Source organism: Nicotiana tomentosiformis, chromosome 11 (genome assembly GCF_000390325.3).
Source record: "Nicotiana tomentosiformis chromosome 11, ASM39032v3, whole genome shotgun sequence".
Taxonomy (NCBI): Eukaryota; Viridiplantae; Streptophyta; class Magnoliopsida; order Solanales; family Solanaceae; genus Nicotiana; species Nicotiana tomentosiformis.
Window position 1 is genome coordinate 82,559,012 of NC_090822.1, and position 121,896 is coordinate 82,680,907.

Sequence of the window (121,896 nt, forward strand, 5' to 3'; positions counted from 1 at the left end):
TCCAGAACAAAGAATTCAAAGAAGGTAACCTTGTTCTTTTATTCAATTCTCGGTTACGGATGTTTTCGGGAAAGCTTAAATCAAAGTGGAGTGGTCCTTTTGAAGTGGTACATGTGACTACTTTTGGTGCTCATGATTTGAAAAATAAGAATGATGATATCTTTAGAGTCAATGGGAACTGGGTGAAGCACTACCTTGGTAAGGTTGATGATGTCCACGTTGTGGCATTGCTCCATTTCAAATGAATGATGGTAACATGCGTCGTGCCGCGATGTTAAATCAAGCGCTTCTTGGGAGGCAACCCATGTGTTTTTCTTTCTTTTGATTTTCTTGTTAGATTAGGCATTGTTTTGGACTAACTGGTTGAGAAGTGTATGCAGGAATTGGGTGTGAAAAAGTATGCGATCCGCGTTGAGGTAACTTCAGAGAACCAGTAGTCTGAACCTGGGATTTTCACGGCCGCACTCATTTTTGTGCGGTCCGCGCTGCCCTGTTCTGAGAAGCAATGTCTTTCTTTCCAACTATAATTCAATAACACATGTGTAACCCCAATTCTAACTGACTTTCACTACTTGTTTGTTGCAGACAATGGTGCGTTCACGTAGTCGAGGTGATACTTCCAAAGGGAGGGCATAATCCTCCCGAGGTCGGGGTAGAGGAAAACCTAACATGTCACTATCTGTCCAGAAAGTTTTGGGCAAAAAGACTACTATAAATAGACCACCTCCGGAATCCTCAGACACCAGTGAATACCTCCCATCCCGGGAAACGTCTGAGGGGGATTCTGTAAAACCACAACCGAGGGAACAATCACAACAATTCCCCGATAGACTCTGTTTAGTCGATGAACCTACCTCCTCCTCTAGTTCTTCAGATGGCTCAGAGAAAGGTAGTCAAGCATTTGAACCATCTTCCCCACCTGCTACAACACCTTCCATGATAGTTACCCCAATCAATTTAGATGATGATGATGAGGTCCTGGTGACGGGAGAAGGAGTGACACAATCATGGGAGGCTTGACTAAATCAAAGAAGTCGGAGGTGTGGGCTGATAGGTTTGTAAGTGAGAAGGCATATGGACAATTTTGGTAATGGTGGCCCCAAAGGTCGTTCACTCTTGAGCGACAATTCATAACCAAAGACCTAAGCCCGCACAATTTGAATATCCTACGGCAATTTACGGAGAGAAAAAGATGGAAATGGTTCACCTGCCGGATGCATGATACAAATGAATACCTTGTCAAGGAATTTTATGACAATGTTGCCCACATCAAAAAGGGTACAAAGGTGACGAAGGTCCGGAACTTGAAAATCTGATTTGATGGCCATGCACTGAACACATATGTAGTGTTTGAGGATGTCGAGGTAGTGCAATACCTGGAAAAGCTAGCCTTGGGTGATGCAGTTCACCCATGGCTAGCTGAGATACTTGCTATTCTGGGGACAACACATGCATGGCTCACAGCAGGAGTTCAAATTGTCAGAGCCACCCTTAACTTTGAAGAAAAAGGGTGGGAAACATTCGTGTATAACCGTCTTGACCCGTGCCAGCATGAGAATGTCCTTCCAATCCCCCGGGCAGTATTGTTAGCTTCCATCATGGCCGGCTATCCTATTAATGTGGGAAACTTGATGTCTTAAAACATCTTCAATGCAGTCCAGAAAGATGAAAGATCATATCTCTACCCCCCAACTTCCTCACAGAGTATTTCCAAGACCACGGGGTAGAGCCAAGAAATTTTGATGTGGAGGTGAAGGCTAAAAAGCCTTTATCATGGTACCACCTCCAGGGAGCGGACAAGCCTAAATTCAAGGGTAAAGTCACTACCTCCACTGGCCAGTCTAAAGAGCCAAGTTTTGTGGCCACCGGGTCAGTTGTCGAGCCCTCTACAGCAGCCGGTACTTCTGCCGGAGCAGCTGCCATGCCTCCTCCTTCTCTAGACCTTCCCTCTCAGTGCCACTGTCGGTGCCCACATCTTCTACCTACCCTCATACTGCACTGTGGGTTTCATAGACACTATCCAGTCTCAACAACTGGATGCAGGCAGCTACCATAAAGCTAACTGCCATATTCAGTGCAGTGGCAGCACAGTCTTCAGCCCCATCAGAGCTTCAGGTACCTCCATCAGTGGGGGACTCTTTGAAGAAGATTCTGGACAACCAGAAGAAGATCCGGGAGACTCTTGGTACACATGGGAGGATTATAAATGATTTGGGGAAGCAGGTGAAGAAGATGCGTAAGACTCAAGCATCTAAGGAGTCGATGAAGAAGTTGAGAAAAGAGGTTGAGAAGATTGCTTCTGCTGGTGATATTCCACTAGACATGCTCATGAAGGAGACAGTCCCAGCAGCACATATAGCAGTGCCCGAGGCATCAGATGCAGTCGTCGGCCAGTCTGAGGAGCCGGCTACCACTGCACACTATACTGCGGAGCTGATTCAGATGCTCAGCAACCCCGTAGTCCCCCAGTCAGAGGATGTGGAGATCCAGTTAGAGGATATGGATGGTGTTGATGACCCGATGTAGACAGAGACCACATAGGGAGTTTTCTCTACTCTTTATCCCTTTTTTTCTGCTCTTAACTATTATAAGCATTGAGGACAATGCTATTTTTCATTTGGGGGGTGGTCCATTTTGATTTGATGACATTTGGTATGTAATAACCATTATACTATTTTTTCTTTTTCTTTATTTTTGTCGTTATTGATCTTTATTTTTCACTTTTGGTATGTATATATTCTCACCATTCGATGTATATATTCATTCCCATTATGTATATATTCGTTTTACTTCATTTTATACATATTCAGTCTACTTTCCGCAGTTTACTTAATAACTACTTTCATTGTTTTTCCTTAGTAGCATAGCTTATTATTTACTTTAGTAGCTTCTTTTTAAGTTGTTAGCTTCTTTTTAATTTTTGTGTGAACAATAAGCCTTTGATTTTCTTAATGCCATGGTTCTTTCCAAAGGTGGATGTTGTGTGAACCCGGTGGCTCTTCTCATGACAACCTTCTTAAGGGATTGAGTTCGTTTTCTTTATGTTTTTGTATACATAGTAGTAATGATTAAAAGTGTCTCGAGCAGGCTTCACTTGGTACTAACACATTTACCTTCGACCTTATGGTTAGAAACAAGTTGATTGGCAAAGAATAGCTCTAGATGTGACCTTTAGACTCTTGTGTTGACTAAAACAATCATCGAGTGATTTCCTTTAGCCATTTGTGATTTTAAATCATAGATAGGGTTGTTGTGGGCCATCGACTCTGTTCTCTTTAACAATCCAGCAGCTTTAGAGGTGAGGTATTGAATTGCAAGTCCAAGCTCCATGCCAATAAGTCTAGAACTTGCCCTGAATATTTGTCTAGACGAAATTCTAAATGTAGCTCGACTTGAGAAATGATTGTAGGCTCTCCTTGATCCAATTTGAAACTTGAAAGCTTCTGTAGTCTACCAATGTGATATCCTTATTTAACCCCTTTGAGACAAAGCCCTTTTTCATTCAATAGCCACGTTACAAGCCTTTATCCGTTTTATAATGACCTCTCTTGGCACCCGATCTTTCCTTAGCATTCTTGATACAATTGGCAAAACCATAAGTTTGGGGGAGAGATGAGGAATGTGAAAGTGATAAAAAGTACAAAGAAAAAAAAAGTGACATGAAAAAGGAAGAAAAGCCAAAAATAAATATGCCAAATAGAAAGTGAATAAAGTATAAAGTTGAAGGGATTCAAAGAAAGCAAGGATGAAAAGCATGGAGTGCTTAGAAAAGGAGAAAAATGATTGTCATGAGCAAGGAAGAGTGACATTACGTCTCTCTAGTTACCCTAAGGAAGAAGAAAATGACTCCAAGAGTCAAGAAAGTATGAGCCAAAAAAGAGAAAATGGAGTGCTTAAGGAAAGATGAAACCATCATATGTCGATAAGTCCTACCTTGATCCAAAAGCCTTCATTACGTTCCCGCAAAAGCCCTATATGATTTCAAGTTGAGTGAGCTTATATTAGTGGTGATTTACATAAGGGGAAAGCTTATGGTACTTAGAGCAGGACTTGTGACATTCTTTTGAGAGAGATGAGCGCACTTCTTCACAATCCTTGTTTTGAGTATTACATTCTAAAGTGAGATTTGCTCATGGAGAGTAGAGGAGGAGGAGTTTGGATTCCACAATGACCTACGTGATAGAGCGAGATTCATTGTTGAATTAAGTCAACTATTGATGCTCTAGTGTCACAGTAGAACTATGGTAAACATGGTGTTGTTGATAATTTATTTGAGTTGAGGGTAATTGTTAGTCCCAATTGATGCATGATTGATTCACCTTAGGCCAGCTGAAATATCAGTTTTTCTAGTGGAGGTGGGAATTACCTTTTTTACTTGAGGACAAGCAAAAGCTTAAGTTTGGGGGACTTGATAAGTGGGGATTTTAACCTATTATTTTCTCTCTTTTACTTGTGTTTTAGGCCAAATATGCTTGAAGGTATTCCCAGAAACAAATGCAATATGCTTGCTTGCAGGAATTGTTCAGAATGATTAAAGGAATCAAAATCAACTCACAAAGGAGTCAAAAGTTGAACAAAAACCAAGGCTGGGCAAAGAGGTCTGAAGCGCGGACCGCACAAATATTGTGCGGCCGCGAAAGCCATGATGCGACCGCGATAAAAATTATGCGGTCTGCGAGAGGGAGATCCAGAGAGTGATTTTTGGTCTAAATGATGAGCACGGACCGCACCAAAAATGTGCGGCTGCGATTAAAATTATGCGGACCGCGATGACTGAGATACAGAGAGTTGAAAACTTGAGAAAAAGAGAGAAGTGTGGACCGTACTAGAATTGTGCGGCTGCGGAATTCCTTGTGCAGCCGCGATCGAAATTATGCGGTCCACGAAATGAAGAACCAGAGATAGATCCAAAAGAGAAGAACGTGGATCGCATCAGAACTATGCGGTCGTGAAAGCAAGAGTGCGACCGCACTCAGAATTATGCGGCCGCACAACCTCCGCATGGGTATTTTTGTCCGATATTTCCAGCTCAGTATAAATAGAACTTTTTGTCATTTTTAGGGCATGTGAGGTTATGTTATGTTTTGTATACGGCTAACTTTTTGGTTTTCGGTGTTTTTGTACTAGATTCAATTTTTAACATTAGATTTTCATTCCATAAATTAATATTATGGATTTTATCTTCATTTCGTCTTTAATTTATGTTATTTCCATGACTATTTAAAATATTATCCTTAGTTTCAATTATTGCAATCTTTAGAGTAAAGTTAGAAATAGAAAAACCAATCAAGTTTGTGGAAGTGCAATTTAAGCCAAAATTTGAAATTAACTTAGATATACACCTAATCTCATATTCTAACTCCCTGTGGATTCGATCTCGGCCTTTGTTGGATTTATTATTGCATCGACCGCCTCGCTACTTAATTGTGGTGTAGGTTTAGCACAGATCAATGATTAATGTCGAATTTTTGGAAAGTTTGACCGGGGGGTTGACTTTTTAATATCGGGATCGAAATTTGATTCTAAAAATTTTAATAGGTCTGTTATGTCATTTATGACTTGTGTGCAAAATGTGAGGTCAATCGGACTTGATTTGGTAGGTTCCGGCGTCGTTTGTGGAAACTTAAAATTTCAAAGTTCATTATGCTTGAATTGGGATATGATTCGTGGTTTTAGCGTTGTTTGAGGTAATTTGAGGGTTCAACTAAGTTCGTCTGTTGTTTTAAGACTTGTTGTTATATTTGGTTAAGGTCCCGAGGGCCTCGGGTGAATTTCGGGGGTTTAACGGATCGAATTCGGACTTAGAAAAAAATCTAAATGTTTCTGCCATCTGATGTAATAGCACATGCGGAATTTCCATCGCAGGTGGGAGCTTGCAGAAGCGAGCCTTCCATCGCAGTTGCGTCCAGGCATGGCTTGGGCTTCGATCGTAGAAGCGGAAGGTAGCCGCAAAAGTGGCCCCGCACCTGCGGGCGTTTGATCGCAGAAGCGCAAGAGCGCTTGGTAAGGTATCTTCACAGAAGCGGACAGCTCCTCACAAAAGCGTGTCTGCAGATGCACACAAAATCCCGCATAAGCGAAAACCTCTGGGCAGTACAAAAATAGAGGGGTTCCGAGATTTTGCCATTTTTGGCCATTTCAAGCTCGGGCTGGGCGATTTTGAGCGAGGTTGTTTACGGGAAATCATGAGGTAAGTCACTTTTGATCATTTCGACTTCATAATTTTGAATTATCATCGAATAATCCAACTAGATTACATATTTTTCAGGTGTAAATCGGGGATTTGAACTTAGGGATTTGAAAATAAGATTTGAAGATTTGGAGGTCGAGTTGAGGTCGGATTTTGGTAAAATTGGTATGGTTAGACTCGTGGTTGAATGGGCTTCCGAATTTTGTAACTTTTGTCGGGTTCTGAGATGTGGGCCCCATGGGCAAATTTTGAACTAAATTTTGGATTTTTATAGGAAATTAGTATCTTCTTATGGAATTAATTCCAATAAATTTTATTGACTGAATAGAATTATTTATGGCTAGATTTGAGGTGTTTGGAGGCCAATTCACGAGGCAAAGACATTGCAGAATAAAGAATTACACGATTTGAGGTAAGTAACAGATCTAAATTTGGTCCTGAGGGTATGAAATCCCGGAATATGTATTATGTGATTGGTTTTGAGGTGATGTACAAGCTAGGTTATGGGCGTGTGGGCGTGCACCGAAGGAATTATGACTTGGTCAATTCGATGGAACTGTGTAGTTGAAAATTCTGTTGATATCCTTACATTTTTCCCTGTATTAGAGAAATTGATCTATAAATCATGTTTAAATCATATGTTTACACTATTGGGACCCACAGAGGTCGTGTACTTGTGATATTATTTGCTAAATTATTATTTTGCACTTAGTCACAGTTCTATTTGCACATTTTGACCTCAGTCTCTCTTATTTATTATTGATGCATCATATCATTGTTGTTGGGGTGCTTATCATGATTTCTGAGAGCCCGAGAGACTGGAGAGGTTGATGACTGAGTGAGGTCGAGGGCCTAATTGTGAGGATATTTATGGATCCGGTTGCATATCGCAGCATGTTTCATTGATTTATTCCATGATTGTGTTGATATAGTTCTTGGGTTGAAGGAGTCCCTCCAGAGTCTGTACACACCCCCAGTGAGCGCAGGTACCTACTGAGTGCGAGTGCTGAATGCGAGTGTCGAGTGATGAGTGACTGCGAGGAAGAGTGACTGTGAGGAAAGAGTGACTGTGAGGTTGGAGTGAATGGGAGGACTGAGTGACTGTTACTCTGAGAGGATACATTGATTTCATTATTTGCTGCATTTCAGCTGTCATATATCACTATTTTGGAAATTTCGGTAAAACATTATTTTCTGTTTCGTTCAAACTTGATATGAAATTTTAGTGAAATCTTAAATGTTGAACTTGAGAGCATGCCTGCCCATTTATATTAGAAAGTACTGTATTTGGACTTAGCTGAGAAGCTCGCCACTACTTTCAGTTCTTTATTTATTATTGTTACTTATTGAGTTGGTTGTACTCATACTACACCCTGCACTTTGTGTGCAGATCCATGTGATCTCGGATACAGTGGGTGTTGATTATTTCACACAGCCGATTTTTCGGAGATTCAGAGGTAGCTTCTATATTTCGCAGACCTTGTCTCTCCTTCCCTACCCTTTTGTTTATTGTATTTGGTCTCAGATTATTATAGATCGCGTTTTTCAGACTTGTAATGTATAGATGCTCATTTACTCAGTGACATCAGGTTTTGGGAATGTATTTTATGTCAGTAATTTCTGTGGTTTTCTAAGAAATTCAAATATTATGTTTTCAAACTTAAGAGAGAATGTGGCTTATTGAGGTTGTCAGCTTGCCTAGTATTGAAATAGGTGCCATCACGACATGTGAGATTTTTGGGTCATGACAGGTCTATTTGCTACTTGAAATATGTGCGGAGACGGCGTATATGCTAGGTAAAGAGTGTATATGTGTTGTCATGGGCTAAAAGCATGTGGGTTGGACTATTTACCTTTATGTAATTATTTATTCCAAATTATATCTCGTTACATACTTTGATTGCTACATTTCCTTACTTGTTATTCACATTGTATTTGTTATCTGTCATTTAATTGTTATTTGTTTATGTTTATTCATTCCTTGATCAATATTTGCTTACATGTTATATGCTCTCACATGTATTAATTGAGCATCTTCATTGTTCCATGTCTTTACTTGACTTTGTTGCCTTTACCCAACTTGTTGTAGTTTATTAAGTTATATCCAATTGTGTGAGCCCTTGGCTATTCTTGCATTAATGATTTATCGAAGTCTATGAATACGAGGTGTTGGTTGTTCTCTGTTGTACTCGTAGATCCTTGGTGTTTTATAAGTTTTAGTACCTTTTGTGTTGAGATTTCAGAATTGGTTGTGTGTAGTTGTTAATAATGAATTGATATTGGGAACGGATTGCACGCCGCACCAAAAATGAAAGGAATTGATATTGGGATCGGGTTGCATGTCGCAACAGATATTCTATATTGGGATCAGGTTGCGTGCCGCAATGGAGTATGATGTAATGTAATGTTTGTAACTATGGTGTTCTATTTCTGTACTAGTATATGAGAATTTTGAGATAATGTTATTCTGGGGCCCTCTGTTAGTTGACCATCGGGTCCTGTTCTTATAAGCTTATCTGTTTTCTCAACATTTATGTTGTCTTTTATTTATTATATGTACATGTTTGTTTTGATTGTGTTGTCTTAGCCTCATCACTACTTTGTCGAAATTAGGCTCGACACTATGAAGTACATAGGGTCGGTTGTACTCATCCTACACTTTTGTACTTCTTGTGCAGATCCCAATATTGGTCTTAGCAGTGCGTAGAGGAGATTGCTCGGATTTGACTTACTTGGGAGACTTGAGGTAGATATGTACGGCGTTTGTAGTCCCTAAATTTCCTACTATCTTGTTTTACTGCTTATCTTGTTTTATACAGTTGTATTTCATTTCAGACCATATTTATAGTATTCTAGTCGTGTATGCACTTGTGACTCCGAATTTCTTAGATTAGCATAGATTGTGTTACTTATGTACTTCAGAGTATTTCAGTTATTAATTTTTATTATTCTTCTTTAAATTGTTAAAATTAGTCAATTATTTAGCTCACGTTGGCTTGCCTAGCAAGTGAATGTTAGGCGCCAACACGGTCCTGTTGTTGGGATTTCGAGTCGTGGCACCTGAGGATTGCTTCAAATACGTTATATTTATTTTTACTATCCTTATATGCCCATGATTTGTGGTTTAGTGGGTGTATGATCACGCCCAATTCTAGTCCTAAAAATAAGTGTTCGCTGCAATTATATCTGATTCAGGAGTTTAGAGTCGAATTTTACAGAGAACTAAGGCTTAGCTATAACAATTTAATATCACTAAGATGATAAGTTCAAACTATTTTCAAGTTAAAAAGATTTTGATTTTTGTTTTTAAACTAATTAACTAACAACTATTAAAAAATAGTAAAATCTATTAACTAAGTAGAGTAAAGTAGTTTTCAAGAGTAAATTACCTAGAATCATGATTTCTCTAATTATCAGAATGAATGAATTCCTAACGTGTTCATTATAGTCTCACCGAGTTATTCTCCACTAATCGTGAGTTCTTTCATTACCGCAATTATCTCTTGACCAAAAGCAGTAATATTTTAGAATTATTCTGTTGAAGTGACTCGAGCTAGCAATTTAAATGACTCACAAAGATCATGTCAAAGTTTCGTTATCTCTAAACTTACTTTTAAATTCAAGCAACTAAGCCCTTAACTATGTAGTGACGTTTTTCAACAACATGTTAATCCTGTAATCTCTCTCAAGCAATACAAGTTATAATGGTACAATTAATCGAAAGCCTCTAATTAACAACATGCAAAACATAGTTGAATAAGTAGATAGTAAAAGCGGCTCAATTATATATAAATACAGTTAAAAATCATCCAATAATTGGTTCCATCAAAATCCTTAAGCTCAATCCTCTAAGGCTGAAATGAATAGATCAGGAATTCAACATGGGATCCGCCCGTTCTGATCCTTGCCTACTAAACAGTTGCATCCTCATATATGTATGTTCGGAGAACCTCATGATCCTTCCGCTTGGAAGAGAAAAAATAAAGAAGGCAAACACAAATACTAAAATGTGGTTCATGGGGATCCCAAAAAAGATACTTTAGTAAGAGTATGAAAGATATAGTAGCCGTAATTATCTGTCCACTCAAGGCATTACAATTCGAGTCGCTCTTGAAATAATTCATTGAATTTTCTCCTAGGCTTCCTAGTAATGTCCATCTTATTATTAAACAATGAGCAAAAATTTAGCTACTCGTAATTTTATTCAAAAACATGATACTAGAATTCATAAACCAACAAGAACTAACACAAGAAAAGGAAAACATAGCGCAGAATTTCATTGGCCTTCACTCCCCGTGTATTTCTTGCCTCCTGAATATTCTCTCTCTCTCTCTTCAAAACGATCTTTTTGGTGTTTATATAATACCTTGGTGTATAGGGTAAAATATGTTATAACACGTGGCCACCCAAAAGAGGGACACATGGAACCCAAGACAGGGGTATAACTAAGACTGAAGGCAACTATTTCGTTTGTCACCGAAAAGAATAACTCTCATAAAGATATGATAAATACTCTTTGCCCGGTAGCATTTAATAGATAATATTCCATGGTATTAAGAATGATTACTCGTTACAGGGAATTTTGCATTTATATTCACCATTACATCTTCATCAATGACCCTCAGCATTGACATTAAAAAAGGGGCACGATCCTAGGACCTCCTTCCCTAGACATAGCTATAAATAGTGAGTTCACTTATCATTGTAAGGAATACAAATTTTCTGACAAACTTATGCTACATTCTATTCAAAGCTTAATATAATCTTATCTTCTTTGCTTTTCGATTCCATTGATGTTGTGCCCGGAAATCCTGTTCTCGGAACTGTTGTTTATGTTATTTAGTCTCCATCTAAAGGGTAAGTATTGCATAATTCTTCAATTATTTTATTATTTCATGATCAAATTAATTCACTTATCTAGAAATCACATATAAATTCAACTGTATCATTTTACGGGTAAAACGTTTGGCGCTTACCGTGGGTCCTAGACAGTCGTGCGATTAAATTGATCCTTGCCTTTTTTTACTAACATGTTTTGGTTACTTTGTCATAGAAAATATCATAAGAAATGGCAGATAACGTTGTTGACAACACATACAATCCGAGATTCGAGGGGATCAGCCTCATTTTGAGGACTCAATTAGTGACACCCACAATGAGGGGAATGGCACCACACCGGTGCATGACAGGCAATATCCTCAACATGTCCGGGGGATAACTCCCGATAATGTTGAGGAGGAACATGTTGTTGACGCGGTAAGGGTCTTGCAAGAGCAATTTCTAGACCACCTTATGCGACAAGATAAGGTTATGATGGAGTTGAAGCAGGCGTTGTCGGGGGCTTTGAATAATGCTAATAGACGAGATTTGATTCCTCCCGGTTCTCCCGCAAATCAAACAACGTAAAGGGTAAACAACAATACTCCTAGGGGAGAAGTTGGCTCCGATGGGGCTGGGGGGAGCGGATCCGGCCTAAATAATGAGAATGATCCTTTCAAGAATGAACTTTTATGGTTTATGAGGAAAGTGAATGCCCGCATGGACCAAATCTCGGGCACGCCACTAGTGCTGAAAGGCCCGTACTCAAAGAAGTATACTCAATTGCCATACAAGCCAAGTGCGACACCAGAATTAATCCTGAAGCGGTTCAAAATGCCCGATGTGCCAAAGTAGTACGAAACTTCAGACTCTCAAGAGCACATTACCACCTACACAACGGTGGTGAAAGGAAATGATTTAGCTCCTCACAAAATTGAATTTGTTTTGCTGAAGAAATTTGGAGAAACTCTTACGAGGGGAGCCTTGACATGGTATTCACTGTTACCCGAGCACTCCATAGACTACTTTGAGATGCTCGTGGACTCTTTCATCAAGGCTTATGATGGGGCTAGAAAAGTACATGCCCGAAAGGTCGATATATTCAGGATTGCGCAAGGAGAGTCCGAGTTACTACGAGAATTTGTTACCCGATTCTAGAAGGAAAGGATGTTGCTCCCAGATGTCCCGGATAAATGGGCGGTTGAAGCATTCACCAAGGGATTGAATCCGAGAAGTTCAGACGCTTCCCGAAAATTGAAGGAATGCCTGCTTGAGTTTCAAGCAATGACTTGGGTGGATGTCGAAAACCGGTACGAGTCAAAGATAAGGATCGAAGATGATCATATTGGTTTTCCATCATCGACCAAAGGACGGGAGAAGAATAGAGAAAAATCAAAAGAAGATTACGACATGGATAGACGGACTTCGAGAGGCCAGTTTTTGCCCTACGAACGGATCGAGGGCCGCGGAAGAAGCTTCCGAAAAATGAACAGGTCCATTGTTGATAGAAGGACGGATCATGGTTGGAACAATAGATCACTGTAGGATAAAGAAGTGCCAGGGTCACGGGATCCTTCTTACCTCAAGTTGTCTGAATACAACTTCAACGATGGTATAGTGGAGTTGGTGTCAGCCATGAGAAACATCAAAGAAGCACGATTCCCGAAACCAATGAGATTAGATCCCAATGAGAGGGATCCCAACTTATGGTGCGAATACCACGAGATGAATGGCTAGCGGACGGGGGACTGCCAACACCTCACGGAACAAGTGGCAACATTATTGAAGAATGGTCACCTCATAGAATTCTTGAGTGACCGAGCTAAGAACAATTATGGTCGTAATCGGGACAATGTGAAACCCTGGAAAGAAGGAGAAGATCCCCCACTCCAAACAATCAACATGATCTTCAGAGGGAACCAGATCAACAGGGCCACCTTTTTGGCAGCAAAAAAGAAGAAAGTATCAGTAACACATAGCAAAAGTCTCTGGGAAATATCACTTTCATAGAGGAAGACGCAGACAAATTGTTGTTACCACACAACGACACATTGGTAATTTCGTTAAATGTGCTAGATTTTAAGATTAAACGTATTATAATGGATCCAGGAAGTTCGGCTAATATCGTACAATGGAGAGTATTGGAGCAAGCTAAACTCACAGGAAGCATTATTCCGGCCACAAAGCTCCTCGTCAGATTCAACCTCGCGAGCGTGAAAACCTTAGGAGAAATTTTATTACTCACAAACGCCGAAAGAGTAATGCAAATAACTCTCTTTGAAGTGGTAGATGGTGATATGGGATATAAAATAAATCTGGGAAGGTCATGGTTGCATGAGATGAAAGTTGTACCATCAGCATATCATCAATTGCTGAAGTTTCTAACACTTGAAGGAATTAAGCAGATAAGGGGTGACCAACCGGTGGCAAGGGAGATGAATGCACTTTCAGTCTCCAGCAGCAAAAGAAAGGAACGCGCGGCATAGCAATTATAGGAACTGGCACCTGCTACCGAACAAAATGAAGTTAGCCCGGGAATAGAAGCATCGAAATATTATCAAGTGCCAAGATATTTCCAGGTTCCAGAAGAGACGGATGCAATGAAATACACAGTGATACACAGGATCAGGAAAAGACTTTGTTTATAAAACATTTTGGTACATATTGCTTCAATGTGATGCCCTTCGGGTTGAAAAACACCAGAGCCACTTATCAACGGCTCGTGAACAGGATGTTTGAAAATCAAATAGGAAAAACTATGAAATTTTATATCGACGACATGCTAGTTAATTCTTTGAATGCAGGGATCACCTTAAACATCTGCAAGAAACTTTTGACATCCTAAGGAAGCATAATACGAAACTTAACCCCGAGAAATGCGCGTTCGGTGTCAGCTCTAGTAAGTTTTTGGGATTTCTGGTATCACAAATGGGAATTGAAGTAAACCCTGATAATACCAAGGCCATAGAAGACATCCCGGACCAACTGTCAAACGTGAAGGGAGTCCAAAGTCTCATGGGGAGATTGGCAGCTTTGAGTAGGTTCATTTCTCGGTCATCAGAAAAATGGCATCGTTTCATTGCACTGCTTAAAAAGAAAAATAATTTCGAATGGACCCCGGAGTGCCAACAAGATTTGAGGGATTTGAAAAAATACTTGTCAATCCCTCCATTGATTTCAAGACCAAAAGAAGGTTAAACGTTGTTAGTTTACCTCGCGGTCTCAGAAGTTGCGGTGAGTGCGGTATTAGTCCATGAGGACGAAGGTACGCAATCTCCCATTTATTATGTTAGTGAAATTTTAACGGGAGCAGAAACTCGCTACCCACATTTGGAGAAATTGTCCTTAGCTCTCGTAGTCACCGCTCGGAAGCTGAGGCCCTACTTCCAATGCCACTCGATAGCCGTGGTGACCACTTTCCCTTTGCGAAATATCCTCCATAAACCCGAGATCTTGGGTAGATTGGCCAAATGGGCCGTCAAAATGAGTGAGTTCGACATAGAATATAAACCAAGGACTGTAATTAAGTCGCAAGTATTGGCTGACTTTGTGACTGCTTTCAGTCTAGGATTACCGCCTCTGTAAACCAAGGAGGCAGTAATGGTATCAAAATTAGCATTAGGGATTTGGACCTTATTTATGGACGGAGCTTCCAATATAAAAGGGTCCGGGCTTGGTATAGTCTTAATCACACCTTCAGGGGAAACCCTAAGGCAAGCTATTAGAACGGTCCATTTAACTAACAATGAAGCAGAGTATGAAGCTTTGATTGCAGGGATCGAATTAGCCCGGGTACTTGACTCTGAGGTCATCGAAATCAAGTGCGACTCACAACTGGTGGTAAATGAGGTCTACGAAACCTTCGAAACCAAAGAGGAACACATGCAACAATACGTGGTAAAGGTACAGGCTTTGTTGGTGCGATTTCGGGAGTGGTCGATCACTCATATCCCGAGGGGAGATAACGCAAAAGCAGACGCATTGGCTAACCTTGAATCATCGACGGGAATAAAGGGAACAAAATCCGGGACGGTAGTACAACTTATGAACTCAGTCATGGATACAGATGGTTACTATGAGGTAAATGCGACTAATTTGGTCTGGGACTAGAGAAATGAAATTATTGATTATCTCGAACACGGAAAGCTACCCAAAGATCCCAAAGCATCTCGTGCACTGCAAGCCAAAGTAGCATGATATAGCCTCAAGAGAGGTCAATTGTATAGAAAATCTTTCCAAGGCCCGTTGGCCCGATGCTTAGGGGCATCCGAAGCTAACTATGTCATGAGAGGTTCACGAAGGGATATGCGGCAACTATTCTGGCGTAGATTCCTTAGTGTTGAAGCTGGAAAGGGAAGGATATTATTGGACCATCATGGAACAAGATGCCAAAGACTTCGTACAAAAATGTGATCAAGTGCCAACGCTACGCACCACTGGTGCATCAACCGGCAGAACCCTTACATTTGGTTCTGTCCCCGTGGGCGTTCATGAAATGGGGGATGGACATCGTCGGGCCACTACCGCCTGCTCCTGGAAAGGTAAGGTTTCTTTTAATTTTGACTGACTATTTTTCTAAGTGGGTGGAAGCAGGTCCTTATCTAAAGATCGGCATACGCAGAGTGGTGGATTTCTTGTGGAAAAATACAATTTGTAGGTTCGGAATACCAAAAGAGATAGCATGCGATAATGGGTCGCAATTTATGGTGCAAAAATTACAAGGATCCTTGAAGATTTAAAAATAAAGAGGATCAATTCTTCACCCTATCATCCGAGCGCAAATGGTCAAGCGTAGTCAAAGAACAAATTGATTATTAAAAACCTCAAGAAAAGGTTGGAAACGACAAAAGGTAATTGGCCCGAGGAATTACCCGGAGTTCTAAGGGGATACCGAACGACGGCCAAATCGAGCACAGGAGAAACTCCCTTTTCCCTTGTGTATGGTACAGAAACTTTAATCCTGGTAGAAGTAGGGGAACCTACCTTGAGATATTTCCAAGCAGATGAAGAATCAAACAACGAAACAGTTTTAGTCAACTTGGAGATACTGGATGAGCGCAGGGACTTGGCGCATATAAGAATGGCATCCCAAAAGTAGAGAGTGGAGCGGTATTATAATCAAAGAGACAACCTCCGTTATTTCAAAGTTGGAGACTTGGTTCTAAGGAAAGTAACTCAAAACACCTGGGAGCTCAACGCAGGGAAATTAGGCCCAATGTGGGAAGGCCCCTACCGGGTTTCATCTGTCACCGGAAAGGTTCATATGAATTGGAGAACCAAAATGGAGACACGTTGCCCAGCAACTGGAACGTGGCGCACCTCAAAAGATATTATTGCTGATGAACATTATTCGAGCGAAAAGTATGTGATGTACTCTTTTTCCCTTCGTTCAGTTTTTTTCCCAATTGGATTTTTCTGGCAAGGTTTTTTACGAGGCAGCAACAGAAAGCATACTACAAAGATGGCAACAATAAGACCTTTTATAGAAAGGCACACAAGCAAAGATTCACTCGGGAATGGTTAGGTAATCTTTTGCTCTATAGCAAATTCCTATCGGGAAGTTAAGTTTGCTATTGAGCGAAGGTAACCCGATCGTTCATGAGCGCAAACCACTAGAGGGTTGTTGGATAGTCCTTCGCTCGATAGCATAAATTCCCGAGGGGAAGTAAAGTATGTTACCAAGTTAAGGATTACCTGGCAATTCATTGGTGGAATCTTCGAAGATACAAGACTTCCAGTGTTCTAATTCACATTCTTCGCATTCAAACACTGGGGGGAACGATATGAAGAAAAAATGACTTCCACGTCAACCGGGAATTAAAAATTGGAAACAAAATTGTGTCATCGGGATAGGGGACTGTTCGGACAGCCCCGTAGAAACAAATTGTATAAATTAGTCATAAGTAATGACAATTTCTATTCAGTATAGCAAATGCTTATGTACTTTTTGAAAATAGAAGGAATAAAGTGAAACAAAATCCTTTAGTTTTTATCAACTTTGTCATTTGAAAGTTAAACAAGTACTTCAAATGCTAATGATGTAATGAATAGGAGACGTCCTCTTCAAGAGCACCGTAAACATAAGAGGGCTCTCTCTTATACAAACCCTCATGTTAAAGGGTTGGTTTAGGATGAATTCATGCCCGGAATCAAAATTTCTTTGGGGAAAAATACACACGAAGCCGTATACAAAAGGACGCAAAAAGTAAACTTGCGTAAATACTTACAAAAGCCCTAACGAAAAAGGGTCAATTTCCAAAGCCAAAATGCTTTCAGGGAAAATACACTCCATGTTTTACATAATAAGATGCAAACAGAAAAACTTGCGCAAAACTTTTAAGCAAAAGGAGGAAAATGCAAAGGTTAAAGACTTGAATGAAAATTCAAACGAAAGAAAGACTCAAACAAATACTTGAGAAAAAATATGTTTCTATTTACAATAACGTGCCAAAACGGCATAGATACAAGAATTGGAAAAAGAAAAGAAAAGCTAAAATGCAGTATCTCCGGAATTCGGAGGAAGAGAAGTGTATGCGTGCCCGGGAGCAGTAGGTGGATCCACCAATGGCGTAACATTTTGGTCTTTGCTAGTTTGGCATTCAGCATTATCATCCTGCGATTCTTCTTCAGTTCCCAAAAACTCGGAATCGGAACCAGAAGGACCAGGAGCATCAGACCTCACTGGGAGACCACTTTTAGCAGCTAACTCAAGCTCATGGGCCTTAGTAATTTCGGCATCAAAATCAATGATACCAGCTTTGGCCTCTTCCAGGGTCTTCCTCCTCATGTTGTACATAGCGTAAGTTTTCTCAACAATGTGGGAAGCCGCTCGATGCTTGAGTTCTTCTTTGAGTTGAGTGACCTCGGTAGAAAGGTCTTTCTGGGCATATCTAATAGACTTGAGGCTAACATCGAGCTCACGGACAGTAGAACTGAAAATCTTATTATGCTCAACGGTCTTTTTGTGCTTCTCTTCCAGTTGGGCATATTTCACCCCTGCAGTATAAAGCTCTTGAGCCTTGGAATTGAAGGTTGCCTCTAAGTTGTTCAATCTTATAGCAGAGGCAACCTAACGATCGGATGCAGCAAGAATGGCATTATGAACTTCATCCCATTTGGCCCTAGCCTCTTTAAATTGGACCCTCAACGGGGCAATCTCTTGGCTAAGGGTCTCCACTTCCTGCTCACTTTGCTGAAAACGAGTTTCCAACACAATAGCCTCGGCAGCCTTAGTTTCTAAATCCAAGAGGCGAATAACGGATTGGTCCCATTCAACCAAAAGTTGATCCCACTCGGAGGTAAGTTCCTCATTTTCCCTAATCAACCTTTGAAGGCACTCGGAAGCAAGAAAGTTGGCCTACAAAGTGAAAAAAAACTCAAGATGTATTTATGCAAAAATAGTAGATAAAACAAAAGAAGTAAAGAATATATCTTTGCAGCATTGTGCATGGCGTTGTTTAACAAACACTCTCCCGAGAGAGCCTCAACCTTTTCCCAATCCATATATTAAGCCAAAGGCTTCAGGTAATTAGCAAGCTCCACCGGCCGTGATAGCAAATTGCATACAGTGGAGATCGAAAGAACAATATTCCTCCTCCCTTGCGGATCTCCGGAGGGGGCAGCGTAATTTTGCCCCAAATTCCCATAAACTGGGGACTGGGGAAGAGGAACACTTCCTTAATAATCAAGTATGGTTGGTCGAGGTGATGAGGCAGCTACTGGTGGAAGAATAGATACGGATGAAAATGATGTAGCAGTTGCTGGTGTTGGCAAAGGTGGAGATGAAGGAGATGGAGTTGAAGAGTGAGAAGTAGTTGAATCAAATGCAGTGCTGGTTATTGGATGCTCGCCAACCAAAGACGTCAGGGACCCGGTACTCATCCCCGCAGCACCAGGCACAGCAACTGGGGCCCGAAGATGGGAGTTGGTATTATCTACCAAATCAAACTCTCCCTAAAGTGCCAAAACATCATCCTCGGTTAGTGTAACTTTCTCAACAGGTCGAGCATCCTGTTGAGATGATGAGGATCGTCGTCTACTATTAAAGAAGCTTCCTCATCACTAGCTTCTTCATCATCGTCGATCATCATGGTGTATACGACCGGCCTGGAAGGAGGTCCATTCATTATCACTATCGGAGATGACTTTGAGGCAGCAGCCTTCACCCTCTTTTTCTTTTCCCCAGCCGCGGAGGAGCGTCTTCTTTTTGGTTGTTTGTCCTCAGGCCGGGGACTCCGTAATGATACACTTGTACCCTAAGCAGACCCGAAGATACATGTTCGAGTGAGCGCTTCCTGAAGCAGCCTCGCCGTATCAGCAGGATCAGCCAAAATGTCCTCCTCGGGGACATTAACAGAACCCGCGGGTAGACCTGATTTCATAGACAAGGTATAAGGGATCAATCAAGTTCTTCACATGAAAAATTGAAACACGGTGAGTTTAAATTACCATGATTTTTGGCCTTCCACCCGTATTTACAAGCCAGTTCTTTCCACAAGTGAGTTTCAGGCGTCGTAACATCCAAGATCTTCTGGACCCACCGGTCCAAACCTTCAACCATCGGTGGGATCTATCGGGTTGCTGAAGTAGACGAAGGATGAAGGATCAATACTGGTATAGAAGAGTGTTTAATAAAATAAATATTAAACAAAAATTGTACAAGTGCGGTTTCAAGCGTCCCGGAAGGATGAAGTCGTTGCCGGAATGATATCGTTGGTGGCAATTATAATGAACTGTTCCATCCATCTACGGTCGTTGTCGTCATCCATGCTAGATAACAAAGCATGGTGGCCACGCTTGCAGAGGTTTATCATTCCCCCGCGAAAGATCTTGGGAGAATAGAGATTCATCATATGAGCTAAGGTTAGCTCTTCTCCCGTCTCCTGGCACAAACACCGAAGGCAAGCAACCGTCCTCCACACAGAAGGACTTATTTGTGCAAAACACATTTGGTAGCGGAGGCAAAACTCCGCAATAACAGAGTCAAGCTCTCCATTGAAAGAGAACGCACCCAAAGTAAATGGATACGTATAAAAATATGTAAAACCCTCCTTGGGTAGGGTCACTCACTTTGATAGATCAGGAGCAACAATGTCCAAATCGTGACAGCGACAGTCTTCCTTCACAACAGGAATACTAGAAGGATGGATGGAAAAAGGATACCTACTAACGGACCATGTGCGAGAGTTAGTAGTAGAAAATTTCTCTTCGAAGTCCTTTGTGGTAACAAGACTTCTATGAATAATGGAGCCCACTGTTGGAGGAGCAGAATCCTCAGCGTTCTTGATCTTTGATAAACCGGTACGCTTTAATGAAGAAGCCACTATATGGAAGAAGGAAAAGGTTTTTACTTGAAGAGAATAAGATGAAGAGCAGGATGCAAGTCGAATAAGGGAAGCTTGTAAAATTATGGAAGTATAGGAGAGAAGATTGATGCGTATAAGTAAAAACAATTGTGGTTAAATTCATGGCCATGATTACCTCGATAAATGGCAAAAATTGTGCTGAATTGTGGGATGACGCGTGTTAGGGGCATTAAATGCGGAGAGACATGCGTCTAATCAACCGTCAGAAGCCTTTAGAGGATGTTATAATAATTCCCGCCAAAAGAGTGTTTCTATGAATATTTCGGTAACAGAAAGTTATGTCACCGAAAAGCAGGGGGACTATCTATATAGGGTAAAATATGTTATGACACGTGGCCACCCAAAAGAGAGACACGTGGAACCCAAGACGGGGGTATGACTAAGACCGAAGGCAACTGTTCCGTTTGTCACCGGAAAAAATAACGCTCATAAAGATGTGATAAATACTCTTCGCCCGGTAGAATTTAATAGAGAATATTTCGTGGCATTAAGAACGATTACCCGTTACTGAGAATTTGGCATTTATGTTCACCGTTACATCTTCATCAATGACTCTTATAATTGACATTAAAATAGGGGCACGATCCTAGGACCTCCTTCCCTATACATAGCTATAAATAGTGAGCTCAGTTGTCATTGTAAGGGATACGAATTTTCTGATAAACTTATGCTACATTCTATTCAAAGTTTAATATACTCTTATCTTCTTGCTTTTTGATTCCATTGTTGTTGTACCCGAAAATCCTGTTCCCGGAACTGTTGTTTCTGTTATTTCGTCTCTATCTAAAGGCTAAGTATTGCATAATTCTTTAATTATTTTATTATTTCATGATCAAATTAATTCACTTGTCTAGTAACCACGTATAAATTTAATTATACCGTTTTACGGGTAAACACTTGGATATGTTATAAGTCTCTCTAACGAATCTCAAGCGGCTAGAACCTGAAGTGTTCGTCTTGGAGGCTCGTGAGGCGAGCCTTAAAAATCTCCACTTCTAGCTCTTTTAGACCAGGTCTCGCGATAGATATAACAATGGCTTTGTTTTGCTATTTTTCACGGATAAATACGCCTTTTGGATTCCACATACATTCGCGATGTGAGCGACCTAGACTTCCACTCGTCAGCTTTAACTTCTTTCGTGCTTTTAACTCCAAATTGCGCCAAATCATCCTTTTGATTTCGCTTTCATCCAAAGTTACTCCTACATACATAAATTACATAATGAGTGTAAAGCACTTTAAAATTATTCAAACCACAACAAATATGTACAAAATATAAAGCAAAAATATACTAAATACATGAACTTTAGCTGAATATCACCAACCCACACTTAAACTTTTGCTCGCCCTCGAGCAACTTTAAAGTTCAACACAATGGCAAGTAACTACTTTCTAAACCATGATCAAGCATCACAACTAATGACAATGGCTTATATCGACGCTTAGAGCTCATCATATGAATTATTGACGTCTTTCCTCAAGTTTTAATAATGCCAAGACTATTAAAAATATTCAAATAATATCTTCTAACATCATAGCCTTGAAAACTAACTTTAAAATACTCATTTCTATAATTACTTTCTTTCTTAAGCCAAATTAAGAACCAAGTACTTCACAAACCTTTTTTCAAACTATGTGCCTTCACTAACAAGGAGAGGAGTCAATTCATACACTCAAATAGAAACTTAAATATAATTTAAGGACTCAAGCATTGAAATAATTCACTCTCTCTTACAAAGAAATTCATGCGCCTCCCAAGGTCGTACCATGGGTTTTTCCGCAATGTAGAACTCGACTAATTTAATCTGTCAGATCTAGGATCAAATAGGACTTAAGTGTTATAATGTAGGCTGAGGGACGGATATGAAATATTTGAAATAGTCACTAAACCTTCTAAGCACTTTAATGCAACGTAATATTTGACTTTCAGTTGCAAACTTATCATAGCCCCAACTCAATTTTTCCTATACAAATTCACACCAAAAAATCCACTTTCTAACATTAAGCACTTCACACATGTACAATGCACTCGCCAAGAACAAAAAATATATTCTTTCTTCTTTTTTTATTTTTTTATTTTTATATTTTTTTCTATACATTTTTTTTCTCTTCTCTCAATTAGTGAAAATACTCTTCTGAAACAAGTGCACCTAACTCATAGCTTTGGTTTCATCCAAAAGTTAGTCATGTTCCCTCCTTACTTTTTTCTAGCACTTATTCTTGCAATTTAAGTGATTTTAGAGATAAAAGATTCAAAAGAATCAATTAAAAATAAATGGGGTATAGTCTTGTTGCGTGGATGGCAAGAAAAAGAATTATAGGCTCAAAAGAACTTACTACATATATTAATCACATTAGTAAGCAAAAAATCTCAATGGGCCGAACAAATAAATGTCTATATCATTTCCTATACTTAACAAAACTCTATATTTCGCTTCGATCCATACACAAGGCAAGTTCTAGACTACATGGGATGGCACATAATAACAATCTACATCTTATATCACACAATACATATGATTTTATTTGGACGATTCAGACTCGACTCCCAAATTAAAGCAATGAGGCACAGTCAACAAATATGAATCACGCACATATGAAGCATCCAACAGAGTCAAGAGACGAGCCAAACCAAAAGATAATCAAAACATTCTCAAGGCATATGATCGCAAAATTCATGAAGCAAGCATTCAATGCACATGCTCGACCAAAGCCCCAATATAAAATATGTCAAACAGTTTTAGATGCTCAAGTTCTTCTATGTCATATTTGGTAGTTCGAAAAGAAAAAAAGCATTTTTTTGGGTTTTTCTTCGTAGCCTAATCCCTCAAGAAAGTTGTCTAAGTTGCCCATCATCACGAAAAATCCAAAAAACAAATTCTAGAAATTCTACCTAAAAATATATGGTTAAAAAAAAGTCATTCCTTGAAAAAGAACCATGGGCATAAGAAAAAACAAAGGGGATTATTTCTACCTAATTTTTTTTCTACTTTTTCAATTTTTTTTAATTTTTAAATTTTTTCACAAACAGAATAGCACAAATAAAATAGCACAGAACATCACTCAAATAATCTCCTTATTTCGCACTTAAAATTGTGCATTACCCTCAATACATACTATAAATAACAAGAGGCTAAAACAAATTTTCTGAAAGGCCAAAGGCCGAAACATTAGCGGCTTACGAGGTACTTAGACTTATCTCATGCATGGTCCTTTGCGTGGGTACCCTTCACTTAGTGCCAACTATTTAGATTATTTTTGCACACTTTCAATGACTTTGCTTCCCATGCCCGTACTCCTTTAAATCCAACAATAACACTATAAAAATAACATAATAATTAAATAGTAAACAAATAAAAATAACATAAAGCAGTAAAGTTAGGTTGCTTCCATTGCATACCTTAGTTAATGTCATGCCACAACGTAGGTCATCATCAATACTTTTTTCTCTACCTCGACCTTATGAACTAACTCTTTAATTTTGATTTCTATTTAAGATTATGCTCTTGGGGCGGTAAGACAAATCTATGCGAGCCGAATACTAAATATTTCACTTTGTGCTTTTTGGATTGAGGAGTATCATTTTGCATAAACGGTGTTGCAAATTTTTACAATATAAGGTTGATCTACCTCTTTCATTGTATTAGATCCCTTTTATACTTGTAAGGATCCATTCTCATTTTACCATCCGAATACAATGTAGAGAAGTGTTTGGAGTGAAGTTCAATGCAGTTAAACTCAAAACATTGCAGGATTATCAACATCATCTTCATGACACAAACTAGAGTCAAGCAAAATTTTATCTTCAATATCCTTGGTGACTCTAACATTACTTCTTCAACATCGGCATCATCAAATTCTAGCTAGTTAGGTTGTTGGTATTCAACTCTGAACTCCTCCATTAGAGCATCAATATGTGCCTTTAATTCACATTCTTCTTGGCTACTACGTATAATATTAGTTTGTTAAGCACTAAAAACTACAACCAATTGACTCAATTGAGCCTCCAAGTTGTGAATTACTGCCTTTTGCCTTTGTATTTGTAGCTATTTCTCATCATTTTTTTCTACAAAGTACTTTAACATATTCCTTATCTCCTTTATGTCATCATCATTCTGTTCATTGTTCCTATTAACTTCACAAAAAAAAAATAGAATCATCATAACAAGGGATTGGGGGAGAACAAAAAATATAAACACAATCATATAAATGACCATCTTGAATGCCACACATATCACACACATTTTACCTATAAGATTGAGTTGGTGTCCACAACTCACTCCCAAAAATATTTAGATAAAATTATCATATGTGATTTCCTCCATAATATGCACAACAAAGATCGAAATTAGAACTATCAACAACTAAACTCCCATAATTTCAAGATGTCATATTTTTCAAATCAACAAGTGAAAAAATAAAATAAATTAAGATAAAGATTCAAACTTAGAACTTAGAAATATTTACAGCTTCAACTAAATCGTTAGTTTCCGGCAACGGCCAAAATTTGATCACGCCCAACTCTAGTCGTAAAAAGGATAAGTGGTCACTGTAAATATACCCGGTTCAAGAGTTCGGAGTCGAATTTTACGAAGAACTAAGACTTAACTACAATTGTTCAATATCACTAAGAAACAAATTTGAAAAAATTTCGAGTTATAAAAACTGTGTTCTTTGTTCTAAAATTAACTAACAACTATTAAAAAGGAGTAAAAAATATCAACTACGGAGAGTAAAGTAATATTCAAGAGTAAAGAGCATAGGATCATAATTTTTCTAATTATCAGGATGAACGCCTAACATGTTCACTACAATCTCGCTGAGTTATTCTCCATTGATTGTGAGTTCTCTCGTTACCACAATTATCTCTCGATAAAAAGTAGTAATTTTCTAGAATTATTCTCTTGAACTAACTCTATATAGCAATTCAAACGACTCACAAGATCGTGCTAAAGCTTCGTGATTTCTAAAACGCACTTTTAAATCCAAGCAATTAATCTCTTAACTAAAGTGATGTTGTTCAATAATAACCTAATCTTGTTACCTTTCTCAAGCAATACAAGATATAACGACACAGTAAATCGAGAGCACTCCAATTAACGACAAACAAAAATATAATTGAGCAAGCATATAATAATAATGGCTCAATTATATATAAATACAGTCAAAAATTATTCAACAGTTGGTTCCATCAAAATTCTAGATGAGAAGTTTAGTTACTAGTGATTTCACTCAAAACCATGATACTAGAATTCATAAACCAACAAGAAATAACGAAAGAAAAGGAAACTCGTCGCTGTATTCCGTTGGTCTTTGCTCCTTGTATGTTTCTTGCCTCTCAAGTAGTGTCCAAGTCGGCTAGACCTTAAGGGCTCGTCTTATACGCCCGCGAGGCGAGCCTTAAAAACGTTAACTTTTTAAGACGATTAAAGACTCCTCTCGGAAGCCACGCACGCTCGCGATGTGAGCGGCCTAGACATCCACTGGTCAGCTTCAGCTTCTTTCGTGCTTTCAACTACAAATTGCATCGAATCATCCATTTTGATTCCTCTTTCATCAAATCACTCCTACATATATAAAACACTTAATAAACCCAAAACACACCAATAATAGTTTAAACCACAATAAATATGCACAACATCTGAGGTGAAAATACACTAAATACATGATAGCTTAGCCGGATATCAGTCTAGTTTTTAGATATTATAATGTTCAATTTTTGAACATTTCTTTCAGATAGTAAAAATTTAAGACTTGATTAGCCTTTATTAGTGCACTAAGTCCATAGTAATAAAGATTGAGTATTAATCATATTCCACCTTTTGGGGGCGTGACAGTTGACCTCTTAATATATATATATATGTCATACGAGAAATCGGTTCATCTCCTCGAGAAAAAACCTGCGCATTTTGCAAAAATAATTTAATTTGGTCATTCTATACTTTCTTAGTGAATGCTAATTCTAATCTTTTGAGTAGAACGATCAGCTCAGCATGAAGTACCGCATTTGATCAAACTTAATTTGATGTTCAATTGAATTCAACACACACTTATCCGTAAGAATAAAAAATGTAATGCAAATACGACATTGTTCCCATATGAAGTACAACTTCAGTCGCAATCACAGTTGCAAAAGATTGAGTCATCAAAAGAAAGTGGACCTCCCAATTAAAGCACTCATACTTTCTTGACCATGAAAATTTACTTTGTTATAATTTCCACAATCATGAAATTCTAAAAATTAAAATTTGTCAACATAATCGTTATCTTTAGGTTTTGGCCAATTTTAAATTTAAAAAAACTCTTAACTCTCATGCCTATTCAAAGTGAGACAACTAAAATGGATGGAAGTATTGTTTTTAGGGCTAATACATAATCTCCCTTGAGATTTAGCTAGCGTTTGGCCATAGAGTCCCAAATTTGTTTTGAAAAATCTGATTTGGGTGAAATTTAGTTTGAAGATGAAAATGTGTTTGGACATGATTTTTCAAAACATATTTCACTTTTTATTTGAAAAAATATGAAACATGACTTATACCCCACAAGTTCTAAAAACTATCACAAATAGTCAATAGTACCATTATCACAAACCATAGTCCTGAACATAAATAAGTTTGGTACAAAATTATCATTTTTATAATGAACTATATAAATCATTAATTACAATAAAATCTCATTAGAGAATTACGGCTCCTAATTAAAAAGAAAAAGTTAACTAATATGAGTATTCAGAAAGCCATTTAGCCTACAAATCAGAAGCAAAAGTAAGATGCACAAAGGGTTGAGCTGATAAGGGAGCATATTCATCAAATATTTAGTTGGTCGTAATAAATGTGGGCTCTTTTACAAATTATAAAAGTTTAGGGTAATATTTAAAAATTTAAAAAATATAACGGTCATGTTTTGGCCCAAAATCAGCAATTGAGGTGATTTTGGGATTTGGAATTTGGAATTTGAGATTTTATCAAAATGTGGGCAAAATCTATGGCCAAACATGTATTTGCCAAATAAATCCCAAATTTATTTTGCCAAACTCATGGCCAAACGGGTCCTTAGTTTTTTGCTAGCAAATCTTTATAAAATAGCAGCTGGTGCGAAAATGGTGGACACAATGAGAAATTTTCCTTTCATTTTAAGTTTGTTCATATTTCACGTAAGATCCAATGTTTCAAATGAAGGCCCTATAGTTTTTAGATTTTTTGCTTTGATCTAGAAAATTTTAAGAAGAAAATATATATATATATATATATATTGACAAGATGATGTGGCACCTTCCAATGCCCAACAATTCCATTTATCTTTTTTGTCAGTTTTTTGAGTTTTTATTTCTGGTCAATAATGTAATATAATACTCACATATTAATGGGAACGAACAAGTCGCATCTCCCATGAATGGTTGTTACTACAAATACGGACGTGTAACGATGCAAAACTTCAAAGAACTTGTCTTAGTAGCGGTTAAAACTGATAACCAGCACATCCCGTCGGAAAACAAAGGCTCTAGGGTATTGATTTTTTCTGCCAGGTTTCTTCCCTTATTCTCTAGCATTTCAAATTGCTTCTCCACTTCTCCTTTTCAATGCTTTCATTAAGAAGATATTGAGTTTAAGCTTTTGGTTGGTGTTTGGTTACAACGGAACCTTTGCTCCTTTTTTTGTGGGAATTACTTAATATTTACCACTCACATATCTATCTTTTCCTAAACCAAAAGTATCCCTCTTTGTTCGACCTATCTTGATTATTTCTCTCCACTCACCCGCTTTCTGCCTTCACTTGACATTATTTTAACTTAAAAAATTAGCTCTTAATTTTTCCTCCTTATTTTTTTTAATTAATACCAGAGTTAATTTATTTCACAGTTTTATTGCTAATGACTTTGGCAAAGAGGAAAACAATTTTTCTGCTTAGGCATTTAGTTTTTGCCATTGTCATAATGACTAGACATGGATTTCACATATATGTATCAGTGTCTGTAGGGGTGTGTATTCTGACTTTTTATATATCATGTTTTCTTGTAGAGAATGGTACTGAAAGCTCCGTCATTTTTTTCTTGTGGTCATAATTCTGTTATCGAACACTTTGGAATTTTTAAGTGTATTTTATTTTTAACTGCTGTTGTTTTTAGTTCAATAAATCCTTAAATGGATGGTGTCTTAATCTAGGCATTCTCTAACATGGTAGGATTCAAATAAAAAATTCAAATATAATAGTAGGATTTGTCAATTTTTTATTAAATAATAAAAAATAAATTGATCAAAAAAATTATAAATTGTAATCGATGTCCATTGGAGATCGATAAATGTGCAGGTCACTAAATAACATTGAATGTCTTATCAAGTAAAATATTTTTCAAGATTCTCCATGTCACACCCTTTTTTACAACCCCCCAAAAGATATGTGTGTTGTGTGGATGGTTGGTTAAAGAGTTTTTTCAATTAAAGTGACAATTTTGAAATAGGGATTATTTTGTTATTTAGAGTCGCCACTTGAAATTGATTTTTGGTGTTCCAAGTCATCTTTTATTTGAATCCCTAATCAAAGGAAGGTTTGACTCTTTTATTATTAGTCTGCAAAAATAAAGTCCGGATAAAAAATTTTGTTGACCGGGGAGAAGATGTAAGGCATTTCCTGAGTCCCGTGGTTCTAGCACGATCTCTTTATTGACTTAAACTTGACTTGAATTAATTTTTTGGATAAAATGTGCTTTATTTGACTTTCATGTTTGCCTATGTCCGCTTTTATTTCTTGATTATTAAAAAAATTAAAGAATATTTTTTGAATAAAAAGATGTCATAAACACACTACACAAGCGAATGCGTGATCGAAAATAAAATTAATTAATTTATCATGAACGCGCCTCACAAGCGAATCTGAAATCATGACAATTAATTAATTGTAATACTTTTGAGATATTAATACATTTGTGTTTGAAGAAATTAGTTTAGAAAATTATTAAATGTCACTATCACGCTACGCAAGCGAGTCCGTGAATAAAAAGTTAAGCGCGCTTACTAGTTGCCTAGCACTTAAAATTAATTACTAAGGTGATTAAGTTGTAAAGTTATTTTAATAATAAAAAAATCTGATTTATTGAGATTAATTGACTAAGAAAAAAAAATTGGGTCAACTTGTTATTTTAAAGAGTGGGCAGCCATTGAGTTAAATACAAATGGGCCAGCAACTTTTGGGAAGAAATGGGCAAATGAACTTTAAAAGAATTGGGCCTGCTAGGTGTTATATTCTTTTTGGGCTTAGCTGAAATTATTATGTGAATGAAAGCATTAGGAAATCTGGTCCAAAGTCCAATTAAAATAAAATTCAGCCCAAGATCAATTCTTTAATTTTTTTTAAATATACAAAAAACAAAAAGATTAACTTGGACACAATCCAATTTAGACTCAATCCTCCTATAATGAACCTGTTCCTTGGAGTAGAGAAAAACATTTCTAGGGAAGAAAACATATTTCCTAAGTATTGAATTCTTTAGGAAATCCCTTAAGCTTCTAAGCAAGGAAAAGATTATTTTAAAACTTGTGGTCAATGATTTGCACCAAAACTAACCTGCTGCAAAATATTCCTAAAAACTTACTTTGTCTAGCTTATGCTTATTCACAATAAAATTAGGTCTTCTTTGCAAAAATAACCAACCTTGTTTCTGATTATTTTATTTTTTTCGACATCTTAAAGAAGATAAGAGATCCACAAAAGGAGAGGTAGGTTAAACCTTTCATCTGACTACTACACACTTTGAACACATGTTACTTGGAGAATATAATAGCCTATAGAAGGAATTTGATACTACTAAGTTTAACACTTCAAAATGTCTTACTATTGCCATCTTCAGATATTTGGCCTTATTTAAAAATATTACATAACACAAACACATCACTTGAAGAACATGAAAACCCTCCTTGGATTAATAAAGCAATTTCTTACTAATACAAAATTATAGTGAATTTATTATGCATGCTTACATACAAAATTATACAAGAAACAAAATGTTCTTAAGCTTATATTAAATTGAAAAGAAGTCAAATAGCTTCATTTTCATTCATTGTTGACCCCAAAAAAATTACAGTAGCATATGAGGGAATACCTAGATAACATAAAAGCAAAGATCAGTGATTGATGAATGAACAGAAATTCCAGCAACAGTAAAAACAGGCAATCAGTGTTAGAAACAGCCCAAAAAATCCAGCGAATACACTTGAAACTAGTAACTAACAAACTCAGAACTTAGCCAAACGATTGCTCTATTTTCTTAATGATTTTGAACTCTAGGAGTCACTTACAAAGCTCACAAATTTCAGCTTACTAAAGTATTCAGCTGCTGATTTTTGTTCAAAGATATGTGTGTTCAAGCAACTCTAAAAATGTGTGTGAGTGTAAGATAGAGTCTATAAAGTGAGAAAAAGGGCAGCCCTTAAATAGGCCAATAAAGTCAAATTTTTTGGAAAGATTTTGGTTAACCAAAATTCTATCCAAAAGACTGACTTTGTGTACCAAAACATTGTTCAAAAGTTGTCCACAAGGTGACAGAACAGCCTGAAAATCTGTTATGTAAGAAGCAAGGAGAAAAAAATATCATTTCAGTCACCCTACTAGTAAAAAGCAGGCTACTAGTACCCTATTTTATGATAAAATAACCTAAACTTCAACTCTTACCATATTAGTACCAACCTATGTGATCCAAACCAAATCAAACTCAAACAACAAAGAATAGACAAAATAAAAACAAGACTTAAAATGTAATCAAACTAGGTATTCACACAAACTAAACTAAAACCAAACGATTTATGAGAATTAATAGTAGACGACTGAAATTAGGAAACACTTCCCAAAACAAAACTTAAATGAACATTGGTAAACTATCGAACAACGAGTAAAATCAACTAACTAAACGACTAACTAAGTGAACGATTCAACTAACAGCAACAACTAAGATAAACAGAGATAAATAATGAACAACGTACTAATTTGAAATTCTAATTAACAGTAATTAGACCAAAAGAGAAATCAAAAGCTATTACTATTAAAAATCAGAAATTAGTGAGGGAACGAAGGTCTTGGATTGATACCTAACTCCGTGAACTCAAATCTGCTCGTCTTAACACCACCGGGGGGGATGAACTACGGCCACCAAACTCGAGGTTTCTTTCCAACTCAGTCACCATATGCCGAAAGACGGGTCAGTGGCTTAAGGAAGCAAGAAACCTGGGGCATGGGTGGCTTATAGAAGTGGATAGAGGTGGTTTGGCAGCGGGTGGTGGCAGTGACAGCGGTGGATCAGCAGTGGGGTGGCCGGACGGAAGTGGGGTGATCGGAGATCGGGTCAAAAACAATGCCAAATGATAACCCTTGTCGAGCTATATACATCTATGTAGGCGTTGGATGAAGGGGATGGCTCAATATTTACGGATTTGACAAAAAACGAAATGGCGACTAGGGCTTTCTTAGATTTAAAATTCATTAGAGTTTGAGGTTTTTTGGAGGTTTTGGTTTGGATATTTGGAGAGAGGAGAGTAAGAGGATGAGATGGTGAATTTTGGGGTTGATTGACCACCATCAGATGGTGGCAGGTGTCGGCACCGCCGTGGTCAAGGGCGGCGGCTAGTGGAGGGAGTGAGGAGAGAAAGAAGGGGAAAGGAAAAAATAGGGCAAAATTTCTTATTTTCTAGGATGAATAAGTCATATGAGATCGATTTTGCACCGTTGGATCTGAGGAAGTAGGTGGCAAGGATTTGATCTTGAATATTTAACTAAAACGACGTAGTTTCGATATAAAACTACGTCGTTTGGACCCTCCTCTGGCAGCCCCATTTGGACCGGAACTGTGACTCTTTGCGCTTCTGATTTCGGGACAATTTGGGTGTAAAAATTGCACGGGGCGCCCTATTTGGTCGCCCCCATCTAATCTATATCCACTTTTTAAAAAGATTTTAACTTGTACCCGCTTTTAAAATAACTTCAGGCATCTTTCTTCTCCTCCTCCTTCTTCTTCTTCTTCTTCTTCTTCGGGTGACAATGATTTTATATGATAACTGTGAACATATTTTAATATAGTTTATGATGTTTTACAATGGTGAGCTGTTATGATGCTTTATTTTTTGCTATTGCTTAGGGTTTCTTCTTCTTCTTTTTCTTAATTGCAAAATAAGTTCATTAGATTTATTGTTGTTTTGATAAATTGATGATTGAGGTTTGTTCCTGATGATATTTAGAGGTTATGTTTCAAATTTGAGCTCATTTGGAGTAGATTTAGGTATTAAATCGTAAATTGAATTGTTAAAATTCGAAGAACAAATTTCTGTTGGTGGGCAATTTGCACTTCAGGCCTATTTGGCCTTAAGTGCATAAAAATGTTGGTTGCACTTCAGATCTTTTGGACTTAAGTGCATCTGAAATACAATTTTTCACTTCAGACTTATTAGTCATTGGTTGCACTTCAGAGCTGAAGTTTGTGTCTTAGAACTTCAGCTCTAAAAATGCTGAAGTTCAGCAAATTTAAACAAAAACTTCAGCTCCTAGAATACTGAAGTTCAGCAAATACAAAACAAACTTCAGCCCTAGAATGCTGAAGTTCAGCAATTACAAAATAAATTTCAGCTCCTAGAATGCTGAAGTTCAGCAATTACAAAATAAATTTCAGCTCCTAGAATGCTGAAGTTCAGCATTTACAAAACAAAAACTTCAGCCAAAACATACTGTAGTTTTATTAAGTTGAAGTTTGCCATTGCACTATGAACTGAAGTTTGCGTGATTGCTTTTGCAAGTCAAGCCAAACTTCAGGCAAAAATATTTGAAGTTTTGCTATACTTTAAGCAAAACATTCTGAAATTCAAATTTCAAACATAAAATTTTGTTACTTCAGGCCCGTATGTCTAAAGTTACCCGAAAAGTGGGTATGCTTGCAATTATTTTTTGCAAAGCGAATATAAGTTAAAAATTGACCCAAAAACTGGGTATAGATGCAAATGCCCCAATTTTGGCTCAATTTCAATTAGAATACACTAAGCACAATCCCTTAACCCTTAATTATCTTATTTAGACCTAAAGAAAATATACAAGTAGAAAGAAAATTCTTTTGGTATAAATAATTTAAAGATGCAAACTAAAATATATAAATAAAAGGTAAAAAATATTTTTGGTATTTTTAATGAAGGAATGCAAATAAAAATGCACAAATAACTAAAAATCATCCAAAAATTAGTATTTGTAGGAGAATTCGAAGTGAGCAAAAATTAGGTATTCACACTCCATTCATCTCGAACTTTCTTAATCCAAGCCTCGGCTGGTTGTGGTTGTACGGAGTATATATATATCTTTGACTTGTATGTTTCAACGGCTTTCTTTGTTTTCTATCTTTTCTTTTTAAAATTCAAATATGTAAACTTAAATTTATACTTTCGTATTTAAACTGTAATGGTTTCATATTTAAACTATAATGGTTTTAACAGACCCCTCAAATAATGCTATATAGCAGTTACTTCTGTTTTCCAACCAAATGGGACTAAAATTTGTGTTAACTATCTTTACATTTGATATTTTTGGAAAGGAAATTAATTAGTTGAGTTTAGGGCTCTGTATATTGACCCAGAAGTAATCACTTTAGAAACAAATCAATGTTTCTACTACCTGCGTTGCTAGATGTATGAAGTTGGATAAAATGACTTCAAATTCAATGACTTGCTCAAGATTAACAAGCAATCTTGCGTGGATGCACCTGTCTTATGAAGTTTTTGTACTTGATATTACACACTAAAATCCAAAAATGAGGTTTAAATATTTGAGAAAAGGTAACCAACATGTAAAAACCTTTATTCCCAAGGCATAATGTTTCATCAATTAGAGATATGCGATGATAAAATCTTTTGTATAGCTCAAGCAAATTAAATACTTCTAACTATGAGCGATTAAAAATTCATAGTGTTATATATATTTGTACTTTATTGAGGTTTATTTTTACCAATTTAGATTATCTTAGCAATTCACATGCAATAAAGTATGAATTTAAACCGTGGGAAGAGCGGAAAATTTTACTAGTTTTAAATAAATATGTTGAATAATTGGTGTAAATAAAGCCATGGCATCTAAAGTTTTGATTTAATTGTATATGAACATAAGCCAGGCGTAAATAGTTTAGCGCACAAAGAATTAAATATTTATCTCATATTTCAAGATCTAAAGTTAAGATATTAACATAGTGATGGATTGGGCATTTCTGTCATACTTTAACAAAATTTCTTCAGAAGTAAACGTTATAACGATGAGTTTGTAATAAACCAAAAAAAGATGATAATAACGACTTAAAAGACAAAAGGGCAAATAGATTATAAACCACTTTCTTTTATATAAAGACAAGCTTTTACGGATCTAAATCACATGTGTGGGTTTATCACCCAAAGATTCTCATAGGTGTGCAATTTCTCTTTCCACAATGTCTAAACAGTGTTTAGATGCGTTAAAAGAAATGGTTAGACGAAAGATAAATACTCCACGGTTAAAACTGCAAGAAGTGAAAATTTTAAAATGAAATCCTATTCAATTAAATAGCAAGTGTTGAAAAAATATTAAATAGAAATTTGATGATAAAATTAATAAAAAATATTGAATTACTAAAACTTAGTGGGCGTTTAGACATATGAATTAATAAATTTCAGAAAAAAGTGAAAACAATATTTCAAGGGAAAATGGTATTTAAAAATTAGAGTTGTGTTTGGACATGAATACAATTTTTGGCTGTTTTTTATTTTTTGTGAGTTATCTTAAGTGAAAATTTTGAAAAATAACTTTTTGGAGCTTTTTAAATTTTCGAAAAATTCCGTAATTAATTTTCAAGTGACAATTAAAAATTTTATGGCTAAACACTAATTTTGAAAGTGAAAAGTTTTCGGAAAAAAATGATATTTTTTATAGCCAAACAGGCCTTTAATACTATCTGATTTTTCAACGCTTTCAGATAATTATTTCATGCATGGCCAAAAAGCACCAGAGAGGGCATTATGTTGGAGTCTTTAATTAATGTTTGGTCCTTCTTTTTTTTTTTGGCCAAAAGTAATTTTTTGGGTTAAATATACTATTTTCTAAAGTTAAGATGTTTGAGTTAGATTCTAGAAAAAAAGGTACACTTAGAAAAATGGGGGAAAATATACAAATAGTCATTCTTTGGACTTCTATTTAGAGATTTGTCAATACTTATTTTGTCCTGAAAATTTGAACTAAAAATATTAATTTCAACACTTTGTATCCTGAAAAATTAAACTAAAAAATTTAAATTCAGGACACATGCTACCTGTTACATAAAAAAGTAGAAGCAAAAGCAGTTTTTGAGAAGTAAGAAAAAGTAATTTTTTTCTCCAAAGTACTTTTGAGAAAAATAAAATTAGAAATAATTTTTAAAAGCTTAGCCAAACAATAATTACTGGTACAAAGTATTTTTCAAATTGATTAGCTAAACACAAACAGTTTTTCATCGAAAGTATTTTTCTAAAAATTACTTTAAAAAAAACACATTTATTCAGAATAAGTTATTTTAGAAACACGACCAAATAGACTATTATGATATCTTAACAACTCTATTTCACTATTAGTACTTTATCCCGTTCAACTTTATATGACATATTTTTATATAAATTTTATTAATAAAATTATTAAACTACTCACGTACTTTTAACTTTGATGTGATGTTTCCTATTATTTCAACTACTACTTTAATATTGTTTTCTTTTATTATTACTAATATATTACTATACAAGTTAAAATAATATCTTAAATTTTGTGTCCACTCACACAGGGATGGAGTTACAACCGGCCAAAGATTGTTAGTTGAATATTCTTTGTCACAAATTATTTGTCACAAATTATACTTTGTAAGAATGTAAAATATTTAGTATTTTTTATACATCTATATCAGCTTTTGAATATTTACATTCCTGATTTCGCGACTAAAGTTATTTATTTTTACATAAAATGAAGGGAAACATTATTTATTAAATATAACTCTTTTTCTTCCACCCAGTTCCAGTAGTAATTTTGGAGTCCGAATAATTCAAGCTCGCACCTAATGCTCATTACAGGGGAATATTTTTTACTATGATCTTTTTCATCTAATTTTCAGGACTCAAATTCAATACATCTAATTAAGGATAAAGAATTATATTCATCCCGACTCTAACCTTTAGAGCCTGTTTGGAAAGCCACCTAAGATTGGATTTGAGTGTAATTGAATGTAATTACACAGTTTGGCATATTTTTCTGGCCAAGTAATTACTTGGTCAATATGGAATTGGGTGTAATTGGAGAGATGTAATTACACTCTCTAATTCTCAAGAGGAGATGAGAATTGATGGTAATTACATTGTGTAATTACAAGGTTACTTTTTAATTTTTTTCTTTTTTATTTGTATTTTAATTTATTTTCTTTATAAATTTTTATTATTTCCGTTATTTTAATTTCTTTTTATTTTTTTATTTTTACTTTTTAATTTCTTTTTAAATTTTAAAAAATATTTTTTTAGTACATTATTTATCTTTTATTTCTATACATTTACTTCTTGTGATTCCATGTAATTGCTCGTATATTTATTTCTTATTTGTTTTATTTTCTTCATTCAACGTAACTTTGTTATTATTCTAGTCTTTGAAACTACACCTAATATTAGAAATAATGAGTCATTAACAAACGTGACATATAATGAGTGATGTCATTAGAGTACAATTTTGTTGTTGAATGAGGTTATAAATTTATTATGTTTGCTAATCTTAAGTTGTATTGGAACTTATTTTTATTATGTTGGGATTTGACATATGTTAATTATTTTTTGAAATTGTGTTATATTTATGGTCCTCACAAGGTAGGGGTAAGGTAGGGGTAAAGTCTGCGTACACACTATCCTCCCCAGATCCCACGGTGTGGGATAATATTGGGTATGTTGTTGTTGTTGTTGTTGTTGTTGTTGTCATATTTATGGTTCCAATTTACTTATTTTAGTAGTATTGAATTTCACATTGCATGTTGTTCATTTTTTAGTTAGAATTGATAAATTAGTTTTGTCAAATATTTAAATAATGTTATAACATTATATTTATAAATATTAATTTATTTTATCAAACATGCATTCCATGATGTTCTTACAAAATATATGTTTTTAGTTTTTATAATTAATTAAACTAAATATTATTAATTTGAAATATATATCAATTATTTTTAGAATATTAGTTATAAATATATGATTACTAATTAATGCACATTCAAAAAAATATATGCATCTTAAATACCAAATCTAATATCATTTATACTTATAAAAAATTATTTATAGGCATATATTTATTATATTAACTTTTAAGTTTTGATAATTACTTCATTTACAATTTAATCTAACTGTGTAATTACACTTGTGCAACCAAACAATACATTTGTAATTACACTATAATTACATTATGACAAACAAACAGTTCATTGTAATTACAATATTGTGTAATTAGTAAGATGTGTAATTACTACCTTAGTAATTACACCAATTCCAATTACCTAATGGCTTTCCAAACAGACCCTTAAGAGTCGCTTGGTTTGAAGAGAAGTTATATTGGGATTAGTTGAATTAGTATTATTTCTTATTGACTGTTTGGTATATCGTATTAATCCTCGAATAATCAATTTTACAGTTTTATCCTGTGATTACTATTCTACCATCTGAGAAGTATAAGTTACCTCAGTATCATTTTTAATCTAGGGATAACGTATCCCTGAATTAACAACCAAACAAGGAATAAGACGGTACTAAATTTATATCCCATAATCATTTTTGCTTATCCATCATACCAAATGACACTTAGGGGTCGTTTGGTTGGAAACAAGTTATCACAGGATTAATTATATTTTTCCCACCCTTTCATAAGAATAAAAAACACTACAATCTCAGGATAACTAATTTCGGGATTAGTTATATTTCGATTTTATTCTAACAAAACATGAATAAACCTATCTCAAATTTAATATCAGAATTAATTATCAAATGTCTCTCGTACCAAACAAACCCTTAGTGGTCAGACATCAGATAGTCAACGTTTGATAATAATCTCCCAATCCAAATCACCTTCACGAATGGGGTAGTTTCGATCAATAGTGGAACCCACGGATTTCTGTCGTGTCTCTTCTGGATCTCGAAAGGGGAAGATATTGTTGTCACGGTTTCCTTTTGTTCTTATCTATTCTGTATATATACAATCTTTTCTGGTATAAATATTTAAACTTCTATAATTATTTTAAACTAGCACACACTAATGAGTTTTTCTGTTCTGGTATGGCTTAGTTAATGTATTGGATAAAATATATCACGGTACGTGGCCACTTAAGAAGGGGACACGTGGAATTAAAACCGGGAGGATGAAAAATCGGGCACAACTATTTCGTGTGTCACCGAGAAAGGCAAGTTCGTAAGGCCATTAAGCATACTGCCCGATGGTATATAATGAAAAATATTTCACACCATTAAAGAATAACGGCTCATTAAAGAAATATGGGGATTTATGTTTACCGTTAAGTTTCCATTATCATACTTTAATAATTATCATTAGTGGTGGGTCCGACCATTATGCTCATTGAACTATAAATAATAGGCTCAACTATCATTGTAAAACACGATTTTCTAGGCATCAAAGAACATACTCTAATACAACATCTCGATACTATTTCTCTGTCTAACTTGTTATTCTTATCATCATCGTGCCCAAAAAATCTGTTCCTCGGCTCTCCAAATCTATTGTTTTATCTTCATTTGAGCTAAGTATCTTGTACGAAAATCGATTAATTCATTATCTTTAGGGATCAAATTGATTTATCTGCCTAGAAACCACAAACAAATTAAACTGTACCATTTTTCGAGTAAACAGTTTGGCGCCCACCGTGGGGCCTAGATGGTTGTGTGGTTAAGTTGATCCTTACTTCCTTCGCTCACAAGCTTCGATCGTTCTTGTCTTAGTAAATTCACATAGAATGGCAATCAATACCATTAACAACACTCACAATCCTGAGGTCCAAGAGGAACACCCCCATTTTGAGGATTCAATCAGCGACACTCGCAATGAGAGAAAAGATACCACGGCGGTGTACGACGGGCGTTACCCTAGACGAGTACGGGAAACGACTCCAAATGATGCTGACCAGGGGCACGTAGCAGACGCGGTGAGGATCCTGCAAGAGCAACATGCAATCATATTAGGCCACCTCACGCGGCAGGATCCGGTTATGACGGAGTTAAAACAGGTGCTATCGGGCGCTTCAAATAATGCAAATAGGCGAGAACCAGTTCCTCCCGTTGTTCCTACAAACCAAATGAGGCAGAGAGTCGACAACAACACTCCCAAGGGGTAAGTTGGCTCCGACGGAGCTGGGGGAGCAGATCTGAACTCAACAACGATAACGATCCATTCAAGGAGGAACTCTTGCGGTTCATGAAGGAAATAAACGCATGCATGGACCAAATTTCGGGAGCACACCCGGTATTGAAAGGCCCGAGCTCGAAGAAGTACATCTAATTACCGTACAAACCGAGTGCGGCCCCGGAATTAATCCCAAAGTAATTCAGAATGCCTGAAGTGCCAAAATATGATGGGACCTCAGATCCACAGGAATACATCACCACCTACACAACAACGGTGAAAGGAAATGATCTGGCTCTTCACGAAATCGAGTCTATATTATTGAAGAAATTTGGCGAGACTCTTACGAGGGGAGCCTTGACATGGTACTCATTATTGCCCGAACATTCTTAGACTCTTTTCAAATGCTCGCGGATTCATTTATTATGGCCCATGCCGGCACTAGAAAGGTGCAAGCCTGAAAGGCCGATATATTCAGGATCGCACAGGGAGAATCTGAGTTATTATGAATGTTCGTTAGCCGGTTCCAGAAGGAAAGGATGTTGTTACCGGCCGTCCCGGATGAATGGGCAGTTGAAGCATTCACTAAAAGTTTGAACCCGAGGAGTTCAAATGCTTCCCGGAAGTTGAAGGAAAGTCTGCTCGAGTTTCAAGCAACAACTTGGGAGGATGTCCACAACCGATACGAGTCAAAAATAAGGATCAAAGACAATCAGGTTGACTTCCCGTCATCAGTAAAGGGACGGAAGAAGAACAAAGAAAAAATAAAGGACGTTGTCGACTCCCATAAACAAGTTTCAAGGGGCCGATTTCTTACTACGAGCGGATGGAAGGCTATGACAGGAGCTTCCGGACATCGGACAAATTCACCGTTGAAAGGAGGACCGATCGTGGGCAGAACAACAGATCGCTGCAGGATAGAGAAATATCGGGACCACAAGGTTCTTCTTTTTCAAAGTTATCAGAGTATAATTTCAACGTCAGTGTGGTAGAGTTAGTGTTGGCCATGAGATATATTAAAGAGACGCAATTCCCGATACCTATGAGGTCTGATCCTAGCCGGAGGGACCCAAATCTATGGTGTGAATACCACAACACTAATGGCTATCGGACCGAGGACTGTTGGCACCTCCGGGAAGAAGTGGCAACGCTGTCAAAGAATGGTCACCTTAGAGAACTATTGAATAACCGAGCAAAAAATAATTATGGTCGGACAGGGGCGACGCACAAACCTCGAAGACAGGAGAAAAACCTCCATGTCAAACGATCAACATGATCTTCGGAGGGGACGGGATTAATGGGGTCACTTTCTCGGCCGCAAAGAAGAATAAAGTATCGACAACCTATAGTAAGAGATTCTGGGAGGATGATATCACGTTCACGGATGAAGACGCGGACGGATTACTACTACCGCACAATGACGCACTGGTAATTTCTTTAAATGTGTTAAATTTGAAAATTAAACGTGTTTTAGTGGATCCAGAAAGTTCTGCCAATATTATACAATAGAGAGTTTTAGATCAAGCTAAACTCATCGAGAACATCATCCCGACAACAAAGCTCCTTGCCGGATTCAACCTCGCAAGCGTGATAGCCGAAGGGGAAATATTTCTACTTACGGATGCCGAGGGCGTAACAAAGATAGCTCTCTTCAAAGTAGTATATGGTGACATGGGCTATATTATCATCATGGGAAGGCCATGGCTGCACGAGATGAAAGTTGTGCCTTCAACGTACCACCAATTGCTAAAACTACCAACACCCGAGGAGATCAAGGGAATAAGAGGTGATCAACCGGTAGCGAGAGAGATGAATGTGATCGCAGTCTCTCATAGCAAGGGAAAGGAACATGCGGCATAGCAGTTATCGGGACCGGCTTCCGACCCCTAACCAGAGGAAGTTTCCCTGGGGGAAGGAAAGTTGGAGCAATATCATATACCAAGGTATTTTCCAAGTACCAGAAGAAACATATGCAATGAAATCCACGGCAGAAGAACTAGAGCAGGTTTCACTGTTTGAAAAATTCCCAGAAAGAAAATTCCATTTGGGAACAGGACTACACCCAGAGCTCAAGTCAGATTTTATTGAATTCCTTAAATTTAACGATGATTGTTTTGCATAACTACACGAGAATATGACAGGGATCCCAACAGAAATAGTCGTGCACAAGTTAAGCTTAGACCCAAGCATACCTCCGGTAAGGCAAAAGAAGCGCCATATTGCCGAAGCAAGGAATAAATTCGTCAGAAAATAGGTAACCCATATACTTAAAATTGGTTCAATCTGAGAGGTAAGATATTCGTACTGGCTAGCTAATGTAGTAGAAGTTCCTAAGAAGAACAATAAATTTTGCATGTGCGCAGATTATAAAGATCTTAATTAGTCATGCCCGAAGGACTCGTTTCCATTGCCAAATATCGATCAAATGATCGACGCTACGGTCAGGCACGAGTTAATGAATTTCCTCGATGCCTATTCCGGGTACAATCAAATCAAGATAAACCCAAAAGATCGGGAAAAGACTTCGTTTATAACAAATTTTGGTACATATTGTTACAACGTAATGCCCTTGGGACTAAAAAAATGCCGGAGCCACATACCAACGGCTCGTAAATAAGATGTTCGAAAAACAAAAAGGAAGAACTATGGAAGTATATATAAACGATATGCTCGTTAAGTTTCTGCATGTAGGTAATCACCTGAGACATCTACAAGAAACGTTTGACACACTGAGGGAGCACAATATGAAGCTTAACCCCGAAAAGTGTGTGTTCGGGGTCGGATAAGGTAAATTCTTAGGATTCTTGGTCTCACAAAGAGGAATTGAGGTGAATCCCGACAATATCAAAGCCATAGAGGACATCCCGGATCAATTACTCAGCGTAAAGGAAGTGCAAAAACTCACTGGCAGATTAGCAGCTTTGAGCAGGTTCATTTCTCAATCATCAAAGAAATGTCATCGCTTATTCGAGCTGCTCAAAAGGAAAAACAACTTCGAGTGGACGCCAGAGTGTCGGCAAGCCTTGAAGGAATTGAATAAATACTTGTCAAGCCCTCAGTTGCTCTCAAAACCTAAAGAAGGAGAATCATTGCTGGTCTACGTGGCGGTCTCAGATGTTGCGGTAAGCGCAGTTTTAGTCCGGGAGGAAAAAGGTACATAATTCCCCACATATTACGTTAGCAAAATTTTAACGGGAGCAGAAACACGCTACCCACATCTGGAAAAGCTGGCTTTAGCTCTCGTGGTAGCCGCTCGGAAGCTAAGGCCTTACTTCCAATGCCACCCGATTATGATGGTGACCGCTTTTCCTTTAAAAAAATATACTCCAAAAACTCGAACTCTCCGGCAGATTGGCCAAATGGGTCGTTCAAATGAGCGAGTCTGACATAGAGTATAAACCGAGGACATCGATTAAATAACAAGCCATGGCTGACTTCGTGGTTGATTTCAGCACTAGACTATTGCCTCTGGCTGCCAAAGAGGCAACAATGGTGTCAGAGTCGGCACCGGGAGTCTGGACCTTATTCACGGATAGAGCTTCAAACGTGAAAGGGTCCGGACTCGGAATAGTCTTGATCGCGCCTTCAGGGGAAACCTTGAGGCAAGCCATCAGAACGATCTCTCTAACTAACAATGAGGCAGAGTATGAAGCTTTGATTGCAGGGCTCGAATTAGCCTTTGGACTCGACTTTGAAGCCGTCAAAATCAAATGCGATTCACAGCTGGTGGTAAATCAGGTCTACGAAATTTTTGACACCAAAGATGAGAAGATGTAGCAATATGTGGTGAAGGTTCAAGCCTTTTTATCACGATTCCGAGAGTGGTCAATAACCCACATCCCGAGGCAAAATAACATGGAAGCAGATGCATTAGCCAATCTAGGCTCATCAACAGAAATCCAAGGACTGAAATCATGTACTGTTGTACAACTGATGAACTCAGCCTTGGACACAGATGTTTATTACAAGGTAAATTCTAGTAGTCTGGTCTGGGACTGGAGAAACGAGATAATTAATTACCTAGAGCATGGAAAGTTGCCTGAAGACTCCAAAACATCGAGACTGTTGCACGCCAAAGAGGCACGCTATAGCTTCAAGAAAGGCCAATTGTACAGAAAATCCTTTCAAGACCCGTTGGCCCGGTGCTTAGGTGCATCAGAAGCCAATTATGTCATGAGAGAAGTCCATGAAGGGATATGTGGCAACCACTCGGGCGTAGATTCTCTTGTGTTGAAGTTGGTCAGAGCAGGATATTACTGGCCCCGTATGAAACAAGATGCCAAAAACTTCGTATGAAATGTGATAAGTGCCAATGCCACACACCACTAGTACATCGATCGGCGGACCCCCTCCATCTTGTTGTGTCCCCGTGGCAATTCATGAAATGGGGAATGGACATCGTCAGACGATTACTATCGGCTCCTGGGAAGGTAAGGTTTATTTTGATTGTGATTGACTATTTTTTAAAATGGGTGGAAGCAGGTCCTTATCAAAAGATAGGAGAACGCGAATTGGTCGACTTCTTGTGGGAAAACATAATTTGCAGGTTTGAAATACCGAAAGAGATTGCATGTGACAACAAGTCATAATTTATCGGTGCAAAGGTCACAAAATTCCTTGAAGATTTGAAGATAAAAAGGATTACCTATTCACCTTACCATCCGAGTGCAAACGGCCAAGAGGAGTCAATGAACAAAACAGTTGTGCAAAACCTAAAGAAAAGGTTAGAAGCAGCAAAGGTATATTGGCCAGAAGAATTACCTGGAGCACTATGGGCCTACCGGACAACGGCCAAGTCAAGCACAGGGCAAACCCCTTATTCCCGGGTACACGACGCAGAAGCTTTGATACCGGTGGAAGTGGGGGAACCCACCTTAAGGTATTTATATGAAGACGAGGAGTCGAACAACGAGGCAATGCTAATCAACTTAGAACTGCTCGAGGAGCGCAAAGACCTAGCACGCATAAGAATGGCAGCTCAAAAGTAGAGAATGGAATGATATTATAATCAAAGAACCAACCTTCACTACTTCAAAGTATGAGACTTATTCTTGAGAAAGGTGACTCAAAACACCTGAGAACTTAACGCTGGCAAGTTAACCTCTATATGGGAAGGCTCTTACTGGGTTTCAGCTATCACTAGTAAAGGGTCATACGAGTTGGAAAACCACAACGGAGATAAGTTGCCTAGCAACTGGAACGTGGCTCATCTCAAAAAATATTACTGCTGACAAATAAAAGTCAAATGGAAAGCAAGATTTTTCTTTAACGAGGCAGCGACAACAAGCATACTATAACAACAGCAGTAATAAGACCTTTGATGACAAGGCAAAACAAACAAGTCTCCACTCGAGGATGATAAGGTTGAAAATTCCCACAAGGAAGTTAAGTTTGCTACCGAATAAGGGTTACACGATCGTTCACGAGCACAAACCACTAGGGATTGTCATGCATTCTTTCGCTCGGCAGCATGAATTCCTAAGGGGAAAGCAAAATATGTTACCGAGCTAAGGTTTACATAGCAATTCATCGGTGGAACCTTCGAAGGTACATGACTTCCAGTGTTCCAACTCGCACTCTTCGCATTAGAACACTAGGGGGATAATGATATAATTACAAGGCAACATTAAATGCCATGTCAACCGGGAATGAAAAATCGGCAAGGCAACACTTAATTCCACGTCAAGCGGGAAGGAAATCCCGGTAAGGCAACACTGAATGACACAGATCATCGGGATCGGGGACTGCACAACCAGCCTCGAAGAAACAAGATAGCCACAAGTCATGGCAGCTTCGTTTCTACGTAGCAAAATGCCTATGTAAACTATGAAAATGGAAGGAATGAAATAAAATTCTTTTCCTTTTATCTTGTTTCTTGTCTATACGATGAGTTAATTTTGTCATTTAAAATTTAAACAAGTACTTCAAATGTTAGTGCTGTAATGAACAAGAGACGTCCTCTTCAAGATCACCATAAACATAAGAGGGCCCTCTCTTATTAAAACCCTCATGTTAAAGGGTTTATTCCGGAAGAATATATTCCCGGAACCGAAAATTCCATCGAGAAAAAATACACCCGGAGTGACTTATGAGAAATACACAGAAAACAAACTTACGCAAATACTTATTGAAACCCTCATGTAAAAGGGATAATTCTCGACAACAAAAATGCATCAAAGAAAATGCGGTCGGGGCCACATCCAGAAAAACAGGAAAATATGCACAGTCATTCAAGCAAAAGAAAGACTCAATCAAACATTTGAGAAAAAATATGTACTCAGTTACAAGAATGTGCCAAAATAAGCACAAAACAAAGAAAGAAAAAACTAAGCTACAACATCACTCGAATCAGGAGGAAAAGAAGTATCCATATCCCCGAGAGCAGTAGGTGGTGCCACCGATGGCTCAACATCTTCTCTAACTGGGTCTTAGGCATCATCGCCTTTCGATTCCTTTTCATTATCAGAAATATCAGAACTAGAATCAGAAGAACCGGGAGCATCAGATCGCGTCGGAAGTCCATTCTTTACAGCCAACTCAAGCTCGTGTGCCTTAGAAATTTCGGCATCAATATCAATAATGCCAGCTTTGGCTTCTTCCAAGGTTTTTCTCCTCATGTTGTACATGGCGTAAGTTTTTTCAACAACGAGAGAAGCCTCTCGGCACCTGAGTTCTTCTTTGAGCTGAGTGACCTCGGCAGAAAGATGTCCAGGGCGGACCTAGTAGATCGAAGGCTGACATCGAGATCATGGACAGTTGAACTATAGAGCATGTTGTGCTCGATAGTTTTCTTATACTTCTCCTACAACCGGGCGTGATTCGCCCCTGCAATAGCAAGTTCTTCGGCCTTAAAATTTAAGGCTACTTCTAAATCAGTTATCCTTTTAGTAGCAGCAGCCTCACAGTCATTGGCAGCAAGAATGGCATCCTGGACCTCAACCCACTTAGCTTTGACTTCATAAAAACTAGTCCTCAATAGCCAAATTTCGTGGCTAAGGATTTCTACTTCCTGCTCACTTTGATGCAAGCGGGCTTCCAAAGCCACGACCTCAGTGGCCCTGGTTTCCTGTTCCGAGAGGTGAAAAATGGTCTGGTGGCGTTTAGCCAAAAGCCGATCTCGCTCAGAAGAAAGTTCCTCCTTCTCACGGATTAACCGTCGTAGGCCCTTGGAAGTAAGAAAATTGGCCAGCAAGATAAGAAGAGGAGAAATTTAAAATGCACTCAATCAGAGGCTCAGAAATAGCAGGAGAAAGACAGAAACATACCACTGCGGTATTATGCATGGCATTCTTCAACAAACAATCTCTCGAGAGTGTCTGAATCTTTTCCCAATCTTTCTCTGAAGCCAAGGGCTTCAGATAATTTGCAAGCTCCACCGGCCGGGAAAGAAGGTTGCACCCGATAGAGACCGAAAGGGTAACACTTCTCCTCCTCTGAGGATCTTCAGAAGGAGCAGTATAATTTTGCCCTAAATTTTCATGAACAGGAGATTGGGGAAGAGGAACGCCTTCGGTACTGTCAGCTGTGGCCGATAGAGGTGATATTGTTGACGGAAGCGTGGATGAAGACAAAAATGACGCAACAACAACTGGTGGTAAAGAAGGGGGTGATAAAACTGGTAAGGGAGAAGAATGTGAAACATATGCATCAAAGGCAGCACTGGTCGTTGGGTGCTCACCAACCAAGGACGACAATGACCCGATACTCTACCTCGCAGTACCGGGCACAACAATTGGGGTCCGAAAATGGGTGTTGGCATTTTTCACCAAATCAAACTCTCCCCAAAGTGCCGAAACATCATCCTTGGCGGGTGTGACTGCATCAACAGATTGAGCATCTTGTTGAGAGGATAAGGATTGTTGTCTTCTATGAATGGAAGCTCCCTCATCACTAGCTTCTTCATCATCAATCTCTACGGTGTCTATGACTGGTCCGAGGGGAGGACCAGCCAACGTCGCCACCTGGATGATTCGGGGGCATCAACATTTGCTCTCTTATTCTTCTCCCCGGGCGCAGAGGAACGCCTTCTTTTTGGTTGCTTGTTCTCTGACCGAGGACTCCGTGAAGAAGTATCTGTGCTCGAAGTAGATCTGGAGGGACCCGTTCGAGCAAACGCCTCCTGGAGAAGCCTCGCCTCATCAGCAGGGTCGGCCAAAATATCCTCTTCAGGGATCTCGACTGAGCCCGGGGCCAGACCTAATTTGACAAACAAGTTAGGAGATTTAGCCAAAATCCACATATGCAAAAAATAAAGTAAATCAAATTATAGTTACCATGATTCTTGGCATTCCACTCGTATTTGATAGATAGTTCTTTCCACAAGCGGATGTCAGGCGTGGTGATGTCCAAAATCTTTTGAACCCACTGGTCCAAGCCTTCTACCACCGATGGAACCCATCGGGTCGCTATAACATACAAGAGTTAATAATTAATACGGGCGTGGAAAAGCATTTAGGAGGAACGCATTGAAAGAAACTTATGAGAGCGGTTCCAAGAAACCAGAAAGGATGAAGCCTTTGTTGGAATAATGTTACCAAAGGCAACTGCAACGAACCGTTCCATCCACACCTCTGTCGTTGTCATCATCCATGCTAGATATCAAATCATGGTAACCTCGCTTGGAAAGATTTACCATTCCCCCGCGGAAGACTTTTGGGAAGTACAAATTCATTATATGAGCCAATGATAACTCTTCTTTGGTTTCCAGACACAAGTGTCGAAGGCAAGCGATCGTCCTCCACACGGAATGACTTACTTGTGCCAAACACACCTGATAACTGAGACAAAATTTTGCTATCACGGTATCAAGTTCTCCGTCCAAAGAAAATGCACCCAAAGTAAAAGGATGCGTATAAAAATATGTGAAACCCTTTCTGGGAAGGGTCACTCGCTCCGATAGATCGGGAGCGATAATGTCCAAATCTTGGTAGCAGTACTCTTCCTTCACAGTAGGGATACTGGAAGGACGAATGAAATATGGGTACCTGCTAACCGCCCATGTATGGGGGTTATCAGTGGGAAATTTCTTCTCCAAATCCTTCAAAGTACTAAGCCTCATAGGGATTATGGAACTTACTGTTGGAGGAACGGAATCCTCGTTCTTAATCTTGCCCTTCGAAGAATCAACGCGTTTAGATGAAGAAGCCATTGAAGAAGAGAAAGAAAAAGTTTTGTATTTGGAAGAAATTAGAGAAGAGATGTGGAACAAGGGTGCAGGTTGGAAGTTCAAACAACTGGTAAAACTTAAAGAAAAAGAGAGTCGATACGTATAGGTAAAAATTTTGGGCGGCTAAAATTCTTGGTCCCAATTACCTCGATAACCGGCAAAAGGCGTGCTAAATCATAGGAGGACGCATGTTCAAGGCAATAAATGCGGAGAGACCGGCGTCTAATCAACCGTCAGTAACCTTGAAAAGAAATTATAGTAATTCCCGCCAAAAGAAGATTCTCACCAACTTCCCGGTAATACAAAGTCATGTCACCAGAAAGTAGGGGGACTATCTGTATTGGGTAAAATATGTCACGGTACGTGGCTACCTAAGAAGGGGACACGTGGAATCAAAATCGGGAGGATAAAAAATCGGACACAACTATCTCGTGTGTCACCGAGAAAGGCAAGTTCGTAAGGGCATTAAGCATGTTGCGCCCGATTACATTTAATGAAAAATATTCCACACCATTAAAGAGTAACGACTCATTAAAGAAATCTGAGGATTTATGTTTACCGTTAGGTTTCCATTATCATATTTTAATAATTGTCATTAGTTGTGGGCCCAACCATTACACTCATTAAGCTATAAATAATAGGCTCAACTATCATTGTAAATCACCATTTTCTGGGCATCAAAAACATACTCTAATACAGCATCTCGACTTTAATAGAGTACCACTGATCCTGATCCCTTTTACTGTGGATGTTATATTGTGACACAAACTAATATGTAGGAATATTGAGAAGATTTGCGAAGAGATAACAATTTATACCTGGCAGTACATGAATGGAAACGTAACAGAGACACCAACCATACTCCAAAATTGGAATTAATGATCCACCACTATGGATTTCTGTTCGTCTCTGGCAGTTTATTGTAGGACTTTTTGCAGATTTTTCAAAAAAATGCCGAGTGAGCAGCAAGTCTTTTGCAACCATTTGGTGAGGTAGACATAAAACTTACCGTGCAGCCGGCACAATGTAATGTGTTTTGGCATCAAAAAATTTCGCAGGAAGATGTCAACTTCAAGGTGATGCTTGAAATCTTATTTCTACGGATGTTAAGATAGATGTTACACATGAAGATGGGACTTGAAATATTTAAAGTGTGGATGTACTTGGCTTACAATTAAAAGTTCATAATGTCTAATATTATTTTGAAGAACTAGAAGTGCACGCAAGGCTAATGAAAATTACAAACGAATTTTTTTATGGCAATAAAGTTTTCTCTTGCACTAATATATATATTTCAAGAAACAAAGATAGTTTTCTCTAATGAAAACAACTTTAGAGCTATGAATAGGAAAAAGGAAAATGCCTAAAAAAGTTGGCCACTGTGGAGCATTTTCCTATATCCCAAGAGATTGAGAAAACTAGAAAAGTAATTTTAACAAACTGCTTGAAAAAAATCAAATTTTCCACTCAATATAATTGGCAAGCATTTTGATAATGAGATACAATTATGTGGGGGATTTTGTGAGAAAGGAAAAATAAAGGCAAATGCGTTTGGTGAATTCCTTCTGAACGGTTGATAAATAAGGTGTGACCCCCACAAGTGATATGTACCAATCATGAGTTCTAATATGATTCTTCAATCTATGTGTATCTTTTTCTAATTCAATTGATGATTATGTTATTTCTTTGTATCTCTTAGATTGTTTTTTAGAAACTACTGTTATAATCATTGTATTCATGAAGCATATATGGTAGTTTCTAAGCTAATTATGCATTAACAATGAATCTTTGTTTAAAGCCTTAAGTTCCTGAATAAAGTCCATGCTAATTATCATCCAATTGTTTTGAAAAGATTACCTACTGGACAAATATATAGAAATAAGATACTGACCTGTAGAGCCAATTGTATATATTTTTACCATAACTTAGAAGGAATGATCTAACTCTCTTGATCCATGCACCTTAAAGATGATTGTGTACTCTTACACTTTGATAAGTTAAATATTCTCAACGTGTGAGATGCTACTTAGTAGTGTTGATTTATTAGATATTAGTTCTTGACTAATTTTTGACAGAATTAGAATATTCTCAATTTTGAAATGTTCAATCTTGCTAATTTATTCGTACGGAGAAAAATATTTTGATGAAGATTTTTGTGAGAAGTATTTTACTTAAAATTTTGTTTTAATAATACTATTATTTATTTTACAAAATTGTGTATTACATGACTTGACATATACGTGCAACGCACGTGACGAAGAACTAGTAATATTATAATAATGTCGTCCTAAAGTTAGGACTAAAGTTATGCACGATGTACTAGTGCTTTGTCTCATAATAATATAAATTAATATAAATAAAAAAACTCCCGAATCATCATGAAGTCCTTGAGTAATTAATATTATGCTGTAACTCCTAAAATAAAAAAAATAATTAGAAAAACAATTTTAAAAGCCAAAATCCAAAATCACTCTTTTGTTGTCCTTATCAAACTGAGAACTAAATATAAGAGAAAAATTACTACTGTTATAAGAAAAATCAAATTATGGTGAATGTATACTCTTCCTCCATTATCTTCCTCCATGATCTTCATTTCAAATGCTTAGTGACATATTTAATGACATATTTTTTTTCGTTTTTCATGTCTATATAAAAGGTCTTGTAATAGATAGAAAAATACACGCAATTGAAGAAGAAAATCTTTTCCTTCTCTCTATCTCTATTTCTTGTTCATGTTTTACTAAATTACTTTTATTTCATAACACATTTTCAGTACGAATCACTATTTTATTTGATACTTAGTAAAAAGGACGAAAGAGGCAAGGAATTGATTTTGGAGATAAAGCTGTTAAAATTGGTTGTTTTCTCCAAGTAAGATGCCACACTTAATTTATGATTTTCATTTTGTTTCACTAATGTCCAAACCTTCCATGAGATTTTCTGTGAGCTTTGCCAAAATGATAAAGGTAGTTTTTTCATTTCATCTCGTCAGAGATATTTGTGATAAGACTGATTTTACCATTACAAAAGATATATGCACATGAAATTATACACAAAAAGAAATATACTACAAAATGCTAGGCGTCTATGGCATATAAATAAAACAATAGATGTATTGGTGACACTATTATGTTTGTGATGATGCCATATGTTGTACATTGTTTAATTTATTTCTTCTTATATGTATTAGTTTAATATTTTTTGTCACCTCATCACTTAAACATGTGATCATACAATCTCAATAAACACTATATCTTCTTGTCCCGTTAATAAATTAGTACTTGCATTTCACATAAATAAGGAAAAGTAATGGTAAAATAAATAATTTTTCAAAAAATTGTGAGTAGATTTCATTGTTTTCTTATGGCAAAAGGCATTGTTTACCTTTTTAGTTAATGAAGAATACATATAAGAGATTTTGTTTGTTTTCTTTATATTTGACCATGTCATGTATTATTGTTCATGAAAAAGATCTATGTTAGTTCTAATTAAAAATTAGAAGTGATAATATTTTAAAGGCTAAGGGTGATTCTCAATTGCACTTTGGCCTATTATGGTATTGGTTGAGGGTAAGACAGTGGGTTCAAGTCCTATCGCACCTTGAGGGTAAGACACCAGGTTTAAGTCCTAGTACACCATCATAATAAGACGTTGGGTTCGAGTCCCAACGCATTATGGCCTAACATACTTTTATATGGGTAAGACATTGGGTTTGAGTCTCAATGCACCATATTGATGATATAATGATGACTAAAAAAATAATGTATTTTTATGAAAACGCATGAATCTTGTCCCACTTGATTTGCTCCATTGTTGAAATAAATGTGATAGCAGTGCATAATAAATCTAAATGAAGACAAGTGGTTGATCAATGAACGTGGGCGTGCCAAAGACCAAAATAATAATAGTCATCATTATGGTAATTGTAAAAAGGAGAACAATAAGGGTTCTCAAAATAATCTTTCAAAGTTGAAGGAAATATGTATCAATATGGTATGTAAATATGAGGTACGTTCAGACGATTATAGTCCATTTTTTGAAAGAATGCGACTTGTGATAAGTATTGTAAATGCAGACTCATTCCTGAAAGTGAATGTCGAAATATATATGTAATATAAATTATGCGTAAGAATGTGATTACGCATGGTTGAATAAATACAACAACTCACCTCTACTGAGAGGTTTGAGAGGAAGAAAGATAATGAATATTACTTTGTGGTTACATGAATATGATTATGCATGTAATATAAATGATTTTGCTTATTATGATTTTGACCATGACAATTATTATGATATGATTTTATCCGTGAATGAGGCATTCAACGTATGGATGGTGTGACAAAAGATCTTGCAGTACAAAATCAATTAAAAGTTTTGAAAGAGCTAATTTGTTACTACCCGTATGAGTAGAAACTTTTGGGTTTCAAATATATTAGTCAAAGTGGTTGGCATATTGAGACTATAAATGAAGGGAAGATTGATTATCTTCATATTACTTTAATTATACTGGGTAATAATAAAAGGTCACCCGTTTTTTCTTCTATTTGTACTACACAAGTATAAGCATGATGATGGAATCATATGCCACAAGTAAACTAGAGGTTTACTGAAACAAATATTAGTTGGCATGACCGGTTGACCATCCCGGTTCAATTATGATGCGAAAATTAATTAAGAATTCACACTGGCATATATTGAAGAAATATAAGATTCTTCAAGGATTCTTTTGTGTTTCTTATTCTCATGATATACCAGTTAAGGTTGGGATTGAATCCCTTGATTTCTGGAACGAATAAAAGGTGATAAATATATGGGCTCAATCACTTGTCATGTGCACATTTTATTATTATATGATTTTAATAGATGCATATATTCTATGATCACATGTGCATTTGTTCAACTTTCAGTTTGACTTTTGCAAGGTTACTTGCTCAACTTATTAGAGCAAAGTTCCAGAATATAAATTATGATAATCTATTTTGATAATGCCGATTTAAATCCATGCTGGATCAGTGGAAATTGTATGCCTCCAATTATAGCTAAAACCATTGGTTTTGAGAACAAAACTCCCAAAACGAAATTTGGTATGTGATGTGTTATTTAATATATAATAATACTTGTACGCATCTAGACAAGTTATGAAAAGTTCTCCTTATCACGATCGGTTCAGGGTCAGGAACAAAATAATTTCCATTTAGAAATATGGATGTGCTATATGATTTAATTATGCCACTACAATGCACAAAGATGGGTTTCCAAAGAAGGGTGGGAAATGTGTTGGTGATCTCAACATTAGGGGGAGAAAATGGGTACCTGAGAAATTGATACAAGGAATGAATTATTATGAATACAAATAGACCCCCGTATAAGAAAATATAAATTTGAAGTTCAAATGATAATTCATTTACAAATTATTGCCAGACGCATTTGCCGACCCAAAGCTAAATGTTATATTTCAACTGCTAATGCTCCAAATAGAATAACGTCCCTGATGGACAGATTTTATGGCACGCATAAAGCGTAATAGACTAATCAGTTCCAAAGATAAAACTTCTTGAAGAAGGAGATGGGCAAATGTTCAAGATGGTCATAATAAGGAGGCAAGTGCTCTAGAAGAGCACCACGACATAACGCTTCATAAGACCTCATGGGAGAGGCTCAGGTACCTGAAAATAATGAGATAAAGAGATCTCAATAAGTTATGTCTTTATTAGGTAATAATGGAACCGACATAAAATGATCGTCGACGATATTGTTAATATAATATAGTGCTCAATATTATTGACGAGGATCTTGAGCTCAAATCTGTCATGAAATTTGGACAGATAAATAATTGGCCAAATGAAAAATATGCAATGAAAATTGACTTCACCTAAAAATATAAAGTTGGACGGATAATCCCAACACCTGGAAGTATAAAGCTAGTGGAGGTATAAATGTGTTCTTGTTCGAAAAAAGTCAAGTCGATAAATATAAACACGACTTGTGTCACATGAAGATTTTAAATATCCTACATTGATTATATAGAGACATGTTCTCCTGTGGTGGATGTAGTCATTTCAAGTTTTAATCTAGCAATACATAAAAAATTTGATATGCATATAATGGAAATAATTGAAGATTTAAATTGTTCTGAAGTATAGTAAGGTTTCCAAGAAAATTATTAAATAAAGCTTTAAAAATTCTTATACGGATTGAAACAATCAGAGCGCATGTGGTATAATTACCTGAGTGAGTACCTGTTGAAAGAAGGGTACAAGAATGATTCAATTTGTCCTTATGTCTTTATAAAAAGATCTCGATCTGAATTTGTTAGAACGCCGTATATGTTGATGATTTAATATCATTGGAACTACTAGGGAGCTTCCTAAAGAAGTAGAATGTTTAAAGAAATAATTTGAAATGAAAGATCTTGAAAAGACAAAATTTTGTCTTGGTCTACAAATTGAGTATATGAAAGATGGAATTTTTGTCCATCAATCAGCATACACTGAAAAGATTTTAAAGCGATTCTATATGGATAAAGTACATCCATTGAGTAACCCGATGGTTGTGAGATCACTTGATATAAATAAAGATCCATTCCGATCTCATGAAAATAATGAAGAGCTTTTTGGTCCTGAAGTATCGTATCTTAGTGCAATTGGTGAACTAATATATCTTGCTAACACTACAAGGTCTGACATAACTTTTTCAATTAATATCTTAGCAAGATATAGCTCTGCTCCTACAAGTAGACATTGGAATGGAATCAAACACATATTGCGGTATCTAAAAGGGACTACCGATATGGGATTATTTTATGGCTATGTGTTTACATGTGGAGGCACTGCCATATCTTGGCAATCGACTAAGCAATCAATCGTGGCTAGTTCATCTAATCATGTTGAGATAATTGCTATTCATGAAGCAAGTTGAGAATGTATATGGTTGAGGTCTATAATACATCTTATTCGAGATAAATGTGATTTGATGTGTGACAAACTACCCACAAATTTGTATGAAGACTATGCAATATGCATAACCCAATTGAATGGAGAATTCATAAAAGGAGATAGGACAAAACACATTTCACCAAAGTTATTTTTCACACATGATCTTCAAAAAAATGGTGATATCAATGCGCAACATATTCATTCAAGTGATAATATGACTGATTTTTTCACTAAATCTCTACCGATGTCAACCTTCAAGAAATTAGTGTACAAGATTGGGATGCGAATTGATGCTCTCATCATGGAGAGTTAATACGCGTTGTACTCTTTTTCCCTTACACCGTTTTGTCCCACTGAGTTTTCCTTGCAAGGTTTTTAACGAGGCAACCAAAAGGCGTATTTCTAAATATGTGTACTCTTTTTCCTTCACTAGAATTTTTTTTCATAGGGTTTTTTTCCTAATAAGGTTTTAACGAGGCACATTATTTATGGACATCCAAGGGAGAGTGTTATAAGAAAAATCAAATTATGGTGGATGTCTACTCTTCCTCCATTATCTTTCTCCATGATCTTCATCTAAAATGTTAATGACATATTCAATGACATATGTTTCTTCACTTTTCATGCCTATATAAATGCTTTGTAATAGTTTGGAAAATACACACAATTGAAAAAAAAAATCTCTTCCTTCTCTCTATCTCTATTTCTTCCTCATGTTTTACTAATTTGTTTTTGTTTCATAACAACTACTCACTCTGTTTTAATTTATGTGAACATATTTTCTTTTTAGTTCGTGCCAAAAAGAATGACCTCTTTCCTTATTTGGAAATAATTTACCTTTATGTAATGATTTATACCCACACAAAATATATGTACCTTATTTTATACCACAACTTCAAAAGTGTTCTTTCTTTTCTTAAGCTCCGTGCCCAATTAAATGAGTTCAGATAAATCGAAAGGGAGGGAGTAGTACTATATAACTTGGTTGGCCAGAAACAGGTTAATCGAGGAGCCTACTAATATGCCAATCAAACGTACGGAAAAGGAATCTTCGTAACGCTCACAAAAAAACAGAAGAAGACGGAACTCAAAATGATATTAAAATCAGTTAAGATTTCACTAATTGTGTAATTTTTTTTATTACACCGTCAATTGATATATTAAACCCATCCAAAAATATTAATTGCATTGAGTGCTTGTTATTATTGGAAGAAAAATAATTTACTTATAAGTTGAATATTTTTAATGGCGTGAAACCTTTAGTAAGAACCGTGCGAATTTGGTTCAAGTCAAACAATATCATACTATATTAAAATTAACTTTAGATCGTTTTAATTAAAGACCGGTCTCTTTTAGGCAATAGCTAGTACACGTTAAGGTCTACGATTGCAAAGTCGAAATTGTAAAAAGCAATTGTCGAAGTGACAAATACAAAAGCTATCCACATTCCGGGAATGGGAATAGAGATTGGTCATTTAAGGTAATTTGACTTCATTTAATCGTTAATTTGCTATATAAGGAAATAAATTTCAATATATAACCTTAAGCCTTAACAATGAAAACGATAGACGATAATATAAACAAAAGTAAATAATCACTTTAATGCAATGTTTCAGTAAAATAAGAATGCCTGGGTTTTTCAGACATCAATTTTCAAAGAACTTCAAGTTTTACATCAAGTTTTATAGAAAGACATAATTAAAACGACACCTATTCCTTAACAAAAGATTTAAGAAGAAAACCACATAGTTCTTCTATTCTAGTCTAGTTTGGAATCCCAAACATAGCTAAAATCTACTTTAAAAACCAAAAAAGCCACAGGGTATAATAAGCTTCAGAGATTCGAGTCTCTTGCTCCGAACATGTTATTCTTTTTTAGATTCTTTTAAATTAGGCAGAATAATTCAACAACAGGCAGTTGATAATCCAAGACAGCAGTGATTATTCTATTAAAAATTACTACTACTAAAATAAAAAGAATCGAATCATCGTACACGACAACAGAAATCAACTTGGACGATTGCGTCTTAAATCTTCTCTTTTCCCTGTGTCACAACATAGTATAGTTTAATACTCCAATTTATCATCATCACCACTATTATATAGAAACCTAAAACTGAAGTTGAGCTCATTTGAAGTTAAACCTTTGTAATTTTCGGATTGATATTTGATATTCGATTATATGAACTGCTATTGTTAAAGAATTTGCAATGGAGTCGATAGTATTAACGACGCCGTTTAGAGGGCTGGAGGAGTCAACAAGTAGTTCAGAAAGTTCAGGTTCGGATCCTACAAATGCAGTGATATTTGTAGGGATCAGTTTGCTATTGGGAATCGCTTGCAGACACGTGTTGAGGGGTACCAGAGTTCCTTACTCTGTCGCTTTGCTTGTTCTTGGCATTGGCGTTGGCTCTTTAGGTTCGTTTTTCCTGTTTATTTATCTATTTATTTATTTTATATTTTTCACTTCCTAAATGATCATCAGTTCCTGAATGATCACCATGTGATCGAATTTGAGCTAAATTGCAGAATTTCCCGCATTTGACATTCATTTTGGATGTCTGTACAAATCTCAAGACACCTTTGTATCTCTGATTTGCTTGTATCTGTGTCTTCTAAGCTGCACCCACCTAATTTGCTTCAGCTGGTCCAGACTAGTATATCATAATGGGGCTTTATTGTAATTGCCTTCTTTTAAATATAAATGAACTAGCAGCCTCATCTAAAAACTTAAATTGGTAAAGAGGCGACTTATTCATTTTTAATTCAGTAACATACCGACTTGATTTTTCTTCTTGGGCCAAGCAAGTGAAAACATTTAAGTTGATGGTGGTAGTGAGACCAAATTCAAGACATGTTTTGGAATTTGTTTTTTGGACATGTTTTGGAGCATCTGCTGCCAGCTCGAGATGTAAATGACACTGATGTTATTGATCTTAAATATAATATTATGCACCTCTTCAGGTGCCAACAAAATTTTGAAGTAAACAATCTTTATATTTTGAGTGCTGATATATGCATAACAAGTTACCCTGCAGAATATGGAACACATCATGGGTTGGGAAGGATTGGAGATGGTATTCGTATCTGTAAGTTCAATTCTTTATATTCTTCGCACAAGTATCCATTAAGTTCAAATTTCTCTCTGTCCAATCAGAGGCGGATGCAGCCTACTAGTTACGGGTTCAACTGAACCCATAACTTTCGATGCAGAGTAAAAATTTATATGTAAAAATTCATTAAAATTGCAAAAATAGTAGATATAAACCCATAATTTTAAAAATATAATGGGTTCAATGTTAAAAATCTTAAAATTGAACCCATAAGATTTAAATTCTGGATACGTCTCTGTGTCCAATAGCAACTAGAACCGCCCATTCCCCAGTATACCATTGGTTAATTATTCTGCTCTCAAATGTCTGTTCCTGGTAAACCATGAACCTTTTGGCATCTGCACAGGGGCAAACATTGATCCTGATCTTCTGTTGGCGGTTTTCCTTCCTGCTCTTCTTTTTGAGAGTGCTTTCTCAATGGAAGTTCACCAGATAAAGGTACATTAACACTAGCATTCCTTTCTTCTACTGCTCGTAGAATGTGGAAACTATGGGCGCTCCAGTGATGATTTTTCATCTTTATGTATGTACATCTGTATGTTATTATGCTTGTGCATTCTTTTGACTTCTACCTCCTTGCTTGCATTATTGTTTTGTTCATATGATTGTTTATGGCATAATTTATGCTATTCTTCAGCTATAAAATAAAATGTCATGCATTATGTCTTCTTCATGTTTTACAACCTTATATCTTGCTGCTTTTATCTTTAAATGCTGACCCAGTATTGATCTGCTGGCATTGAACTTATTGTAAAGACTACAGAGGCAATATATTTTCTGATGATTAATAATTTTATTGAATAAAATGTAGCATTGAGGGAATGCTGTCATGCACAGGCTGCAATTTACAAAAATGGTTTGTATTTTCCCCTATGTTCCTGGAAAGAAGACAGGAACTCAAAAAAGTATATAGATTGTATAATCTTTCAATTTGGTCCAAAATGCTAGTAGATACAAACACCTAATTTTAAGTATATGAAATGCATCCTCCTTGCTTTCAGAACATCTGCAGTTTCTTTCTCTCCTAATACCCATAACATACATGCTGGGGTGGTGATTTCAAATGTCCTTGTGTAGCGTTTTCACTCTCTTTCCAAACCAATAGGCCAGTAATTCTTTAAGCACCTAGGCAACACCAATATCACCTAACGGCGAGGAACATGTACGGTAGTTGGAGTACTAGGTGCCAATGTAGGAAGAGATGGTCTATGTCTTCAGATTCACTGCTCACAGGTGTATCATCTATTGCATAGGACAATTTCTCCTTTCTGGAGGTTTGCTTGTGTAAGCCACCCACTGTGTAAAGCTGCCCACATGAAGGATGCTTCTAATGGGGTGTTGATCTTACACAGGTGCTTCCATGAGAAACCATTCTGGCTCTTCCTGATGAAACTAAGGATGGATAACAAGATTTGATTGTGAGAGCCACTTTTTGGTATGGTTTCCAGCACAAACAATCTGGTTTATCAGATAAATAGCCGTACTTGTCCAGCTTCTCTATTAATCCTGTGATGCTGCCTGTCTGTCAATCTTTTAGAATTCTTCTAAGCTTTTCTTCCCATCCCTTTTCCGTCGTGCATTGGGCTTCCATGTCTCACAGTATTCTGCATCATATGGAACAAATCTTGAAATTCATCTTGTAGGAGGATGTGCCTAACCATGCATCCTGCCAAAACTTTATTTTCCTTCCGTAGCCTATGTTGGATGCTGTAACCAGAAAAGAGTTCTTCCAAAAGCTCCCTAATGTACTTCCCTAAGAAAATTCCATATGAAGAGGTGACTGAGTTAGACCACCTGGGGAGGAGCTCAAACTTTACTGTGACTACTGACTTACCCATGGCATTCTGTTCAGAGTTAATTCCCAATTCCATTTGTACAGAAGACTTCTGTTGTGTAGATTTAACCCTTGTAACTAAATGACCATCTTAGGTTTGCACTCTTGCTCAGTTAACCATGTGGAATACTTTGCCTTCTGCATTACCATCCCATATAAAGTCCCCTTTAGGCTTTTTCAGCTTCTGAGAGTTCACCACTAGTTTTAAATCGATTATGTTTCATCTTGCTGTCTACTTGGGTTAAGTTACCATGTGACTAATGCAAAACTTATGCTTAATCTATTAATCCTGAGAAAAGGAGTATTGCTGGGAGCTGAAAGATAATAGTTTGTGTCTGTGAAGTTTGTGTATAAAAGAAACTGTAGAGATTTGAGACTCCGATGCGAGGCTGTGAGGCTTTGAGGTGTTTGAAGACTCCGCAAAAGGAAAATGAGGGGTTGGAGGGTTTCAGATGAAGGAAGTTGATGAAAGAAGTTAGGTGATTGGCCGTGTGGAGAGGATCAAAGATATTCTATAGTGGCAATAAATGAAAACCTCGAGAGCCCAGAAACCAGAAACTTAGCACAAACAGCCTATGTTAACTCTCCCATCAAAATATGATCATTGCAAAATGATTTAATAATTTAAATAACATGATCCCAGCATGTATCTTTTGGTGTTTATGGACAGAGAGGAACAAGAGATGTTTTGATGGCATCTCAACTCCAAATCACTCCTTGAAGGTTAAATGTCTTGTAAACCTATTTAGTTGGTCTAACTACCCCTGTAAATAACTTAGACTAAATTTTTGATTTTCTTAGCTCCCTAGATTAGCTTAATCACTTATACTGGAGCTAAATCTCAATGTTGCACTCTTGTAGTCTTTGCATCTACTTGGTGCCATCTGAAAAGATAAATCTGAATAACTCTAACTGACAAATTAGCTTAAAATCTTTTCGCTTTCCTTAGATATCTCAAACATATTGCAGTGCATAATGACCTTAATTCCTCAAAATTTTACTGTAATTGGAGAAGCTTTTCTCGGTACACTTCCATGTTAATCTCTTTGTTCTAGTATGTTTCCCACTCAGAAATGATCCCTTTTTTCCCTCTATCACTAATCATATTATGGCATTTGGCTTAACACTATTTGCCTTCTGTAACATTATTTTTCTGGTTTCCACCTCTGATCATTGAATTTGTCAATTTGGCTTTAACCTGTATTAGTGAACTAAACCAGTCATTTCTCCAAATGCAGAGGTGTGCAGTACAGATGATTCTACTTGCTGGGCCTGGCGTGCTTATTTCCACCTTTTGTCTTGGATCTGCCCTCAAGGTCAGCTGAATTCTGATTTTCCAGAGTTTAATAGTTTTTTCGGCAGAAGCATCTGAAATTAGTGACAAATGTAGCTTGCTTTTCCTTATAACTGGAGCTGGCAAACATCGTTGTTGCTTGGTGGACTTCTAAGTGCTACTGATCCTGTGGCTGTTGTAGCCCTTCTCAAGGAGCTCGGTGCCAGCAAGAAATTGGGTACCATAATTGAAGGAGAGTCCTTGATGAATGATGGGTAATTTACTCCTAGTAGAAATATGTTGTATGTTGCTTATGTTAAGAGATGTAAATTTGCTTCATCCATATTAGAGGGGATAAGTGGAATTTCATGATAATTGTATCCTCTTTCCTTCCCCTTTCCTTGGAGAGTTTTTCCAATAATATTTTGCTTATTCTTCATTGTGGTAACTCCTCCTTTTCCTTCAGGACGGCAATTGTTGTGTATCAGCTACTTTTAAGGATGGTAACTGGTTGGGCCTTTAACTGGGGAGCCGTCATCAAATTTTTAGTACAAGTTTCCCTTGGGGCGTATGTATATTTGCATTTAATATTGGTTATCTGCTAGTGGAAGTCGTCTGATAAGTTTTGTTTTTGTGGTCCAGAGTAGGCGTTGGTCTTGCTTTTGGAATAGCTTCTGTTTTATGGCTGGGTTTCATTTTCAATGACACGGTGATTGAGATCACCCTGACTCTTACCGTGAGCTATGTTGCTTACTTCACAGTATGTACCCTTCCGATCTTGCATACTTGAAACGCTTTCTTTTTTTGTTTTGAAAAGGTAACAATTCCAATATATTAGTTAATATATCGGCACAAAGTTTGTGCTGGGAGTCAGAATGTACATCATGAAGGGTGAAGACAAAAACCTAAAGCTAAACAATCCTTGTTCTTCTTACAAGGAGTCTAAGACTTCTATGATTGAATCCTGGTCATCAATCTCAAAAAAAATATATTCTAATTTACACTAAAAGCTAAAAAGGAGAATACAATTCATTTTGATCTTCTGTGTAGGGCTACTTGTATCTTCAAAGCACCTAGCATTCCTCTCCTTTTATACTGTCCAACAAATAGCAGCTGCGAAAATTTTCCATGTCTTTGTTACAGGTAGAGTTCCTCCCTGTATTCTACCTAGAAAAATTCAGAGGTTCTTCCTGGCATTGTCCACCTAATACCCCTGAGGTTGATGAACAATTCCCACAACTGTCTGGTCATTCTACAGTGTAGAAACAGATGGCTAATTGTCTCTCTTGTCCACATAAATAGCATCTACAATCAATTGGTAATCTTCTTTTCCTAAGATTTTCATGAGCAAGTACTGCTTCTTTAGCTACCAACCAAGTAAAGGATGCCTCTTTATATGATTTTTAACTTTGGAAATGTGTTTCACAAGGCCATAAGCTGATTTGAGACACCTGATTCAAATCTCTGTAAGCTGAACTTACTGTATAACTTCCACTTCTGTGCTTCTGCCATGAAAGAGTGTCTTCCTGCTCTTGTAGTCCTCTGCATTGTTCCAAGGTGTTATAGAATTCTGTTATTTTAGGCAAATCCCTATCCTAAAGTAGTCTTTTGATGGTTAAGTTCCATCCCTGAATTCCCCATAATTCCTTTCTCTGTAGCCCCCTGTTGCTTATTCAGAGCAATAATATCAGGGAATAAACTCTTCAGACATCCTATTCCCAGCCAGTTGTCCTCCCAGTATAATATTTTCCTTCCATCCCTCACAATGAAATTCAGTTTGAACGAAAGACTTGGCTGCAGGTTCCTGATTGATCTCCAGTCTCCACAGACTGGTTCCATAAGTATTCTTCACCTTGCTAGTCATCCAGAAGCCTTCTTTTCCATACTTGGCCTTTATCACCCTGCCCCGTAGTGTTTGTTCTTCCCTTGTAAACCTCCACAACCACTTCATCAATAGACATTTGTTCTTCCTTTCCAGATTTCTGATTCCCAGTCCCTCTTCTTGTTTACTAATAGTTAGCTTTTTCCATTTAACTAAGTGCAATCCTTTTCTATCTTTATTTTCATGCCATAGAAAATTCCTTCTCAAGGTTTCCAGCCTCTATACTACACTTGCAGGTAAAGGGAATAAGGACATCATGTAGGTAGGGAGAGCATCCAGCACAGAGTTGATATGAACTAGTCTACCTCCCAGAGAAATGTACTATGGTTTCCATCTAGCTAGCTTTTTCTCACATCTTTCCGTCATTTATTTGTATTAGGATGGGAAACCTTATCTCTTATCTACTACCTTGGCCTGTAAAGTTTGTCAACTTGTCTAGATTCTTTTATCATTAGCTTTCAAGTTCCAAATTGTGAGAAAATAAGAGAAGATAGGAGATATCTCACTGGTTTAACGATAATTTAATACAATAGGTGTAAGATACATTCTATTTTTATATTTAACCCGCGATGGACTCTAATTTATACTAAGATACACTAAATTTTTTACTAAGTATCTAAGCTTACCCCTTAAGGTAGTGCATAGATGTCGTATATACCTAGCTTTTGTTTACATATATAACTAGTTCGCAGAGTGGGTTGCTCTAGTGGTGAGCACCCTCCACTTCCAACCAAGAGTTTGTGAGTTCGAGTCACCCCAAGAGCAAGGTGGGGAGTTCTTGGAGGGAGAGAGCGGAGGGTTTATCGGAAACAACCTCTCTACCCCATGGTAGGGGTAAGGTCTGCGTATACACTACCCTCCCCAGACCCCACAAGTGGGATTATACTGGGTTGTTGTTGTTGTATATAACTAGTTCGCAGACCAGGGGGGGATTTGATGAATATGTCTTGCATGCTGATCATTTGACTTTACAAACTTGAAAGTATCTTTCAAGAGTTTGGTCCTTTCGTGAAACACTAAATTTAATTCAATATGTGGTGCAACGACACTCTAACTCCTTCAATCAAATGTCCAGTAATTTCAGTTCTTGAAGTTCTAGTTAGAGCAATATAAGTTGGAGGTTGCCACCATTATGCTTGGATATTTGGCTTCTGCATTGAATCTAGCAATAAGGTTTCATACTGTACTAACACACTGAATGACTGCCAGCTAAAACATAGCACCCGGAGATGGAGCGCTATCGAAATGTCCTCTCAAGGTGTACATACATGCCATATATACCTAGTTTTCCTTACATAGAGAACTAGTCCATGGACCAACGAGAGACTTGGTGAATGTCTTGCAAACTGATAATTTGACCTTACAAACTTAGTGATTGTAACAACCTACTTACTGCTAGCGGTTGAACTAGAAAGGGGTTCACTGCGAAGCTTGCCTTAGGCAACATGAGGTTCCTTTTGGGTTAAAGCCCAAGAGAGGCCCCAATGGTTGGGCCATAGTGGACAGTACCTTGGTAGTTGGGCTTGAGGCATTACAAGTGGTATCAGAAGCAGTACCGCACATAGTACAATTATGGGCAAACCTCAACGAGGATGCTGAGTTCCTTGGGGGTGGTGGGGGGTGGAGTGTAACAACCCGTGGATCTCTGACAATTGAACTCGAATGGGGTTTGTTGTTAAGCTTGCCTTAGGGAAATCCCACGTTGGAATGGGAGGGAAAAGTTAGGGGCCATAAAATGACGAGTTTAGGATTTAATTGTCGAGGCGCTTTTTGGATTAAAGCCTAAGGGGACAAAAAACCGTGAGGCCTCAAAGGGTACGTCAGAGCGGATCGAACTTACTGGGAAATTACACAAAGAAGAAACCATCTGACCATTCAAATCACCAGCTCCTATTATTTTAGCACCGGATCTTAGATAAAAGGCCAAAATTGATGAAAATAAAACAAGAAACTGAATCAAACTTGTTGGGAACTTACCCTAAAAAGGGTGTTGCGAAAGTTGCCAAAAGATTTGCACTTGAAAAATAGCTGTTGGGAATCATTTCTGAAATAAATAGATTTCCAGCTACTACAAAATGATCTCTAGAGAATTTACTGGATGAATTGCCTGAATACTAGCTAGGAAAGAGGTATGCTGTGGCAACGATCACCACAAAGAGACGTCTTGCAGGAAAGGTCAGCAAAAAGGGATGCCGTGTTTCCAGGAAAGGTCATTGAAAAGCTGTGGGATGCTGCTAAAACTGTCTCCTGAAATAGGCATGGTGCCACCAAAATGTTCACTCAAAGTAGACGCTATACCGTCTATAAGGTCAACTGAAATTAGTATGGTGCCGTTAGAACAATAGTTATTTATATCTTAATGAAGTTCTTAGAGGTTCTGATACCATGTGAGGATATAATAAGGAAGATATATCGGTGACTTGATGATAATAAAGTACAGAACACATTCATATATATTTGTTGTATAATCCAAGTCTTAACTTATAAGGCACACTAGTAGAAGCAATACAACAACTACGCCTCAATCCCAAGCTAGTTGGGCTAGGTTGTATGAATTCTTCAATATAAAAAGTGCTCTGTTTGGGTCCACTAGTGTAAGTAATACGACTAACAAAATTAACTGTGTATTTGTAAAGAAATAAAAGAGAAGAGAACGCGAATACTTCAAAATAACTTGATTACAACAAATTATAGGTAGTAAAACATGACAAACACTAAGTAGTTGTCCCGTGTAGGATAATACCCACATGTATGACTTAACTCTTCCAGTAATCTGCTCTGATATTTTAAAACTAACCGTTTAATATTCTAAAGCGCCCTCTCAATACCTGGTGAAACCAACTTGAGTTTCTTTTATTTTGAAAACATTGAAAGCAACAAAAAATAAATTGTTCCTCCAAAAGTTATAGCAACAACTTGATCACTAGAATCTTGTTGGGAAAGTTTGAGTTGGATCTTGCTGGAGAGTAGATTCTAGAGCAATGTCCAGAGATAATAATGTTGCCAAAACAATTACCGACAGAGGAGAAGTGCCATATGAACAGCTACTTGAAAGAGAAGGGGTGCTGCAAGAAAAGCTGTGTTGCCTGCTGGTAGTTGGAGAAAGAAGTTGTGCCGGTTGTCGAAGAGAGTAGGATGCAGGTTGCCAGAGAGAGAAGGGCCTTGGTCTCTAGAGAGAGGAAGGGCGCTGATCAGAGGAGAAAGGAGCGTTCCTAGTCACCAAAAAAGCGGAGTGGCATTGATCGCTGGAAAAAGGGAGTGGCTTTGATTGCTAGAAAAGAGGAGGTTCACTAGTCACTGGAGAAGAGTGACATTGGTCGCTCAAAAAGAGAGAAAGCAAAGGAACATTGATCGGGCTGTCAGGGTAAATCCTCCCATCGATATAGGAAGCTATTTGAGTCTCTACCAAAATCATAAAGATATGGATACAATTTAAAGAAAATAAAAGAGAGAAAAGAGAAATTGATTACTTGAATAGAACTTGCTTACAAGGCACACCTTGTTAATAGTGTTAGACAAAATACACATTTAGTGATTGTCCAATTTTGGAAAATATCCAACTTTGGACTTAACTCTTCAACACTCTAATTCTAATATTCTCACACTAACCCTTTAATATCCTATAGTCCTAAGTATAGCTATATAAATTAGACAAGGTCTCTTAGGTGCATGGCTATTGGCTAATATTTCTTGATATATTCTCTTATGTTCTAGGGAAGAGAAGTTAGAAACATGAGATATATCTTGGAAACAATATCCTAGAAATGTCTATTAACTTCGTAGCATCTGCCACCAGATTTGTGAAGTTCAGAATTCTGAAGGAAATAGAGAAGAAAAAATATATAAATCAAAAGTATTGGGAAATGTTTTTAAAAAAATAACCGAAGTTATTTTCCAAGCAATGGTGTCACCTGAAAATGTTTTCAGCGTGATAATTCTTGGCACAAGGAAATTATTCTATCCTTTTTCTGAAGTTATTGAATATTAGAAGAATATGGGTCCAAATGGAGCGAAATGCATAGTGATGATTCATATAGCAGGTACCAACTAACTTGGCATTGAGGGATAAATATTGTCATTGCAATTTATGTAGCATAGTTTAACTGAACATGCAATTTAAAATGCCTATATTATATTAATAGCAGAGTATTAAAATAGCGGTTGCACATTTAGTTTACAGAGATTTCATATTGAAATTTAAAAATGAAAGGTCAAACAAATTTGAGTTTGAAACTTGTGCAAGTTGCATAAAATAGTACTATTATAATTAGAATGGTGCTAAACATTTTTAGGATATTTCAAAATGGAAAGCGTGTCACTTAAGTTGGAAGGGATAGAGTACTTCATAGCCTGAATCTCTTTGATGTGAATTAATATTTGTGATTTTTGATCTTTTAATCCATGCCATTTTTATAATCATCTCTATTACCCCTACCTATGCATTTGTTGTTGACTTTGTCCTTCATGTGGATTTACAAGTCTGCTGCCACTCTTTTCCTTTTCCCTTGGCCCATATGTGGCTACATCAAGTTCACATATTTTTCCATGTGACAAAGGCCAATCACAGCTTCCATGAAACAGGCACAACAAGGGGCTGATATCTCTGGTGTATTGACTGTGATGACTCTGGGGATGTAAGTGTTAAAATTGATCTTTAGATATTCTTTCGACAGCTGGAAAACACCTTATTTTGATATGACATGCATTGACAGGTTCTACTCAGCTGTAGCTAAAACTGCTTTCAAGGGTGAGAGTCAACAAAGTTTGCATCACTTTTGGTAAATTTTACTGATCCTCTTATAGACATTGAAATTGAACAACTGACAAGAAGACTTGCTTCTGGCACTAGACCTTGTACAGTACTTCCCTTCCGAAGACAAAAAGCAATAATTTTAAAAAAACCTAGAGACACTGATATAACAACTGTAGTATCTACTAATTCTATTTCTTGTCATCTTGTTTTGAGTTGCACAGTTTACTGCTCCAGAAAAATTTGTGCAAAATCTACTAATATCTAATTTGAAATCGGGTAACATCATCTACAAGCGTTGCATTATATATTTGAGTATAAGATTTATGTCTTACCTTCTGATATCACTACCCACACGATTGAACATCTGTAAGATGATAGCATGTCATGTTTTTCATTTATATGTGTATGCAACAGGTCTCAAGTGTATAATATGCTGCTTAGAACAACTTTAGATTTTGTTTTTTAATATAAATCTTACCTTTGTTTCAGGGAAATGGTTGCCTATATTGCAAATACATTAATTTTTATCTTAAGGTAAGTATGTATTTCAGCTTTCTTATCAACTCTGTTGCTTTAGTAATTTTTAACAGTATTAGTTTGAAGAGGTCTTTAGACGGCTATGTTGCTTAAAAGAATTTAGATTGCCAGCCTTAAATGCTTCTTGATTCTAAATCCTATAAAAGCAGTAGGTCAATTTACTATTAGCTAATCTAGTAAACTTGTTGAAAGAGTAATATTAAGAAAACCCCTTATTTGAGATAATGAGAAACTTTAGCATTATTAATTCTTATCTAGCATCAATGTGCACCAACAGGCAAGTCCCTGACAAACTGGTTATAAGGGATTTTTGTATTTTTTGGGTCATTGAAACCAAAGCGGCAGAAATGGACTTGCTGCTGCTAACTTTGGATAGGAACCTGTAACACAGGCTAAAGAGAACTTGAAAGGCATGGAGGTGGGCTTCTTTGTCTACCATGCTCAATTCTGAAGTGGACAATTCTGTTTTTCCAAGAGCCTTACCTACTTCAGAGTTACTTAATAATACTTTTAGAATGATTATTTTTGGAGGAAAGGTTGATATGTTAATCATCTATTCAGATGTGCATGGCTGGAGTGTTGGTTGTACTTTGATAATTCATTACAAGCCCAACAACAAAGTAGCCTCTCAATAATACCCTCCTACTGGAAATAGATTGGGGAACAAGCAAGTTTAAGTAGTTGGAAAAATTTGTTGACAATAGAATCAGATACAACATTTTTTAGCAACCAAACAAATATGATTTATGAGTGTTTATAAGGCTCCCTTTCAGACTGCCTTCAAGAGTGTGGGAGGTGGGATTCATGCGGTGGCTTTGAGTGCAAGTTGCCTAATTTGAAGAAACAATACTTCCCTAAAGCCTGCATGTTAACTCTTTCTAAGTCCTTATTAGGAACTCACATAACTTACTTAATGTCATTCTTTTCTGATGCATGTTTTAGTGCCCCTTCAACACATTTTCTTTTGGGAAGGTTGCAGCAAAGTTCGTAAGGACCACTTGACGATGCGGTAGATTGTGTTTTCCCTGATGAGAAATAGTGGTCTGCGCATAAGGGAACTGCAGATACCTCATCAAGCCTTATTAGGAAAAAAGATGTGGAGATTAAGCAGAGGATAAAACTCAGCGATGGGTTGATTGCATGGAATTACAGAGTGGATGAGGGTAGCTGGAGTTCTAAACAAGTTAGCAAGACAAATGAAGAATGGAGTCCAAATGGGATGTGTGATGCTTTCGCCATATTTATTTCCTCTAAAGTGGGGAACTGGTGATGCAGGTTTTGGATATGATGAGTGTATGGAGGGCCTCAATCTAAGTTCCTCGGACACGGGTGCGGATCTAGAGGTCGGATCCTTCGAGATGTAAATTCTAAGATTCGGGGATACAGATCCTAGTACTGATACCAGTGTAGGGATTCGGCTAAAAATAATTAAAAATAAATAAAAATAAATCGAAATTATGAGGAATTTGGTGGAATACTTATGTATAGCTTATAAAGTGTGGATTTCTTTTTTATTCTCAAGTTGTAGATAAGTAAAGAATTGATTTCCTTGATAAAGTATGCTATTTTCTTCAAATTCGCCCTAGTTTTGGTTCTGATCTCGGGAATCAAATTGTATCCCGTCTCGAATTTTTCCGTCCGTCGCAGTCAAAGTACCCAAAATTGTTTGACCAAATCCGGTACGGATCCCATACCCACACCCATACTAGTGTCGTGTCGACACGGGTACGACACCTAAACTGCCGTGTCGGAACAACTTAGGCCTCAATGAACAGAAAGGATGATTATGCTACTAATTTTCACTTTATAACAGAAACCAAAATCTGAAGAACTGGAAATCAAAATCATCGTTGCACTAATCTCTTTATATGTTGGATGAGCCAATAAGCTACGGATATCATCCTTAAATATCTTTTCGCTGCAGTTTGATAGAAAGAAATAGAATGGCCTTTCAGTATGAGCAGGTGTCAGTGCTTAAGTCCTTTCTTTTGCACACTTATAGCCTGTTTGGCCAAGCTGCAAAAATCAGCTTATTTTGAGAAGTGTTTTTTCAAAAGTGTTTTTTTCAAAATAACTTTTGGTGAGAAACAGTTTGTGTATGGCTAATTAATTTTAAAAGCACTTCTGAGCAACAATTAATATTTGGCCAAGCTTTTAAAAACTGCTTTTAAGTGTATTTTTCTCAAAAGTGTTTTTCAAATAAGTTCTTTTGGAGAGAAGCTACTTTTTTCTGCTTCTTCAAAACTGGTTCTGCTTCTCTTCAAAAACACTTTTTTTCTTCCAAAAGTTTGGCCAAACACTTCAACTTTGAAAAAAAAGCACATTTTTTGAGAAAAAAGTGCTTCTCGGATTGGAGAAGCTTGGCCAAACAGACTATTAATATGCCTTAGGATAGGGAACACTATGTGACCATGGATGAGCTGAGCCGAGCTTGTTAGATGAGTGGTTTCTAGGTTTATGGCTATTCTTTTTGGTAGTCAGTTTGTGGTGGCACTCTTTTTGCTAGTGCATGGGGAGGCGCTCCTTTGGTGCCTAGTTAAGTATAGCGCCCTTTTAAAAGGCGCTATATATATAAAGCCCTAACATACCGCGCTATATATATTATGTTGGCCCATCAATAATTCTTCTGGGAATATAACAATAATTTAACTGGGTATAGCGCCCATATTTAAGGCGCTATACCTGAAATAATTGTACCCCCAGACTGGTTTTTGCCTTATTTAAAGAGGTTAAGGATTTTGTAAAAATCCATTCATAAGTATTTTCAAGTCTTCTGAAATATTTCTTCGTTAAGTTATCTTGCATTAAGAAATGTCTGGATGCAATGACGTACTAAGGTGTTATTGTGGCAAACGTGCGATTATGAAGCCATGTTGGTCAAATAGTAATGTGGGGCGCAAACGCTGGATATGTCAACAACTTGTAAGTTATTGTTTTGGAAAAAATGTTTGTTAATGTTTTTTATATAAAATGTTGACTAATAGTGTTGTGTTATAATAGCTATTGGTAGGACGGAAATCAATGTAGATTTGAAAAATGGTATGATGAACCCATTAACCAAGAATACTACAAATCGTGTTTGCAGTATGTTTGGAATATGACCGGTGAATACGAACTCCAGATCTTTAAACTACAACGACAACTTACGGCAGTGCAGGAGAAACTAAAAGAGGCGGAAGAAGAAAACAATAGGTTGGAAGAGAAATTTAAGTGGTTGAAGCAGAGAATAGTGGACGATAGTGACTAAACAAACACATGGATGTGTTGACTAAACAATCATGTATTTTTATTAGTTGTACCGAATTTAAATTATGTTAAGTTGCTATGTTTGTTTTTGTGTTGTAGTATTAAACTAATAAATAACCCGAGAAATAAGAACACATGCGCATATAATATAAACCATAAATAATGTTGCTATTACATACTGAATGTCATGTGTACAAATAATAAAAAATATCAATGTAAAGGGAATTTATTCTTAGGACCAAGTGATGCTCCCAGGCACGCTCCCCGAGACTCTTCTCTCTCTTCTTCTTCCTAAGACTACACCACCCCGATCAAGAGCCAAGCTTCCCGCGTCCAAACCCCAGTGAAATTCTCCGGCAACCGAGCCCTCACGCGCGGCCAACTCGCGTGCTTTTCCGGCGAGATCTCAGCCACGCGCCGGCGCGTGTGGCTTTTTCCGGCGACTTTTCAAACTTTTTTCATTAGACAGCCTCTTCTCGAGGCTTTTCCGAGCCTTCCCGTTTCAGTTTCACCAAAATCCGACGACTTTTTCTTTTTCCGGCCATTAAACACCAGATGCCAGTGATTGTTTCCTTTTTTTCATCTTATGTGATCTCCTTTAACACATCCGTTATTATGGGTAGCGACAGGAATTATTATAATGCAGGTTTTCAATCCTTTGACATCACAAAAAAATGTTCTAGGTCTGAAGTATGGTTCGAATGGGTTGAACGTAGCAGGAAACTGATGAGGACAGCAACTGCTAGTCTCAAAGTTATGAAATGGGTGACAGAAGTATTTAATGTGGCGTCAAAGGAACACAACAAGGCAATAAGGAGATGGAATATGAAAGACCACTATGCAGAATTTTATTGCAATCTTAAATACAATGAATATGGTAGGTACATCAGTTTCATTGCCGTACAAGGGGAGAATATGTCTGTCATAATTACACCGGAAATCTCACAAAATGCAGGGTGGGGAGACATAGCTCAAAAAATACAAAGGCTCATAAATGTCCTAGAAAAAGAAAGGAATATTCAGATTGTGAGAAACCCCCAGCTGGAGTCATCATCTAATGAAGCAGTCAGAACACACATATGGTCATCAGAAGGAACGAAATCTTCCCCAATCAAATTCAACAGGTCCAAAGTTATAATCCCTGGAGGCTCAGAATTATCATCGGACAAAGATGTGCTGCACTGGTGCATAGTAGGAAAAGTTATGACTTCTATGAAGGAGACTCCAACTCTGAACGATATCAGGAGATGGGCTTGCAACACATGGAAATCCACCATTAGTGTTAACGTGCATTAGATGAATGATTCTCAATTTTTGTTTGAACTTCCATCAAGGAAGGATGCAGAACAAGTTCTTATGGGAGAATGGCATTGGAAGAAGTCCAAAGTTATTCTTGATTGGTGGAAACCTACTACTGGCTGCTGGTCACAAGAGATGGAGCGTGATTGGGTTTGGATTAGGCTTTTGTGACTTCCTGTTAATCTATGGTCTGAGAAAGTGTTCAAAGCAATAGGTGACCAATGTGGGGGATGGATCGAAACGGAGGAGGAGACAACACTCAAAAATCATCTACGATGGGCAAGAATTAAAGTGAAGAGAGATGGAAGCAAGGTACCAAGAGATATACAGGTGGAAAGCGATGGGTTTATGTACAAAATTCCCATCTGGTGCGAAGTTCCGGCGACGGTGATGGCGGTCTTGCAGGATGATGATGAAGGAAGGCAAGGTCAGATGGTTAATATGGGAAATCTTCTAGTAGATGGGACTTATTCGTCGCATCAGTCCTCTAGCCACGTGGGTACATCGAAAGAAGGGGAGAAGTTTAAAAAATTGGCAGGTGTGCCAGAGTCACTTGAGGTCGTCACTGTTTCTTTTAATGAAGTTTTGGGCCACAAACAATTAATTAGTTTTGGCCCGAAATTGCCAGATCCCTCAGTTGATATTTGTTGCAAAGGCCCACCTCAAATAACCCAATCTGAGGACCCTCTTTTAAAAGATCCTCTGCTAATTGAGATACAGGCTATTGTAGCGGACTCTTCAATGGAAAATCACGTTAATGAACTAACGCTGGCAACAAAGGTCGGCCGTCTTGAGGGAACTGACGAGGAGAACCATCCGATCCAAGCTGACAAAGAAAAGGCCATGGTGATAGTCACAGAAAAGGAACACCATCGACATAGAACCAGGAAATTAACAACATGCAGATTGGGGAGGGGAGTACAATTGGGGATTGGGCCATAGAAGAAGCTCTACCTCTAAATTCACTAGCCAATGAAGAAGAGAAGGATCCAGATTTTGATACATCAATTTGGGTGCATCAAAATATCATCAGATTGAGCAAAGAGTTTGGGGTGGAATTTCAAGGGTGTGAGAAAGAAGCACTTCAGTTATTTATAAAGATTGATGGTAAGAGGCGAGCTTCAATAGAGTCATCAATGACGACAATGGAGGCAGTCACCCCCAAAAAGAAAGAAAGCAAAGAAGTGAGAAACTTAGATATTGGGAGCAAGTTCAAAAGCAACGGTACTAGAAGCAGGGGGGATATCTTGCCATTGATAGTAAATGATGATCAAAATTGTATCCTGGAATGTTAGGGGATTAAATAGATATAGAAAGAGGGAGTCGATTAAAAATATGGTTCATAGTTGGAAGGCAGATGTTTATTGCTTCCAAGAGACCAAGATAGAAGGGAAAATCAGGGAATTAGTTAGAGAACTATGGGCATACATGTGGGTGAATTTTGCTCAGTTAGAAGCAAGTGGAACTAGGGGGGGGGGTATCCTTATCATGTGGGACAGTAGGGTATGGGAAGGGGAGATTAGTAGCTTGGGTATGTATTCCATCACATGTAAGTTCAGTGGCAAGTCACAAGAGTTTGATTGGCACTTATCTAGTGTATATGCTCCTAATGACACAGTTTAAAGAGAAGTATGGTGGGAGTTAGGTGCTGCTAGGGGTTTATTCACTGGGCCTTGGGTAGTGTGTGGGTACTTCAACACTGTTAGGTTTCCATCCGAGAAGAAGAATTGTAATAGTTTCACCAGATCAATGACTGAATTTACAGAATTCATTGAGGATATGGGGTTAGTAGACTTGCAACTGCTAGGAGGGAAGTTTACTCGGAAGAAAGGGGTTAATCACAATATTGCTGCTAGGTTGGATAGGTTCTTGGTTTCTGAAGAATGGGATGGAGGCTTTAGAAATATTAAGCAGTCAATCATGCACATAGTCACTTCAGATCACTCACCTCTGATGCTACAATGTGGGAATTGGGAACCAGTGAAATCTTATTTCAAATTCGAGAATTGGTGGCTGCTGACTCAAGGCTTCAAGGACAGAATTAAAAACTGGTGGGATTCTTTCTCTTCTGCTGGTAGACCTGATTATGTTCTTGCTTTCAAACTGAAAGCTTTGAAGGAGAAACTCAAAGAGTGGAGTAAATCAATACAAGGTAGCTTGGATATGCAGAAATTGAACATCCTTGGCCAACTTGTTGAACTTGAGGAGATTCAAGAGCTGAGGATCCTGAATGATGAAGAAATACATAAAAAAGCTACCCTACTGTTGGAGTTCGAGGAAACTGCTAGAAAGGAGGAGATAGCATGGAGGCAAAGGTCCAAAGCTATTTGGTTGAAAGGAGGAGATAGAAATACTAAGTTTTTCCATAAAAACTGCTAATGCTCATAAAAGGTACAATAACATTGATAAGTTACTAGTTAATGGGGAAACTGTGGAGAATCTTGAAGACATCAAGAAGGAGATAGTCACTTTTTACCAAAACTTATACACAGAGGCTGAGGAGTGGAGACCACAATGTGATCTAAGGGAATGCCCAACCATTAGTCTAGAGGATAACCAGATGTTACTGAGCACCTTTGAACCACAAGAAATCGGTATCTCCGCCTATCAACCCACTTCCTAGCTAAAGGGAGAAACGGTGGAGATAGTGCATCCGCAACGAAGGGTGGTAGAGGTGGCTGCAACTGCAGGAACCGCTCCATGCCCAAACCTAATACACAACGTGGACGTAAAATTTAAGGTATATTTTTACTATGTATGTTATAATCATGAAAATAATTGACTATGTTTTCACCTGAAGCAGCGGCAAAAATCCGGCAACGTCTCGCTGGGTGCCCATGCTCGCCCGGCACATCTGCCTGTACAAGTAACCAAGAACAGCAACACCCCAGCTGTAATCATGTAAATCATCTAGTCGCTCAAGATGATGAAGAAATCTCAAGCTGACTAGGTTTCCCGAAGTGTTCGAGAACAATACCCCTCCAAACATAAACAGCAACAACAACCTCGTGTACCGGTTAATATGAAGATCCGGTGTATCATCCGTAATGTCCGCATGCATCGCCTCCAGATGCAGCCGGATGGGCGTCAACTGTAGACGACTAGCCCCAACCAATGCAGCCTCATCCGCTGGCTGGAAACTGGTGAGCCGTTGCAACATCTCCAGGTACTACAATCACGTATAATCTCTGATGGCATGCGGTAAAGCAACAGGATGTCCATCAACCGGCAGCCCATACAGAACCTCCACGTCCTGATGCGTGATAGTAGCCTCGCCAATGGGTAAATGGAATGTGTGCGTCTCCGGTCGCCACCGCTCTATCAAAGCCGTGATCAACGACCAATCCAGCTGCAGCCGGCCGATCTCAATAATCCTATAGAAACCCGTATCCTGAAGGCGTCTGACTATACGGGGATGGAGATGGTGGGCCCAAAGAAAGTCCCACATATCGTCTACTCTTCTAGCACGGAACGTCTGGGCCAATAAGTGCCCCTCCTATATGTACAAAGACCTATGCTCGGCCTGTAGCAACAGTAGCTCTAGCGAGGCAGGTCCGGGATGCACAGACGGAACCTCTATGACGACTACTGTAAATCGAACAATATTAATTAAAGTATTTTTCTTTTTCATTGCTTAACATCTTTAAATATATTGCAATACCTTTAATATTAAAATTTATTCGATATTTTTACTATATTGTTAATTAGGTTGATACATTTTCAATATTATAATTTTATATTTTATATGTTAGTTTACTATTTTATATGTTTGTTTATTATTTAATATGTTTGTTTCTTATTTTATATGTTAGTTTATTATTTTATATGTTAGTTTTATTATTTTATATGTTTGTTTGTTACTCACCTATTTTTGACTATAATAAAATTAAATAATTAATTTTCATAACTATACAAGATTTAATTATTAAATATTCATATAACAATACTTAGTTTGAGTCCAAATGAATCACATTTTGGTTCCGGACTCGATATTTGAGGCCCAGTAGCACCAATGTATCCAATGTTCTTGTGTTCATGATGACAAAATTTCCTCGATTTATCACTCAACAAGTCTGTTATTTTATATGTTAGTTTATTATTTTATATGTTAGTTTTATTATTTTATATGTTTGTTTGTTACTCACTTATTTTTTACTATAATAAAATTAAATAATTAATTTTCATAACTATACATGATTTAATTATTAAATATTCATATATCAATACTTAGTTTGACAAATATTGTTGTTTTCTCATGTTATTTTCTTACGTTTGTTGACTAGAATTGGAGAGAGTTTGTTTTTGAATTATCAGCTTTTTTGACATATTTTTGGGTTTAACAGATACTTAAATGATTAATTTCAATAACTACAAAGATACTACGCTAAAGGGCACTACATATTACTACGCTAAAAGGGCACTACATTAGGCCACAAGATACCACTACAAGGAACTAAAGTAACAATTTATTTATTTTACTAGTCTTTTAGCAAATAAATAATCTAAACCGGATAAAAACAACAAATTAATTTAATCATAAAACAATCACGAAAATACATATACCACAGTAAAAAGTAACTAATTAACATTTGTTTTTAACAACTAACAACAATTTCTCTATTTTACTAATTGTTTTTAGCACATTAATACTATAGTCCGGATAAAAAATAACAAATTAATTAAATCGCAAAACAATCACAAAATAACATAGAGCACATTAAAAACAACTAATAGGCATTTTTTATACCTGAGTTTTAACAAAAACTAAGTCGGAATACCTCGATTTAAAATTTTTGGACAGTTGAAGATTTGGTGATTTGGAGCCGAAGCGAGCAACCCACTGCGAGATAACGCCTTAGCTAGGATGTGGGACCGAGAATCTATACTTTTTGTGGGACCAGTGGGCTCCACTCGAGCTTTTTTTCCTTAACAATGGGGGACCACTGGGGGAACTGCTGTTTTGTTTTGTTTAATGGGGGGGAACCGCTGTTTTGTTTTGTTTAATGGGGGGGAGCGTTTCTGGTTTGGTGGGGAAGGGGAGTGTACGGGTTTTTATGTGGGTATAGCGCCTTATATTAAGACGCTATACTATATCGTCTTAATATAAGGCGCTATACCTTCCCGCTCATTTCAGGTTCAAATATAGCGTCTTTTAAAAGAGCGCTATACTTAACTGGGCAAACGGCCGTTAAGGTATAGCGCCTTTTAAAAGGGCGTTATATATATTATGGTCACCAGTTTTGTTTTCCACACATTTTGGTTCTTTGAGTCCAAAAGAACCACATTTTGGTTCCGGACTCATATTATTTATCTGAGTGGAATTGATTTTTGTTCTTATCAACTTATCCCATGAAAACGAAAACCTAGTTGCTGATTTTGGTTATCTTTTTCTGCAGTGGAGTCGTCATAGCTGAAGGAATTCTCCATGGTGACAATATTTTCAAAACCCATGGTACTACTGCTAAAATGACATTTGACTTATGAGGACAAAAGTATCATTTATCTTACAGTAACCAATCCGATTTACATATTTTCTTGTGTTATGTTTCTTCTCTATTTATTTTCTGTACATTTTGCCTGCAATTGTTATTTACAAAATGAATTTGGTACTAATGGGCTTCAACAGATCTCAGATACTTGAGATATCTTCCAACTAAGAGTCAACTGACATTAAATCAGTGAAAGAGCCGGCCATGGTATTTGTTACAACATATGCATATAACATATACAAGATAATAAGCTTTTGGGAGTAAGAGTCATTGAGGTCTTTAATTTAATGACCTGCATTTTATATTTAAAAGTGAGAACTGTTTGAGGTCTTTAATTTAAATGACAACATGTTGACTTTAATAGTTAGTGCATTGTCCCAATGATACCAAAACCATGAAGTAAAAGGTGTGTTAGCGGCAAGATGTTAAGCAGAGGAGATTCTTTTCTGCGTTCTCTCAAAGTTGTCACCTTAAAAAGTGGACATTGTATAACTGACGCAATGGCTTTAAAAGTTAACTGAGAGGAATATAAATAACTTCCTTCTTCATCTCTTTTATTGAAGATGACTAATCAGTATTTGGTGTTTTATTCCTCTCAATATCTGAATGCTAAAAATGATCTTCCAGATAAGCCAAGTAGAATAGTGCAAGATTCACTTTAAAGTTAAAACAACCTTCTAGTCTATCTGAATGTAAAGAATACAAAAAGCATGCAATTGTTTAAGAGGTTAACACCGTCCATCATTAATGTCATGCTTATTCTATATTTTGGAGAAACACAACTTTTTACGCTCTTGCTATGAATTCCTTGGAGGTTGTTGGTGCTCTTCAGTTGGTGGTTTTCTCTGTGCATAAGCAACTCTTCAATGTGACCCGTGCTTAATGTTGAGGATGACGTGGACTTGCCAGAAAACAAAAAGTGCCTTGATTGGGAATATTTTCTTACTTTCCCTTATTTTCTTAGTTTGTGCATTTTCTCTTTTGGCTTCTCTGTTTACGCAAGTGTTATGATTGTTCTCTCTCCCTCCCTCTCTCTCTATGTATGTATGTATGTGGGCCAAGTTTCTGTTCTATTTCGTTTGATGCAGTCTTTACACTAAATTTAAAGTTCTATTCAAGTTAAACTACATCTTTTTTTGTTTTGCTTTGCCTTTAATGTGTTTCAGATTATTCGTGGGGTTACCTCATCCTTCTTTATGTGCTTATCCTTGTCTCGCGGGCCGTTGTAGTTGGTGTGCTGTATCCACTTTTACGATACTTTGGCTATGGTTTGGACTTGAAAGAAGCTTGCATTCTTGTCTGGGGTGGCCTTCGAGGTGCCGTAGCGTTGTCTCTTTCATTGTCGGTCAAGGTAAGCTATGTCAGATTCTTCTCTCCGTGCCTTCTCATTCTTTAATTTCTGCAAAATCTCTTACCTAATCCCTTTGTTTTATAATTATGCCTTCTTGGCTGTTTTCAGCGTGTCAGTGATGGCTCTCAATACATCAGTTCTGATACTGGAACTCTGGTAAGTGAAGAAAGGAATTGAATTAATAAGAAATCCATCAAAATGGAAATATGCTATATTTCATTATAATTCAGCTATATTATTCTAGTCATGGAGGCCTCCCTCTCTTGCAGTTCGTTTTCTTCACTGGTGGGGTTGTATTTTTGACGCTCATCATCAACGGCTCAACCACACAGTTCGTCTTACATTTTCTGGGAATGGATAAGCTATCGACAGCAAAGGTAGAGTTGTTTTTGACTCGGTATTATTTTGTTCTTGTTGGAGCCTAAGAGGTGGAAATGGGTTTTTAACCAGTGGTTTAGTCAAAATGTTTTTAATAAAATGACTGGTGGAAAAAACTTTTGATGGGTCTCAATTAGTGATCCAATAACACCCTATATCCAGATGGGTTTGATTGTGTGAACCAATTTTCCATCTGCAACTTATTTTCTATGATGCAAAGCAAACTTTTACCCTTGTAACATTAGTGCCATAAGTTCCTTTTTCGTTTTCTCTTTCTGTTTTCATCTCTGCTAATAATTTGAATGGGTATCTATTTCCTCTTTTGGAGAGTGATTAAAAGCTACTACTCATAGGAAAGAAGGGTTTCATTAGTTTCGTTTTTGGGACAAATTCGATTACATATTTATTCTAATACCAGCTGTTTTATTATTTCAGTTGCCACAGCTTAGATACGGGAAACAAAAAAAAGTCCATAATCAGAATAAAGACAATGAGCTAAGGGCTAAAAGAAACCAAATTAAAATTTATGGCGTTTGGCGCTTAATTGTTTATGCAGTTCGTAATTAGATTGGGTGGTGTACGAGAAAAATGAAAACATTTTCATGTTGGATAGTAACATCTTTTTCTAGTTTCGTTCTTCATTTTGGTTACTACATGGATTTTCCTTCCTTCATTCGAGTCAATTAACATTTCTGGTCTGGAAATATTTAGAAATCAAATGAAACAGGACTCATGAGGCTGGTAGACAAAATAGGAGACAGAAGCAGAAAAGAAAGAAAATTTGGCAAAAGATATAGCTCTAAGCAAATGATATTAGAATATTTGACATGGCTTGCTTATATTATAGGTGAAATTGTAAGAAGGTTTTGATTTCTGTAATGGGTGTTAATGGAGTAAATGCGTGGTTTAGGTAGACCCTCTTAGATTCAACCCATTTGCCAACCACATAAAATGGGTGACAAATGGGATGAGTAACTATTCACCTAACCCCATTTATGCTTGCTCATTTATAATCAGTTTACATGTTGCTGCCTATATTCTTTCTTTATGTGGTTTGTCATTGGTTGCTCTCAGATTTGTCAGCCTCTCAGAAATTCAAATTGGCCCTTCATAGCATAATATTTCTTTTATGGAACAACTGCTTTTCTCTAACTGACCAACAGAAACACTATAGGATATTGAAATTAAGCAAAATCTGAGAAAAAGGATATTACCTTACATCCTTATCACAAAAAAAAAAAAAAACGGATATTACCTTGACATTCAACACTGTTCAAAGACCAAATTCAATGATGGCGAGATGAGTAAAGATGGTTGAGTGATAGAATCCAAAAGAGATGGAAGACCTCTTCCTCTGTCACTTGTGTTCCCCGAAAAAGAAGTGTCATGATAAGGAAATTTATATGTTTGTAAAAGCAGCGGAGGTATTATGAATAAAAGAGAGATGGTATTACACAGATAATTAAAGAAGGTAATTTAACTAGTCATGACTTTTTAAACTAAAACTCTTACCTTTCATGTTGAAATGATGGATGCTGAGGTTAGCAAGCAAAGTCATGTTGTTTGCAGCTTTATATTTTTTAATTCTTCATCTATAGATTTTTTCATCACTTAGTTTTATCTCGTTGCAGAAGCGCATATTGAACTACACAAAATATGAAATGTTGAATAAAGCTCTGGAAGCATTTGGTGATCTTGGAGATGATGAGGAACTAGGACCTGCTGACTGGCCAACAGTTAAAAGATATATTACTAGCCTAAATGATGTGGCGGGTGAACCAGTCCATCCTCATACTTCAACTGAAAATGATGATAATCTAGACCATATGAATTTAAAAGATATTCGGATCCGCCTGCTAAATGGTGAGAACATTACATCCTCAGTTCTGGGGAATAGTATATTTTGTTTGTGATCTATAACTTTTTGTTGCCAGCTACAAAATATATGGACAAATTTTTTGGATCATTTCCCCCGATAATTTGTGCACTTTGCAGTCTTTGACCACTAACACGTCAAATCACCTCCCATCAGTACAATGTATATGAAGTAGAGCGTCTACCAGAAAGTGACTCTATGCAATGTGCATCTGTATAGTAGAAAATCTACTTGTATTTTATCCTCGTAGAGTTGTCCTTTCATATGATTAGACATTAAAATTTAGATTTTGGATTCGAAAGACTATCACACAGATAAGTCAGAGAATGACCTAAAATACTCACCAAAAAAGCAAATATCAGGTCGAGAAGATAGTTCCAACTTTCACCACCTTTTTTTTATTGTAGGGAAACAGTATTTTCTACTCCTGAGCAATGATTGTACACAGAGAACACATTTATTCGTTTATGTAGGTTTATTGCATTTTTTGCTGGACAAAGCACGTGAAAATATTTGATTGAAGAGTATCATTGAGGGAAGTAAGAGAAAGGAAGAAGAGGTTGAGAGAATCCGAGAGCTCTGCTTTAATAACAAGTGGGAAGTAAGTGAAAGGAAGAAGAGATTGAGAGAATGCTTGGAGATTAACGTTTGTGTCTGACTTCTTTTGTATGCTACTATATACCATATATGTTAACTCAAATTATCTAACTAACAGTAAAGAATACACAAAGGCAATTAATGTTTTCTGATCTCAATCATGCATATTCAAATTTGATTTCTAAAGAGAAGTTATGTTTCCAGGCGTTCAAGCAGCATACTGGGAAATGCTCAATGAGGGCAGGATCCCACAAACTATAGCAAATCTTCTAATGCAATCTGTGGAAGAAGCAATTGACCGAGTATCTCATGAGCCCCTGTGTGATTGGAAGGGTTTAAGATCTTATGTTAATATCCCAAATTATTACAAGTTTCTTCAGACAAGTGTTATCCCCCGAAAGCTTGTGACATATTTTAGTGTTGAGAGATTAGAGTCTGCATGCTATATCTGTGCTGGATTTCTCCGGGCCCATAGAACTGCAAGATTGCAACTAAATGAATTCATCGGTAAGTAACTAGTAAAGATTTCTATATACAGCATCTTATTGGCACATTTCTTTTCAGTGTTATAATGCTTTTTTATTATGTCTAGCTTTCTCTACTCATCTTTAGTTGGACAATTTCTTTCTGCCAGAGTTGTTAATATGGGCTGGCCAGCCCAGTCTACCCCAACCTACGCGGGCCTTGGCATTTGATGGGCTGGGCTGGGCCAGCCCACCATTTCAATGGGCTAAAGAATGGCCAGCCCAACCCAGTTCTACGTGGGCCACGTGCCCCCATGGGCCGGCACACCGCTTTTTTAAAATTTAAATTCTAACCTAGAAATGCAAAAAAAATATATTTACAAGTCAAACATCTTGCTGGATAGAAAGCTTCTGCAAACTTAATAACTTTTGACATTTTTCCAATTGATTAGTGATTACAATAAAATACAATATTTCATAACTTAATAACTTAATAAGCAGGGAGGACAATATTTCATTCATTAAGAGCATGTTTGGAAAGCCACAAGGGAATTGAATTTGTCTGTAATTGGGTGACCGAGAAGAAATCAATAGAATCGTCTAACGAATCGTCTGATACTAGATGAAGAGGTATCCCGAAAAGCAGGAATATAGGAGGCACATGCCTGCTATTAGAAGAAACCAAAGGCAATTAGTTCATCTTCGAATAGGTTGCCCAATTTGTTTGACCAAGTAATTTCTTGGTTAGTGGGGAGTTTGGTGTAATTGGGAGGAAGTAATTACACTCTCCAATTCTCAAGGGGAGTAAAGAATTGGATGTAATTACAAGGCAATCTTTCAAATTCTTTTTTTCCTTTCAAATATATTTTTCATTTGAGGAAACAAATAGGACAGTTTTTTTTTATCATGTAATCCGACGTTGTCCTGTTGCATATAATTAGTTTATTGCTCGCTAATTCATTAATTTCATTTGGAATATTAATTCATTAAATCCATGTTGTTAGTCAGTTATAAAGAAGTGAGCGCGTTCTAGCTTCTTCCCATGGATCGTAATCCTTCAATGGACCAGCTATGCTTTATACAACTTCTTCAAGTTTTGTTCCTTTCATTATAATTGCTACAATAGCCTTCATTAATAGACCAAATAACCACCAAATGAGCTTATCTTATTTGTTGTTGAAATTTGACATACGTTGTTATTATTAAATTATTTTATATTTTCATTGTTCTCTTTCAAATTGTAAAATTATTTATATGGAGAATACCAATTATTTTATTATGATATTATTTACTATTTTATAATTATTTAATATATTTTCTTACAAAAAATATGTATTTAAGACATAATAATAAATAATATTTAATATTTGTTATTACATAAGTATTTTTCACAATAATGTTAATCTGAAAAAAAATATTTAACTATGTAATTACACTAGTACATCCAAACATGACCCTGGTAATTATACTGTAATTACATCGCGACAAACAAACAAGCCATTGTAATTACTATACTGTGTAATTACCAGACTGAGTAATTACTACCCTAGTAATTATATAACCAAGTAATTACACATGGCTTTCCAAACAGACTCTAAAAGTCAAATTCAAAACTCAAAACAAACTACTCAAAAAAACTTTCATGGAACTTGTGGCATATCCAACACCAACACATCATCTTCATCAAGCTCATTTAAAGAGAGGAGAGAGCACTACTTCTCTTTAGGGTTTAGGAAATTTAGGATTTTATTATTTGCTTATTTCATACTTTTATTTAACTTATATTTATGTTTAAAATTTAAAAGTTAAGACCTTGATCTTTTAATATGATGGACTTAGTAGACTGAGTTTAAGCTACTCTTCTTGTTATTTTTAGTTCACTATTCCCTTTTACATTTTATATGTCCAATTAAGTATTTTTTAATAGGCTCATAGGCTGGCCCGACCCAGCCTTGGTCAAGCCTCACGGGCCAAAGGCTTACTTGGGCTGGGCTAGAAATCCTCATTCTCAAAATGGGCTTAGAAAATTTTAGCACAACCCACTAAATCACGGGTTGAGCCGGCCCAACCAAGTGGGCCAAATCCATATTGACGGCTCAGCCCACAAATCATCAACGGCGAAGGTTTGCCTGATTGATGCTGAGACATTCTAGCTTTGCATAACTAAGCATTTTTGCCTTTTCCGTTGACCAAAAAATCCATTTGCATTTATAGATTAGAGTGCCATCATCTTGAGTAGTCTAACGTCATCAATTCAGTTTGTAAAGCTACATTACTAAGAATTAACCCTTAAAATAATTTCGCTTAAAGGCTCGCTTCCCCTTGATTTTGTGGAAAAGAACCGTAACTTTCGGGGTTTGCCTTGAGTTTTACGGTGGCTTTTCTGCTTTTATGTTTAATCGATGAAAACTACTGGTTAGGTCTTTTATATGAGATATCTCAATTTTTCACTTTGCTCTCTAAACAATAATCTGAGAATTGACTTCTGTAGATTGTGACTAGTGGTGGCAATATGGATAAAAGAAAACAGTTATCCACCCATATAAGAAAATGGGTTGGATAATGAACTTTTTAAAAATGGGTCAAATATGGATAAGAACCATATTATCCACTTAGAAAATGGATAGCTAATGGATAACTATTGGGTTTAACTTTTATATTTGTAAAGCCTCAAATTAATTAGGGGTTCCTCAAGTTTGGGAGACTAAGAATTCTCCCAAAAGTGATCATATTAAAAAAGCCATGGATAATATGGATATCCATATTATCCGCCGGTTAACCCATTTTTTATCCGTATTAAATATGTGCCGGTTGGATAATTTATCCATTTTTACATTACCCGTTTTTGACCTGTCCATATCCGATCCGACACGCCCGTTTGCCGCCCCTAACTGTGAGTACCCACAATTATGTTGAAGTTGAACTATTGCATTCAATTAACATATGCTTCTATAGTTTTAAGGTGAGTTATGGTCTATTAGGCATTATTTTGATGAAGATAATATTAAGAAATGTTGAAAACTATAGGATATTTGGCAAGAGTGGAATCAAAAGGGTTCCAAAGTCAGGTGGCATCCTTAAGTTTGTCTTTTTATGCCGCCGATACTAATTAGTGATTATGGTTACATATTAGGTCAAAAAGCTTTCACATATGGAGAAATATCTATTGTTACATTATTTTCTCCTCGTATCCTCTTCCTGAAGAAAGGGAACAAAGGAAAAAGATTTTACCAAGAGAAAGAAACTACAAAAAAGAAAAAGGGAATGTTCTCAGTTTTAAAAGTCACAATTAATGAGGTAGGTTATTGAAGACTGATTCCCCACGAAGCATAATGTCATTTTAAACAAGATCTCATAAAACCACAAGCATACGTTGTAAACCATAAGTCTTTCTTAAAGATTCTCTAGCTCTTTCTGAGCAACAGTACCTCACAAAAAGCTGTAAGTGTGAATTTCTGAAGGATCTTTGTTTTTTTACGATTAGAAGTATTTGGCCAAATGCCTGATCATTATCTTTCACTAGCAATCAGTGAATTTAATTCATTTGGTAGATGAAGGAACATGGAACACCAAACACAAGTACAGCAGCTGGGTCGACCTAGCTGCTTAATCTTTCTTGGCGCGTACTTAACGAAAGTGTTAACTTTAGCATCAGTTTCGTGGCTTTATTCTTTTTATATCTTTTTATGGGGAAGCTTTCTGAGCAGTGGAATCCTCCCAAAAGAGGAAAAAAGAAAAAGAAAAGGAATGATATGTATTGGAGTTACAGTTTCTTATGCAAGCAATTATCACTTCAGGTGAGAGTGAAATTGCTTCCCTTGTGATCAAGGAAAGCGAGGAAGAAGGAGAGGATGCACAGAAGTTTCTAGAAGAAGTCCGTGTCACATTTCCTCAGGTATACAAAGACATATCTCTCTCGATGAGCTCAATATTTCTTGTTAGATTCAAACATGTTGAATAAAAATACTAAAGGGTGCATATCTGATAGTTCAAGGAATTTTATGCTACCTGCATTCTTTTGCCAGATTACTCCATGCTTGAGTCATTCATACACTTAATTTTGAAACCCAAGAATACAGTTGTCTGGTTTCTGCGAGATATAAGTGAAATTTAGCCTGTTAGCTTTCTGAACTTTGTCAGCACCTTGGTCTTAGATTAGCATTTCTTGTATTGATCTGACTTAGTTCTTTTTGCTATATTATCTTTTGTACTACTGCATCTTCTTGATGCCATCAATGAACAAATTACTTCATCAAAAAAAAAAAGAAGTGAAATTTAGCCTGTTGACAATGTCCAGTCTACTTCTTGAGTAATTTACCTGTTCTAAAAGAGAGTATGTATTCAGGTTCTCCGAGTTGTGAAAACCAGACAAGTCACGTATGCGGTGTTAAATCACTTGATTGATTATGTCCATAATCTTGAGAAGATCGGTATATTGGAGGAAAAAGAGATGGCACATCTTCACGATGCTGTTCAGGTGAGCATCTTCTTCTCATCCTCTAGTTCTGTTTCATTGCTTTCGTGTTACATCTGATTTCATACTTGATTGTACATGTAATTTGTTGCAGACTGATTTGAAAAGGCTTGTAAGAAATCCACCTCTGGTCAAAATTCCAAAAATTCGCGATTTGATTAGTACTAATCCTCTGTTGGGAGCCCTTCCTCCCACAGTGTGTGAGAGACTAATTGGTTCAACCAAAGAGATAATGAAGTTACGTGGTGCGACCCTCTATGGAGAGGGATCAAAGCCAACTGGAATTTGGCTTATATCAAATGGAGTAGTGAAGGTAATTAGTAGTGTAACCGTTGTTACACTAATACTTTTTCGCCAGAAACATTTCTGAAAATATGATGTCCTGTTTGATAGTGGTCAAGTAAGAGTGCAAGGAATAAGCATCTATTGCATCCAACTTTCTCACATGGGAGTACACTAGGTTTATATGAAGTGCTTGTGGGAAAGCCTTACATTTGTGACATTGTAACGGACTCGGTGGTTCTCTGCTTTTCTGTTGATAGTGAGAAGATACTTACTGCTCTCAGATTTGATCCCGCTATAGAAGATTTCTTTTGGCAGGTATTTTGAATGATCATCATTTATAACCATTTTAGCTTCCATAAATATGTGTATGCTTAACTCATCTTTCTCTTGTCATTATTGGTATGGTTGAAAATAGCACTTGGACTCTCCAACTAGTGAAAGAATATACTGAGTAAAGAAAAGAGAAAGAAGAGATTTTTGGTTCCTAACATTGACATTTTTCACATACTGCATGGTTCTTCTACTATTCTTCTTACACTGAAGAAAACAAAGAACTCAAGCACATCTCAACAAGCACAGATTAATTATATTAAGGTCTAGAATTGCTCCAATTGAGTGATAGTGATTTTAGATAAGGCTTTTCATCTTTAGACCAGATAGAAATGAAAAAAATAAAATTTTAAAAAAACTGCTCTTTTCTGTGTTGCCCTTTTCCTACATTTTTTTTTTTGCTTATCTATCCAAAGAAAAGGAACTGATATCACCTTGAATAATTTTCAATGATACTCAAAGGCTCTTTCTTTCTGATGTTGCATTCTGCCTGAGGATATGCACCCTAATTTTTCAAACACTTCCAAAGAGGTCACCTTTTCTCTGTGAATAAATCCTTAAAGCTCAATAAAGATAGGGTCATTTGATGTCTTACAAAGACAAGTAGTATTTGACAAGTCATAGGTATCTCTAATGCTACAGACCAATGCGGAAAGACTTACCATATATACAGAACTATAGTTTCTTTCTTGCAGAACATAGTGCCCTGTCAGGAGGTAAAGATTGTCAAGTTTTCGCGTTCAATGTACTATGGATCTGGAGAATTTGCGCGTACATTATGAGCTCTATAATATATTGGTTTAAGAAAAAAAATTGGACAAACTGTGTTCTCACTTTCTAGAACCAGAAATACGTAAAACCTACAGAATATTGTATTAAGGCTTTACCATAAGCTAATGGCTTCACCAAGTAAAAATAAAATAGGTAACCAATGGGATATGATAGTGAGGCTAAAAGATACATTCTGAAATTTCAAAGCGAAAGCTCTTGACAACCAAGTGAAATCTCTCTTTACTGGTTTGTATTACTCCCTCCATTACAATTAATGTGGCGGTATTTGACTCGGCATGGTGTTTGACTTTTGAAACTTGTGGTGTTAAGCCTTCCATGATATTTATGTGGCTATAAAACCATGTCATTAAGGATAAAATGAGAAATTTAAAGTTAAATTATTTTTCAATGTAGAAAGATGTCATCCTTTTCGCAACAGACTGGAAAGAGTGCTACATAAAATGGAACATAGGGAGTAACTAGAATTTAGGTCTTTCTGAAGTAGTGGATCACACAGGTTATCTCGGTGTCTGCAGGAAAGTGCACTTGTTCTTGCAAAAATCTTGCTTCCTCAAATGTTTGAAAAGACGACAATGCAAGATATGAGAGCTCTGGTTGCAGAAAGGTCAACTATGAGCGTATACATAAGAGGGGAAAGTTTCGAATTGCCTCACCATTCCATTGGTTTTCTGTTGGAGGGGTTTGTTAAAGCTCATGGTTCACATGAAGAGCTTCTTTCAGCCCCTGCACCATTACTGCCTTCCTCTTGGGAACAACAAAGCTTCCACAACACAGAGGCATCAGGTTGCTTGTTACCCCTTTAACTGCACTTCTGCTGTACCCCTCTCTTTGTATTGGGGGGAATGCTGATATTTTGGTTATATGTAGCCATATGGCCTTTGATTAGAAACATACATGTTTGTTAAAAATAATTTTTTCTCCTTTGGTTTTTTTGGTGCTTGGCAATTTTATTCTCTAAGGTTGGCATGGTTTGCATATATGCACTAAACAATTTTGCTTCAGAAATTGATAGTACGTAGAGCTTTGGTTACTTGCACAAATCCTCTGATTCATAGCCTCATCTCAGAGAATTCTAATTAATTTCTATTTTTTGGCTCATTATTAGGTGTCCATACAGCTAGTTTTTCTCATCAACCTTCTTGGTATCAAGTTGAGACAAGGGCAAGGGTGATTATGTTTGATATTGCGGGATTTCTAACAGGCAGGGGTCTCCAGAGAAGATCGTCTTCGCTATTATCAAACTCAATTGATCATCCCTCAAGGTCTTTTAGTAGAGAGCACAGTGGTTTAATGAGCTGGCCAGAAAATAGTTACAAGGCTATGCAACATAGACAGGATGTGGAGCAGACTGGTCAGCATGAAACCAATATGTCTACTCGGGCAATGCAGCTAAGCATCTATGGTAGCATGGTTAGTAGGAACTGAATTCTTTTAGATATTCTTTGAGTATTGTTAATTTACAGCATGTATATAGTGTAGTATTGTCCCACATTGGTAGAGGAGTAGTATGTCCATGTATAGTATAGCTATAAATAAGGACCTCTTGTGTAGTATTATTCATTCATTCAATATATCAATAACATATTTTCTCCCGTGCCTTCTCACATGGTATTAGAGCAATTGTGAGAGACTTATCGCTGTGCATAAATTTCAGCGATTTCGGGAAAGAGAAATCAGTATTTTTTAAGGTTGTTTTCTATCTGGTTCATTTCTGTCAGTGTTGTGCAAAATCCAACACTACCACAAGAGTCGTCACTGTCCGGCGACCAAACCCCAGTGAACAACTCCGGCAGAAGCAGCCTCACGCGCCACCAAAAGCTCACGCGCGTGAGCTCACGCGCCGGCGCGTACGACCACTTCCGGCCATTTTTTGAAAATCTTCCTTCAGAACAGTTGGGTCGCCTGGTAATTCCGATCCTACCCCTACTATTTTCATTTCATTCCGACAACTTTGAGCTTTTTCCGGTAGCTACAGTACTATTCCGACAGCTACAATAGATTCCGGCAGCTACAGTAGATTCCGGCGCTACAGTTCAGTATTCTGTTTCTGTGTTTCCGTACACTGTTTCAGTGGATTACAGTTGATTCTTTCTCCTATCTGGTAATAATTTGCAACAATGTCTTTGGGATTTGATGCTTTTGGGTCTAGAAACATGAGTTCTGGAAATTCTAGTGCTATTATTACCTCGGAACCTTTAATGGGAGGTTCAAACTACTTAGCTTGGGCTTCATCTGTCGAGTTATGGTATAGTTGGGCTTCATCTGTCGAGTTATAGTGTAGAGGTCAAGGTGTTCAAGATCATCTAATCAAACAGTCTAGCGATGGAGATGAAAAGGCAATTGCACTTTGGGCAAAAATCGATGCTCAGTTATGTAGCATCTTGTGGCGATCTATTGATTTCAAGTTGATGCCCTTGTTTCGTCCATTCCAGACATGTTATTTGGTTTGGGCAAAGGCACGCACCTTATACACTAATGACATATCTCGCTTCTATGATGTGATATCACAGATGACAAACTTAAAGAAGCAGGAATTGGATATGTCTACTTACTTGGGTCAAGTACAGGCAGTCATGGAGGAATTTGAGAAGTTGATGCCAGTTTCGGCTAGTGTGGAAAAACAACAAGAGCAACGACAGAAGATGTTTCTCGTTCTTACCCTCGCTGGACTTCCTAATGATTTTGATTCAGTACGCGACCAGATTTTGGCTAGTCCGTCTGTCCCGACAGTTGATGAATTATTCTCTCGATTACTCCGCCTTGCTGCAGCACCAAGTCCACCAGTGATCTCATCACAGATACTTGATTCCTCTGTTCTTGCATCCCAGACAATGGATGTTCGGGCATCTCAAACTATGGAGCATAGACGAGGAGGAGGTCGTTTTGGAAGATCTAGACCCAAGTGTTCTTATTGTCACAAACTTGGACACACTCGTGAAATGTGTTATTCCTTACATGGTCGTCCACCCAAAAATGCTTACATTGCTCAGACCGAGACTCCAGGTAACCAAGGATTTTCTTTATCTAAAGAAGAATATAATGAGCTCCTTCAGTATCGAGCAAGTAAGCAGACATCTCCACAAGTAGCCTCAGTTGCTCAGACTGATACTTCTGTTTCTGGTAATTCTTTTGCTTGTGTTTTCCAGTCTAGCACTCTTGGCCCATGGGTCATGGACTCCGGCGCTTCTGATCACATCTCTGGTAATATATCACTTTTGTCAAATATTGTATATTCACAGTCTCTTCCCACTGTTACTTTAGCCAGTGGATGTCAAACTAAGGCAAAAGGAGTTGGACAAGCTAATCCCTTGTCTTCTATCACCCTAGATTCCGTTCTTTATGTCCCTGGCTGTTCTTTTTAGTCTTGCATCTGTTAGTCGTTTGACTCGTGCCCTCCATTGTGGTATATACTTTATTGACGATTCTTTTATTATGCAGGACCGCAGTACGGGACAGACAATTGGTACAGGACGTGAATCAGAAGGCCTTTACTACCTTAACTCACTCAGTCCTTCCACAACATGTCTAGTTACAGATCCTCCAGATCTAATCCACAGACGTTTAGGACATCCGAGTTTATCCAAACTTCAGAAGATGGTGCCTAGTTTATCTAGTTTGTCTACATTAGATTGTGAGTCGTGTCAACTTGGGAAACATACCCGAGCCTCCTTTTCGCGTAGTGTTGAGAGTCATGCAGAGTCTGTCTTCTCCTTAGTTCATTCTGATATATGGGGTCCTAGTAGAGTCAGTTCATCCTTGGGATTTCGTTACTTTGTCAGTTTCATTGATGATTATTCAAGATGTACTTGGCTTTTCTTAATGAAAGATCGTTCTGAGTTATTTTCTATATTCCAGAGTTTCTGTGCTGAAATCAAAAACCAATTTGGTGTTTCTATTCGCATTTTTCGCAGTGATAATGCCTTAGAATATTTATCTTCTCAATTTCAGCAGTTTATGACTTCTCAGGGAATTATTCATCAGACATCTTGTCCTTATACCCCTCAGCAAAATGGGGTTGCTGAGAGAAAGAATAGGTACCTTATTGAGACTGCTCACACACTTCTAATTGAATCTCGTGTTCCGTTGCGTTTTTGGGGCGATGCAGTTCTCACAGCTTGTTATTTGATTAATCGGATGCCTTCATCTCCCATCAAGAATCAGATTCCGCATTCAGTATTGTTTCCCCAGTCACCCTTATACTCTCTTCCACCTCGTGTTTTTGGGAGCACGTGTTTTGTTCATAACTTAGCCCCTGGGAAAGATAAGTTAGCTCCCCGTGCTCTCAAGTGTGTCTTCCTTGGTTATTCTCGTGTTCAGAAGGGATATCGTTGTTATTCTCCAGATCTTTGTAGGTACCTTATGTCAACTGACGTCACTTTTTTTGAGTCTAAACCTTTCTTTACCTCTGCTGACCACCATGATATATCTGAGGTCTTACCTATACCGACCTTTGAGGAGTTTACTATAGCTCCTCCTCCACCCTTCGACCACAGAGTTTTCATCCATACCAACCGTTGAGGAGTCTAGTGTTGTTCCCCCTAGTTCCCCGGCCACTGGAACACCACTCTTGACTTATCATCGTCGTTTGCGTCCTCCATCAGGCCCAACTGGTTCTCGTCCTGCACCTGACCCTGCTCCTGCTGCGGACCCTGCTTCTAGTACACCGATTGCACTTCGGAAAGGTATAAGGACCACACTTAACCCTAATCCTCATTATGTCGGTTTGAGCTATCATCGTCTGTCATCTCCCCATTATGCTTTTATATCTTCTTTGTCCTCGGTTTCCATCACTAAGTCTTCAGGTGAAGCGTTGTCTCATCCAGGATGGCGACAGGTTATGGGTGACGAGATGTCTGCTTTACATACAAGTGGTACTTGGGAGCTTGTTCCTCTTCCCTCAGGTAAATCTACTATTGGTTGTCGTTGGGTTTATGCAGTCAAAGTTGGTCCCGATGGACAGATTGATCAACTTAAGGCCCGTCTTGTTGCCAAAGGATATACTCAGATATTTGGGCTCGATTACAGTGATACCTTCTCTCCCGTGGCTAAAGTGGCTTCAGTCCGCCTTTTTCTATCCATGGCTGCGGTTCGTCATTGGCCCCTCTATCAGCTGGACATTAAAAATGCCTTTCTTCACGGTGATCTTGAGGATGAGGTTTATATGGAGCAACCACCTGGTTTTGTTGCTCAGGGGGAGTCTCGTGGCCTTGTATGTCGCTTGCGTCGGTCACTTTATGGTCTAAAGCAGTCTCCTCGAACCTGGTTTGGTAAGTTCAGCACGGTTATCCAGGAGTTTGGCATGATTCGTAGTGAAGCTGATCACTCTGTATTTTATCGGCACTCTGCTTCAAGTCTCTGTATTTATCTGGTAGTCTATGTTGATGATATTGTTATTACTGGCAATGATCAGGATGGTATTACCAACCTGAAGCAGCATCTCTTCCAGCACTTCCAAACTAAGGATCTAGGCAGATTGAAGTACTTTCTGGGTATTGAGGTTGCCCAGTCTAGCTCAGGTATTGTTATTTCTCAAAGAAAATATGCTTTAGACATTCTTGAAGAGACGGGGATGATAGGTTGCAGACCTGTTGACACTCCGATGGATCCGAATTCTAAACTTATGCCAGGACAGGGGGAGCTGCTTAGCGATCCTGCAAGCTATAGGCGGCTGGTTGGAAAATTAAATTATCTCACAGTGACTAGACCCGACATTTCCTATCCTGTGAGTGTTGTAAGTCAGTTTATGAATTCTCCCTGTGATAGTCATTAGGATACAGTTGTCCGCATTATTCGATATATAAAATCGGCTCCAGGCAAGTCATGAGCAGATCATTGGATACTCAGATGCTGATTGGGCAGGATCACCTTCTGATAGACGTTCTACGTCTGGATATTGTGTTTTAGTAGGAGGAAATTTGGTGTCCTGGAAGAGCAAGAAACAGAATGTAGTTGCTCGGTTTAGTGCAGAAGCAGAATATCGAGCAATGGCTATGGCAACATGTGAGCTAGTCTGGACCAAACAATTGCTCAAGGAGTTGAAATTTGGTGAAATCAGTCGGATGGAACTTGTGCGCGATAATCAAGCTGCCCTTCATATTGCATCAAATCCGGTGTTACATGAGAGAACTAAACACATTGAGATTGATTGTCACTTCGTCAGAGAAAAGATACTTTCAGGAGAGATTGCTACAAAGTTTGTGAGGTCAAATAATCAACTTGCAGATATTTTCACCAAGTCTCTCACTGGTCCTCGTATTAGTTATATATGTAACAAGCTCGGTACATATGATTTGTATGCACCGGCTTGAGGGGGAGTATTAATTTACAACATGTATATAGTGTAGTATTGTCCCACATTGGTAGAGGAGTAGTATGTCCTTGTATAGTATAGCTATAAATAAGGACCTCTTGTGTAATATTATTCATTCATTCAATATATCAATAACATATTTTCTCCCGTGCCTTCTCACAAGTATGATTTTAAAGACCATTTTGCAACTTAGTCCGTCACCAAACCTCTGCGTCGAAGCAAGGGCCCGTAACAGAGTTTACTTAAATGTTAGGCTTTGGGGAATGGAGCAACTACTCAAAACAGCGTATCAATTACGCCAGATTACTGTGTACTGTTTGATGGAGCATGCCATGTCCTTATACTTAATAAGCCTGAGATTGATAAATAATTTGAATAAAGAAACTAGTATAGAAAGGAAAGTGAAGATTTGAATGGAAGAGAATATTTTCACTCGTATTATGTTGTATAATATGTTACAGCATTTATAGTAATAAATATATACAGGAAAACAGAACTAATTCCTAAACTTCAGCACCATATTGGGTGTCGATGTGGTGCAATAACTTTCACCCACACTAATCCATGATGAAATAAACCTTGTTTCTCATTCCCAGCTGGCTATGTGATGAAAAACCGCGCCTACCTATTTTAACCACATTCCAGTACCTATATGGTGTTCTCCTAGGAGAGCATACCCTAAAGTTCTTAATGTTGTAGGTATTTATCACAAGTTGATATGTTCTCTCTGTTGGTCAACTTAATGTACACTCCTATATATCTGGGTTTGAGCCCGAGGATGTGACTGCACATAGAATATGAAGATCACAGATGCAAGAATACTGTTTGTCTACTTTTAAGTTTCTTAACATACGTAGGATATATACTGGCTCAATTAAAGCAAACTTCTTTGCACAAAGTGTTCATGAGATTTTTTAAAATAAACTTTACCTCTTAGGATATGCTTACGCTCTTTCCCAGTAGTCAATATATTTGATGTATACTGGAGGTCCTGGAGGCACATTGTTCACCTGAGAGCAAGTGATTTTCACACTATGGGGGACTTGAGTCTTTTTAGAACAGTTCTATTTGAACTGTACATTAGTTAGATGGACACGATATGTCTTCCCTGTCCGCAAGGTGTCTAAGTTGGAAAGATATCGTGCCCAAGTTACCCATGCCTGGCACGCTACATCATCTGCTCTGGTACTGATCAATCCAATCATGTTTTCTAACTCTGTTAAGTCTAAAGCCCTTAAACATCTACTAATGGATGTACATGGGACTGGCCATTTTGCGCTATTACTATATTCAACTGTGGAGTGAAGTACACCTGCGGATATTGTTTGTTAAGATTATGATTTCTCCTACTTTCTCACCTCTATCCCCCCCCCTCCTTCCTGTTCCCTGGGGTTGTAACCACCAATATGGGCTTTGAAGAGACGCTTCTTGTTTGGTTCATCTTCAAGTTGCATTCAGTTGAAATCACCGGTTTTACAATATTGGCCTCTAAGATAACTTGCTCTTTTTGGTTATTAGATAAGCGACACAAAAAGGCGTGCCAGAAGTTTTCCTAGAATTGGTGAAGCTAAAACCTCTCACAGTCAGTCTTATCCAGAATTTCCATCAAATCGCGCACAAAGACTTGTCTCTGTGAGATCTGAAGGATCTACTACATTGCGAAAGAATGGTCAAGCACAAGGAGAGAATAAAGATATCCGTATACAACTTCCAAGCGAACCAATAGAAGAAAGTCACGCAAGAGTGGACTCGAGTGATGATTCTGGCGCAGAGGATGAGCATCTTATCAGAATTGATTCATCAAGACCGAGCTTTCCTCAATGGATCACGGATGAAGAAAAAACATCTTAGGCATTCTCTAATTTTGTGTACACAATGTAATTTGAGCCTTTCCACAATGTGAGTATTGAAACTGCTGAGAGATTTGTGTTACTGACAGTTATATGCCGCTCTTGAACATACTTCCTGAGGTTTTATGTGTCCTTTGTTTAGTGTATTCATATTATGTTTGAATAGCGTGGTACAGTACCATTGTGTTCTTCAACAGTTCATATGAATAATTTTTCTTAATATGTGCACAAAAAAAGTGCGACTTGTGTTGAGAAAGTTGTAAACTTACCGTTATATTGAGGTCTCAATTTTTGCGCAAGTGGCTTGTTATCCAGAAGACAATATAACAGTTTAGCTAGGGGAAGTTTTTTCTTTTTCATTTTTAGAATGAGGGTAGCTGCATGGCGTATTAGTTTTACTTCTAAAGTTAGATAGTAGTAGTACTTTTGTATAGTTTTTGTATATGTAAATTTTTATTTCCAAATAAATTAAGAAATTGATATTTACTTTTACTTCTAAAGTTGGATAATTAAGCTCTCCCAATGTTGAACCCTTTCATTCTTTTTGAGACAAAGAAGTCTTCCTCCATTTCAAAAGACTAATGATGTTCAGAATACGAAAGTGAAACTGTTAAATTTTTGTATGAATTTGGATTTATATTGATTCTTATTTTTGTTTTCTATATAAAATTTATACATTCAGAATCTATACAGAATTATTATAAAAAAAAACACATATATAAATAAGAAAATTTATTTTTTTAAAAAAATTTGTTCGACTATCTAAAGCTTCACCGTTAGTTCGGAAATAAAGCAGGTAGGTGATTTTGAGTTTTTGGTTTAATCAAAGACTCATTCGCACCAAAAACAAGCACAAAGGCAGAGAGGACTTATTCAGAGATCAAACAAAGAAAAAGTACAGAGAGAAGTCATTTTGGCGCTGACCTTTACGCGGTTTACAAGTTACGCGTTGCTTGAGCTTCATTTATATACTGACGTCGGTGCTTTGTTAAATTATCCCCATTTTTTCCCTCTTTCTATATCTTTTAAACAAAGCCTGATTAAGTTAATTAAACAGTCATCATTACATTAATTACACGGCCATTAATGGCAATTAGCGTCGAATTTTCACGGCGGCAAATAGGAAATGCCGCCGCAGCAGCAACAGCAACGGCACCACGCTGGATACCGGAAAGGGGAGAGGTTCTTGGAAATGTAATAAGAACTATCTTCTCTTGTTTCTGTATACGACGTCGTTCCAAACATTATTCTTCCACTGTTTTTGCTGCTTCTGATCATCAATAATTATATACCGTGATCTCAAAATCAACTAAAAGAACATAGGGATAATATTAGAAGATATGGTACAGCCATACAGGCCTAAATTATGAGAAAAAGAAAATTGTTATAAATAGAATTATATTTAAGTTGAGTGTCTGTAGTGAAATTTTAGGGTTGTTACTTTGTGACTAAGTTACTTTTCTCTTATAAATAGAGGAGTTCTATTCTATGGTAATTCATCCCATATCAATAAGAATTCTCTTTCTCCACTTTTTTCTGCAATATTGTTCTTCTTTTATTGTTTCATTTCACGTTATTAGGACGAGACACTACCGTCTCAATAAGCTCTTTGAGAAGATTAAGATATACCTTTTCTCCTCTTTTAATTATGAAAAGAAAGTTCGTTACCCTTGAAATTTCGGGCAAGAACTATATAACATGAGTGTTAGATGTTGAAATCCATTTAGATGCAATGGGTCTTGGAGACGCTATTAAAGATAAAAATAAAGCATCTACCCAAGACTGTGCTAAGGCCTTGATTTTCTTGCGACATCACCTTGATGAAGGATTGAAAATAGAATATCTCACAGTCAAAGATTCACTTGTTTTGTGGAATGGCTTAAAGGAAAGATGTGACAACTTAAAGTTGGTCACTCTTCCACAAGGACGATATGATTGGGTTCATCTGAGGCTCCAAGACTTTAAGTCTGTTTCTAAATATAATTCTGCGATGTTCAGAATTACTTCTAAATTGAAACTCTGTGGAGATAGTATCACTGACTATGATATGCTTGAAAAAACGTTTACAACATTTCATGCCTCCAATATGGTCTTACAACAGCAGTACCGAGAGAAAGGTTTCAAGAAGTACTCTGAGTTAATTTTTCTTCTCCTTGTGGCTGAACGAAATAACGATTTGCTCATGAGAAATCACGAAAATCGACCCACTAGGTCTACACCATTGCCTGAAGTGGATGAGGTGTATTCTTGTTATGCTAAGCGTAGAAAAGGTCGTGACCCTGTTCGTGGCCAAGGAAGACATTTTCTTGGTGTTAATCATCCACCAAAGAAAAATAACCACCAAAAGTGGAAAGGGAAAGATGAGAAGCCAAAGGCAAAGGGCTCAGAAACTGAATGCTATCGTTGCGGTGGAAAATGACATTGTGCAAATATTTATCGTACACCAAGACATTTGGTTGAGCTTTATCAAGTATCCTTAAAGAATAAAGGCCCTGAAGCTAATTTTGTCTCTAACAATGAATTTGACATCACCCACTTGGATATGACAGACTTCTTTGAGCACCCCGAAAGAAAAATAGACCAGTTGATCGGTAATGGATTTGTGGTTAAAGATGATTGAGTAGTTTGATTTTTTTATTTTTTCCTATTCGTAATAGCTAGAAAATAAACATAATGTAATCATTGTTCATTACATGAGTAGTAGCCATTAGTATCAAGTAGTAGTATTTATTTTATGAAATAGTGTTAGTTCGTTTTAATTAAATATAGTAATATTATTTCCAGTATATAGCTCAAAGTAAAATATTATTGTTTCCTTATTACTCGAGACTCACGAAAGAATATTGTTTTCTTTTTCAAGTTTTAGTTTTCTTAATTGAAGTAGTAGTAATAACAATCGAGTAAAGGGCACTTATTTTAATCGAGTAGAGAACAATTATTTTAATTTGGGATATACACATGGTGCTCAACTTGCACATAATATTGAGCCTGATGATTGTCAATTGTTCCATAAACTTTCTTCATGAATCAATTCTTTATTCCGGATTTAAGGTAAGTGTTTTATCTTATTTTTCTCTTTAAATTCTTGAAATTCTATCATTTGATTTTAAATAGAAGCAAAGACAATAAATTTTGATTATAACTCTAATAGAGTTTGTGAGAAACTATAACCATCCGAAGTGGTAAAATTTCTACGTCTTGCCATAATCAAATTCATGTGTGATTATGAGCACAAGAAGTAAAAATCCGTCCCATTGAATTTGCTTCATTCCCATTTCCCTTAAGAGAATATGATAGCAGTATGTGATAAGTCTGAAAGAAGACAAAATTATTACCGTGAAGGTATCAATGGATATGGACGTGGTAATAGACCAAATTATAATCATCATCATTGTGGTAATGAGAATAATAAATATTCTCAAAGTAATCTTTCACTCTGTGAAAGTAATATTTGTCATCGATTTGACATGGGATTTTATAAATCACATATAGATGATTATGGTCCATTCATGATGTGAATATGACAACATGTGACTTATGACTACATATTCATTCTTGGAAGAATATGAACGTGCTAGTGGTAGTGAATTTGCCACACTCATCTCTAGAAAGAGATTTGAGATAAAATAAGAAAATATTTTTATTATTATGGCATGAATGATCATTGATCACGTACCTATTGTGATTATGCCAAAATATTATGGCAATGTGATTATTACAGGGCAAAAGTAATAGAAGCAACATATCTTACCTACAATGATTTTGACCATGACCATAATGGTATAACTTTCTCCTAGAAAGAGATATGCACCATATGGATGTTGATGAATATGTGGTAGTACAAAATTAATTGAAAGATTTAGAAGAGCCGATTATACCACTTTGGAGTAATAAAATTGATTATCACTAATGTATGGTGACGTAGTAAGTCTCAAAAAAACGTATTGAGTTTTTAAAGTATTCGCGAAAGCGATTGGTTATATTGATACTATAAATAAAGGAAAGATTTAATATCTTTTATTACTACAACTTGTAGCGGGGTAATATGTATGTGAAAAGCTACCTGTTTTATTCTCTAGTTTGTACTACACAAACAAAAGAATGCCACAATAAAGTAGAAGTTTATTGATATAAAAACCCATATCATAATAAACTTGGAGTTTATTGATAATTGTACACGTCATGGTGTAAACCTAAAATTTATCAATATTGACAATTTATCTAGTTAGCATAATTAGTTTAGCCATGTTAATTAAGCATGTTGTGCAAATATAAAAGAGAATTCACATGGGTAAATATTAAAGAACTAGAAAGTATACCACATAAGATGCATCTATGAGATGGTTACATGTGCGATTATTATTATTATCCCGCAACCTGATTTCATATGAAAAACATATAGTTTCGCTTAAAGCATATATAATTCTTGATTTTGAAGTACCATATTCTAAGTGCAATTTGTATACATGTGTATCTTGTTATAACTATGAGCATGATAATACGATAGCAAGAGTCTTTACTCCTATGTGAAGATATTGAAATGACGATTCCAACAAGATCATATGAAGACAATACATCTCTATCAGGAATGATGATTTCAAGGTGAAATAAATTCGTTCAAGTTGATATGACTGGTTTGTTTAACAAATCTATATGACGAGCTCGAAGCACACACTTAAATATGCTCGCTAGTCGAATATTGTATAATATAATATCGTATCTACAGGGATTGAAGTTAAACAAGATTTTCGTAGTTAATAGCTTGGTTTCTATCCAAGATGATCAACAATTAAGAATTATGTGATTAAAAATTATAATTAACTAAGAATCTACGGTTATTGACTAATGACAAACGAATAAAAATCAAGCAAAGACGGTTATCAGTGGGAGAAAATAGAGTTTTGATAGGATAAGTATAAGATAATTGTTTGAAATTTACCTGTAGATAATTCACTTCTAATGTTCAAGTGAGTCTCTCAAATTTACTCAATTATTATTTCAAACGTTTAGTAGAAACTCCTCTCTCGATTAAGTCTCAACCTCACAAGATGAACTAAATTAAGTTCGGCGAAGATATGCAAGAATTCGTAGTGGAATGGTCTTTAGGAGAATCTCTTTCGATTATCCTCCTAACTAGGTTTAATCAACAATTCAACTAGTCTCTTTCGATTACTAAAAGAATTACTGCATTCACCCAATAAAATATAATGCAAGGATATCACAAGACTCTCTCGATTACATGAGCAGCTGAATATATATGCAATAATTAAATCATCCACAACGATTCAATACATAAGCCTAGAGTTAATATCCACAAACCAATATCAATACACCAAATTCATTCAAACCTAAAGAGAACTACTCCATAGATATAAAGCAATTCATCACAAATATGCTTATTGTAAAGAAAAACATAAAACGGTCCAAACTTGTGTCTTGAGTGAGGATTGAATAATGAATTTCTCGTGCTTCCTCTTCTCCCACTCTTCCTTAGGTCTTATATGTGCCAAAAGTCCTGGAAATAATATTTTTTCATATATATATACCAAGTAAGGTCGGGCCTAAATAAAAACACCCTTTCCTACGTGAAATAGGACAATTTCCGAAATAGGACGTGCTCGACCGCACACCTAGAGGTGTCCTCGCATATATGGCCACGCACCTTGGCCAGTGTACTGCTCTATTTGCACGCCTAGTGCACGATCGCACACTTGGGTGGCCTCCTGCTCAATTCTTCGTTTCTCTCGTTAAGTGCACTATTGTCCGTTGATCCCCGAATACGATCCCAACTTAATCCTTGGGTCTTTACTCAGACTTCAAAGCTCCGGAATAGCTTGAATTTATTCCATAACATCTACATAGCTCGGAATCACTCCTACAAGGCATAAAACACACAATTAGTGCATAATACTAGAGATTAAAACTCAAACTCAATTAAAATGCAGTAAATTATAGTGCGATAAGCAACTAAAAGACGTAATTATAGCCTACCATCACTATACCAATAACTTTTTTGAAGATGGTGCACAAGATTGGAATGCAAGGACTCAAATATCTTAATTGATGTTCTCATCATGGAGAGTAAATACTCGTTCTACTCTTTTTTCCTTACAAGTTTTTTTTCCACCGGGTTTTCCTTGCAAGGTTTTTAACGAGTCAACCAAAAGGCGTATTGTTAGATATGTATACTCTTTTTCCTTCTCTAGAATTTTTTTCCCACTGATTTTTATTTTAGTTAAGGTTTTAACGAGGCACATTATCTGTTGAATAGACATTCAAGGGGCAGTGTTATAAATATAATTGTATTTAAGGTGAATGTCTATGTTTTAGAGAGATTTTAGGGTTTGTTACTTTGTGGCTAAGTTACTTTTTTCCTATAAATAGAGGGGTTCTATTCCATTGTAATTCATCCCTAATCAATAAGAATTCTCTCTCTCTCTACGTTTCTCTGCAATATTGTTATTCTTCTTTTATTGTTTCATTTCAAAAATAATTTTATATAGTTAACAAGATCAGTGTTTTAAAGGTATTTTCGGGGCGAGCCCTGGAGTAAGGCGCACCAAAAACTCCCCGAGGCGATGGTGTGGGGCGAACGTCTCAAGAGGCGTACGCCCAACAATTCGGGGCATACGCCCGGTTGTTCGGGATGCGTTTTTTTAGTGAGGCGTAAGTTCTAGAGACTTTTTCAAATTAAAATAAAATTTGTTGAATAAGTCCATCATATAATACCCAAATTCTCAAAAGTTTTAAAAAGAAACTGAGATGTATTAAATTTAAAAGTCAAAACCTTTTTTATTGATTGAAACTCTAATTCATGATTTTTTTTTAATTTTTTATCTTGTCCGCTAGTATGCTAATATCATATAGTTTAAATCGTGACTAGTGTGCTAACTACTTAGATTTTTGTACTTTTAGTTTTGTATTTTTCTGTTTTGTAAACGTACTTGTACCTTTTATTTTAATACTTTTTGGTTTTGATGAGGTTATTTTCGTTACCCTAATATGAAAGGAAATACAGTAAAATTAATGATAAGGTCTCACAACATCTGTGGCTATATTGAGCTTCCACATCTATACCACACTTTTAAATTCTATATTAGTGCCTTTTTTATTTTGCACAATCTATAAAAATATGGCGTTGATTCGGATAATTTAAGTATAGTGGATATAGGTTGAAGCGAAAGCAGATGGTTCAGATTTACAATGGTACTAATATTTAGATGAGATATGAGCACGTGTTAAAGTTGAATCGGATAAGGGTCTGATTTGCCCCACTGCTATCATAAATAGGCCTTATTTATCATCCGTTTAATTTTTCTATCAAAAATATCCTTACCGTTATACATTAGGTTCATATTTACCCCTTAAACGTTTAAAAGAGTTACATTTGCCCTTCATTATACTTTAGGATCATATTTACCCCTCTACTCTTCGAAAATGGTTATATTTGCCCTTCGTTATACTTTCTTGACATATTTATCCTTACAATTATCCGTGTCAGCTTGCCACCCACCCACCCACCCACCCACCCACTCCTACTCATCCATCTCTCTTATCCGTGTAAGCTCCATGTTTTTCGGAGAGTAAGAAAAATTTGGCCAGTGAGTGAACGAAACTATAATGTTATCTCTAATTGATTTATTTTATTATTTCACCTTTGTCTATGTTAATTTATTTCCCTTTAATACTTAGGAGTTATGTGACATGAATCACTCAGTGATAGTTTGAAGTGTTTGTAGCGATACAACTCTGTAAAGTCTAAACTAGGTCAATTGACCATGATTGATTCACGAAAAGTAATTTCCTAATACAACATTTATGAAGATTGTACGAAATACAATAGTTATAGCAGCGTCAACAAATTGACAAACAATAACTTTGAACTCAAAATCACTAATCTAATACAACTCACAATTATTGCAGTAACCAAAGTAAATTACAAAAAGTTACACAACAAGAAAGTTAATGAAGTCTTATTTAAATTGGGTGAGTGAGTTAAATTATCTTAAATAGGTGACCATATTTAAATTGAAAGAATAAGAAATCCACATAGGCCCCATGTAAGAAAATAAAGGTGGGACATGGCGATCTACCGGATGAGGGTAAATGTAGGGTATAATTGTAAGGATAAATATATCAAAAAAGTATAACGAAGGGAAAATGTAACCCTTTTTGAAGAGTAAAGGGGTAAATGTGATCTTAAAGTATAACGAAGGGCAAATGTAATTCATTTTAACGCGTAAGGGTAAATATGAATCTAATGTATAACTATAGGGATATTTTTGATAAAAAACGTAAACGGAGGGTAAATAAAGCTTATTTATGATAGTAGAAGGGCAAATCAGACCCTTATCCGAAGTTGAATCTATCTTATTTCTTGCACTTTAGTATTACGATAAATCAGGGGAAGTTTAAAGATACCTACTTTTGGGGCAGTTATTGAAGTCATACTATATTATACAAAAAATTATACAGTTTATCCACTGAAATATGAAGTTTTTATATCTCTTCAATGCAATTTCAGAGTTGGATTTGAAGTTGTTCTATCTTTCCAATACAACTTCAGAAAATCGGATCGTAAGTAGTTCTATCTCTACAATACAACTTCAAAATTGGATCTAAAGTCCTCCTATCTTTCCAATGCAACTTCAAAAAATCGAATCTTAGGTAGTTTTATCTCTTCAGTGCAATTTCAGAAATCAGATCTTAAATTCTTCTATTTTTTTAATGCAACTTCAGGAATCGAATCTTAAGTTCTATCATTTTTATGCAACTTCATAAAAATCAGATATTAAGTAGTTTTATCTCTTCAATGCAATTTCAGGAATCAAATCATAAATTCTTAAACATAAACTTGTTCTTTGAATTGCAATAATCCAACACACGATTCAATGCTCAAATCTATTCCAAATGCGTTCAAATTTGAAATATAACTTTCAAATATCATAAAGAACAAACCTCAATCATCAAATTGTCAAAACAACGAAAATCTAACAAATTCATTTTGTAACTAGGCCAAATACATAGACAACCCCTTAAAGTTGTCACCTATTTTCACTTGGACACTTTAACTAAGATATTTACCTATTAGAAACTTTAACCTCATTTAATGTGTGACAATTAAACACAGGTTGATGACATGGCACAAAATATGTATTTTACACATCTTTTAAGCACGTGAAAGGCTAGGTGATTCCATATTCCTTCTTTAGTTCTTCCATACAATATCATACAACTCTTCCCATTTTTCATTTCTTTTAATTGTGATCCTTCTCATTTTCCATTCAAATACGAAACTAGTAATAAATATTACTAGTAAACAAAAGGTAACTAAGAACTAAATAGATCAAACAATATTCAGGAATATCATTGAAAAACTTATCACTTGCGAATATATCTTTTTTTTTAATTTCTTAAACTTGAAGAAATTTTCAATTATAGGTTCTCTGATCAATTTTTAAAAGTAGCAATGGCAAAAGGGTCAAAATCTTTCTTCTTGGGTCAGGGAGAGAATGCTTGCTTGAACAATTTCTTTGGGGACTTTTGGTAATTTTGGAGAATCAATGTGTTTTTCTTTACAATGAAACTGTGGTAATGGGTTTAAAGGGCTTAATCTTTCCATCAAAGAGCAAATCAGCTTCTCATAAATAAACTCTCTAATTGTCCTATAAAATTAGAACTAAATTTGTCATTTTAACTGGGTCAATATTAATATCTTTCTATTTTAAGATTTCTTTTCAATTGGGTAATTATTGATTTTTTCTCTTGTTGGAATTTTTCTCCAATTCAATCGTCATCTTCAATTGTGTCAGCTTCTGAATGGTTTGAAGGAGCACTCATTTAAGGAGGAGTATAACCACTGCCAAAGTTGAAGTCCGCTAGTGAAAGTTATATTTATCTCTATTTATGCACAATATATGTCCAAGTTTTTTCTAATGGATATAGAAGAATAACACATTCAGATGAAAATAGAATAGGAAAGAGAAAAATGAAAAGGGGTGAGGATTTTGTCTAGAATGAGCCTTTCCTTCCTTTTGTTTCCTGTTGTTTGCCACGTGTCATTCACTTAAGCGCTTATTTGCCACATTAGGCATGTCAGAACCTCGCTCTCTTTACTTTATTTGGGACTGTCAAATTAGTGTTTAATTGGCACACATTAGATGAAGTTGAAGTGTCTAATAGTGTAAGTGAAAAATGGTCACAACTTTAAGGGGCTATCTATGCAACTAAGAAGAAGAAGAAAAATAAGAAGAAGAAGAAGAAGAAGAAAGAAGAAGCAACCCAAAGCACAACATACAATAGTGTTTTGCAACTAAGAAGAGAAGAAGAAGAAACCAAACGGCTCCTGGGTACATGGGACATGAATACAGAAAAGCTCCTGGATACATGTGACACAAATACAAAGAAGAAAAAAATAACAACGAAGAAGCAAAACTAAAATTTCTCAAAAATTGAGTATCAGTTAAACCTTTTCTAAAACGTGATTATAAGTTAAAATGGGGTTGACCAAATAGGGCACCCCATAAAATGTTTACTGATAAATTGAATGAAAGAAAAATATTTTTAATTGTGCCTCTTAGAAATGTGAATAAACTTTTACCAATACATATAAGAAAGAAAAAAGGAAAACAAATCATCAATGATGACATTCGAAGGAAAACAAATCATTTTTGTAACGACCTGACCTGTCATTTTCTGTAGTTGAGCCCTAGTTTTTCGTTTGAAATATTTTCGTGTGTGTATTGGTGGTTATGTGACTTGAGGGAATGGTTGATTTTGTCATGACCTAAAATCCCACCTTAAGGATCGTAATGACACCTAGTCTCTAAAACTAGGTGAGCTGATCACTTACAACAGTAAAATCAATAAAAACACGATATTATGAAGCATAGTTTAATATAAATACGGAAATAAAGGCGATACAAACCAACACGACAAAATCACAATAAATCCCTAAGACTAGAGAGTATAGAGTCACGAACTCTAACTGAATATATGGAAATAACTCAAATACAAACTGTCCGGATAGAGAATTGACAGTACAAGGGTAAGGAAAGGACTCTAAGGGACTGTGACGATCAAAGCAACTCTACCTTAAATCCTCACGATCAAAGAAAACTCTCACGGCCTGGATCTACTATTTCCAACACTTGGATTTGCATAAAAATGTGCAAAAGTATAGTGTAAGTATACCACGGTCGGTACCTGATCCATGTCCAATCCGCACTCAATAGTGAGTGGAAACAGTTGCTGGAAGAGTAGTACACAACAAGAGTCGGGGTCGATTTTTACAGGAACTTTAATATGGGTGTCAGGGTATACACTTGATGAGAGCAAATGAAATAACTAAATTGCACTTCCAAACAAAGAATTTTATTTTCTACTTCTAAATTATCACTAACAATTATAAACTAATGAGAAGAAAATAAAAAGCGAATGATTGTTTTTGTTGTTTTTACCAAATGGTTAAAAAGCCTAGGGATGTGACCTTCACCTAGGCATTCGCCTAATGGGTTAAGTATGTTAACACTTATTTTATTTTGGGGTGTATTATTGACGAGCTCGGAACACACACTTAAATTATGCTCGCTAATCAAATATAGTATAATATAATATCGTATCCACATGGATTTGATTTAAATAGTATTCTCATAGTTTCTAGCTTGATCGCTATCAAAGATGATCAACAATGGAGATTTATATGATTTCTAACTAAAATTAACGAAGATCTAAAGCTATTGACTAATGAAAATCAAAACAAGGAAGTTATCAATGAGAGAAAATATTGGTTGATAGGATAGTTGTAAGATAGTTGTTTGGGATCTAAATCTAGATAATTCACTTCTAATATTTAAGTGAGTCTCTCGAATTCACTCAATTATCAGTTCAATCGTTCAGCAAAAACTCCTCTCTCGATTAAGTTTCAACCTCACAATATGAGCTAATAATTTAAGCACGTGATGATATGCAAGAATGCGTAGTGGATTGGTCTTTAGCAAAACCTCTTCCGATTATTCTCCTAACTAGGTTTAATTAATGATTCAAGTAGCCTCTTTTGATTACTAAGAAGAATATATGAACTCAACCAACAAAATATTGCAAAGATATCACAAGTTATGTCTCTCTCGATTACATGAACGAGTGAATATAGATGCAACAGTTAAATCATCCAAAAAATGCTTCAATACATAAAACTAGAGTTATAATCCATAAGCAATCATCAATACACCAAATCTATCAAACCCTAAAGTGAACTACTCCATAGACAAGGAGCAATTCATCACAAATATAATTAAAGTATAGAAAAATATAAATTCGATCCAAACTCGGGTCTTGAGTGAGGATGGAATGATGAAATCCTTGTGTTTTTGCTCCTCCAACTCCTCCTTAGCTTCCTTAGGTCTAAAGTATGTCAAAAATCTAGAAAATAACGTTTTTCCATGTGTTTATACCAAGTAGGGTCGGGACTAAATGAAATCACCCTTTTCCTAGTCGAAATAGGAAAACTTGCAAACTTATTGCTTTTCATGCGTCGCCCAGTGCGTAGCATTAGTGCTTTTTATTTCCAGACCTCAGAAACCCATCCTTTGAATTTTTTCAATTCCTGACATAAAATTACACTGATGCATCACCCAATGCATCGCTAGTGCATCGCTCTAGTGCATTTCTTCAGCTGTTGCTTCTTCCTTGATTTTTGACGTCCATAAGTGATCCTCGACCCCCGAACACGATCCCGACTTAATCCCTTTGGCTTTTACTCAGAATTCAAATCTCCAATAAATCGAATTAATTTCATAACATCTACATAACTCAGAATCACTCCTACAAGACATAAAATACACAATAAGTGCAAAACACTAGCAATTAAAGCTCAAAACAAGTAAAGTGCAGTAAATTAGAGTGCAATAAGAGACTAAAACACGAGATTATAAACTACCATAAATTATTTCTCTCAACTCTACGTTACCCACTCAATACCTCTCGGTCATAAAGTGATTTTATCAAATTTGGCTTTCTCAAGCCCAAATGGGTATCAAGCTAAATGGTTGATAAGAGCTCAAGTCGGGTTTTCCCTATCTCTAGTTACAACCATTTAATTAGGCTAAACAAATCCTTAATTAGCTCAATTTCTTGTTAGACAAGCTTTCCTAAACTAGGTCCTTCTTTCTCAAGTAAAGACCAAGTTAAAAAAACATGAATCAATGTTTGCAACCATTAATTCTAAAAATAAAGCATAAACAAGGCTAAATAATCAACACCCAATCATAAGAAAGCATTAAATTAAATACACATAAGGTTTATACACTAGGGTTGGGTCACAACCCTAGTAAAAGTCTAGCTACGTATAGTAGAAAATTAAAAAAACAAAGAAGAAATACTAATTAAACTCATAATATAAGATTAAAATGATAAACTATGATGTTTAAATCCAAAAATGATCACAAATTCCTAAAATGAAAAATCAAAACGGCTATAGTTGCTTGAACTTCAAAACTTGACCTAAAACTATGATTCTCGTCTATTTATAGTGGCCCAAAATTCGCTGCTAAATATGTCCCTCGGGAGGTTCTGCGGCCGCACGATTTTATGTGCAGTCCGCACATTGCTTTGTCTTGTAGGGACTTGGATTATACAGCCACACGATTTGGTCTGTGGCAGCAAGTCGGCTTCTACGGCCTCACAATTCTTGTGCGGCCCACACTTCGGGCAAGGCTTCAAGTCATGGTCATTTGCACACTCTCTGAACATTTGAATTCTTGTCAGTGCGGACCCTATTCTGGGGCCGCTCAATTCATGTGCGGCTCGCACTTCTGCTTAAAGTCTGATGGGCTTTTTCACCAATTCTGCAGCTGCAGAGAGAATTCTGCGGTCCGCACTTTCTTCTGCGGCCACATAAATACCTCTGCGGACCGCACTTCTTGTGTACTACGTCCCTTCTTGCCTTGTGAGTTGTAACACTCCTTTTTGAGTCGAATTTCTTCACGAGAGCCCAAATTCCAATATTCCTGCAATTTGCACACTTTCATTAGTGTTGGGAACATAAATCAGTACTTTCGGACTAAAACAAAAGCAAAAATGTGCTAATAAGTGGTCAAAATTCACGCTTATCAGTACCTAGTAAGTATCAAGACTAACCTTGGTGAAGTAGTGATGAGACTCAAGTCGAGACACTCACTAACCAAATAACATGTGCAAAATATCAAAAACCGGCATAAAGGAATAAAAAAAGGATCAATAACTGTAATCTCATCAAATTAAGCGATAACCATTTTGAACAAATGAAGGTCTTGTTCTGGCAATAAGTCATTAAATAGAATCACACACACACGGCACCTCGTGCTCATATTATTAATCATCATCGTATGGCAAAGACCTCGTTCCAAATCATAGGCCATACCACGCACGGCAAAGACCTCATGTCAAAATATAAGTCTCACTCGTATGATAAAGACCGCGTGCCACAATATAAGTCACACTCGCACGACAAATACCTCGTGCCACAACATATACCATAACCGTACGGCAAAGACCTCGTGCTACCATGTAAATCGTACCTGTGTCAGGTACCAATAATATGCTCAAGCGAAATTTATCAAGAATCAAAAATAAAGTAATGCAGGATAGCAACTTCCTTTTATTTCAATCCGTTAGGTTACCAATAACTCAAGCGAATATGAGTTAATAATTCCACGTTGGTAAATCCATCTTGACAGCCAAAATCATCAAGTCATAATAGAGACACAAAGTAGCACATTGGGAACAACACAATAAATCACGTAATATGCATGACACAGACAAGGAAGTCATAAGCACAAGCAATAATACCCCTTTTTCATCAACAATATTCCCCCAAGCCATCATATATCATCCCCACATAGCCACCCTTATCTCAGCGCGTGCACAACAATAAAGTAAATGCCTGCCTTGTCTCGCCACATGCTTATTAATAATATCCCACCTCGCCACATGCGCAAACCCGATATATATAATCCGCCTTGTCTCGTCACATGTGCAATATCAATAGTAATAATAGCACCGTAGGAACCTCGTGCAAACACCCGAATAATCTGCCCAACAAGTCTACATGTTCCATAATCATAACTACACATTATGCCAACAATTGTCATCAAGATATAAATTCACAATTTGCCAACACAATGCACAAGGACAAACCAAATAAGGGAATGCGGATGAGTGTTCAACATAATAACATGAATTCAACTAACTCATTTTAGCAACAATCTCACAAACACCCAACTTGGCCAATTTAGGAAATACAAATCTTGAAACATGATCTCTAGCATGGAACATGAACTCAAGTAATTATCCAAAGTGAATACATGAAGAGCAAGGAATTCTCAAGCAAATCAAGGTAATAAGAACAACATCGAGGCAAATACGGTCATAATTCATACATATGACTGTGCACACACTCGTCACCTCATGTACACGTCAATCTATGATGACCCGATAGGTCGTTTTGAGCACTAACCCTTATTTTTATGTTTTGATATCTCTGTTAGATTCGTTTGATGTTTCTTGGTTTGCGTGCATGATCCATGTCTCTTTTTAAAAAGCTTTTATGTAAAAATTTAAAGAAAATAAGATTTTTGGTTTTAACAACAACTTGAGTTGGCTACGGTCAACATTTTGGATAAACGACCCCAGATCGGTATTTTGACGATCCCAGAAGGTCTGTATCGTGATTTTGGACTTGGGAGTATTCCCGAAATTAAATTCATAAGTTCCTAACTTGATTTGACTCATTTTGTTGAAAGCTAGTAATTTAAAGGTTTGAAAATTTGCTAGGTTTGACCGTTGGTTGACATTGTGGTTAATGGGTTCAGATTTTAATTTTGGGACTTGGTATAGGTCCGTTTTACAATTTGTGTCTGCAAAATTTGGTGTAATTCGGAATTGATTTGATATGATTTGGACGCTTAGATGTGATTTTAGAAATTCTTGAGCTTCTTTGAAAACTTCATGCATTTTGATGTCCGATTCATAGTTATAGGTATTATTTTGGTGTTTTGATTGCACAAGCGAATTCATATGATGTTATTACACTTGTGTGCATGTTTGGTTTAGAGCCCGAGGGGTTCGGGTGAGTTTCGGACGCATTTCAGATGAGTTTGGATAGTTTGAAGTCAGCTAGTATCTTTCCAGCTCTGTTGTAGATCTCGCTTTTGTAATGTATGGATCGCAATTGCAAGCCTCGCTTCTGTGAACAATAGATCTCATTTGCGAGCATGGGCTGGGCTGGGTTAATCTCACAATTGCGAGGAGCTTGTTCGCATTTGCGAACTATCAGGGGTCACAATTGCGATCTCAGAATCGCATTTGTGACTTAGTGTGCTTTCTGGTGGTCTTCGCAATTGCGAAGGAAATGTCCGCAATTGCGAAGGTAGGTCTGTTCGCAATTGCGAATATTTTATCACAACTGCGACTTCTGAACTTCTGAGGCAGGGTTCACATTTGTGACCTTTGTCTAGCATTTGCGATATTCGCAATTGCGAACATGACTTTGCAATTTCGATATCCGCAGCTGGGTAAAAGAGGGGAACATCGGGACTTAGCTCAATTTACATCATTTCTCAACCCTAAACACTCTAGAGGCGATTTTCCAAGAGTTGTTTCTTCCCAAATTCATTGGTAGTTCTTTATTTCATTTCTTTTCAATTCCCCATTACTTTTTTATGTGTTTTAAACATCAAATCTAGGATTTCCATGGTAAAAACTAATGATTCAGGTAGAATTGGGGATTTTGTAAAATTGAGATTTAGACCTCAAATTGTGGTCAGATTTTAAAACAAATCACATAACCGGGCTCAGGGGTGAACGAGTAATCTAATTTTGGTCCTAACCTCGTGTTTTTGACCAAGCGAGCCTGGGGTTGACTTTTTCAAAAATGATAAAATTTGAACCTTTTTCTAAAGCTTATTTTGAACTGTTTGATCGATAATTTGTTAGATTTGGTTGGTTTGGAGGCTTGTTCAAAAGGCAAAGCCGTGGTTGATTGATTTCTTTGATTGCGGAGCGAGGTAAGTGTCGTGGTTCACCTTGACTTGAGGGATTGATACTTGTTGGCTTATTTGCTATGTGTTTTATGTGAGGGGACAACGTATATGTAAGGCGACGAGTATCTATGTATTGTCACTTGGTTAAAACATGCGGGTGGAAGTTGTTTCTTTGTATTATATTATTTCATTGATTATGTTTTCCATATTTAGGTTAGAATGTTACATATTTTAATTATTCGTTTTCTATTTATTGTTTATTTCAAAGATGTCGAATATTTTGAAAGTTGAGTTTGATATCATGACACCACAATTGAAGTGAAATTGTTTCTCGCCATGATTTATTATTCGAACATGTATTGTTGTTTGGTGAGGATGAGAGAAAAGCACGAATGCTGTTGCCGTGCCCTATTTGCATTCATTATCATATATTGAGAGATTTAAGAGTAAAAGCACGAAGGGTGATGCTGTGCCATTTATCATTTCATTTCCTTGTTTGATTTCTGATTTTAGTGATTTTCCTTGGTTACATGGTTGCTTATTTCGGAAGATGATATTTTGTGATTTCATACGTGCAGTTTCTACGATATCTCCCCCTTCTCATGTCCCCTCCCAGTTAATATTTTATTGTTCTACTTGTTATTTTGCCGCTTCGTATATATATATTCACATAGTTTTTATGTCGGTGTCTTGTCATAGCCTCGTCACTACCTCGTCGAGGTTAGGCTCGGTACTTACGTAGTACATTGGGTCCGTTATACTCATACTACACTTGTGCACTTTTTGTGTAGATATTGGTATTGGTCCCAACGGTGCTTAGAGGTGCTTCATATTAGATCACTTAGCTTCAGAAATTTAAGGTAGAACTACTTGCGTTCGCAGGCTTTGAAGTCCCCTTCCATTCCCTATCTTTACTGTTTATCTTTTTCGAATAGTTGTATTATTTTAGACTATGCTTGTAGACTTCTAGTTTCTCATGTACTTGTGACTTCGGATTTCTAGGAGTAGTTAGTATCACATTGCTTATGTTCGCACTGTGTTAAGTTTGGAGTTTATCTCTTGTTTAATGTCATTACTTAGAAATATTTGTTAAAAATTGGTTAATTTCTTTATTAATGTCGACTTGCCTAGCAAGTGGATGTTAGGAGCCATCACGGTCTCGAGGTTGGGAATTCCGGGTGGTGCTAAGTTTGTATCAGAGCACTAGGTTGCCTAGGTATCACGAGTCATGGGCAAGCTTGGTAGAATCTGGAGGATCGATACAGAGACGTTTGTACTTATCTTTCAAAGGCTATAAGATTTAAGGAAAATTTCAGTTATTTCCTTTTCTATTGTACGATTTATTTCCACTATTGAAGTTTGAACCATTTTACTCTTGTTCTCTCGCAGATGGTGAGAACTCGCACAATGTCTACTGCCGGGCAGGAGCCAAAGCCCCATGTTGCAGCCACTACCAGGGGTAGGGGTCGAGGCTGAGGTAGAGCTCATCCTACATCACAAGCAACATCACCCATGGTGGAGCCTCATATTGATCATGAAGAGGAGGTCCCAGCTCAGACTGCACCAGTCGGACCCGCTCAGGTCCCGGAGGGATTAATTGCCACTCTCGTACTTCAGGACACTCTAGTTTACTTAGTTGGATTCATGGAGAGTGTGGCTCAGACCAAAGTATTTCCTATCGCACCACCGTCTCTCAGGCTGGGGGAGGAGCACAAACTCGCACCACTCACACTCCGGAGCAGATGGATCCCCTATACCAGACTCCGGTATCTCTAGCAGTTGGGGTAGTTCAGCTAGTTATTGCTATACAGCTCGGGAAGAGGCCAGCGATGTCTCCAAGCTCTTTCCTGCTCATTATAGCGGTGCACCCTCTGAGGAACCAAAGGATTACTTAGACCATTTCCACGAGGTGTCGTGCAACATGGGTATTGTTGAGTCGAATGGAGTAGCCTTTGAAGTATTTTAGATGACCGATTTGGCCGAGAGATGGTGGCAGGATCATGTGCGGAGCAGACCAGCTGGTTTACCGCCACACACTTGGGATAAACTCTCGCAACTTTTTCTGGAGAAGTTCATCCCTTTCACTTAGAGAGAAGAGTACCGTAGGAAGTTTGAGCGCCTTCAGCAGGGTAGCATGAGTTTTACCCAGTATGAGACCCGATTTGTGGACCTAGCTCACCATGCAGTTATTTTACTCTCTACTGAGAGGGAGAGGGTGAGGAGGTTTATTGATGGTCTTACTTTTGGTATTAGGATACAGATGGCCAAGGATACCGGAGATGATATTTCTTTTTCAAAGGGTCGTAGAGATTGTTAGGCAGATTGAGATGATTTGTGGTCAGAGTAGGAAGGCAGTATATGAGAAGAGGCCTCGTCATTTTGGTTGTTTCAGTGGTGCCTCGTCTGGAGGCAGGGGTTCATTTTGTAGAGGCTATCCTCCTAGGCCGTTTCAGTCAGTGCTTCAGGCATCCCATGGTGCTTTGGATAGTCGTGGTTCTTATGGGTCTCATCCTGAGTAGCTAGCATATAACGCATCATAAACTCATATTAGTGAACCTCCTATCTAGAGTTATTAGGGTGGTTATCTAGGTCGACATGGCCATTCCAGGGTCAGCAGTCACAGCAGTCGCGGGCTTGTTATTATCACGCCCTAACCTCGGGGAGCGCGACTGATGCTCAATCAAGTGAACCCGGTCGAGCAAGCCTATTAAACCTTTCCTATCCGACTCATTCATAATCCAAAAAGGGATAGCATCACCATTTGTAAAACATGGGAGAGATAAGTTATATAAATATATAAACGTTGCTAGTTCATTTTTCCTTATATATATTATGCCATAGTTGAGTTTCCAAAATACAACTCGATCCAACGACCACCCCAACATACATACATGACCCACATAAATGTCTACGGAGCCTCTAAGGGTACACAAGAGCAACATGACAATGCCGGCAACAAGGCCCCAGCTATACCTCAAAATATGAAAACTTATACAAAAGAAGGACTACATGAACCCTAGGAGAAATGGGGCTCACCAAGACTGATGTGAGTAGAGAAAGAGAGCACCACTATCTGCGATCGGCAGTATCTGCGATGGAACCACCTACACCCATTCAAAGATGTAACACCCAAGGCAAAAAGGACGTTTGTACTGTCGAATAGTACTAGTATGTAAGGCAAACACCAATCTCAGTAGAATAAATAGTGAAACAAAGAGAAGGAAGTCATAATAATCAATAAGCACTTCATAGAAATACAAAGAAACACCAAGTAAGGATCACATAGTTTCCAATTCAATCTTTCCATCTTTTTAGTTTAATAATCTTTAGTGCCAAAGCCACAACTCACAATGCCACCGTGTTTTTACACGGAGTCTGATCTCGGCCCGACCGGCTAAGCCATCTCAAGTGAGACATATCCTTATCCACAATGTAAATGAATAATTCCAACACGAATTCCACCATGTGTACAACATGGCGTCCGATATCGGCCCGATCGGCTAAGCTATCTCACTTGAGACATAACCTCTTTCAATTGTTCACTCAATTCACATTTCTTTCCCATTTTTCGTTACATGGCACAAATAGCCTCATTTATTAAGTAGTCCTTGTCACTTGGGAACATTTTACAATTAAAGTCTTTCCCTTTTTATTCGTTCAAATAACATCATAATTCATATTGATAAGTACCATCACATAAGGCATTACACACATAAGGGAAGGAGCTTGGAAAATCATAATTACGTTCACAAATAGCATGATGACATGGTAACCATCTAAAACAATTAGGGAACATAAATCATTCAATCCAACACACTAAGGCAAACAATTCTAGTATGATCAAGTTGGAACTTACACCAATCATTTGGACACCAGGAGTTCGATTCTAAAAAGAAGAGAGTTAGCCATACATACCTCAATTGCGATTTTTTAGACTCTACAATTATTCGGAACCCTTAGTAACCTCAATCTATTTTAGCAATATACAAATTGAGCCCAGAATTAGGAAAGCGTTCTTGGTTCTAGCTCACTTTTTTCCCACACTATTTATCACACATGCATGCAAGATAAACCACCCTCATACCTATGAAGTATCACCCTAGTACCCCATTATAGCTATATTTGAAATTAAGAGCTGGGGTGATGAAGCCTTACCTTTTAGGATGAAGAATTTGGCGCTCTACTTGAATATTTCCAAAGTTTTGAGTGATGGTTGAAGATCAATTTGATGAAAAATTAGGCCCTCCCTCTAGAACCCTCTCTCTCACTCTAGAAATATAAGAAATGAGCTTCAAAATAGACTAAAGGGGTATTTTAACGGAATGTGGGTCGGGTTTTAATGTAAGAAAAAGGGTGCCCCAACACAGATCTGCGGTCGTATATGCGACAAATGGTTATGCGGTCCGCAAAGTGACCGTAGAAATAGTCCTCAGGGGCCTAAACGTTCGGCCCAGATATGCAACCAGTATACGGTCCACATACTTGTTCTGCAGTCGCATAATGCACCGCAGAACTCCCTCCGCAGAAACCCAAGAGGAATTATGCGACCAATATGGGATCCGCATAGTGATTATACGATCACATAATCGACCACAAAACTAACCTTGCCGAACTTTCTGCTTCACTCTGCAGCCATTATACGGTCCGCAGAGTGATTATGCGGCTGCATAATGGGCCGCCGAAATGTGTTCTTCTGCGAAACATTTTCCTCTAAGTCCGTAGGGTACTATTCAATCCAAAAAGTCTGAACCAAGAATTTCTACTATAGTAATGTAGGAATCTATCTTGGCACCACGAAACCCCGAGTTTTTGGTTAAAAGTTTTTTATGGGTCCTTACAGTTATACTTGTGGAGATCCGAGGCACGTTGCTAGTAGTGGATCCGTAGACAAAGTGTGGGTTGTATATTGGTACTGGGGAAGTCAAACCATATTATGTTATGTTGGAATTACTTGTTCCACTTTAGACCATGAAAATGTGTGTAATTGGAGACTTTAAAATGAATTAACTTATGGTGATGAATTGGTATTGTATACATGGTCTCCTTATCGTATAATTAACAAAAATATGTATTTGTTTTGTATTCATAAGTGAGTTTAGGTAGAACGTATCTATCAAGCTTGTTTGGCATGTATAGTAACGCATGAATCTATCTTAGCACCACGAAACCCCGAGTTTTTGGTTGAATTTTTTTTACGGGTCCTTACATCCTCCCCACTTAAGATCATTCGTCCTTGAATGTGGATCAAGGTTCACTTAACACAGTTTCAGTTATGCCACATACCATCAGCCCCAAATTTGCCTAACTTCCTAACTTCCTGAAAATTTTGCCAGAGTTTCCTTTGTATTTAGGACTATCCACCTGTCAGAGAGCCCCGAAGCACACCTTAGCAACATATAAAGAATTAAATGACACAACAAAATGAAAAATAACACCAACTGAAGCCTAATGAGGGACATATAGCTAGAAATGAGTGTCCTTATATTAGCCGAACAAGTGATACAAACTTTGGGGGGGGGGGGAGGGGGACTTTATAGAGATATGGGTGGGGGGGGGGACTTTATAGAGATATTACATGGCTATTCAAATAAATGAGGGTACTTCTCTTTCATTTCATTCTCGGCTTTCCAAGTTACTTCTTCGACTTGTTGGTTTCGCCATAATACCTTTACGGATGCAATTTGTTTGTCCCTCAACTTCCAGACCTATCTGTCAAGGATAGCAACCGGAATCTCTTCATATGACAATTCTTCACTAACCTCGACGGTCTCAACCGGCACAATAACAGACGGATCTCCAACTACTTTCTTCAACATGGACACATGGAATACCGGGTGTACTAATGACATCTCAGGTGGTAGCTCAAGCTTGTACGCCACCTGACCTATCCTTCGAATGATTTTGTACGGACTGACATACCTCAGACTTGATTTCCCTTACTTTCCAAACCGCATGATCCCCTTCATGGGATATACCTTCAAAAACACCCAATCGTCTTCCTTGAACTCTAAGTCTTTGCGACGAACATCCGAATAGGATTTTTGATGACTCTGAGAAGTTCTCAACCGCTCTTTTATAATCTTAACCTTTTCCATAGCCCGATGCACAAGGTATAGTCCTATTAGTTCAGCTTCTCCAACCTCGAACCACCCAATCGGCGATCTACATCTTCTACCATACAAGGCCTCAAACAACGCCATCTGAATATTGGCATGGAAGTTGTTGTTATAAGAAAATTCTATGAGCAACAAATGATCATCCCAGCTACCCTTCAAGTCAAGCACGGAACATGTCCTTAAGCGTCTGAATAGTCCGCTCTACTTGCCCGTCAGTCTGTGGATGGAAACCCGTGCTAAGATTTACCTGCGTACCCAAACCTTTCTGAAATTTCTTCCAGAAATTAGCTGTGAACTGGGCCCCTCGATCGAAAATGATGGAAACTGGAGTGCCGTGAAGCCTGACTATCTCCTTGATATATAATTTAGCATACTGTTCCGCAGTGTCGGTGGATTTAACCGGCAAAAATTGAGATGATTTCGTGAGTCGATCCACGATCACCTAAATTGAGTCAAACTTACGCGGAGTGCGCGGTAACCCGACCACAAAATACATATTGATCATTTCCCATTTCTACATTGGAATTTTTATACTCTGAGCTAACCTATTGGGCCTTTGATACTCGGCCTTCACCTGTTAGCAGTTTGAACATTTTGCCACAAAGTCCGCCACACCCCTCTTCATGTCATTCCACCAGTAAACTTCCTTGAGGTCATGATACATTTTCGTAGAACCTGGGTGCACAGAATATCTAGAAGTATGAGCTTCTGCCATGATTCTTTCTCGGAGACCATCTACGTTTGGAACACATAATCGCCCTTTGTACTGTAATGT

The 121,896-nt window shown here is 37.1% G+C and overlaps 3 protein-coding genes across 4 annotated transcripts; all 3 read left to right on the plus strand.

Annotated features, from left to right (window-relative positions):
- Nucleotides 1–57,684: 57,684 nt before the first annotated feature.
- On the plus strand, nucleotides 57,685–98,283 carry LOC104092187 (sodium/hydrogen exchanger 8). 2 transcript variants are annotated; one of them, XM_070188135.1, is made up of 23 exons: nucleotides 57,703–58,272; nucleotides 58,893–58,943; nucleotides 59,314–59,405; nucleotides 62,040–62,117; nucleotides 62,192–62,349; nucleotides 62,541–62,642; nucleotides 62,717–62,834; nucleotides 68,538–68,590; nucleotides 68,669–68,734; nucleotides 69,199–69,243; nucleotides 79,188–79,243; nucleotides 80,447–80,631; nucleotides 80,740–80,787; nucleotides 80,901–81,008; nucleotides 82,641–82,872; nucleotides 83,687–83,989; nucleotides 87,744–87,841; nucleotides 88,292–88,423; nucleotides 88,515–88,733; nucleotides 88,814–89,020; nucleotides 90,343–90,610; nucleotides 90,933–91,237; nucleotides 97,656–98,283. In XM_070188135.1, exons 1-23 carry the CDS (start codon nucleotides 58,065–58,067, stop codon nucleotides 97,986–97,988), a joined length of 3,465 nt encoding a protein of 1,154 aa, XP_070044236.1. In that variant the 5' UTR covers nucleotides 57,703–58,064; the 3' UTR covers nucleotides 97,989–98,283. The 2 variants fall into 2 exon arrangements, 1 of the variants encoding a protein (XP_070044236.1); XR_011411905.1 differs by lacking the exon at nucleotides 90,343–90,610 and having other exon boundaries at nucleotides 57,685–58,272.
- LOC138900708 (uncharacterized) lies at nucleotides 70,233–78,701 on the plus strand. Its single transcript, XM_070188136.1, has 2 exons — nucleotides 70,233–77,582; nucleotides 77,624–78,701. Exon 1 carries the CDS (start codon nucleotides 75,541–75,543, stop codon nucleotides 76,168–76,170), a length of 630 nt encoding a protein of 209 aa, XP_070044237.1. The 5' UTR covers nucleotides 70,233–75,540; the 3' UTR covers nucleotides 76,171–77,582; nucleotides 77,624–78,701.
- A 790-nt stretch (nucleotides 98,284–99,073) lies between the features above and the next one.
- On the plus strand, nucleotides 99,074–100,406 carry LOC138901761 (uncharacterized). The gene is made up of 2 exons (XM_070189550.1): nucleotides 99,074–99,181; nucleotides 99,873–100,406. The coding sequence occupies exons 1-2, from the start codon at nucleotides 99,074–99,076 to the stop codon at nucleotides 100,404–100,406; spliced, it is 642 nt and encodes a 213-aa protein (XP_070045651.1).
- Nucleotides 100,407–121,896: the final 21,490 nt, after the last annotated feature.

Excerpts from the sequence above, each read along its gene's own strand:
- LOC104092187 (XM_070188135.1), top strand. The coding sequence starts at position 58,065 with ATGGAGTCGATAGTATTAACGACGCCGTTTAGAGGGCTGGAGGAGTCA. Across the intron at positions 68,735-69,198 it reads CAAAGTTTGCATCACTTTTG|GGAAATGGTTGCCTATATTG; the intron begins GTAAATTTTACT and ends CCTTTGTTTCAG. Across the intron at positions 83,990-87,743 it reads GCAACTAAATGAATTCATCG|GTGAGAGTGAAATTGCTTCC; the intron begins GTAAGTAACTAG and ends TTATCACTTCAG.
- LOC138900708 (XM_070188136.1), top strand. The coding sequence starts at position 75,541 with ATGACTGAATTTACAGAATTCATTGAGGATATGGGGTTAGTAGACTTG.
- LOC138901761 (XM_070189550.1), top strand. The coding sequence starts at position 99,074 with ATGGCAATTAGCGTCGAATTTTCACGGCGGCAAATAGGAAATGCCGCC. Across the intron at positions 99,182-99,872 it reads GGGGAGAGGTTCTTGGAAAT|GAAAGATGTGACAACTTAAA; the intron begins GTAATAAGAACT and ends AATGGCTTAAAG.